Genomic DNA, 144,179 nt, shown 5'->3' on the forward strand with positions numbered 1-144,179 from the left:
TGTTCTTCGACAACGACAATATTCTTCACCTTCTTTACGATGGTCCTGAAGTTTCTAGCCTTCACTGCCCAGATCCATGGCTGGCATCTTGGAACGCTCATTAGGATGCAGTGCACGCTCGACGGAGTAGTGAAGTGTGCCTTACAGCTCTTGCGATGTTTCTTCTCTCTCCCTCTCTCTCTATGACGACAATGAGAATAGAAGAATGAGGGTAGAAAGAAAAGTGAGATTTAGGATTGTCCAAGCTAGCCCAATTAAAACGTGCCACATCAGCATGAGAGAGTGGTAAAATACATGTTTTCGAAGACGGTTTTTAAAAATTGATGTCGTAAAGCATTTTTAAAGTTGTTTTTGAGGAAACCGCTTTTAAAAGGTTACAATTATTTACAAAAATGCCACCGCTTTACTTACTACATCGATTTTTGTATAACCGCCATAAAACCAGTGTCGTAGAAGGCTTTTTTCCAGTAGTGATTATTTATTTAATCTATTTTGTTATTAAATCATAACAATTGAATTTGATTTTCAATTTGAAATTTCTTAATCATTTTTTGTGTGTCAAAATCCCTTAAACTACACTCATTGTTTTTGTCCTGCTAATTTCAATTTCAATTTGAAATCATTTGTTTGTCAAAAAAAAATCTGATCTCTTTTTCTCTCTTTATTTTGCTTATATTTTCAAAGAAAAAAGTTCTAGGAATTTTTGAATTAGTGATAAATTAAAAATTAAAAGATCTTTCATGTAGTTCTTTTTTTATTTAGTCATTGGTTGGTTGAAGAATTGAATTTCTTAATGATAATTGAATTTCCTTGAAGTAAACTAAGAATAGAGAATTTTTGTTTATATTTTTAATGATAAGTTTCTTCAACTTATTAAATATATAAAGAAATCAGATCGATAGAGTGACAATGGTGAGCTTGAGATCCTGAATAATGGACTTTTTTCATGAAATGAATAATGAAATCTATGCATTTAAACTTGATTTATATTTAATTAATTTGCTCTTTGAGAGACTAGGTAAGTAGGGTGAAAAGGGGAGCAAAGCAAAACAAATTTGTTAGATCCAGGATGTACCTTTTTTATAACATGAATTCCTCTATAATGTAATTCAAAATTAATTTTAAATTATTTTTAAAAAAAATGAAAATTGAAATATTAATTAACAGTTTACATTAAATTAACTATTAACATTAATTGACGGTCTATATTTGAATGATCCTTTAACGTAATTTTTTTAGTAACACATGTCCTTAATCTTCTCCAGATTAATATGAAATTAACCCTTTTCATTAATATCTACAAAAAAAATCATCATTTGTTTTCATAAATTGCAAAATTGCAAGGAAGCTAAGAATGATCCTAAAATATAATTATTGTTTGGTCTTTGCACTTAAAGGATGGTTTTTATGATTACAAAGTGATTATAACTGTAGATAGATAATTATTTTTTTTGGTTTTTGTAAATTTATGTATGTTTACACTTGCATAGTATTTTTAACATATTTTTTATGTTTGTGTACATAATAATAAAAAAAATATTTTTTTTAACTTGATCAATACATTTAAAGGAATTAAATTTCAATTAAATTATTGAAATACTTATGTACAAGTGGATTACATATTATGATGAACATTACGTAAAATAAATTATGCTATATATTAATGATGGAGTAAAGTGAAAAATAATGAAACAAAAAGAAGATAACTTATCAAGTTTATATATTATATTTTTTTAATTTGAAAAGTATGATTGATAAAATAAAACATTATTCAGCTTCTTAAGATATAAAATTATATAAATATTTTGTTAATGGGTCGGTCATATTTTTAGAAGAGAATATTGTAAAGTAATTTAATAAGAAAAGAAAAACAGTCATTTTATAATTTTGACCGAAAATATTTTGATATGGTTAAAATTGATTGTAACTTTTTAATATATATAATTTTATATCATAAAAAGTTAATATGTTTTTTATATAAAAAATAAGTTAAATTAAGAACTTATTAAAGACTATTATTGACTCTAAGATATTAGAATTCATTTAAAATTTCAGCGTAAATAATTTCTAATAACTCTTTCCTTTGGCGATGACAATAGATAAGGGTATTTTTTGAACATGTTTTTTAATGTATTCTCTTTAACATGCTTTTGACTATGACAAAATAAAATAGATTTATGTTTCATGTCTTATTATTTTTATAAAAATATATTTATTTCTTTTTATTTTTTTTGAGTTTTAATTTTTTAAAATAATAAAAATATTACTCTCCTAAGAATAATTTGTTCCATGCATTGCACTGGAACATGGGCACTTTTATATGAGGTGATGCTTATATTTTTTTATATCAAAATATCCTTATTTTTTTAATTTGAAAGTATAAAAAATATATTTTTTTAAACTATTATATAATCTATTTATACTATCATGATCCATATTTGTATTCATCTATCACACAAATAATTATATTTTAGCAAATCCATTGAGTTGATTAATTTTTTTATAATCATTTGTTTTTTAATGTCACGAGACTCTTAGATATTTATATCTATTTTAATGTATATAATTTTTATATTAATAATTTTTAAATTTCTGTTATTTATATTGTACTAATTCATATTTATATTTATTTGTTTTAAGAGTATTCATATTAGAGTAAATCCATTTGGATGATTTTTTTTTTATAATCATTGATTTTTTATATCTAGAGATTCTTAGATATTTCTATGTATTTTTAATATATACAACTTTTATATAATAATGTTTAAATATCTTTTTATATCAAAATATTTTTTTTTATTTTAACAATATATAAAATATATTTTTTAAATTATTATATATTCTATTTATATATGTGCAATTTACGGCAGAGTTAATCGATTTAAGTGATCTTTTTTTTATAATCATGTTTTTGGAAGACAAATGAGTATTCCATTATATTCATGGATGAAAATAAAACCCTAAAAAATGTAACAAAATTTTAGATGTGCTCATAAAATTTTGCTCTAGGCATATAAATTTGAACATTTAATTACCGTAAAAAAAATCAAATAAAAATTATCATATTTTTTAGCATATGTTTATGCTTATTTTTATAATTAATTAAATAAATAAAATTTAAATAAAAACAGTCAAATTCTCTTTTTATCCATTACACGGGTTAAAAAAACTAGTTTACTAGGTACTTAAAGTTCTCTATCTATTTGGAAATGTTTAGAAGAATATTTTGAAAAAAATGCGAGGATAAATTAGTGAGTATAATACTTAAATTATAATTTTTTAACTATATTTTAATTTATGGGAGAAATTTATATATATTATATTAAAAGGAAACAAAAATCTTGTGGGACAACAAACATTACAATGCAAATTAGGTTGTATATATATAAACACATACAACTTCACCTATAAAAGTAATTGATAAGGATCGAAATTATATCTCATAAGAAGTGACTCCCACGGTTGATATGAAAACCTTATTAGTAAGTGATCTATAATAAATCTTAAGATCCAACCCATTTAAACTTTTTTATATCCGAAAAACACACAACTTATAAAATATTTATATACTAATAAAAATATATTGAAAGTGATATTTCCAGCATTGTTCATTTATAATTTTGTCAATCCCCTAACTTATTTTCCCTAAAATAAATTATTCAATTTGACGTAAAAAAGGTATTCAATTTCACATTCAATAAATCCAAATTTTGAAAAAAAAAATCATTTAATTCTTAAACACCACTTGTAGACAGTAGTGTAACTCAGTTTTTAATAATAAAGCTTGGGAGTTAAACGACGTAGTATTATTCGGGCGTTTATTCTATAGCCCTGAAGATGGTGAAGTGAGGATAGGAACAAAATCAAATTGAGAACTTTTCTTTTCCTCCTCTGTTCTTCTGATTTGAAGGTAAATTTCAATTTCTCATCTTTATTTTCTAATTGCCTTCCTTTCTTTGGTTATGCTTGTGTGTGTAAAGTCAAAATCTCTACCGTTTGATCTAACTAAGACACCCTTTTAGCACAAAGATAATCAGCTTTTGTTTGATTTAAAATACTGTAGTTGTTTTTCAAGTCCCAATTTGATTACTTCCCCTTTTTATCTATTTATGTATATATTTTTACTCTTGTTGTTTTTTCTTCTTTTTATTTTGTTGTTGTTTCTTTCTGTATATGATGTTTTTTTTTCCTAGCTGTGGCGTTGTTGATGTCTGCTCTGCTAGCTTGAATTTTTCAAATCTTTTGGATTTATCTGTCAATGACCATTCCTTTTTCACTGGTTTTCTTAATATTGTCTATCTTTCCACTTGAAATGTTCTTTGAAACATTGGCAAAAATTCATGGGTGCTAGAAATATGTCTCGGAGACGCCAGATTTTGTATTCTTATGGTGGCTTTAGTTTTGAGATAGAGTCTGTGAGTTGTGATAATATTTCTTTGTGTTTCATGCTTTCTATATAAGGCTTGTCATGAAACACGCATTAGTTTGTGACTGCACACTAATCCTTCAATTTGAAAACCATAGGCTTCAATTCAACTTGATGTTGTTTTGTTTCATGTACTGCCTTTTTAATTCTAAGCTGACAATGGTTATTGTGCTTCCTAGTTCCAACTAGTTATAGAATGGTTATTCTTGTGTGAAAGCAACTATGTTAGTTGTGTAGTTTGTTTGTATTGCGTGATAAACCGATCCATGGAAAAATTATGCTAATATACCTGAATCTGTTCAAAATGGTTTTTGAAAAAGGAGGGATCATGTTCAATTGGTTAATGACTAGCCATAGGATTATGGGTTTAGTTCATTTCTGAGGAAAGGAATATGAGAAGTGGGTGGTAATGACAGGAGAGAATGGATATAGCTAAAATAATTCCTCTCCTTTTTCCCCTAACCACTTTTGAATGCCCACACATCTACCCGCATAGATGTGAAGTTGTGGATGCACTCATTGTTTCTTTTACTGCTTGAGATCAATTGGAGAGAGAAAGAAACGAGTTTGGGGCCCTCAATATAAGAACTGATGGTCTCCTCTTATTTTTTTCTGTCCTATGGTTCCATGTGACAGCTGCGAATCCAAATTTCTAGCATTTATAGGGTGTGCATGTGTTCCCCTATTGATGTAATGTGTTTGGTAAGATACTTTTGTTTTGATGAGCTATTCTGTTATAGTTTGCATGAGACAATTTGTTATGCTTTATGTCATTTTGCTTGCTTTTCTTGTGTTTGGCAAATGCCTGTGCAGCCTGCCTGATTTTTAATTCTCTGTTGTATCATGCTTATTTGAAGCTTAAAATATTATGTTGCTTGGATTGTGATTCGTATTTTATTGGCATTGCAGTTTGTCCATGAATATTTCCAGTTATATCTACCTTGCAAACTTGCCCTTGAGACTTTAGTAACCTTGGGATATAGAGGAGGATTCAAATGTTGCTGCTTCTGCAAATGTTTCACTTCAAATGAAAGCAGACTTCTTATAGATTATTTCATTGGTCTACCCCACTTGAGACTTGGACTGTGGTCATGTCTCCCATTAAAGCTATTTTATTGCAATGAGTTTTAGAGTTGCTGCTATTACCTTGCTGTGAGGGCATGTATGTTCTAAACTTGGAGATCATTTCTGAATGAACACAGGATTACAAATTTAAATGTGGTATTGAAACAGTTCGGTGGCCATGTCAAAAATACCTAACATCAAAGCAGGAGGCGTAAGTACTACAAAAGATATATTTGTTTCAGCTGTTCGTTTTGCCGTGTCTATTGAGGGACCATGTTTTCCATTTGGAGATGAGCTGCGAATCTCTGCTCAAGAGCAAATTGACTACATGCTAGGAGAAGATGGAGATACTACTATCATCATGTCTGATGATGAAGTACAATCAGTAGTAAGAATGGGTTTTTATAACATCATTCATTCATTTGAAATGGATTTGTCTTCCTTGATTTTGGGCACTACCCTTGAGCTTGAGGGTGTGTATGATAGGATAATGAAAAGGGTATCTGATCTTGAATGGATGTGTAATGTACTCCCAAAGATGGATTTAATGAAGAATTTTGTTTCCGACTGGTCGGCAATCTCAAGCAAAATTTTGGGGATCATTGAAGACAAGAAGCTTGACCATGTCATGTGGGGGCTGAAAGTGAAATTGATAGAAGTAGCATGTAAAGTTTTGGAAGCAGTTGGTTATGGTAGCGTGATTCTTCCAGCTCCGTGTCGGGTGCAATTGCTAAAGACCTGGTTTCCATATGTTCGGAAGATGAAGCCTTTATTGGATTCAAAAGCCATTGAGGAAACTGGTTTTCCTTACAAAATGGATGAAGATTTGTGTCAGGCCATTGAGGGAGCAATTGTGTCACTGATATTGACGTTGCCATCAAATGATCAAGCAGACATTTTGGCAGACTGGATTAAAAGCCGGGAAGTTGGATATCCTGACTTGAGCGAGGCTTTTGAGGTATGGTGTTATCGAACCAAATCTGCCAAAAGGAGATTAGTCGAAGGTTTAGATGGCCAAAGTGATGCTGCTGTCAGCCCTTGAGTTTGGTTCTGAAATACTAACCTTTGTCCTTTTCTTTTTTAAAACTTAATTTTGGATAAATTTAGCTTCAATTGTAAGATTAAAGTTATCATGTATGATGGAGGTGTTGATTCCTTTTCTGACTTAAGCTGAATGAATTGAGGTACTCAATCCGTCCACTTTTTATTGATTTAATTGTGCTTAGACAACTATCTATTGAAAGTCACAGACTATAAGCATATCTGAACACATTTGGCTATTAAACTTCCAGTGACTCACCAATCATTTTACATTGGGTGCACAGGGTAGTTCGGGATCAATATTTTTCATTTATTAATGTTATTCGTTGTCTAACGAGGAGTATATTTATACTTTCCTTGTATGTGTTTGTTTTATGGTAAAAGATTCCTGACTTGGTGATACAAACCCTTTTCGAGTAAGGGAGAACTCCAGAGAAATTAGGAAGAGGAAGGAAAATAGAAAACTAAACTCAATTCATTCTTCACCAACTTTCCAGCAGGTTGTGTATATATAGCAGCATATTGCACACCAAGCTGCTATGCACACACACTAACAACAAGCTAAACAGATTCCTAACAAACTCATTCTAGATATTTTTCCTGTTATTATTTCCTATTTTTAATTACAGACGCTAATAACAATCCGTTTGGGCCTGTCAATAAGAACTGGGCCGTAACACCTGGCTTTGTCAATTGACATGATAAGGGTATGGATTCTGTTGGCTGCAATGAGAGCTCACGAAAGGCAATCACATGCATATACACTCTTGACATCAGTATTTTAAGGTAATCTTTAGTAGGTTGATTGTTAATCAAATTTTCGTTTTAAATGTTATCTTTAAGCATGATCTAAATGATGGGGTTGTTTGATTGACACTTAATTTTTCCCTTGGGCTAGTAATCTAAAAGGGAGTATATGAGATATTGGAAAGTTTTTTGGGCGCTAGGGCATAACACTCGGAACCAACAAAGAGAAACTTGGATGTTGACTCGTGAACTGGATATCCTTTATGTTGGTCTCATGTTTGTACACTGGCGAGTGCTGCTAGGTGCACCCAACATTTTTGTTGGTGCACTCAACAGTTGATGCAAAAATACCTTTGTACACCTGGCTTAATTTTTTTTATTTTAAAAATAAACGGTTCATCTCTCTCCTTCCCTCCCTCCCGCGTTGGCCTTCTTCTTCCTCGTGATCCCTCACCATTTTTCTTCTTTTTGCTGGCGTGAAGTGGTTTCGGTCTCCTTCCTCACCCCTGACCTCACCTAAGTCGCGTTCTTCTTCCTTTCGTTTTCTTTGCGTGAAGTGGTTGCTGGTTTCAGAAAAGCTTGACCTTGGTCCTCCGCGCCGCGTTCCAGCCATAAGCGTCGTCTTCTTCCTCCACGCCGGGAGTCTGTGTTCTGCAATTGTGGTGCTCGTTGGTGTTGAGTAGCCCAGGCATTTTGAGGGTGGTGTTCTCCCTCCGCGTCGACATTGTCGAGGTAAGCAGCTGTTCGTCTTCGATTGTCGGCGTTTTTATTTAATCCGTAAGCGTTTTATAGGTGATCCGTAAAAATTGGTTAGTAGAAGTGAAGATTATGGATCAAGTTGATCCGTAAGCTTCTTCCGGATCAACTTGATCCGTAAGGTGGTTGATGAAATTTACAGATCAACTTGATCCGTAAGATGGTTTATGAAAGTTACGGATCAAGTTGATCTGTAAGTTTCATCTTTAATTTTTAAAATTGGGAAATATTTAAAAAATAGTGAGTTTTTTTGAAATTAGGATTTAGGGTTAGTTTGTAATACTTTGAAATTTGGGGGATTATTTGTAGAATACAATAACATTTGAATTTGGTGTCTTTTTGTTCTGAAATTTGCAGGTTACTGATTAAGTTGGTGGATTGAGTTTCTTTCTCCCAAGGTGTTTGTTTGGAGTCTGGATTGTATGTACTTTATATATTATAAATTTTTTTTTCAACATTGTGCATTACTTTGGTAGAAGATTAAATAATACCTGTAATTTGGATGATTCTTATTAGATTGTTGTCACAATTTGGTTTGTCAATTTAGCAAGAACATTGTTAACTGCGATGTTGTATATTATATTCTTGGAACCTGCTGGGGCTTTTTTGGGTTGAATTAAATTTTACTATGGACACTACATTTTTGGTTTACTATGCACAATATATTTAGTTCACAACAATTTGGTCATCTTGGCCTAGTTCGAGTTGTAATTGAAGGCGATATCTTGTGAGGAATGTGTGTCCCATAAAAAGAGTTTCTTAAACATGCTAAACCAACCCTTCTTAACCATTTAACAATATCACATGGACCAACTTCAGTTTCTGTGATCTGAGAAAATGCTCATAAGAATCCTTTCTTATATGGCAAATATTTTGGTGTTTAGTTATCTAAAGGTCCCAGGTCAGCTTGAACAAGTAGATGGGTGAAAACATAGATTTAAAAGCGTATACTAATTGTATAGTGTTAGACTGTTAGTCAATGTTTAGTAAAAGTTACTTTTTGTTTATTTTGACCTTAGTAGTCACAACAGAAATAACATCTGATACAAAAAACAACATGTGCATTGGACAATCCTTTAGGTCCTGAAAAAAGGTCTTGAGTCTTGACCACTTAGTGATGTAGATGTTTTAATATTATTTCCAAGATTAGTCTTATATCTTCTATTATTACCAATGTCTTTTGTAGTTGTTGCTGTCATTTAGAGTAAGTAGTGAAGCAACCTAATTGAGTAGCAAGTTAGGAAAATTGTTTTTGATCCAAAGATTAAAGTTAGCTAACATGCAAGAATTTGTTAGACCTTTGTTTGGCAAGAAATTGTTTTTGATCCAAAAATTGAATGAAACACTTATATGAAGCTCAATTTGAGCCAAAATGTTTGAGGTTGAGTGTTCTTTGTCTATTATATGATAGCTTTTAAATCTAAACATTAGACTTGTCCTAAAAAGAAGGAACAATGTGCAGACTTTGTCATAGAAGTAACTTGTTATAGGCACAAATAGTTGTTACAAAGACCAAAACATGCACATGAATAAAAACTTTGGTTTTGAGAGTAATTTTAACATTAATGCACACAAATGAAGATAATTAAAAAAATGATGAATGTGATGTAACATCTCGGTATTTTACATTCCCATCTTATGAAATCCTGACAACTTTTAAAATAAATAATTGAGTGACTGACAGCCCTACATTCAATTAAATGCTGACAACTTGCATGACATTGAGTCAATGAAATTTGCATTAGACCAATGAAATTTGAGTGAATGAAATCAGTGATGGAATTTGCGGTACTCATTTGCAGATCATGGTTAGGACCAGAGGATTTGGTCGTGCCTTAGGTCACGTTACTGGCAGAGGTGTGGGCAGAGGAGATCGTGATGATTTCGATTATGCTCCGCAGCATCGATGACCTACCGCATCCGCACGGAGGCAATGAGTACCTGTGACTGCGACACACGATGAGCCAGTGGTCCCTGTGCCAGATGTAGAGGCTGACGTATTTTCGAATGACCCGATGGCACCAGTTGATGTAGAGGACACTGGGGCAGACATTCCTGCAGACACAGGCGCGCAGGCTGCTGAGGATGAGCATGAGGGATTTCCGGGTGGTCCGAGTGACCCATTCGTGCTGACCCAGTATGCGGATCACGTTGCTTGCAGCGTATGGACGGGAGATGTATTTATAATATTTATTTTTAGTTACTTGGTAATTATACTTTATGATTGAAATTAGTTTTCCTTTAAATGATGATTTTAATGAATTTTGCGTTCCTTTATACTTCAATTCAGAAGCGTCCTGAGTTGAAGTTATCCTCTCACGGGAGGAAGGTCCATAGTTTAGGCAGGTCTGTCCTTGCCATTGAGGGACTAGTTGCTGGGACAAGACTATGTCCTCTGATCGCGTGTTTGGTAGACACTAGCGATCGGGGACTTTTGTCATCGTTTGTCGAGCGATGGCACCGGGAGACGTCTAGTTTCCATCTCCCTGTGGGAGAGGTGATGATCACGCTGGACGACGTCTCCTCACTTCTGCATCTGCTCGTGGCTGGCGACTAGCACGCCTTTCAGCCCTTGCACGTGGATGATGCGGTTCAGATGCTGATGGACTTATTGATGGTCTCTGCAGAGGTTGCCAGGGTTGAGACAGGGCAGTGTCGTGGACCATACATACGCCTGCAATGGGTACGTGATATCTATGAGTGCCAATGCGAGGCAGGTCATTGGACAGCTGTGGCTCGCGCATATCTTCTTCATCTTCTGGGTTGCACTCTGTTTGCTAACAAGAGTGCAACCAATGTTCATGTTGTGTATTTAGAGGCCCTTCGTGACCTCAGTCAGACCGGGAGGTACGCCTGGGGAGTAGCTGCGCTGGTGCATATGTACGACCAACTGAACGATTCCTCTGTCAGCAGCAACTGACATCTTGGCGGTTACATCACACTACTGCAGGTAACAAACATGTTTTTCATTCATTGAGGTTCAATAATGTTTAACTTTAAATTTTTTTAGACTTTCATTATTAATGTTTATCATTTTGATGTTACCTCTGTAGTTACGGGTGGGAATAGGCCAGGCCAGGCTAGGCTTTGAAAGGCCTGAGCCTAGCCTACGATGAATCTTTGAGGCCTGAGCCTGACCTATAGTCTATCAAAGGCTTTTATTTTGGCTCGGCCTGACCTTTTTAAAAGCCTGGCCTGGCCTGATAGCCTTTTTAAAAGCCTTCTTCACAATAAATATTTAATATTTTATGGAGTAGGAACGTAATAGGAAAGTTAAAAAAAAGGAAAGTCAATCAAAATAATGAGGAATATAAAAGGACACATGACTCACACCTAAATTGTAATTAAAGTCTTTGATTATAGGAATAGAAGTTATGGAGCAGTAATGTGTCATCAAAGTTTGATCGTTTAAAAAAAAATTAATTGTATCCAAAAAATAATATTATATATTGGTACCCAATATATATATATATATATATATATATATATATATAGGCCAGCCTATCAGGCTTATAAGGCTTTTTAATAAGCCTAAGCCTGGTCTATTTAATTTAATAGGCTTTTAAAAATGCCTGAGCCTAACCTTTTAATTAAATAGGCCAGTTCAGGCCAGACTTTATGTACGCCAGGTCGTAGGCCCCTGTAGGCCGGCCTGGCCTATTCCACCCCTATCTGTAGTGCTGGATATACGAGCATTTTCCCTCAGTCGCGGAGTCCACTGCTGATCAGGACTACGGCGAGGATTCACCGCGTGCTTGTAGGTGGATTACGACGAAGAAGACCGTGAAGAACATACGTACACCGGCATACAGGCAGCGCCTAGACCGACTCCGGATTCTGGATGTCTGTTGGATCCCATATGGGGAGCACTGATCGGTCCAGGACTTCCATTTGATTTCGTGCTATTTCGGTCTCCTGCGCTGGGGGCTCGTTGCTGTGTATTACCGACCAGAAAGGGTCATGCGGCAGTTTGGATACACCCAGACCATTCCTGCTCCGCCTGTCGATTCATGGGTGTCGTATGATGATATACACGACAGGTGGATGCACTACCTGGACCATATGGTTCTAGCAGGTGAGGTGTGCGCTGTGCCAGGTCAGTGTGCCAGCGACTACATGGACTGGTTCTTTCGCATCTCACATCCTTTCATGACACCAGGCTAGGCATCAGATCCTCTGCCAGATGGTCATGCTCCGCAACCCCGAGTCATCCCTCAGGCCCCACAGACAAATATCCCTCACGTGCCGGAGCTAGGAGCACCGTCAACATCTGCGAGGCCCGCTTTGGAGGAGCCTAGACATGCAGTGGTAAGTAATACTAATAATTTACGTCATTTACGTCAATATTTTCATAATAATTTGTGTGATCTGTTTGTTTTATATTTAACAGGAAGTTTGCCATGGGATTGCTGAGAGGTTGGAGCGTCATTTGAGCCTAGGGGTGGTCACGCTAGGCTCATCGACACATGAGGTGATCGAAGAATGCCTCAGGATGGCCAGGAGTGTCACATAGGACCAACTAGTATATGTTAGGTCTCGACGCAGGCGGCGCACGGATCAGGTGTAGTTTATTTACATATTTTATATTGATATTCGATATATATATATATATATATATATTGTACTTGAACCCATTTCATTAGTAATGTTGGTTTTATTTATTTCCATTAGTAATGTTTATTTTTAATTTCTCTCCTCAGATAAAAATCCGTATTTATATTTTATGATTTTATAATTAGGCATAACATTTATATTTTATTTTAAGAGACTAAAAAATAAAACCTTATAATTAGACATATATAATACTAAAACACTACTAACTTTTATAGGTAATAATATATATATTTTCAGCACAAAAAAAAAATTAAAGGTAACAATATATAATTAAGTCATACACTAGTAAGTCTTTTACAAAAAAAAAATTAAAGGTAATAATATATAATTAAGTCTTTTACAAGAAAAACGAAAATGACTTTAACGAATTGCCTCCTTTTCTCTTTTTTTCTTATTAGGTGTCAAATATATTTATGATTTACACAAATTACATTTGTATGGTAAAAATTAGTGATAAAAAATACCGAATCGATGAATCTTATATTTTTTCGAACAAAAAAAAAACAAATACCAAATCAAATGTGTAGATTAATTAGTGTAAACCGTAAAATTGCTTCAGTTAAATTAATAGTTTTGAGTTTAAATCTGGAATTTAAATATATAGTTATATTAAATACTTGAATGAAAATTTTTACTATTTATAAAAGTTCTATCTAACTTAAATATATTTATAAATGTTATATCTAACTTAAATAAAATTGTTAGCTCCAACAAAAGATAGATGTGTCGTTAAAAAAAAAATTCAATGGATGAAAACTCATGGTCTAAATGCAATATTTACCTTTGAAGGGAGCTGGTGTCATAGGGTTAGTGAAACACAATTAGAACTTTCATAATGATATTCATTACGTGTTAAGGGAGAGAGCATGACTAGCAAATCCACATCCAACTACTCAAACATTACATTAACTTCAACATAGTCGAACGAAATTAAATTTGTATCAAATATTACAACTAACTCATGCTAATTTTGCGACAATGACAACTCGTCTTCCATTTCCGGTACAGGTTTACTGAAAACAACTAAAATTTGTATTGGCCCAATCTTTTTCCAATAGTTAGACTCAATCAACACCTTCATCACGTCATCATTAGTTTTGAGTTCAATTATTTCGAATTCTATAACTTTTTTTGAATACTCATGGTGACTTGGTTTCCAAAAAAACAATCGCCTTACCATTTGTGTTTCATCAATACCATAAGGGGGAATCCCAGTAGGCGCAATTTGCTTGATCAAATCCTTCAGTTCATCCATGATACATCCAGTGGGAATGTCAAACTTTTTGGGATTTTTTCCTGTGAACGAGTAACCAACAAACTCATTTTGGCGTGACATGTTCCACCTTCCATTGTAATATAGCAGGGCATCATGAGTAGGGGTCATAGTAGCTTGAAGTAAGTTTAAAATACCATATGGGGTTCTAGCAATGCTACATAATAACTCAATCAGACCAACAAACGAAAATTCATGATTACACATTAACATTATGTTAACATCAGCATCATCTTTCAGTTGCATACATTGAAACCGAAATTGATAACCTGTATATGTGAAAGGCTGTCGGTAGTAAATTTCATCCAAAAATTGCTAGTCAGTTAGCTTAAAGGTATTGTGTATTATGGTTTTTAACATTTGAAAATCACACTCGTTAGGTACTTGAATGGGAACTGGAGTGGAAGCTTGAAAGGAAACACCACTGTCGTTGTGAACAATGGATCCATTTGGAAAAATAAAACCTAATGTGGAGTTCACAACTGTCTGAATGCTTGTCTCTCCCAAGAATGCCATAGTTTTTTGTAAGAGTTGGGTTACGATTGAAACTTGTGGTTTTTTACAGTGTTAGACTGTGTCATATATATAGATGAGTTTTAATATCAGTGTTGCATTTTTTAAAGATTAAAAATACGCATGCACATGCTTTTTGTATGTGTTGTCAACTACACCAATGATGTGACATGCTTTAGCTTGCATCAGATCTGCATGTGTAGTCATGTTGTGCAAGGTCCTTTCACGCGCTTTATGTTAATGCAGACAACAATTTATCATACACCTTTTTTCACAATGTGTTGTCAACTCATACAATGATATATCATACATGCCTTTTTAGAATTAAGTAATAATTTTGTTGTGGACGTAACAGATAAATGTGAATATCCAATTCAAAACGATCAGTCATTATAAATTACATGTTCAATCATCATTTATGTCAACATAGTCTCCCTTGAACATCACGAAGCTCTTGTAATGCTGCATTCTGGTAATATATGGATTTGGCCACGGCTTCGCCTGAGGATGACAATTGCTAGACCATAACAATGCTACAGGCGTTAAGGGACAACGTTCTTTTAAATAAACCTGTTGTACATGCGAAAAAAGTGTTAACTCAATCCTACAAAACTCAATGCATAAATATAAAAAAAAACACTTCATATCTACAATGTACCTCAACAAAATGATTGCCATACACATGACCGATACAAATTATACAATGCAATGAAGAATTTGCCAGCGGTTGACTTCTAAGAGGAAAGAATGTCGTGCTTTGTTGTTTAGACAAGGAGACAACGATTACGTTATACCTTGATGCAATGACATGTCCTATGTCCGTTATATCCATCCACATATCTGTAGTCACCTGAATGAAACATATATACATGTCAAACTTAATTTCAAAGTTAAGTCTTAAAAATCAAATACATAAATTACATACCTTGGTTAACCCATTAACAAGTAGTGACATCCTTAATTCTTCAAATCTCTCTGTGCCACCAAAGAGCTTGATATAGTCTTATGAGAATTTGACAAGTTCTTTAAGCAGATGGTTGTGGACCACCGACCAAGAGTCTTGACCCATACCTAATAAACCGGCAACCGATCGATATCCACGGTTACCATCAACTTTGACATCAACAATCTTATCAATGAAGTCGTGCATAAATGGCTGAAACTGGTCCAACATGGGCATCATCGTTCTTTGATTCAGTTGCTCAGAGGATGATGCAGTACGCCTCACCGACGAATTGCTATTTTGCATAGATTCAAAGGCATCCACATACTCCCAGTAAGATGGATCGCGCTTTGTTGACTTTGGGTTTGTTAGATCAAGTGGCCTTGGAATAATTAAGAAGGGGGGGGGGGTTGAATTAATTATTAATTAGACTTGACTAATTAAAAACTTATCCTTCTTAATGTTACTAGATTCAATTAGGCTTTACTACTAAGTTATTAGAAAGTAAAGAACAAAAGCAATAACTTAGACAAAAGTAAAGCGAAAATAAAAAGTACACAACAGAAATTAAAGAGTGTAGGGAAGAAGAAGACAAACACAAGATTTATACTGGTTCGGCAACAACCCGTGCCTACATCCAGTTCCCAAGCAACCACCGGTTCTTGAGATTTCCAATAACCATGTAAAATCCTTTACAAGCAAAGATCCATAAGGGATGTACCCTCCCTTGTTCTCTTTGAACAACCAAGTGGATGTACGCTCCACTTGAACTGATCCACAAGAGATGTACCCTCTCTTGTTCTCAGTATAACAACCCAAGTAGATGTACGCTCCAATGTGTTAAGACAAAGAATTCTTAGGCGGTTAGTCCCTTAAATCTTTGTAAGGGGAAACAAAAGATATCTCAGGCGGTTAGTCCTTTGAAATCTTTTGTTTAAAGGGAAAGGGAAAAAGATATCTCAGGCGGTTAGTCCTTTGAAATCTTTTGTAAGAAACAAAAGATATCTCAGGCGGTTAGTCCTTTGAAATCTTTTGTCAAGAGGGAGAAGGGAAGAAACAAAAGAATTCTTAGGCGGTTAGTCCTTTGAATCTTTTGACAAGAGAGAAGGAATGAATAAAAATAATAGCACAAGTTTTTGGTCAATGAACTTTTCTTGAAAGAGAAAGTATTGAACAAAAACTTTTTGAAAGATGAAGGAAATCTATTATGCATAAAAGGAAACCAGTCTTCTTAAAATCGTGTCATGGTCACATATTTATAATCATTTGATGACTCAAATTAAAGTTTGTGACTCTTAGCAATTTCTTTAAAACTAGTCACTTTAAGAGTTGTGACTTTTGTGAAAACTAATCACTTAAAAAGTTGTGAATTTTGAAAAAATCTTCAGAAACAAGTCACCTTAAGAATTATGACTTTTGGAAATTTATTTTTCGAAATCAGTCACTGGTAATCGATTACCATCATAGTATAATTGATTACACATCAACAAATGTGACTCTTTATGTTTAAATTTGAAAATCAAAACATTTCGAAACACTGATAATCGATTACAAGTATTGTGTAATCGATTACACAAGTTTGAAATGATTTGAAAAAGTTTTATCACAAGTTGTGACTCTTGAAATTTGAAATCTAACATTTTAAAACATTGATAATCGATTACATGATTATGGTAATCGATTACATCTTTGTAAATCATTTTTGAAAAGAATACTGGCTACTAGTAATCGATTACTTCCTTCTGGTAATCGATTACCAGAGAGAAACTCTTTGGTAAAAAAATTTTCTTTTTGAAAAATTCTTGTGCTATTCAATGTTTTGAAAAACTCTTTTAATACTTATCTTGATTGAGTCTTCTCTTGATTCTTGAATCTTGAGTCTTGATTCTTTACTTGAATCTTGAATCTTGAATCTTGATCTTGATTCTTGAAACTTGCTTGACTCTGGCATCATCAAAATAATCTTGGAAGGCATTGCTTCCACAGGGTTCCTGCTCATAGCTTTCTTCGGTGCCCCCTTTGTGTTAACCTTTGCTGGAGGAGGACACATCGAATTCTGATCAGGGTATGCAATTTTCCAAAGTTTAGTCTTCTGAGTAAACTTGCCACAAACATCAAGTTCTTCAAATCTTTTGGATATTGTTTCCATTACTTCCTTGATGCTCACCTCGGACTCAGATAACCCTTGGTCTGAAAAACTAAGTCTCCTCCAGAACATATGGATTGAATCTAGTGGGATGCAACGACTAACATATTTGGATAGCTCACAAGCACAAGGAAGACCAAGCGTGGTTCTCACCATGCAACCACAACTTGAGGGATTCTTGCCAGCATAGTCAACACGCTCTAATTCAGCAACAATCTAATTTAAAGCATACCTTGAAACCATTCCAAGAAGCCTCCTGTATAAGGTTATTTTGAACACATGTCCAACAACATGTGTACTTGTTTCAAATGATGCTTTAATCTCCGTGTGCTGCAACATAATCATGTTGTTCATGGCATCCCACACACTGCGTAAGTCTCCAATGCTATTTTGTAACAATCTTTTTAAAGACGAGTGAGCAGATTCAACCCTACATTTCAAATACACAAATAAAAATAAACATATACAATAATACAATTCCATCAATTCATCAACATTAATAGAAATAGTTGAACAGTTTCATACCTGTTTGTTGTTGTGTTTCCTAAGTGCATCACCTTATTAGTCCAGGTGGAAACAAATTTTTCCTTGTGTGGTATTATCCATGTTTCCATGACATAGTCAACAAACATTGGCCAAGGTGCGCAAGCCATTTCGAACTTCATCAGGCATTCATCAAACTGCTGTTCTAAAGGACAATCAATCAAACATCCCCAACAATCCATGACATAATCCCAAGCATTTTTTTGGGCAATTAGTGATTTACATTTGGCCTTCACATTTTTGTTTATGTGAAAGCTGCACAACAAATTTGTACATTTAGGGAATACATCCTTCACTGCATTCATCAATGCTTGGTCTCTGTCAGTGACAATAACTCTAGGGAGGGCATCACGCTTTAAAAAAAGGCCTCAGAAGCGTTGTAAAGCCCATACCAAATTATTAATGCGTTCACCCTCCACATATGCAAAACCGGCAGAGAATGTCATCCCAGTCGGTGTCACCCCAACAAAATCGAGCAGTTGGAGTCTGTATCGGTTTATTTTGTAGGTGATGTCTATCAAAAACACCAAATTACATGCGTTGACTAACTTCATTGCATCAGGGTGACACCAAAAGATATCACGAACCACGTCTTCATCCTTTATTCTATGCCAATGAATATACTGATCACGTTCAAGAAGCTTCATCAGATGTTGCATTTCAAGATTGCTTCCTCTTATGGAAGAACGGAATGCACTTCTTGCATTGTATATCTGTTTAATGGTCGTACAACTATTGGCATTGTGTTCCTTCAGAGTTAGCAGAATGTTTCTTGGCTTCACCATGGACTTCGTCATATCAGTAATAAGTGTTTTTTAAGCTTTAGTCAATCGCCCCGCATATGGATGTCCAACTAATGACTTGGCCAATTCATGATTATGCACTCCATAAATCAACTTCACCATCCAGCCTTCTCCTCCAACCACTGGCTTGCAACGAAGCTTGAAAGGATACCCACATTTCCTAGTCCCAGTGTCTCTTCTGATAAATTCTTTTTTCCTACACCTATACTCGCCACTCCTTTCATAGCCAATTAACACAAACGTAGTCCTTCCTCTACTACCTGTGTTTGTATCCGACCTTAAAATCACCGCCACAAATCCATTTCCATGAGCAACGGATCAATCTCACTGCAAAACATCCTCTCGGCACTCAAACACCTAAAAAGCAATCCACATAATTTAAGTATTCTACCAGTATTCACTTTATTAAATCTGTGACAAAAATTAACATTATAACCTGAGAAGTATTGAACGCATCAGGACAATCAACATGTGGTTCATTAGCACCACATGCTTCTTCATTTTCATAATCCATATCTGCTTATTCAGACATTATTTCATACATCCACTCATCTTCGTCCATCTAACCAACTCAAACAAACAATGACCATACTAACAAATTAATAATTTTTTAAAAAATGGAAAATAAATTCAAAAAACATCACATTTTAAAAGTAGTTACTCTTCTTACGGATCAAGTTGATCTATAAGTGACTTACGGATCAACTTGATCCATAAGTAACCTGTACGTTTGCGACACAGCCACCATCTTCTGCGTACCTCGTTTGTCGTCGCCGACCACCGCAACGCACCTTCACCTTCACCGCACCTAACTGTTCACAACGAACCAACAAACCCGAGACAATGCCACACGAAAATCACAAAAATAGAGAAAAACAGCGAACAAAAATGGCAGCTGTGTGAAGCGCAAGAAAAAAAAAGCTTTTATAATGAAAAAAAAGGCTAGGGGCATTTTTGCCATTTATAAATTTTGTTGGGTGCACCAGCAAAAATGCTGGGTGAACCTAGCAGCACTCAACTCCTCCCCATGAACATAGAGTGCAGCATGTTTCACAGTAAACCAGTATGGTTTTCTGATCATTACCAATACGAACAGCTACATTATCTGACTCTTCCAATTTGAACAAACCTCGTAGGTCACACAGCCACAACTCGGCACCACAACTCAACTTCATCATAGGCATCATGTAGGAAACTTAGAAAACAAAAAAAAAGAGTTCAACAACAAGACTACTTCTAGGAATTGATTTAGAACATGTTATGAACTAAATAACATGCATGAATTAGACTCAAAATTCAAAAGATAGGCTAAGAATGACAAGAATACATGAACAAATGTATCTAGAATTCAATCAACAAAAATAAAAATTCAACACAAACTTAGAACATAATGTGACAATTACTATGACTAAACATGACTATAAGACAACATGGATTAAATGATTTACACTTAGATTTTTGTGTATTTTTTTCTAATCAATATTTTGGAAGAAAATTTAGATCTAAGGTTCAGCACAAGAATATTATGAATGAAAAATGATAGAACCTAAAATCAACACAAAAATATGATTGAAGAGTAGATCTACAAAATTTGAACCATAGAAATGCAAGAACAAGTGTAGATCTAAGATTTAATCGGTTTATTTTTTTGAATCTATTCTAAACAGCACCAAACCACAAGACAATGGAGGATATACATGTAGAATAAGATGAAGAACAAGGAATTAAAGAGAATTCACCGAACAAAAAGATAGAGGAAGCAAAAGAACATCGCCTAGATGAAGATGCTCTTGACACCACATGATGTAAGCTCCATTGGAGCTTGTAGGCCTATGATCTTCTTCATCAATGGAATCCTTTGCTTCTTGCAATATGAATGGCAGCGGAATGGAGAAGGAAGAGAGAGAGGAGACACCACTTCAAGGAGAAGATGAGTCAAGAAGAAGCTCACTACTATAGGAGGCTATGGATAAGAGCTTGGAGGAAAAAGGAGATGAATGAAGGGAGAGGAAGAGAAGAACACGAAATTTTGTGCTCTAAAAGAGCTCTGAAATATGAAGTTTAATTTTCAAATGATCAAAGTTAAAAAAATGCACACACATGACCTCTATTTATAGCCTAAGTGTCACAAAATTGGAGGAAAATTTGAATTTCAATTCAAATTTTACTTGAATTTGAAATTGAATTTGTGGAGCCAAAATTTCACTAATTATGATTAGTGAATTTTATTTATGGTTCAGCCCACTAATCCAAGATCAATTCCAAGATTCTCCACTAAGTGTGCTTAGGTGTCATGAGGCATGTAAAGCATGAAGGACATGCACAAAGTCTGACTATATGATGTGGCAATGGGGTGTGGTAAGCAAATGCTCACCTCCCCCTCTAAAATTTAATTGGATTGGGCTTCTACCAATTCAATTAAATTTATTTCCAACCACACACATCAAATATTCACTTAGTGCATGTGAAATTACAAAACTACCCCTAATACAAAAACTAGTCTAGGTGCCCTAAAATACAAGGGCTAAAAAATCCTATATTTCTAGGGTACCCTACCTACATTATGGAGCCCTAAATACAAGGACCAAAAATAATGAAACCTTAATCTAATATGTACAAAGATAAGTGGGCTCATACTTAGCCCATGGGTCTGAAATCTACCCTAAGGCTCATGAGAACCCTAGGGCCTTCTCTTGCATCTTTGGCCCAATCTTCTTGAAGTCTTCTATCCAATGCCCTTGGGGGGTAGGATTGCATCATATATAGTGCTGGTAAACCTGAGATTATAACATGTTTGATGTCTTGGGGGTTAAGGAATGGCATTCACTTGGATCTACTTTCTACACTTGACAACAATTCTGGAATTTCTCGAAGATTCACACAAAAGCTCGCGTCAAGAGTTGTCAACTTAATAGATTCTTTAATGTATGATGGGAGAGACACAAATATGCTCCCCGATACATTCAAGTATTTCAAGTTTCGAAAATTGTAAACAATTGCGTGAACATCTTTGTTTGATAGATTAACACCCTGGAAATGCAATGTCTCTAGTTTTGGGCACGTTGAATGGCTTCCTTCAAACCTTCTAAATCACTCTTGAAGTCCACGACATTCTCCAATTATTAATGTGACAAAATTTGGAAACAAAAATAAGCCACTTGGTAAATGTTGGGGCATTGCTTTGTGCACCCAGCAAATTGCTGGTACACCGAGCATAAGATGGGCAATTCCAATATTACCCTTCTGTAAAGCTGATACATATTGTGAATCCGTAAGTCCAATATGGATTGACAATCGGTATGCCATATGGATTATCAATCCTTATTGGGCTTACGGATTATCAATCCGTAGGAATTGAACATGTGATTTTCGCGTTATTAGCACAATGCTCTAACCAATTGAGCTTATAGGCTAATTATGTTAGAAAATAATTAATGTTGCTATATATAACACTAAAATTTCTAATGTATATTTAATGCACACGTAAATTTACATAATAAATTTTGTGACAATTAATTTTGATCTAATAATTAATTTGTTTACATATATAAATTGTAAATAAAAATTATAGGTTTAATAAAAATTTATATATGTAAAAAAATACATTATTAACATAAATATACTAATGTATTTTTGGTCTTATTACAATTAATTTTGATGTAATAATGTATTTTTTTACATATATAAATTTTAAATAAAAATCATAGTTTTCATAAAAATTTATATACGTAAACAAATTAATTATTAGATCAAAATTAATTGTTGCAAGATTTATTATCTAAATTTACATGTGCATTAATTATACATTAGAAATTCTAATGTTATATAGCGACATTAATTATTTTATAACATAATCGATCTATTAGCTTAGTTGGTTAGAACGTTGTGCTAATAACGTGAAAGTCTGAATCACAGGTTCAATTCCTGCGCAAAGATTCTGGGAAGCTACATCATATCTATTTTTGACATTTTAATCTTTAATGTCTTATCCATCGTTCCCTTTATCTTTGGGAAGTGTGAGTTTTATACAATCGTTAAAGGATAGGTATTCTAGAGATGGCAAATAGATTGTTGGCACAAAACTTCGGAGTTGATAGCATTCTGAAGCACTTAGAAAAATAAGGTTAGGGAGACCTCCAACTAATTTATGAATGGTAACCAATTCCATGCATCCATCAAGTCTCAATTCTCTTAAATTCACGGCCCCAAACACATCAGGAAATTCAGTAACCATAAGACAATAAGAGATATTCATGTAAATCAAATGCTCAAATCTCTACAAAACACATATAAAGAAATTAATTAACAACAATCCATCCAAATTATGTAAATTGTTTTCAGATGAAGGTAATAATTAATTATCACACTATAAACTTTTTATATACACTTAGCTCAAATAATAAGACAAATAAAAAGAATGAGACATGAAAAGTGTAAAGCATACAAACTCAGGCGTGAAAAAAATTAAAGTTAGTAACATGATAAGATCAAACAATCTAAACAATTTTATGCAACATGAAAAACAATAAGCAATCATATACCTCAATGAATGGCTTTTCCAATATGTGTATAGGACCTCCAAATAGATCAGAGCTCCTAATTTTCTTGGGATAAAAATTTGATGGAAATGACTGTGAAGGGTACTCTGTCCATTCGAGTACCCTTAAGTTATTTGGAAGATAATGAGGCTTATTTGAAAAGCTTGTATTATGAACAATGAGAATTCTAAGATTCTTCATTATTTGACATCCTCTACCTCGACATACATATAATTAAGAAAAAAATATAAAATATGGAATTTTATTCAATCAATTTTTTTCAGATCGCTTAAATAAATTCTATTAGAGCGTTGTGGCTCAGTGTCCTCTAGCGCGAGGTTCTTTAAAGCCATCCACCTAACCATCTGCTTCCACGAACACAAAGTTCAAGATCATCACAAGATCCAAACACAAACAACACATAGAGAGTGAGTTATCACATTCCTATCTATAGAGAAATAAGACAGCAAATATATATATATATATATATATATATATATATATACATATAAATGAAATACACCTTATTTTAACACAACTCACGTCATTCCATCACTTATCGTGTAACATCACATCTCAACACTACAAGTTTCACACATTTTCACATCATTCACGTACTTAAGGATAAAAAATAATATCACTCAACCAATCAATTCGATCAATACACAAGCGTTATGCAACAAATATACTAAGACTTAATCCTATATGCAATGTGATACCATGTCAGTGAAAAACCTCGTTGGGCTCCCAGAAGTACATGACAAGATAGAACACACACTGGTAAGTCAGGTCACTCTCACTAGGTAAAATCATAGGAAGACCAATCAGGGTCATTTTGTTTTGCGAGAATGCTCCAACCATATAGGATCAGCATAGACTTCAAGGAACATTCAAACCGAGTGTATTTACCCCTAAGGCCTACACTCCGAAGAGTTCGTCAGGGCCTCTCCTTACTGATTCGGGTCCAACCCAGAAAACATTTTAGCACGCAGACTCTATCTATGAACTGTACAAAACACACGACTCCTCAATTGTTCTCAAAATAATTTTATCTTATTGCGCCTCAAAGTGATGCATTAACTTGTCGCCCTTAAAGGGTCTTACAGTGGTGTGATTGTATGGTTCATAGCTCACAACTCAATGCACACAATATCTCAATAAACATGTATCTCACAATTCATCACATATTCAATTGGTCACTTACTCACAATTTCATGATCTCAATATAACAATTTATCATGTTAATTTAGTAAATCTTGTCCAAAATACAAAAAATTTATACAAAAAAAGTTTCTCACAACATGGGGAGTAAAATCCTTCAAATAATTTTACATAATCATGGGTCATAAACACGAAAACACCAAGAACACTCAATTTTATCAACCAATTCACATCAGGACATCAATTGGTCCGTCAAACACAACGATATCATAATTATAATCGTAAAGAAAGAATTATAATTCAATAAATATCCCAAAATAAATCCCAATTTAATTCTCTAAGGATCTCTACACAAGTTCATTCTAACCCCAATTGTGATAAACTCATCCTTTACCTGTAAGCAGGCTCATGTGTGTAGTCCAACAGTAATAGCGGTGTCTCTAGCGATTCCCTAAGATTTTCTCAAACTTTTCCTCTGGTTGCTCTGCTAGGGTTTCCAAGCATTAGAGAGAAGGAGAAGGGATTTGAGCCTTCATTCCACTGTCTTTGTGTTAGTAGTATTTCTTCCTCCATGGACAATATTTCACAAATTCCAATGGTGGAGATGTGCGAAAATGAGTTTTGAACCTAGTGTTCAAATGTCATTACGATCCAACAGTTAATGAGTCCGGGATCATAATTTTACAGGGACAGATTTGGGTGTATGCGGGAAAGAAAGAGAGCTCCGTGTGAGGGACATTTTTGTAACCACAAACATTATTTTGCAAATCCCAATGTTGGGGATGTGTGAAAATGAGTTCCGAATCTGGTATTTAAATTTCACGACGATCCAATAATTAACTAGTTTGGGATCATAGTTTTAAATGGATGGATTTAAGTGTATGCAGGAAAAAAAAAAGGATTTTGAGAGAGGGGGAAGAGAAAAGGAATATGAGAGAAGAGAGAGCGTAAAGACGTATCGTAAATATAAAAATTGACTTAATATGTCTCTATTTATAGTTAGGGTACTCTCAACCTATTATTTACTCTATTTTTCTTTATTTTATTATTTTATAAAAAAGAATTCTATTTTACTTCTTATCCAATGAATAATTAAATTATCTTTTTTATTTTCTAAGAACATATATTTATTTTATTTACCTTAAAATCATTATTTTAATTGATAAAATATTTATCCTTATTTATTTAATTTAAAAATATAATTATTTTTCTAAAATCTATTTATTTTTAAATAAAATTCTTTTTAATTTATTTTATGAAAAATGGGTGTTACACATTACCAATGCAATTAATTTCTTCACTTTGAGGGGGATCAAGCATTATTCCTTGAATTTTGCTACTTCCCTTTCAAGAAATTATAAGTGATATTAATTAAGTATTCATAATTTTAAAATAAACTAAAATGTTTAAAGATGATAAAAGTCTAGAAAGAAAGTTGACAGCATTATTCTTACCTTATTATCAACAAGTACTTAAAGAACATCTTCATGATGCCATAATCTACTGCGTTCACCAACTTCGTTCCATGCTTCCTCCTTAATAATCACTCTACCCATGTTTTGTATAAGATCATGCATCCCCAAGCAATCCATCTCAACAGTTAAAAGGGATTTATTAACTAATGTTGTAATACCATCTCTTATGCTGAAGTCACACGCATCTGTTCTCTTTTTACATATGTCAATCCCTACCCATTGAAAAAGCATGCAACGTCAAGAAAAATATTCTTTTCATTGGAGGGAAGGCTATCATAGCTTATTCTAAGAACTCTTTGAACACCTGGAAGTGGACTCTTTCCATTCACCCAAATCTTTGCCAACCAAATGAGAACCTAGTACTTTTAAGGCCAATGGAAGGCCTTTGCAACAACTCATTGGACGATTGGACAGATCTTTGTAGTTTGTTTCAGGACAACTCTTTCTAAAGGCACTCTTACAAAAGAACTCCAGAGATTCTTGGTCGTTTAGCACTTTCACTTCATATCTCTTTTCGACCCCAACAAGATCTAGCAAATGTGTATCTCTTGTTGTTATGATTATCATGCTTCTAGGACCAAACTAATCACATTCCTTTGCCAAATTCTCCATCTGTTCGATGTTATCAACATCGTCTAGAAATATTAGAACTCTTTTTAACCCAAGTCTATTTTTTTATTGATTTCTTCATTTTTTTCAGCTTAATATCGTTGCGCCCAAGTATCTCTGATAGAAGCTCTTGTTGAAGATGTTGTAGGCCCTTTTGATTTGAGGTTTCTCTAACGTCGGAAATAAAACTTAACCCTCAAACTCCTTGTAAATGGACCCATACAAAGCTTTGGCAAGTGTGGTTTTGCCAATTCCACCTGTTCCATGAATCCTTAACAAGCAGGTGATATTAGAAAACTCAAGATCTAGAAGTGACTTCAATTCTTCATCTCGATACACCCGTCAAACTATATGCTCATCACTAGATAAATATTTAGGAGACACTTCAATGAAAATCTTGCTAACTAGATCATCAATAAACTTGGATTCAAAATCCATCCTGATAAACAATTCTCTTTAAATTAATCTTCAAATTGGGTTTGTCAAATTATATAAACACGCCAAAAATGGCATTGTGAACAAAACAATCATCCTTGGCCATAATTTAACAGGTAGCAATATATATATATATAGATAGATACATACATACATACTTATCCTTGTTCAGATGTCAAATGTTCTCCTTTCAAGTTGGCTATGTCAGACAAGGCTGACCACCATTTCTTTGCCTTCTCTGAATCTTTCCCAAACCTTGTTTCATGGTTAGTCATGGCCTCACCATATCTTTGATTCTAATACCTCACATTTGAGGGATCCACATTGTAGAAGATGGGGTAAATGTGCTTGTTTTTTGACATCATACACTCATGGGTTTTGACAAGTTCATCAAGGCACGATGAAGAAGCTGCCTAATTTTTAGGGAAATCAACGATTGAAATCCTTGATTCTTCAATGGCTTTAAGAAGCATAAGGCAAATCCGATCTCCAAGCTGGAGTTCTTTGTCACATCCTCTACCCCAACATACATATAAATGAAAAAAATGTATAAAACGCAGAATCTAATTAAATTAATTTTATTCAATAAAATCATAAGTAAATCCACATAAGTAAAAAGTCCACATTCGATTCATTGTTAACAAATAAAATTTCTTAGAAACATTTTCAGCTCAAAATAAGGCCATTCAAATTTACAAAAGAACTCAAGTTAAGCAACGAAATAAAATAAAGTAAAATAACATGTTCGGAACATCATAGAACCAAAACAAAAACTCATACCCCAATGTCATATCCTATTAGAGCATTGTGTCTCGGCGTCTTTTAGCACGAGGTTCTTTAAGGCAATCCACCTAGTCATCTGTTCTCACGAACACAAGATTCAAGATCATCACATGATCCAGACACAAACAACACACGAGGAGTGAATTATCACATTTCTAAATAAAATACGAATAAAGAAAGACATAAGAAAAATACATTATAAAAATATTTATCACATAGCTCAACTTAATACAATCCATGACATTTCACCACTTTATAATTTAAAATTCATTTTTCAATCACCAATCACATTACACATGAATCACAAACTCGACTTAAGACGTAACAACACTCACCAATTTTATAATAAACAATTCACAAGCGTTATGCAACAATTATACTAAAACTCAAGCCTATATGCAATGTGGTACTATGTTAGTGAAAAATCTCGTCGGGCACGTAGGAGTACATAACAAGACATGCCATGCAATGGATATGTCAGGTCACTCTCACTAAGTGAAATCATAATTTGACCAGTTAGGGTCACTCTGTTTTGCAATAATGCTCCAACCATATGGGATCAACATAGGCTTAAAGGAACACTCAAACTAAATGTATTTACCCCTAATGCCTAAACTCCGAATAATCCGTTAGGGTCTTACCTTCCTAATTCAAGTCCAACCCTAAAACAACTTTTGCATGCAAACATTACTCATGAATTATATAATACCCACGACCTCACACTTATTTTCAAATACGTTTAACACATTGCGCTACAATTTAACACTTCGGGTTCCTAATTTAGAACCTTATACTTTCCTTTTAACACCTCATCCATAAACACTTTTCTCAAGGTAAACACCAATCGAGTTATTGTATAACTCACAATTCACAACACAAGTAATATCACTTCAAGGATTGACCAAACACTTATTCACAATCATATCTTACGCCCACAATCTAACATCTCACGACGCACTACTACAAAAAGCAGTTTTAACATCGGCTTATTAACATCAGTTTTGGACAAAACCGATGTTAAGTTAAACGCGGTGGCATATTTGTAAATAAAGTATCCTTCTTAACATCGGTTTTCCAAAAAACCGATGTTAATGCATACACGTTAATATCGGTTTTTCAAAAACCGATGTTAACGTATGATATGTTAACATCGGTTTTCCAACAAACCGATGTTAATGCATACACGTTAACATCGATTTTTAAACAACCGATGTTAGCTAATGATGTTAACATCGGTTTTTGAAAAATCGATGTTAACGTATGATATGTTAACATCGGTTTTCCAAAAAATCGATGCTAATGCACACACGTTAACATTGGTTTTTCAAAAACCGATGTTAACTAATGTTAACATTGGTTTTGAAAAATCGATGTTAATATAAACTTATTTTTTAATTATTTATATATTTTTTAAAAAAATCATATATTGCGTTATTAATTATATTTTAATTAAAAAAATATAATAATTAATAAATAATAATAAATTCAAAAGGTAAGCATTTAAAAATTAAACTAAATTTTTAAAATGAATTTCGTAATTTTAATTTTATTATTTCATGATTATCATTTAAATATAACACACATTTATATAAATTATTTGATATTAGTTAATTTGAAAATAAAAAAAATGTTTTTAATAATAGAGTTTAACTTTTATAGAATTTTTATAAAATGTTGGTAAAAACAATTATATCGTAAAAAATTAAAATTTATTATTAATATATTTTTATTGAATTATTATAAAAATAAAAAATTAGTTTTTTTCTTCTTAAAAAGGTAAATGGAGAATATTGTTTAAAAATTCTATGAAATCCTACTATATTTATATTATCATATTATCTTTAAATTTAAAGTAAATTAAAATGTTTGTATATATTAATTTGATTTATTGAAAATATATGTAACAGTGGTTTAAGTTAAATAATTATAGTTATCTCATATATTTGTAGGATTTAAAAAAAGTGACATTTTCATTATTTTTAAACAAATTTTTCAGAACAAAAATAAAAATATTTTCATGAGACACGAAAATTATGTTTTAAGTCTTTAAATTTAGAGTTAATTATAATCCACATGTAATTTATTTTTATTGCATTTGTTATTTTTTTTTATTATTTTTAACCTCATTTGTTAATTATGTGAATTTTTTGTTAATAAATTTAATAAAAAATTATTTAGGAAAGAAGAAACAAAGAAAAATAACATAATAGTTTGCTTAAAAAAAAGAGAGAACATAATAGTAAAAGATTTTTCGTGTAGCATAATGTGTATGACCCATTAAAAAATTACTTCAACAACTCAATAAGCAAGCAATTCAACACGGTAGATGTTCTTAGGTCGTTTTGCATTAGATAAAAAAAATATATTGAATTTTATTATTAACTTGTGTTACATTTTGTTTCTCTACTGAGTTTCATTCATTTTTTTCCCACTTTTCATAATTTCTTGGAGCTATGGTGGATCCGTTGCTTAAAAATAATTATTTAAGTTCCTGAGTTATGGTGAATTGGTGATAACTCAATTTTTTTTAAAGATTTGCAAGGGTGTGAAGAAAAAAAAAATCGGAAGAAAGAAAATATAAATAATAATGTATTTTTAAATAATGGCAAAATAAAGAAAAAAAGTTAGTAATAATTTGAAAAAACATTATTTTTAATTCAAACTTTTTATTTAAAAATTTTCTTCCGTCTAAAAAACTAGGATGAAGTTGTAATATCTTACACAAACAAACAGGCTGTAATGAATAGCCACAAGATCGAAGGGGACACATGTCGTGAGGGAATCGAGTCTTGAAAAAGAGAATGGACGGTGTTGATGCGTTATTAGGTGAAAAAGCCGAATTTTAAAAAACGCAAGTCCACATAACGCGTTACTTCCGTTCACTTTTGAACCCAAAGAGCGGGTAGCTGAGATCGGAGAACCCTCTCTTTCTTCTCCTTCTTCAGGTCACACTCACTCTTCTCTTCTTTTCGTTCGTCGTTTCGATTGTGCCTTGCCGTTTATCTCGCATTATGTTGTTTGTTGTTTGCTTCACTGATTCTGATGATAGTTGTTGTTGATTTTTCTGATTTGTATGTTCTTCATCACACGAGTTTTTCGTTGAATTTATGCAATCGGAAATACGATTATGGAATCAGTGGATTTGTTTGCATTTTTTAATGTTATGCCACGTAACATATGTTACCTGTTTTAAAATATTGAAATCTGAAAATGTCATGAACGATTGTCGCTTTCGTGTCTGATCGTGTTTAGGTAAAATCTTGTTATAATCAGATAAAAAAAAGAGATGCTGAAGCTTCCTGTTCAATCCAACCGAATCAATGGCGACAAGGTTTTTAACCTGCGATTCTTGATATTAGCACAACTTAGATTAATGGTTATAGGAGAGAGCTTAGCTATAGTACCTTAGGTGCTTATAGTGGTATTCTCTAATTAAAATTGATGTTTTATGTCGATAACTGGCACCAACCTGTAATATTCAGTTTTAGTGCATAGGTTGTTGAGGCAAAATTCCTATTTTAATTGGAGAAAAACACTAAAAGCACACAAGATACTGCACTTAATATTGTCCATTATATTGTTAAAATGTGTATTAATGCCCATGCGAATGACTACTGACTTCACAACATTTATAATAATTACTATAATAAAAAGTATATTTTAGTTTAGTTTAATTTTTAAGCTATTTGTATCAATTACTATAACTTTTTTTCTGCTCGGTTTCAGATTTTGTTTTAAAAAGTGCAGAAACTAGGATTGTACGTCGAATCATGAGTCAAAGACAAAAATTAATCTTAATCCTAATTTATGAAATAAAGAGTAGATGAAAAATTTACAAAGGATATTAGTATTTCTCTGGTGATTAGCCGAAGCAAAGGAAAATTATGAGGAGATAAGTGATGTTTGGCAAGCCGAGGAATTATTGTAACTTGTAATGCCAATTTTTAATTTAAGCGTCCTAATCTTCCCAAATTATGTAATGGAGTAACTTGGATATGGATATCTTAAAAAATATTTTTATTAGTTTAGTGCTTAAATATCTAAATTTGATATTAATTATACTAATAATTGAAATTGAGGAATATTATAAAAGTTTTTTTTTACACCTTTATCTAATAATGAATTGTCTTGTAATTAAAAATTATTGACTCTTAGGCTCTTATAATATTTTAAAAAAAATTATATATAAGGTAATTTTTAATTAGTTTAGAGTGTAAAATATTTTATACTAAATTTCATTAGAAAAAGCAATAGCTGTTTTTCTTGCAACACTTTTGTCTTTCACTTGAAAGCAAGAGTAATCCTCAAAGGAAATATTGAAATTTCTTCTTGCCTTAGTTCTTCTAATGAAATAATAATAATAAAAATAACATTATCACATTTTATATATACGTGTGTTTTGCAAATGTGCAATAGTTAAAGTAACATAACACCACTATTTAGTTAGTATTTACAGTGATCCAAGAGTGACTAGATAGGAACACTAACAAATCTTTAAATTTTCTAAAAATTAGAACCACTGCTAGTTTATTAATGCTAATTGATTAGGCTGTGTTACATTAATATTGTCTTGTTATTATGACAACATTAAATTTTGCTCTCCCAATAAGAAACAAAGTACTTGTGTTTATTTTTTTTTGTTATGTATAAAAATCACTCACAATATAATGATGTTATCCATTTTTTATCAAAAATTGTTTCGTTGTTTCCTCAATAGTTTGATTCTTGGTGATTGGAGATTGGTGAAAAAATAGCTTACAAGCAATCTAAATTCGCATTTTAGGTAATTACTTTATTTTTCTTTTATTTTTTGACATGGTGTTTAAAAAAAATCATAGTCAATAATGTAGCTATATCTAATTTTTATTTTATTTTATTTTTTGGATTGGCTTATTCAACATACTATGGGAAAGCGCAGGAAGTTGAATATCATTCAGAATGATGGTCAATTACAAGCAAAAGAGCAATCAATTGAAAGCTCTACTGAAGTGAACCAAAATAACAACTCTATACTTGAAGAAAATGCACAATTTGAAGGAGGTATAAAAATTTTATTAACTTAATTTCTTTATTTTATATTAAATTATTTATAACACAATTGTTTATTAACTAAATCAACAATCACCAACAAAACAACACATGTCTCTGTCTCTGTGATAAAAAAAAACACATTTCTTAAGTTAGTATGTAAAAATTAAATTAATACTTTTCTTAAGTCATTAGAGGCCACCTGGTGCATGTTTTGATTATCATTCAAACAGAGTTCAATTTTTCTCCGGTATTGAACTTTTTAGTAGGAGAGAATTTTTATTCATTCAACTTCAAACAACTCCAACATACATTTTCAAAGCATTCCCCTTACTATCACTACTAAAATAATTGTTTATTACGACGCGCTAATAACTACGGTCGGCTGCGACCGTCTTTGAAAATAACATAATGGCAGTATCGTAATTAAACGCATCACAATAAAGGCGGTTTTCACAAACCGTAGTAATTGAGTTGTGTACAAAGGCGGTTTTGTCAAAAACCCGTCTTTAAACATTTACACTTTTTCTCGCGCTCTCATTCTTTCATTGGGCAGCGTAACCTTTTCACTTTCTCTCTCTTGTTGGGCAGGGGCACTCGCTTCGTCGCCTGGAATTCTTTGAATGGGCTCCTTCACTCCTCACAATTTCAAAATCCCTAGAAACAAATCACACTCCCCTTAATCCATCATTTACGCTGCATTCTTCTCAGATCTATACCAACAATCGGAAAAATCATTAGCACCAACCAACACAACATCAACTCCACCCCCTACGGTGCCACGTCGTGCGCCCTACAGCTCCATGTCGCACACCCTATGCCGCAACCTCGCCTCCAAGATGCTCCACTCCTCACGCGTCACCTCGGAGTCCAGGTTGAACACACTTTACGACTCTGAACGGCGGAGGTGATGTTTGGATCAACGAGAACCGCTTTGGCATCGTGCGCTAGCTCGGGGAAGGTGGCTTCGCCTACGTCTACCTCGTCAAGGAGGCTCCCAACGACTCTGCCACTGCCGACCTCGCCAAGAAGCTCAAAGGCTCCTCTCATCTCTCCGGTCATCTTCCTTCCTGATGCAAGCTCCATTGGAGCTTGTAGGCCTAGGATCTTCTTCATCAATGGATTCCTTTGCTTCTTGGAAGATGAATGGCAGCGGAATGGAGAAAGGGAAAGAGAGAGGAGACGCCACTTCAAGGAGAAGATGAGTCTAGAAGAAGCTCACCACCATAGGAGGCCATGGATAAGAGCTTGGAGGAAGAAGGAGATGAATGAAGGGAGAGGGAGAGAAGAGCACGAAATTTTGTGCTCTAAGTGAGCTTTGAAATCTGAAGTTTAATATTCAAATGATCAAAGTTGAAAAAAATACACACACATGACCTCTATTTATAGCCTAAGTGTCACACAAAATTGGAGGGAAATTCAAATTTCACTTGAATTTGAAATTGAATTTGTGGAGCCAAACTTTGGAGCCAAAATTTCACTAATTATGATTAGTGAATTTTAGTTATGGTTCAGCCCACTAATCCAAGATCAATTACAAGATTCTCCACTAAGTGTGCTTAGGTGTCATGAGGCATGAAAAGCATGAAGGACATGCACAAAGTGTGACTATATGATGTGGCAATGGGGTGTAGTAAGCAAATGCTCACCTCCCCCTCTAAGATTTAATTGGATTGGGCTTCTACCAATTCAATTAAATTTATTTCCAACCACACACATCAAATATCCACTTAGTGCATGTGAAATTACAAAACTACCCCTAATACAAAAACTAGTCTAGGTGCCCAAAAATACAAGGGCTGAAAAATCCTATATTTCTAGGGTACCCTACCTACAATATGGAGCCCTATATACAAGGACCAAATATAATGACATCCTAGTCTAATATGTACAAAGATAATTGGACCCAACCTTGGCCCATGGGCTCAGAAATCTACCCTAAGGTTCATGAGAACCCTAGGGCCTTCTTCAGCAGCTCTAGCCCAATCTTCTTGGAGCCTCTTGCTCATGGTTCTAGTGATTGGTCCCTTCCTAGGGAGGATTGCATCATCCCCTTCCCCTTGAAGAGGATTTGACCTCAAATCTGTTAGTTCCTCCTCCTCAATATCAGCTCCACCTGCAAAAGGAGTTAAATCAGAAATGTTAAAAGTGGTGCTGACTCCATACTCTTCTGGGAGGTCCAACCTATAGGCATTGTTATTGATCCTCTCCAAAACCTGAAAAGGTCCATCCCCTCTAGGGCTAAGCTTGGATTTCCTTTTAGTAGGGAATCTATCCTTCCTAAGATGGAGCCAAACCCAGTCACCCTCATTAAGAACTAGCTCTTTTCTTCCTCTATTGCCTTTAGTTGAATACACCTTTGTTTGATTCTCTATTTGGTTCTTAACCCTCTCATGCATCTTCTTTACAAATTCTGACCTAGATTCCCCTTCTTTATGTATAAAAGAAGTGTCCAGTGGGAGGGGAATGAGGTCTAACGGTGTTAGGGGATTGAACCCATAGACAACCTCAAAAGGGGACTGCTTGGTGGTTCTATGAACCCCCCTGTTGTAGGCAAATTCTACATGAGGAAGATACTCATCCCAAGACTTATGGTTGCCTTTCAGAAGAGCCCTTAAAAGGGTGGATAAAGACCTATTCACTACCTCTGTTTGCCCATCAGTTTGTGGATGACAAGTGGTAGAGAAAAGAAGTTTAGTTCCTAACTTAGCCCATAAGGTTTTCCAGAAGTGGCTAAGGAACTTAGCATCTCTATCTGACACAATGGTCCTAGGCAAACCATGGAGTCTCACAACTTCCCTGAAAAAGAGTTTTGAGATGTGGGAAGCATCATCCACCTTGTGGCATGGTATAAAGTGTGCCATCTTGCTAAACCTATCCACCACCACAAAGATAGAGTCTACACCTCTTTGGGTTCTAGGAAGCCCAAGGACAAAGTCCATACTAATGTCTACCCAAGGTGCAGATGGGATGGGTAAGGGTGTGTATAGCCCATGAGGCATCACCCTAGACTTGGCTTGTAAACAAGCCACACACCTAGTGCAATGCTTATGGACATCTTTCTTCATATGGGGCCAATAAAACTTTTCTTTGAGTAAGACAAGGGTCTTGTCTATCCCAAAGTGGCCCATGAGCCCACCCTCATGGCTCTCTTTCACAAGTAATTTCCTAATGGATCCTTGGGGTATGCAAAGCTTTCCCTCTTTGAACAAATACCCCTCAGCCAAATAGAATCCATCTTGGGCCTTTTTCCCACAACTCTCATAAATGGGAGAGAAATGTTCATCTAAAGCATACAAGTCCCTAATATTATCAAATCCTAAAATTTGAGCTCCTAGAGAGCAAAACAATGTGTGTCTCCTAGAGAGGGCATCAGCTACCACATTTGTTTTTCCCTTTTTGTATTTGATAACATATGGAAATTGCTCTAGGTACTCTACCCATTTTGCATGCCTCTTGTTTAACTTGCTTTGCCCTCTAATGTACTTAAGTGATTGATGATCACTATGAATGACAAATTCATTGGAAACAAGGTAATGTTCCCAAGTTTGGAGGGCTCTTATTAAGGCATAAAGCTCTTTATCATAGGTGGGGTAGTTGAGGGTGGCACTATGAAGTTTTTCACTAAAATAAGCAATAGGGTGCCCACCTTGTAACAATACAGCTCCAACTCCCACTCCAGAGGCATCACATTCTAGCTCAAAAGTTTTAGAAAAGTTAGGAAGAGCTAGAACAGGTGCCTTAGTAAGCTTTTCTTTGAGCAAAGCAAAGGCTTGCTCTTGTTTTTCACCCCAGGTAAATGCCACATTCTTCTTCACCAGCTCATTGAGAGGTGATGCAATTGTAGAGAAATTAGGAACGAACCTTCTATAGAAGCTTGCTAACCCATGGAAGCTCCTAATATCTCCCACACTTTTTGGGGTGGGCCATTCTTGGATGGCCTTGATTTTCTCAGGGTCCACTTGGACCCCATTTCTACCAACTACAAAACCTAAGAAAACTATATTATCTACACAAAAGGTACACTTCTCTATATTTGCATAGAGGGTGTTTTTCCTAAGGACTGAAAGAACTTGTCTGAGATGTCCTAAGTGAAAATCTAGGCTCCTACTATACACTAAAATATCATCAAAATAAACAACTACAAATCTACCTATGAAATCCCTTAAGACATGATGCATAAGCCTCATAAAGGTGCTTGGTGCATTAGTGAGCCCAAAAGGCATCACTAGCCATTCATACAAACCAAACTTGGTCTTGAAAGCAGTTTTCCACTCATCACCCTTTTTCATCCTGATTTGGTGATAACCACTTTTAAGATCAATTTTTGAAAAGATATTGGCACCATGCAACTCATCAAGCAGATCATCAAGTCTAGGAATGGGGTGCCTATACTTTACAGTGATGTTGTTGATGGCCCTGCAATCTGTACACATTCTCCACGTACCATCCTTTTTGGGCACCAACAACACTGGCACAACACATGGGCTTAGGCTCTCTTGGACCCAGCCCTTCTCCAACAATTCTTTAACCTGAGACTCTATCTCCTTAGTCTCCTGAGGGTTAGTCCTATAGGCTGGCCTATTAGGAAGGCTTGCTCCTGGGACTAAATCTATTTGGTGTTCTATTCCCCTTAAAGGAGGTAGCCCAGGGGGTATCTCTTTGGGAAATATATCACCAAATTCATGTAAGAGTTCTTGGACCTTTGGGGGTAAGGTCTCAAATGTAGGAATTGGGGCAGTGCTAAGGGATGTTTCCCTTGATAGGAGAAGGTAGAAAGATTGTTTAAGAAGGAGTGCTCTTTTAATATCACCTTTTGTTGCAAAATGATTTTCCTTCTTAACAATCTTCTTGGAGGAATCCTTTCCCTCTTTTTCCTTCCCCCTGGCCTTTGAAGACAAGACCTTACTATCCTTCTTTTTCTTTTGTTTTTCTAATTTTTCTTCCTCATCCCTCTTATCTTTCATAGTTAGTTGATCTTTGGCCACCTGTGAAGGTGTTTGAGGATGCAACACAAATTTAGTGCCAAGATGGGTGAGGCTAATCTCATTAGTTAGGCCATTATAAATGATCTTCCTATCAAATTGCCACGGCCTTCCTAAAAGAATATGTCCTGCCTCCATGGGAACTATATCACAATTAACTTCATCCTTATATGTCCCAATGGAGAAAGGTACCTTCACTTGTTGGTTAACTATCATTTCCCCTTGCTCATTGAGCCATTGAAGTTTATAAGGTTTTGGGTGGGGAATGATAGTGAGGTTCAACTTGGAAACTAATCTTGTGCTACAACAATTGCAACAAGATCCACTATCCACAATGAGAGAACAAGTTTTATCTAAAATTTTGCATCTTGTATGAAAGATGTTCTCTCTTTGGGATTGAGATAGATCACAAGATTGACCTCCAAGGAGCCTTCTAACCATTAAGAGGTCACCTTCTTCATGAGGGTAGACTTCCTCACTAGACTCTTCACCCCTTACTTCATCTTCACTTCCACTAGAGGAAGGGCAAGAAGTAGTCTCCTTTTGACTACTATAAATGTCTTGACCCCTCATGATCATGGTTTTCTTTGTGGGGCATTGAGAGGCAATGTGACCTCTCCCAAGACATTTGAAGCATTTAATGTTGCTAGTCCTTTCTTGGGAACTAGTCTTAGGGGTGCATTTCTCTATGGTCTTACCCTTATCTTCCTTGGGTTTTGAAGGTGCAGCCCCTAAAATTCCATGGGCTTGGTCCTTCCTTGGATAAGAGTGAGAGCCATAAGATTTTGAAGAAGGCTTTCTTTTAAGTTGTTGCTCCACTCTTATACAAAGTTGGACTAGCTCATCTAGGTCCCTATATGGAAGGAGTTCAACCTTGTCCCTCACTTCCATATTGAGCCCACTAAGGAACCTAGCTATGCTTGTTCTTTCCTCCTCCCTAAGTCCAGCTCTTAAAAGGAGTAGTTCCATTTGTTGTCTATATTCTTCAACACTCATACTCCCTTGTCTAAGCCTTTGGAGCTTGTCCATAAGCTCCCTTTCATAGTAGGAGGGAATGTGCCTCTTCCTAAGGGCACTTTTAAGATCATTCCAATACTCTACTGGAGGATCCTCATGAATCCTTCGTTCTTTAACTAGGGAAGTCCACCAATAGAGGGCATACCCTTGAAAGCTAAGGGTAGCCAATGGACCTTTTCTCTCTTCGCTAATATGATGGCAAGCAAAGAGTTGTTCAACCTTCATTTCCCAATCTAAGTAGGCCTCAACATTATCTTTTCCGTGGAAATATGGGAGGCTAATGTTAACCTCTTGAGGCCTTCTATCCTTTTCTCTTCTTTGGGAGTGATGTTTAGTATGTGAACTATGACGCCCTCTATAATAGTCGCTAAGTTCTTCACTTAAACTCTTGCAAGAGTCATGACTACTATAGGAGGCATGTTTTTCTCTTTTCATTTCTTTCATTATTTTTCTTCTTTCTTCCTCTCTTATTTTCTCTCTTTCATCTTGACTTATTTCTTCCACTCTTTTTTTACCTTTTTCTTTTCTCTCTTGTTTTTCTTTCCACAACTTAAGGGATCTCAACTCATCTAATATCTTATACAAGGGGTCCTTAGGAGTAGAACCCTCACCATTAACACTAGATGAAGAATGAAGACTCATGTTGGTTCCTAAGTTATGGTTCTTTCTTGTTGGGGGTTTGAAAAAAAGGTAAAAGAAACTATGGTTGAAACTAGCCAAAATAAACACTAAAAAAGGTGTGAAAGATAAGGTAAAAACTAATTGGTAAAAAGGAAAGCTATCTAGGCGGTTTGACAATGGAGGGTAAAGGAAATAAGCTATGAAAGTAAGCAAGAAATTAAAGTGCAAGAAATGCAAACTAGGCGGATCCTAAGAGTGTTTGGATGACCTCATTTAAGGTTCCCAACAAAACACTCACTATCCTAAGGGAAAATTGCCTAAAATTATTACACACAAATGGAAGTAGGGTGACCTAGCGGAGGCTCCCAACTTACTTCCAATGAAAGGCCTTTTTGTTACAAAATTTGAAAGCAAAGCAAATTGCCAATTACAAAATTACAAAGAAAAAAGTCCTCAATTGTGGTGGCTATTCTCTCTTTAGTGTTTCACTCAATTTGGAGTGCTTCTTAGTCCAATAGCTCTTAAGGTGGTTGGCCCCTTGCTTCTTGACTCAAATTCTTCAAGATATGGCACCAATCCTCCTTTCCAATTCCCTATATGGCAACTCACAAGCAAGGAAACAAAGAGACAAGCAATAACCAAAGACAAAAAAAAAAAAAAATGAAATGAAAGCTAAACCAATAGAGTTTTAACAAGACAAATTTCCAAGGATTATTCAACAATTAAAGCAATGGAAAGCACAAAAAAGCAAGCTAGGACTCAAAGAGAAACCTAGAATGGCTCTAGAGTAGAGTAGAAAAACTAAAAAAAAAAAAGACTCAAGAAACCTCTAGTTTTGGCACTTGTTTTCACAATAATTTTCAATTGAAATTTCAGAACTAGGATTGGTATAAAATATGCACCAATTATAGAACAAATTTTGAGCCAAAACAACAAGCACACTTTCCTTTCACTTTTCTTTTTTTTTTCCTGGACACTGATTTTTCTGCCAACTTGTGAGATTTTTCTTATTTTTTCCTTTAATCCAAATCGCTTGGTTCTTTTTTTATAATTTTGGTCCAGATGTCTAGAAAATTCGGTAAAAGTTTCAGCTCAAAAATCGTAGTTACCAATTCCCAGTAATTTATACACTTTTGTATGTTCAAGCTGCCTGCACCAGCGATTTCAACCTAGAAATCAAGAGTAGTGTTTATGTTGCTTAAGGCTTGGATAGTTACAATTTGTGTTTGCTTATGCTCAATTATCTTGAATAACACAATTCAAGAGAGCTTAAGACTTATTTGATTCACAAATCCAGCCACAACTCAGCACCACATCTCAACTTCATCATAGGCATCATGTAGGAATCTTAGAAAACAAAAAAAGAGTTCAACAACAAGACTACTTCTAGGAATTGATTTAGAACATGTTATGAACTAAATAACATGCATGAATTAGACTCAAAATTGAAAAGATAGGCTAAGAATGACAAGAATACATGAACAAATGTATCTAGAATTCAAAAAGCAAAATAAAAATTCAACACAAACTTAGAGCATAATGTGACAATTACTATGACTAAACATGACTCTAAGACAACATGGATTAAGTGATTTACACTTAGATTTTTGTGTTTTTTTTTCTAATCAATATTTTGGAACAAAATTTAGATCTAAAGGTTCAGCACAAGAATATTATGAATGAAAATTGATAGAACCTAAAATCAACACAAAAACAAGATTCAAGAGTAGATCTACAAATTTTGAACCATAGAAATGCAAGAACAAGTGTAGATCTAAGATTTAATCGGTTTATTTATTTTTTTTTTTGAATCTACTCTAAACAGCACCAAACCACAAGACAATGGAGGATATACATGGAGAATAAGATGAAGAACAAGGAATTAAAGAGAATTCACCGAACAAAAAGATAGAGGAAGCAAAAGAACATCACCTAGATGAAGATGCTCTTGATACCACATGATGCAAGCTCCATTGGAGCTTGTAGGCCTAGGATCTTCTTCATCAATGGATTCCTTTGCTTCTTGGAAGATGAATGGCAGCGGAATGGAGAAAGGGAAAGAGAGAGGAGACGCCACTTCAAGGAGAAGATGAGTCTAGAAGAAGCTCACCACCATAGGAGGCCATGGATAAGAGCTTGGAGGAAGAAGGAGATGAATGAAGGGAGAGGGAGAGAAGAGCACGAAATTTTGTGCTCTAAGTGAGCTTTGAAATCTGAAGTTTAATATTCAAATGATCAAAGTTGAAAAAAATACACACACATGACCTCTATTTATAGCCTAAGTGTCACACAAAATTGGAGGGAAATTCAAATTTCACTTGAATTTGAAATTGAATTTGTGGAGCCAAACTTTGGAGCCAAAATTTCACTAATTATGATTAGTGAATTTTAGTTATGGTTCAGCCCACTAATCCAAGATCAATTACAAGATTCTCCACTAAGTGTGCTTAGGTGTCATGAGGCATGAAAAGCATGAAGGACATGCACAAAGTGTGACTATATGATGTGGCAATGGGGTGTAGTAAGCAAATGCTCACCTCCCCCTCTAAGATTTAATTGGATTGGGCTTCTACCAATTCAATTAAATTTATTTCCAACCACACACATCAAATATCCACTTAGTGCATGTGAAATTACAAAACTACCCCTAATACAAAAACTAGTCTAGGTGCCCAAAAATACAAGGGCTGAAAAATCCTATATTTCTAGGGTACCCTACCTACAATATGGAGCCCTATATACAAGGACCAAATATAATGACATCCTAGTCTAATATGTACAAAGATAATTGGACCCAACCTTGGCCCATGGGCTCAGAAATCTACCCTAAGGTTCATGAGAACCCTAGGGCCTTCTTCAGCAGCTCTAGCCCAATCTTCTTGGAGCCTCTTGCTCATGGTTCTAGTGATTGGTCCCTTCCTAGGGAGGATTGCATCACTTCCTTAACCTATTTCGATTCCCCTCACTAATTTTCTTATTTATCTTCTAAAATTGACCTCGTTAGGCCTGATCTGTTTGATTTGTGTTGTTTTTTTCTCGATCTGTGATGGCATTTCCTTGGCCAAATGTTAGAATTGCCTCTCCGTGGATATTGTTTATTATCTGCTATAACTTCATTTTCCATTATAAATTTCTGGATGCATTTGTTTGAGAGCGTTTTCTGTGTAATGTGCTTTTTCAATTGTTGGATCTCATCCTGTTTTTTTTTTTCAGGTTGATCCAGATATCAGCCTTTCTCTTAAACAGAACCCTGCTTCTTATACGCAAGTTTTGAATGCTTCCTCTAGAGGGTTGCACAGGTATGCTGGTGAATAGTCTGGTTTTCTTATTAAATTCATTTTACCAGATGACAGGTTGTTGTCAGGTTTTCTTCTTGGTCATTACATCTTTTTTTCTTAATAAAACTGATTTAGACTTGCTAGCAAGTTTCCAATGTGGAATTTGTATATTCAAAATTATTTCTCTATTAGACTTGCTTATGTTTGCTCTACATTTTGCACACAGAATAGGTTGTTAGTTGCAGGATTGTGTTTCTTTAGTTTTTTCCTCGCAATTTGTTACTTGTTCCTTCTTCACTAGTATTAAGTCTTTTTGTATTCAACAGTATAAGTTTGTTGTGGTCATTTCCTTCTCTCATTTATATTCCTTTAAATTCAGAATGAGAACTGTATTCAGTTATCTTCCCATATCCATGGCAACTGAACCAGCTGCAGATGACTCAATACTTTCACTGCTAAGGGTTTTTTGGCCCATCTTGGAGAAATTTTTTGGCTCTGAGCATATGGAGAATGGGAATTTATCCGTAGCAGCTTGCTGAGCTCTTTCACTAGCTGTTCGATCTTCAGGTTTACCCACTTGGACACATTTGTTGACAGTTCATCGGTTCCCCTTGTGATAAATATAGTTTTTTAATGTGCAGGTCAGCATTTTGTGACATTACTGCCCAAGGTGCTGGACTGGCTTTCAAAAAATTTTGTTTTATTCCAAAGTCATGAATGCTATATAAGAATCGGTAGGGATTTTTTATGATCTCTCGTTCATTTAATGCCCTATTATGCATATTCCAAGATGCATGTCACTATACTGGTTGAAGTGATTGTTAAATCTTAATGACTTTGGCAAAGTACTGGTACATGATTAATTTGGAAAGTAAAAAATTTGTGATTATTTTTATCTGGTATTTACATAGGCTTGTATCTTTATGATTGTCAATCAAGAAAGCATTATTTGATGCCATAACAATCTTATTTGTACTTGTTTCCATATTCTGATAATGTTATTGTGCTCCTTCTGGGATGTTGCAGTGAACCTTTACTAATTTCCTGATTCAAACAATATTTTCAGCTTCCATTGTCATTGAAGAATTTGGTCATCTAGAGGAGTACGGACCTTTATTTGTCACTTCTGACGACATTCCAGACATTGATAAGAAAAAGTAATTCATTTTCTTATTACTTCTGCCCCCCTTTTGATTAGTTTCCAAGCCTGATAATGTTGTTTTGCTGCCTGAAGTTTTTAATTGGGGGGGGGGTCTTGATGTTCATATAAAATACTGATCAAGATTTAATGATTTTATATTGGTATACTATAAAATACTCATTCTTAGTTTTCTCTTGCATTTTGATTTTATGCAAATGTTGGATTAGTATCATGGATATTGCAGACAATGTATTCTCTTAATCATAGCTTATGATTAAATTGATTTTTTGCACTCGGCTTGGTTTGTGAGGTTTCCTCTATATGTTTTGTGAAAATGATGCTACAGTTTTAGTTAATACTTTAGTCATATTTATCTCAATGATTGACTGTTACAAAATGAACTGTATGTCCTCAACCATAAATAATTGCTTATAGTCATTTATCTTACATGATTCACTGTTATAAATTAGAATGGTATGTTGATTGGAGCAACTACATCAATCGGATTAATCATGTAAGCCTCTCTTAAACTTTTTCATTTTCTTGTAAACGGGTCTAATTAATACTTGTCTTTGCTATGTTTCTCTCAATATGATTCTTATTTTGTACAGCTTTTTTTTATTGGTTTCAATGTATAATTTTTGGTCTTCTCTTTTTCTCAAAAATTAGAAAAATAGTACTGTTTTCAAATTGTAAAGAATGGATAGGGTGAATGAAACAGAGAGTGAAAGTTACAACAACATATAGAAGCAAAGGTGCAGACCATTTTTTGCTTTCGTGTCATGATTGGGTAAGTCCATTTATTATATAGTATATAGTATAGTAGTATTTAATTTTCAGTAGCTAAATTCTATTGATAGGCCCACTATTAATTGTTTAATTTTCCACTTATTATTAAACACAATAATATTGTTGTACTCACTATTGAAATTGATAGATAAAAATGTAGAAAGGTAAATAAGAAGATGTTAGGTAAAAGCTGATTTTTGTATTGTGTTACTTAGAATTTGGAAATGTACGTTTATTGTTGCAATAAAAAAAGAATGATAAGTTTTTAGAGTCTACAATTTAATTTTTTTAATAATAAAAATATATATTTCAATTAAAATTAGAGGAATATTTTTAAAGAAAAAATCTTCATTTTTTATAACATATATTAATATATTAACTAATCAATAACTTGCATTTATTTTATTGAGAAAAATAATAATAAATAATAGGAGAAAACTGATAACATTGTACATCCTTGATAAAATAAAATGGGTCCAGTAGTCCATGTAGGTCCAACTAGTTAGTAGTATTTAGGCCTAGCATGGACTTAATAATATTTTTTACAATTAGAAAAAAGAATCAGTGAGTACCCATATGCTTCTTAATCCCCTCCCTACCCATGTTCACGTTAAAATGTACTTATATTTTAGTTTTAAAATATTTTTTTGCATATATTTAGATCCAGAAAATTAGTCATCATTGGATTCTCAAATCAAAAATCAATTCTCAACTTCAGTTAAGAGATTCAAATTCGAAATTAATTACTTGTTTAAAAAATTTTAGTTTATATGATTTTTTATATACTAGTACCACGGTAACATTAAATTTGTAGGATATTATAATAACCAAACAAATGATTATTACTCATAATTTATACATACTAGCTAGTAAGTTACTTAAGCACATTTATTTAGACTTCGAGAAAGATAAAAATAGTAAGTGTGGATTGATTAATTAATGGGGTTTCCACCTTGGCTTTAGTGTAGAGACAGACTATGCTCACGTTGTTCAATAATGGCTTTAGTGTAGAGGCTTTGATGGAATTATTAAAGTCTGGGATGTATCTAGCAAAAATTGGACTGGATAACCTAGAAGAAGCTTTACTACTTCAGGCTGATATGATGGATCTTAAAGCACGAATTCATGGGCCTGCTCAAGCATATGTGATGGAAGCGAGACTTGACGAAGGACGGGGTCCATTAGTAACTACTATAGTGAAGGCAGGGACTCTTTTCAATTTGTTGTTTTAAAATTTTGGTTTAAAATAGTGGAAGTGGTCCAAGGTGATGCTAGGAACGTGTTGTGCATTTGTATTGGTTTTGGGAAGCCAAGGCTACAGAGTTATCAAAAGGTACCTATTAATTAACTATACATTACTTTAATACTGTACTTTGATATGAAATTTTGACTTTGATATGAAATTTTGACTGGTTTAGTTGCCAAATTTAAGTGGTGATATTTCCATCATGTATTAAGCCTGTGATTACAACTTACAAGTTGCTTTATTAGATGATATATAGTGTTGAATATGCTAATATGGCTATTATGATAAAAACGATTTGGTATGTAGTCTCAAGTGATTTCTTTGCAATTTGTGTGTGTGCGCTTATTCTACATCGGTTCAACGATAAACGATGTAGAAAATTTTCTCATTCTACATCGATTGACTGATAAACGAGGTAAAAATCTTTTCAATTCTACATCGGTTGACTGATAACCGATGTAGAAATCTTCCATTCCTACCCATTCTACATCGGTTGACTGAAGACCGATGTAGAAATCGCACCCATTCCTACCCATTCTACATCGGTTTCATCCTTAGAACCGATGTAGAAAGCTCACATTCTACATTGGCTGTAGTTACACAACCGATGTAGAACAGTCCCCATTCGAAGGCGGTCCTTCAATCGATGTTGGTATTCAACGACACTGGGTTACCACCACGCGTCATAACCGATGTAGAAAGCCCATTAGAACCGATGTAGAAGATCTTTTTTTTAGTAGTGTATTATGCACGTTGATTAACTTAATAACCTCTTACTATTATGCACGCTGCTATTACATTATTAATTTATTTTTTTATTTGATCATGCAGTATTTTAATGAAGTTAAACCATTGGAAGCAGAGAGATTCAAGGCGTTTCGCATCCAGTGGACACAGTATTATCTAAAAGTTAGAAATCAAACATAGGATGTTAGACAACTATGTAACTTTAGGTTACTTAATTAGTTTACATACTTTGCATTACATTTTTTACAATTGTTGTTTCATTTTAACATTTAATAACCTTTGTTGATAACTAGTTTTCTGGTAAAACCTATTTGATATATGTTGTGTGCTGTGTGCTCTGATTTTAAATTTACAGGTTAAATTTTGGTTTTTTTTTTTATAAAAACAGAGACATTATTTAAAAAAAAAATTCCTGAAAACAACATCGGTTTTTTGGAATAACCGATGTTAACGAATGTGTTAATGTTGACAGTTAACATCGGTTTTTTTAAAAAACCGATGTTAACGATATTAGCATCGATTTTTTGGAAAAACCGATGTTAACGAATGCGTTGATGTTGACAGTTAACATCAGTTTTTTTACAGAAAACCGATAGTTAACATCAATTTTTGTAAAAAACCGATGTTAACTTTCAACATTAATATATATTTTTTGGGTGTAATTCATATGATCAACATCGGTTATTTATATAACGGATGTTGGTAATTTTACGTTAACATCGGTTTTTAAAAAACCGATGTTAACGATAATACTATCAACGTCGGTACTTTCAACATCGATTCAAAAATCAATGTTGAAAGTCATAAATAATCGATGTAGAAAGCATATTTTCTAATAGTGACGTCACAATTCACCGTCACATGTTCACATGTATCTCACAAACTAACACATGCTCAACTTGTCACTCATATTCAATCTCAATCACAATTTTATAATCCTAAAATGACATGTCATTACGTCTCAAGAATCATATACACATCACACAATAGTAATATTTACATGGCACAATATATATATATATATATATATATATATATATATATATACACTCTCCCGGAAGTCTGCTTTGCTGAATATCAGGTCAACATTTAAGACATATAATCATGCATCTCCTATAGTAGCAGGAGCTTAATAATGGACAAATTCATCACTCTCTATGACACAAGGACCAGATTTTAAACTTCAGGACCTGGGAATAATTTTCCCTCATCATTAGTTATTATTTGTTGATTTGGTTAAGGGGTAAATTGTTAACAAATCATGATTTTAATAATTAACAAGTTTGTTTGGTGGTTACAATTAATCAGGTTTTTCTGTTTCTCAGTCGAAGACAAAACCACAAATTGGTACAGTATATTTAGCTAGGTGATTTACCAAGTTTGCATATGGCCTTTGCAGAATAGCTACAGAGCACGAGAAGTTTGGTTTTGAGCTTAAAACTTTACGTCCGATTAATTACAAACAAATATCAGCTTTACTCAATCGCATAGCTGCAAGATTTGATTGGGAAAAAATAATGGAAGGTGACAACATCATAGGACTCAAAAATGTAAGTCCTATAATAATCAATTAATCATTTGATATTCAATTTATTCTTCTTTATGAAATTTTATGCCTTGTATTCTGAATTTTGGATTTTGTACTTGAAACTTTATTTGCAGCAATTCTATTTGAAATATGAAACCAATTTCAATTAAACGGAATGTGTGACGTTTATATGTAAAAAATTCTACTACAGGGCAAGCAAACCATATCATCAAATCCTGGTGGTCAATTTCAGCTTAGTGGTATGCCTTTGAAACATTGCATCAAACTTGTGATGAGGTTAATTCACATCTCTATCAGGTCAGTCTGTGCAATCTTTGGCACAACAAGAATCCTGAGATACTTTAACTCATAATTTCATCTTATTTTACTGTTGAAAGTTGAAACATGCAATTCACCATTGTTACTTGCTGTTACAATACATGGAATTCAATATCATCCTCATTTTGAAGGCAGTTTGGGTTATGAGACTGAGAATTATACAACAATTTTTAAACACTTCATGTGACACATTTTTTATGCCTTGCTTTATAGGCTAAAACTGTTGCATAGGAAATGGGAATTGGATTTTTGGAATTAGGTTTTCAGCCTAAATGGAGACTGGAAGACGTACCTGGAGTGCCTAAGGTAATATTTACCTACATCAATCTTTTGATTTTGAATCATGAGTGGGATGCTAATACACTGACATCATCCAGGTACGATATAACATCATGCAAAATCACTTAGGTAAATTTGGCTCACCTGCAATTGAATCATTGTTCATGACATGCTCAGTTCAGGTGAGATAAATTATGTACTTCAAAATCTTTGCATTTGAAATATATTTAGTGCAATCTAATATAAGAAAAAAAATTGACTATGGGTAGGTCAACCTGGAATTCAGTTCTAAAGCAGACATGATCAACAAAATGTGTGCCAGTATTGCTTTGCAGCCGGTAAGAAATTCTACATCTGGTTCATAATGTTATTGAAAGTTTCCTGATTCCTAATTTATATAACTTTTATAACAATTAAATTTATACCAATTGGCAACAGCCTTATTCGCTAATTCACCTTTCAAGGAAGGGGTTCGAAATGGTTATCTCACCATAACAAGGTCTACGATTGTTTTGAATTATTGTTCAACTTAACACCCAAGTATTTGTTTTTTATACTGCATTAATATTCAACTTGTTGGCGTGTTGCAAACAGCCATAGGGTGGGTTAGATGGACAAACGCCGCGCTAGCATACTCCCCTTTATTTTTTATGACACTTTTGGGCATGTTTAGTTATTTCTAATTAATTTTACTTTTATTTTTATGGAACTTTTAATTTTATCATGTCTGATTTTTTGTCTGTTACTCTTATAGGTTTCAGAAGTATGTTGATTAATTACGCTCTTTATGTGCCAATGTTGTTTGTTTATCGAAAAAACAAGTACATTGACTGCCGCGGCATGTCATTCAGGGTTATTTCCTTTTTCTTATCTCTCAAGTCTCAAATATCTCATTACCCTTCCACTTGCATATTTTTTCCTAATGTTTTATGCAGTATATTTACACTTAGTTGATGCTTTGTTTTGCAGGACTAAATTTCTTAAATTTATTAATGTAGCTATTTGAACATGCCATTGGTGTATTCCATTTAAACACAATCTTACAAACATAAAAATTCTTTCATTTCGGAATACAATTTACATTTTCGAAAAAGGTGCAACTATTAATAGTAATATTCTACAAATATTACTTGTATTAAAATACAATCATTTTAAAAATGGTTTAACATTTGTAATCAGAATTACAAGTAATGTCTATTTTTTGTTTCACCACCTATAATTTATTTACAATAAAAGTAGATGACACAATATTTTTTATTGCAATTTAATTTCCATATTTGACACACATACATTCAAAGAAAGGTGTATTTACAAGTTTTATTACGATAACAGATCAAATTTGATTGAGATACTTAAAAACAAGATGTAGTAATTAAATTTTGGTCAACGATTGAAAAATAAAAATAAAGTACAACCACAACAACTTGCGACTTCAAATCACCCAGTAGGAATGGCAACACTTGGTCCAAGTTGTCGTCTTGCATCTCTTCCTTTGGATTGAGTATGTTTGCTATTGAGGGATTGCTGTCGAGGATCATCACCTTCTCTGTGGAAGGAAACATACGCTCATGGTCCTTTGAGAAGTCTTGGTGGGAGATAACAGAAGCCCATGCCTTGCAGACACACTTGAACATGGCTATTTCCTTTGCAGGTAGCCTTGACAGAATGTCCAAGACCATTTCCCGTGGAAGAACACATTCTTTGAATTTTGTAAGCCATGACAACAAATAATATGTAGGTGTTTACTAGAATGTGGTACAAGGGAATGATGACAAGGGGTTGAACAGAGTTCAAATACTTATAGCAGTGATTAAGCTCGGTTGGGTTGAGTCTTGCCTCGGAAGAAAACCAACTGAAGAAGTGCAACGGTTGGAATGGGAAAAAGTTTGTCCGAAAAGGTTGCAACTCATGGTTCTGAGTTTTGAGTCTTCAGTTTCCACAAGCCTATTTGATGCATGTTTGACTTATTGAAGGTTTCGCCTTTTCAACTTTATTGGTTGGTTACGCAAAGCTTTAGTTACTATATAATAATTTTATACAACTTATTTAATAAATACGAGAAATAAAAATATAAAATATAATGATTGACACGATACAAAGATATGTAAAAACGAGTGTTCATCCAGAAAAAAAAAGTGCTATATAGATTCATTTATTGTGTAGTCTTTTTTTTTTACTACAATTATTGTGTAATCTTATTGTATAGTGAAACAGAACTTGGTGAGGTGATAACCAAATGAGTGTATACTTGTATGACTTCATTTTTGAAAATTAGATTATCAATGTAGATATACAATACATGAAAAGGACGGAGTATAGGTGTATTTATCTAGACATTGAATCTAGTGTTGCTGCGGAGTTTATCCTTCATGGAGGTCCCGAGGCCCATCTTTATAGCTCACTTGTCAATATCATCGAAGCCCTTATATTGCTTGCCCATGTGTTGCGATCAATGTCTGAAGAATAAAAATTTAACAATGTTTATGTTTTGTATATAAAAAAAGAATGTTCATCTTTAAATATATCATTTTTGATTCATTTATTTAATCATTTAAACGATAACAAATATAATATAATATATAGAAAGATATATATTTTAATTTCGTATAAAAAATCGTAATAGATAAATACGTAAATATTAATTTAAACGTATGGATAAAAAAATTTTAATGGAAAACTGAAAGGTAGGTTGAAAGTTGTATGATAACTTTGATTTTCTAAGAGGGAAATACATCTGTTTATAAAAGATTGAAAGTTGCATATATCTTTTAGCCTATATTTTGATTAGCCAATGACAAACCTAGTCCATTATATCTCAAAATCAATTACAATCATGCCAAAAAAAAAAATGGTACGCACCTTTTGGAGTCTATACTTTTGTTCCATATATCGACAAAAAAAATTAATTTAACTAAATTTTAAAAGTCCCTAATAATGTTTTGACATAAGAATCATGCAAGATAATACTTATATTTAAGATGTTATCCGCTACATTGACGAAAGAACAATAAAAACTCAATAGTCATTACATATCCCAAAAAGTTAAAATATTCAAAGTACATAAAAAATATATATATCATGGGTATGACTTTGAGTAACTCCAAACTTTAAACCGTCTCCCTCTTTAAATTTGTAAATAATCATGCCTGCTCAAATAATCGAGAATCCATAAGGGAGGTAGAATAGATTTTTTTAAAATTTCTTAATTCAATTAAAAACATCACCCTTTATAAATCAAGATTTTCTCAAAAAACTTGTTGAAAAAAGATCAAAAACACATAAAATCAATATATTCAAAAATCTTAGAAAACAAATTTTTATTTCCCTTCACACCAATTTCATTACCACGATTGATTAACAAAACAAAAATTTGGAAAAAGAGAATCACACTGAGAATTTATACTAGTTCAATCCTTAAGAGAACCTACATCCAATTATTTTAAGACACCTTGATGTACGGATCACAACATCTTCTAGAACTTCCTTTGATTATCAAAACATGATGAAGAATGAATGAATAATGGTCAACATGAATCTCTTGTTGAAATACAGAGTGATTCACTTAGATGATGATCAGAAAATGTTTTTCAAAAGATAAGATTCAATCAAGAATAAGTACTAATGAGAAAGAACAAGTGATGATATTTATAATTTTAATATTGATTTAATCAATTATCAAATATGGTAATTGATTAATTCATTCAAATCCATCTTGTTCTACATTTCCAAAAACATGGTAATCGATTACCGATTGTGTTAATTGATTATCTCATTTTATAGAGTTTCTTAAGCTTTTGTGGTTTTGGAATAATCGATTATTTCGACACGTAGAGAGCTCCTAAAGTTTTTAGATGCAATCTAATTGATTACTAGATGTGGTAATCGATTATCTCAATTCATAAAGACTTCCTTCTATTGAAATTGTCTTCTGTAATTGATTACAAAAAATGGTAATCGATTAATTCGATGAAACTTGTCAAATTTCAAGTAGAAGTGAGTTTTGTGACTTGTACAAACACTTTGTAATTGATTACTAAACTTGATAGTCAATTACATAGTGTTGATCTCATTGCTTCTAAGAAACTTAGAGATCAATACATTTATCTTATCATGTTTGATTTCTTCTAAGCATGGATAAGAGAACTAATCTAAAACACTCAACATGTCTAGTCTAAAAACATCCAATACAAATGTCACATCTTTACAAACTTGTTTGACATTGTAAAACTATTAAAACCAAAAGATCCTAAGACTAGTCTTCAAGTCTTCAATCTCTTTGATTCAACAATGCCATTCTTCGATAATGACACAAAAGAAAGGCACATCATACAACCAACCAAGGTTATCAAACTCGAGAGTTTATGTAAACTCGTGAGAGTTCCATAGACTTGACTTGTAGACTCAACTCGTAAACTCATAAGAGTCCGCTTCATATAAAAATAATTACAAAATATCTATAAAAAACATACCAATTAAATATTTCAACAATATAATAAAGCAAAATAGTAAATCATAAATTTCATAATACTTAAATAATCAAGTCTAGTAATGCATCATTACTAGATAATAACTTGCAGATGTTATAGTAGTGGTAGATCATTCTCATGGAGGGTTTAATGTTATTAGAGAACAAGGGTTTGATGTTATTAAAGGTGAGATTTTTTTATTCGAAAACAACACACTAAATGAAGGTATGTTGAACACTAAATAGACATAAAATAATCCAAAATGACTTACATTTTGGTCTATTTTTTTTAACTTGTTGACTCGTTAACTTGGTGATAAACTCGAGAGTCTACCGAGTTTACTTAGAGTTTATAGAGTCTACCCAGAGTCTACTAAAAAGAGAGTTTACACACAAGTCAACTCACGGAGGGTAAGTGGACTCGTAAACTCATAAGAGTTAGCGAGTTAACTTGAAAGTTTGATAATCATGCAACCAACTAAACTTGCACTCAAAAATTTGTCCTTAACTTCAAGTAGAAAATGATTCATTCTTAAAAGGATTAATAGAAGCCATCCCCCCATTGGAACCCCCTTATTTTTATAAAGCAAATAATATAATTTAATTAATTAAAATACGCATAATAATAAATAGCTCTCTTAAAATACAATATTCAATTGTAAATATTAAATCGATAAGTAAACAAGTACTAAGAAATACGTAATCAATTTTCTTTTTTAAAATATAAAGAAACATCATTAACATGAATAAACACTAGTCGATTAAGACATAAGGAATAATAGTACTCCAAAATGACACCTCTAACTAGTTGACAACGTATTTATTTACATAAAGTTATAAAATAAACTGTTTGACAGGGATAATTCAAGTAATTACAAACCACCATAAAAAGTTCTATACGAGAAATGCTAAAAGCTATTACATCAAAAAATTTGTTCTAGATCTACCCACCCATGTACATATTGGAAAGTAAAAATCTAGTCATAAGCATGAAATCCTACTCACTACCCATCATATCGCAAGATTTAAGAAGAATCCTCTAACGGATCTTCCTTGATCTCCAATATCTCCCTCACATTGCTCACGTCCTTGGAACGATCCTCCTCCTCATCACCAATATCATCGACATAGTCCTCCAAAATGGATGTCCAATCAATTAGATGTCCGAGCAAAAGGAATTCAGTCTAGGTAACTAGATTGTATGACCGATATGTAGACAAGTGAATCTTGTTGTCGGGAGATGGTAGAATGTACTCCCTCACAATCGATTGAGCAAAGATTTCCTCCACCATCATGGCGATATCGGCCACAGAAGCTGCCAATGATGAAGAGTGGGAAGGTGAAGAAGGAAAAGTAATCGGAACCCGCATATAATCAGGCATTGGATACTAAGTAAGTACCAATGGTAAATCAAAATAGAATGGTGGAATGTGGCTCCCTAGCTACCGATGAGACACCAAATCTACCATCGCCAGCAAAATGGTCCTCCTCAAACACTGATTTCCATTGGATCAACATCTTGAACACTGGTTTCCATTCCCTCGCCATCACCCTCTAAAAAATAAGGTGTATGAGTGAGTCTTGTACTCCCCCATCATGCTACAAGCAAAAGGACCAAATTCCACAAACACATTACAAAATTTATGCAATCAATTCTATTGTTCGAATACACATATTCATTCTTATAGCCCTAATCTTTAACTACATATTTTGTTCCACAATTCTGGCCCAACCGCCTCATTGACATGCCGCCATAGGAGTACATATCCTTACCCTGGTATTATGGGCGGTTACTCTCACCATAACTTGATTAGTTGTCCCTACCATAAACCTTTCACATCAACAATTCAATAAAGGCTTATCAGATTATTCACTCCTCTCTAAGTTTCTCATTTTCACAATACTAATATTAATAGATAAAGGATCTTATCCTATCATCACTATGCATCTATAGTCGCGCATATTTGAAGTTTTTCCACTTCGGGTCTTTGGTAAATGCTTCACTTGCCTTTAGTTCAATTTCCACTTCTATAAGTAAAGTCCACTCCATAGTTGGCATAAAATCCTTCGCATGATCTTGCTTGGGATCCAAATTAGGTTGTTTGGTCTCCATAGTCCTTTCATCTATCACTTCTACTTAACTACAATATTGCTTCTTAACAAAAATAAAGCTATCACTTTCCTTTCACATAACTCTCCTTAGTTAAACTCTTGTTTTATTTAATATTTAGGGGTTGGGTTACAACCCTCAAGTTCCATTATATAACATACATCATATAGAATCAATAATGAACATAGCAATAAACATAATAGTCTTCCATAGAGGCCTTAGCCTTCACAACACAAACATAGAATATGTAATACAAGATCCATATCAGAATCATTGAGTTCATTTCATCATAACACTAGGATCATAAGATAGCATCATGATATTGATAGGATTCATACACCATTCCTTAGAATCATACAAATAAAGCAATTGTTTCTATTCCATCAACCACACATACAATATATCATATTACCACACAATGAAATCATAATATTAATCATGATATTATTTAGAGAACATACATCACCTCATGTTTCCCACAATTACAAGACCATAAGGTTCATTCATTAATTCATAGCTCTACTACAAGTTACAAGTTATAGAGTACTTCAAGTAATAAATAATGTTGGATCGAAGGGCCACAGAATAATTAAGAAGGGGGGGTTGAATTAATTATTCCTAAACCTTTACTAATTAAAAATTTACTCTTCTAAGGCTTTTACTTATGTTGTTAAGAGAATAAGGAGTAGAAGAGAAACTTAACCAAAAGTAAAAGTGGAAATTAAAATGCACAACGGAAAGTAAAAGAGTAGGGAAGAAGGAGACAAACACACAAGAGTTTTTATACTGGTTCGGCAACAACCCATGCCTACATCAAGTCCCCAAGCAACCTGCGGTCCTTGAGATTTCTTTCAACCTTGTAAAAATTCTTTTACAAGCAAAGATCCACAAGGGATGTACCCTCCCTTGTTCTCTTTGAACAACCTAGTCGATGTACCCTCCACTAGAACTGATCCACAAGAGATGTACCCTCTCTTGTTCTCAGTCAAACCCAAGTAGATGTACCCTCTACTTGTACCACAAAGGATGTACCCTCCAATGTGTAAAGACAAAGATCTCAGGCGGTTAAGCCTTTGATACTTTGTGAATAGGGATACAAAAGAATTCTCAGGCGGTTAGTCCTTTGAAAACTTTTGTATAAGGGAAAGGGAAGAATCAAAAGATTTCTCAGACTGTGTCCTTTTGAATTCTTTGACAAGGGAGAAGGGAGACACAAAAGAATTCAGGCGGTTAGTCCTTTGTTCTTTTGGAAAAGGGAGAAGAGAGACACAAAAAGAATTCAGGTGGTTAGTCCTTGGCGAATTATTTTTGGCAAAGGGAGAAGAGAATGAAAAGATAAATAGCACAAGTTTTCAAGGTTTAGAAAACTAGAAAACTTTAGAAAGCTTTTGGTACAAAGAAGAAGAAGAAGTTCAAAGAGATTCAAGGCTTGTAAAGGATTGTAAGAGATTGATTGGAAAAGTATTCAAGATTGTTGAAATGCAAAACAAAGCCTTGCCTTTATAGACTCTTCATGTTTGGTCAAGACAACCATTATAAGAGTTATGACTTTTAGAAAAACTTAAAAACTAATTTGAAAAAGTCAAAAACTATTTGAAGAGTTACATCTTTTTTATTTTATTTAGAAACAATCACTGGTAATCGATTACCAAATCAGTGTAATCAATTACACAAAGCTTTTATGTGAAAGGATGTGACTCTTCACATTTGAATTTGAATTTCAACGTTCAAAGGCACTGGTAATCGATTACCAAAACATTGTAATCGATTACAGCTTTTTGAAATTAATTGGAACGTTGTAAATTCAATTTGAAAACTTTTTCAAAACAATTTTGCTACTGGTAATCGATTACAACAATCTGGTAATCGATTACCAGAGAGTAAAAACTCTTTGGTAAACATGTTTTGAGAAAAATCATGTGCTACTCAATTTTTGAGAAAAAAAACTTTTCATACTTATCTTGATTAAGCCTTCTCTTGATTCATGAATCTTGATTCTTGAATCTTGATCTTGATTCTTGAGATCTTGAACCTTGAATCTTGATTCTTGACTCTAAACTTTCTTCTTAAGTCTTGAATTCTTCTTGATTATTATCTTGAACTCTTGAATTTTTCTTGATTCACTTGAGTTGTTCTTTGATTGATCTTTGAGCTTTTTGTCATCACCTTTGTCATCATCTTTTGTTATCATCAAAACACCTTTGAATCACCTTTGATTCACCATGAATCTTTGCTTCTACAAATAATCCGTCACCACTTATCCATAAGAATGTTAGGTTGTTTATTTAAGAGAAAAAGGTGAGAAATAAAGTGAAAAGAAAATGTAAAGTAGTTTGGTTTGAATGAAATGGAAGGAGAGAATTTAAAAAATTTATAAATATCCTATTATATCCTTCAAATTATGTGAGTTAGATATCATCCATGACTTATTGCAATTGGTTAAAACTACAACATATTTGATTATATAATTGCAATTAATCGATTATTGATTGAAAAATAATCGATTTTAGTTTAGACAATTAATTTTACTCAACTTAGTATTTAATCTAGAGTGATTCATTAAAACATGTTTAATCAATTTGGAAATTTGACAAATGTTCATGTTGTTAAAGTAAGAGCCATGAACATGCATTCACAATCAATTATAGATATCGAAGAATCGGTTAATATAATGGAAGCAACAAACAAACCCTTGAAATGTAATCAATTTTTCCATTTGTTATTGATTGCATCTATTTCACGGATCTATCTAGCATGGAAGAGTCATACAAGTCTTCCATCATGGGAAAGCTATTTTGAACCATTAGATCATTTTATCTTTAAATAGATGACTCATATTTTCTTTATTTTCCTTTAAATTTTCTATCTTTTCCCCCTCTTTTTGGATTTTATCCTCCATTTTTTTTATCCTTGTTGCAAACTATGATGACCCCTAAAAACACCCACAATGGCGTTGTTGCCTTGACAACACCCTATCCCAAACTGACGACTTCGACCCTATATTCTTCGACTCCCTCACTGGCAAGAGATTAGGTCCTCATCACATAAACAACATAGAAGATAGATTATTTCATGAAGTATTGGGTTTCACAAAATGTGACATCCTTGTCGATTGGGTCTCGCAAAATGATGATGTCAGTCACACAATTGCTATATATGTCGTCTATGTCTCTCTCATGCAAACAAAATTAAAACCTAAGCATTTGAATACTAACCCTATTAATTGGATCTTAGCTAGAGAAAATGGGTAAAATCATGTTGGCGGTTATAATGGAGGTGGAGGAGTTGGAGGTGGGTCATCGTCATGGACCTTGAGATTGATGTTGTCAATGAGGTTGAAGGTGGAGACAACTTAGACAGGGTTTGGGAAAGGTGGGATGGAGGGAGGTACGCCATCAAAGAGGGGAATGGTTAGCTAGGGTTGTTGGGATTTGAAAGGGTAAACAAGGAAAGAGAGGGAAAAAAAGAAAAAAGAAATATATCACAACCTTTAATTTAAAAGCTAATATATTCAAGGGTTTAAAATAGCTTTCCCATGGTGTCTAAGGCTTAAGTGACATGTACCTTAAGCTTTAATGCTAGTTACCTTGGGCTTAAGCGCCATATTCAATTTTCCTTGGTCAATTATTCGTGCTTAAGTTCTATACTCTTTGACCCATTTCCCTTGCTCATTCCCCTATCATCAATCAGCACTTCACCTCTGTATCCTACAATTAAAATTAACCCAAATTAACATAAAACTTGATTAAATCAATTAACCTAATGTTATGTTTGGATGGAGGATTTAAAAATTTCTAAGAAATTCAAATACACAACATTTTAATTGCCTTGATTTAAATTCCTTTCATTTTGTAAACATTTTGTTTGGATGAATCAATTCAATTTCTTGTATTTTAATTTCCTTGTTTGAATAAAGTAATTCAATTTCAATGAAATTCAAATTTTCATTTTTAAATATTTATTTAAAAATTAAAATTTCAATATTGAATAAAAATAAATATTAGTCATTTTTTAAATAGTTAAATATTTAAAATAAATTTCAAGCTAGACAATATTTAATAATCAATTTTTTTAAGATTTAATAATTAAATAATCAAAATAATTTTAATACTAAACAATTTTGAATCTTACACAATATTCTTGTATTAACACACAAAAAAATTTGGATTAAACAATACTACAAAATTAAAGATGAATGATATGCAATTCCTTGTTAAAAAAAATTCAATTACCTAGTCTCGCAATAATTTTAAAAAATGTATTGAAATTAAACAATTACTTAATTTAAGGACAATCATCTCATACAAAATTCAAATATTGATATTAATTTCATTGTTTGTAAGAGAAGAATATACTTCAATCCATATCAAGACCTAAAATCATATATCATCCATATTGATGTCACTTCACTGATAATACTCAATCATTCACAACCTATTTTGCAAATTAGAGGGTCCAAAACAAAAATCATAATCAAACAATTTTAGAATATCACTTTTTTTTTCTTGCTTTGTAAGAACACAACTCCTCTCTATTTCTTGTTCATAATAACCTAACATAGAAGAAACAAAATAACATAAGTCACAACAGGAAAGATAGATAACTATGAAAATATCACTTCAGCTAGGCATAAAAAATACACAATTTTCTAATTTTAAAGTTGAAATTGAAAATGTAGACAAAAAGTTACTCACCAAGTTTCATTTTGCAATATGTGTTAAAACATATGTTTTTTCGTGAATTGGAAGGGCTTTCACAATAGCTAACTACTTTGAATAGTCAGCTAACCATTTAATAGCTTTAGCTCATTACTGTCTATTAAGATCTGGTATCAAAGCTCCTCACGTAACAAGGTAAGAGATGTAACTAGTTTTGGCAATGCTACAATAACCTTATTACTTTTTAAACTATTGGCTTCATCAAGTAAACTTTATGTTGGTGGCTTATAAGCAGAGGTGTTGTGGTGAAGATGACACCTATGATAATGGATTATAAGCAAATTAATACCCTATAATTTTTAGTTTCTATTCTCTCATTTTTCTCTTCCTTTACCTAAACTTTGTAATTTCCACAATACTGTTATGCAATAAGTCATGAGAGTCTATAAGAACTACACTAAAATATCTCTGGTTTGGCAAATACAAGTGAAAAGGAAATTCTCTCTGTATAGAAAATCCAACTAGGAAATTTGGATTACTGTTTGTCCACGTATGCAATTGTTCATTTTTTCCAGCACATAAATTAAATTGTTTTTGACTTGTAGTCAACAACAAATTTCTTGTTAATATTGCTTATTAAAAGTTGGCATGATTTAGAGCATCCACATTACTGTTCCAATGCTTAAAACTTATTTATTTATTTTTTATATTATGATGCCTATTGATGCATAACTGCATATATAGCTTACCACATATGGTAGGAGACAACCCGATACACAAAAATAAAGAGTAATAAAACAACTTAATAAGTGGCATGGCATGGCATTGTAGAATAAGACTTCAACCAACTAACCAAAAATCTGCAATTACACACTGCAAAACAGCTCTATAAAAAAATACTAAAAAAGAAACAAAAAAAAAAGAAAAGAAATATATGAAAAGAACCATAGAACACATAAGATGAAGAAGGAGCTGAGTGAGAGAGAAAAGAAGACATATAAAGAAAAAAAGACTAATGAAAAGGGTAAAGGGCTTCCTCCAAAAGCTCCTTGGAATTGTTCATCAAAGCAGGACTCAACCTAAACATGAGGGTGCAAAATTTATCTAAGCATATTGTCTCCTCTAAAGTGAGGATATGCACCGTAGAGGAAAGTGCAATAAGCATTGAGATTGTGATAAAATACATGTTGATGAGGAAACTTTGATTGATCATCCACAGGGACAACTAATCACCAACGACTGATTCACTTTTTGGAAATTGGCTTAACGGACTTCATTCCTTAATTAGGTTCTTAGCCCACTTTAAAGATATTCCTAACAAATTTGCAATACACACTGATTTTGTGCGCACAAATTCATGCCACTACTAACTTGTTTAAAAGTTCAAAACAAATTGAAAGCATACAAAACCAAACAATGTAGAAGATAAAATACACTAACATGGAGAATGCTGGCATGAATTTCTACTTTCATAACCCATTTTCTACCTCTTGCTTATGCCAATTGATAAGAGTCTAGAGAACTGTCCCTTTGACCCACCCTAATGCCCTTCCCCTGCTTAGTGGAAACTAAATTAATGTAAGCATAAACAACACTTCACAAGAAAGCTTGAGAAGCAATTCATAAATTATTGGGCTGCATAGTATTGTTGACAATACAAGCAAGATGCACAATGCATATAACTACAGTCCTCTAATCATAAGAGCAAATTAAGGGCAATAGCTATCACTAGCCATGAAAAATTCACTAATTCACTAAAAATTCTATCAATATTCACAAAAAATCATTACTTGGTTGTATTGTAGGGAGTTGCACGAACACAGGCTCCAACTGCCAAAAAATTATGACGTAGGATCTCCTACTAGGCCACGAGCCTTCTTGTTAGCCCGTTGACCCCATCCAAGTATGTATTTTCAATGCTGCTAATCAGGCTTGTTTTCTACTCTTGCTTCTATCAAAATCTCTAAGCTTCTTACCATGTGGGACTCATCAACATATACTTTTAACATATACAAATTTTGAATGTCACAAGATTCATTCTCTCTATTCATGGTTTTACCATTGCGATCTACCATAATATTAAAAATACAATCTAATCACTCACTATACCAGTCAACAAAAGGTGCGACACCTAGATGAAATGTTGTAGCAGAAAACATCATTCAAGAATAAACACAAGCACCTACAGTGCAGGGTGGTATACTACTCGAGGCCTCTTTATGATGGAATCGACATTACGGGAAAAATCCAACAACAACAAAGCATAATGAGCAATGAGCAAGAAATCAACGAAACCCAATCAAGTCAAAAACAAAACCAATGAAATCAAATAACTAAATGAAAAAAACAAATCACAAATTAACGAAATAAAAAATAAAACCCTTCTGCAATGTATGAACCATCATGAGAGTTTTGGTGAAAACGAAAGAACCTTGTATGAACCACCGCAAGAGAGTTGAGAGTCTCGAAATCGCAAGGGAGCGAGAGTGTAGGTCGAGAACGTGTCTCTAAGAGGAAAGACCGAGAGAGAGGAGTGAGCACGGGGAGAAATTTTAATTCTTTAGCTTTTAAGAGAATTTCATATTATTCATTTTCTGTTAATTAAAACTCTGTTAAAATCCCTGATATTCAAATTCCCTTTAAATTATTATCCAAACACTAAATTTAAAATAACAGATATTCAATGTCTCATTTTAAATGAATTACTCTATTAAAATTATTCATCCAAACATAAGGTAAGAGAATTCTATTTACTTACGACTATATTATCAAAATGGGCAATTAAAGATCCTAAGTATTGAAATATTAGGATAATTATCTCAAGAATTAACATTAAATTAATATTCACAAGATAATTATCAGAGACCTATATTGCGCTCCCATCCTAGTTTGATCCTTGTTTCACTCACTTGAACAAAAGAGTAATAAATTCATTATCCCATCTATTAGCCAAGTCATTGAAGAGAGAAACAAATCGGATGGCCACACTAAATTCAAACTTAACTCTGACGAATCACTTATACCAAACAGTCAAACGTTACTTGTGTCTCTTCCAAATTGTTTCCATCTTTAAAACCAAACAAAGACAGCATACAAGACCTTCTTCTATGGTCTAAATTATAATTTGGTTAGATATTGGAGTTTACATAACCTAGGATTGTTTAAAAAAAAACATGCCCTAGGACAAAATTGGTCCATCGTGAAACATTAAAACAGTGACACTTAGTGTACACTAGTACGTACAAAACCGGTCTATATCATGGAACTGTTTAATAGAAACCGATCACTCAACAATAACGCGCCCGCTCACAAATTGGGAACTTCAAAACATTACTACTGAAGCGCAATTTATCTTAGTCATGCAATCACTTCAACTAAGCATACTTCCAAAAAGAATTGCCAAATAAATCAATCCAAAACATGTCATTAATTATCTATCATGCAAAACTTAGTTGTAACAGTAAACTAAAAGTATTGCAGTGCAAAAAATATCATAAAAAGAAAACAATAAATAAAATAAAGTCCAGAATTAGATGGCCTAATCCTGCGTAGACAATGGATCCCAAGCTGTTGTTTAGGCTACTAAGACATCAACAATGTAGTCCTCATCAAGTTCGGCTCTGTAGCATCAGAAAGTCCTACATTAGGATCTGCAACATCAACTCTGATAGTCTCACCCCCTGACAGAGTAAGGCCTATCCCCTGGCTAAGCTATCAACCAAACATGCCTGAAAATGTGTTAACTACCAGAGTTAACCAAAACGTATCATCATGTCTACCATGCAAAATTAAACATAACAGTGACTTCGAACTTGAAAAGTAACAAAAAACTGAAGTAAGGCAGGTGAGAGTGGTATGCTAAGCGCACAGGTGCATGCTTAGTCTTCGCAAAACAAAACAAGCATAAATGCATGGTGGGATTAACGAGTAAGTGTGTGCTAAGCCCAATTGACAAAAAAAATTAAAATAAATATCTTTATTAAAATCATAAATAAATATTTTAAATATCTAATATCTAATATAATGAAAATATTTATGTACAAAGCACTCACAAACTTGAATTTAATTACGCTCATAACTTCATTTCAATTACATTGAGATGTAACTAAAACAAGGAAAATAATAACACAGTCACTCACAAACTTTGTCCCTCGTGCTTCACCAACGTAACACTTAAAAAAATATTTAAAAAAAAATAAATATATAATAGTTTCCCAAATTATAAAAATTAAAACATTAAATGATACAAAAAATAAAACAATACAATAGTCTATTTACATGATAAAAAAAACACCTTATATTACTAAATATTTTTAATAACCATTTAAAAAGTACGTTAATTAAACTTATCAAAAGCCAATTTTTTTACCACAAAGGCCACCTGGAGCACGCATTGGATATTGGTTTTACGTACTATTCCAATGAAGTCCTGCATATACATTACTTTTACTATTCCAATGAAGTCTTGGTATACATGACTTTGGTCATGCCAAGAATAAACTTAAAATAGTGATCTGAACTAATATTTCTAGAGAGTTATCAAGATTTTCACGGTTTGAGAACTAGAGCTATTAGATACTAGTACATTTTTTTTTATTTTACAGGAAAATGCTAAGGGCACAACATAAGAAATCAAAAGTCGTATCTGAACACAAATTTCAAGACCACAAATTAACTTGTTTTCTTGCTTGTGACTGTACAGTAAATTCCCTATCCTTAATATTCCTACTCAACCTATGCCAAAGATAAATAAAGAAAATAATAGTAGGAATATCAGTCAACAAATCTGTTGCAGATACGAATATCAGGTAATACAACAATTGAATTTTGCAGCATTCAACAAAAAAAGAAAAGAATAGTTGGAATACCAGTCACTCCCCATGAACTGACAGATTTTTCAATGTAACACCAATGATACAAAAGCTTCATAATTACATGAGCAAACTTACTTTTGCAGTATACCTACTAATGCAGAATGCAAGATTTCATTGAAGCATGTATGTCAGCGATAGATTTTAACCAGTCATTTTAACAAGGAGGACTCACCACTTCTCAAGAATTAGATCATCCCCAATCCCAGATACATGGAGATAATAATATGAAATTCCAAACGTAGCTCCTAAAGGGCAGGTTTCCCTTCCCGTGGTTGGAAGTAATCTAAAAATTTGGCAGTAGAACAATGTGTTTAACTTTTAAATTATTGATTATTAATAAAGTTGGATAAAACCAAAATCAAATTGTAGTTCTAAACTAGAGGAAAGCTTATATAACTGTGAGGGCTCTATAGCAATAGGTGGTTAACAAAAGTTATGCGGGGGAAAAGGTAACAGACCCCTGCATTGCTTTTCTTTCATACAAAAAGGCATGATCCAACTAAAACTTACATGAAAAGGCATAAAATATTCATAATAATAATATAACTAGACATTCATGGCAACCTTGGGAAAATATTCATATTAAGAATATAACTTTCCTTTCTAAAGGAAACATTAAATACATTTTCACGAGTCCAGGTCAAATTTTTGTATAGGAAAAAGAAAAGATCACACTGAAATCAATGTTTTACATATCCGGTATAGCAATTAAGTAGACAATTCTCTCAAATCCCTCATCAGTGAACTCATTAGCATGAACTTTCGACTTATTTAAATAAGCTGCTCAAAAATTAGAACAGTAAAATTATAAGACAATAGGCAACTAAAGTATAATCAATTGCCAAATTTCAATCAACTTGGCAAGTTCTCAGCAAAAAAGTACACATGAAGAATAATATAATACAAAACCACAAAATAAATCAAGACATGGTTGAATGAATTAATTCTTGAGCCCATAAAAATTGATTTTCCAATTTCTTTCAGACTTAAATCTCAAACACAAAAGAAATAAAGACATGGGTGAATGAATTAAAAATGCAGTGAAACAAGTTCACAATGTACAGATACTTTATAAAGTTCATGGTTGTGCCCAAAAAAATATTGGAGATAAATAAAGACAAGGTTGAATGAATTAAAAATATAGGGCAACAAGTTCACTGTGCACAAATACTTTATAAAGCTCATGGCATTCTTCACCATATGTCAGCAACAATTTAGGTTTGAAAAGAACGTTTGAAATGAAATGATTTACAAACCCTAATAACCCTGGCAAGAATGAGATTTCCAAATACTGAGATGTCATCATGTACAAAACAATTTCAAAATGAATCGAAACCTCAAGCAATTTCTAAACAAAGAAGGAAACCATTTCTTTCATTTCAGATACTCCAAACATAGGGCAAACATAAATAACAACTAACAGGATGAACCTTATGCACAAGATTCCATAGAAACATTCCTATATTATTACCATCTCTAGTTATTTTAATTACCAAGATCGCATCTACTACTCCTAAATCTTTCATGTCAAAATTTCTGGAAAAAAAAGCTCTTAGTATTTTCTACTTCATTAATATCAGTACCAAAAATCAACATATCATCTAAATACAAAAAAATCATGACACCTTTCCCATCATCGAATTTACTATACACAATATTTCAGATTCATTTAATTTAAATCCATTGGCTTGCATAACTTAATCAGAATTTTGATGCCATTGCTTAAAAGTTTGCTTTAGCTCACACAATGACCTTTTCAATTTACATACTTTATCCTCTTGACCTTTTACCACAAACCCTTTTGGTTGTGTCATATACACCTTTTAGTGCATGTTTGGATACAAGCCATAAGCTCTTTTGAGAGCTTCTCTACTGGAAATATAGAGTATATTTCCAGTAGAGAAGCTCTCAAAAGAGCTTATGACTTGTATCCAAACAGGCACTTAATCTAATTCTCCATTTATAAATTGATAAGTGTTATGCATACGTCATTTGTATATTGAAATCACATAACAATTATCTCATTTTCTTCTCTTTTATAGCTTATTTTGTGTTAAAACAATAGGCACTTAGCTTCTGATTTTTTGTCCATAAGATGCTAAACTTAATGATTTTATGGTAATTTTGGTTAAATTTTGTGTAGAGTTGTAGCAGAGACATGAAAAAGGATTGAAGAATTGAAGTGTCATGCTCAGTGTGACCTCCTCACTTAGCAAGTCAGAACTGCTTAGCACAACAAGCCACATTGGAAGACAGTTGTTATGAGCAAGCACACTAAGCACACATCCTGCGACTTAGCGTGTGGCCACTTGATCTAGTTAGACATGCGCACTCAGCGCAAGTGTAACACTAAGCACATAGGAAAGTTCTTATTGACCCATCAGTTGGTGAAGCATATAAAAAGAAAGGAAACATTTGATTTCCTGAGCCCCGAAGAAACCATAGAAGCAAAGGAACAAAGAACCAGAGGAAAAGAAAGAAGTCAGTGCAAGGAAAATCAATTTTTGAAGCTTTGGCTGATCCATTTGAATCCATTTTCTTCCCTTTCATCTCACTTTTATATTTGTAAGTCTCCCATGACAATGAAAGGCTAAAACCACCCGTTGTTGGGAGTTCTGCAAACCAAACTCTCTTTGGTCTAATGATTCTAAACTATCTATTAATATGATGTTGATATTATTGTTCAACTTTGTGCTCATTCACATGTCTTTGGTATGATCATCCATTTTCATGAACTATTTTAGGATTCAGGCATTGAGAAATGTTTATATGCTAAGAACTGGGGAAGAACATCTAGGTAATCCATATCTAGGGATAGAGTGGTATTATCTAGCCTATGTATGCATCTCTACTCGTAATGCAAATTATTTAATATAACTCTTAAGGGATTAGGATAGATATTAGGTGATTTAGGCTCTCTCTCACTTGAGGGATCATGGCTAGAGTATGTTAGAAGGTGTAGGTAATAATTATATTCATTTTAAAAAGAGAAAAAATCTATTCAGATTACATCAAGAGTAGTTTTGGCAAGCGGAGCCCCCAACACGTTCCTTAACTCATCACAATACCATCTCACAACTTTGAGCGTTTGTTTTCTTAACCTTCCATGTTCCTTGCTTTGTAGTTAATTCACTTAATTAAATTTGTAGTTAATCAATGCACAAGATTTGATTTGAGTCACTAATTGCTTAATCATTAGATATATATAACTCTGAGTACAAGCATAATCCTTGTAGAATTCGATACTCGATCTTACCATTTTAATACTACTTGTACAAGTTGGTATGCTTGACAATGAGTCAATAGAAATGTAGGTTTCACATCCATTTGATGAATGACAAACTTGTAGATGGAAGCTAGTGCCATAAGTACTTTAATAGAAGTGATCCTTGCTACGGGCATATGTATCAAACTAGTCAATGCCTTCTTTTTGTGTAAACCATTTAGCCACTAATCTTGCCTGAAACTTATCAATAGTTTCATCTACTTTCATTTTCCTTTTGAAAATCAATTTACATCCGATTGGTTTGGAACCTGGTCAAAGGTCTATTAATTTCCAAGTTTTATTCTCTATTATGGAATCTATTTCTTTTTGTATAGCTTCTTTCCATAAAGCAACATCTTAAGACTTTATTGCCTCTTCAAATGTTTATGGATCAATTTCAATATTATAGCAAATTGGTCCATAACTATCTATGGACTCATTTGTTCCTTCAACAAGAAACTAGAAAAAGTAGGGTGCATAAGTTTTCTCTTTCTTAGGCCTCTTACTTCTTCTAGGTTCTAACTTTTCCAATGCATATATATTAGACACATTATTTTACGAATCATGTACACTAGAATGAACATTATCATTGGGCCTTGGAATTGAGTTAAACCTTTCTTCTTGAAAATTGCTTCTCTAGACTCAATTACTGTATTCACAGCATGAGTCATTGGATTCTATAATCATGAATCTATAAGCTTTGCTATTTTCAGCATAGCCTAGAAATACACATTTAATTCCTCTTTCACCCAATTTCTTTCTTTTCGGTCCATAAACCTTTGCTATTGCTCTACAACCTCAAACTTTCAAGTAGTTGAGATTAGGCTTTCTATTTTCCCAAAGTTCACATAGGGTTATCTTGTTCCTTTTGTTTGGAACACTATTTAATATGTGACATGTTGTCAACATTGCTTTTCCCCAATATCCTTTTGCTATACCAAAATTGGATAACATGGCATTTATCATTTCTTCTAATACCCTATTTTTTTCAGCTATAGTATTTTGTTGTGAAGGATAAGGTGCAGTTGTTTGATGAATTATACCAATAGACGTAAAGAAACTAGGGTTACAAAATTCTCCTTCTCTAACACTCATAAGGCATTCGGTAAAATTTTCATGTTACTTGTGACTTAAATATCTTACATTTATCTAAAACTTCATCTTTTGAATGCATTAAATATACACAACAATATCTAGTACAATCATCTATGAAAGTCACAAAGTATCATTTACCGCCTATATTCCAACCATCCAAATCACAAACATTTGAATGAATTAAATCCAATATTTTAGAACTTCTTTCAACTCTTTTAAAAGGGAGTCTAGTAATCTTAGTTAGCATATAAGTTGTACATTCATTTAAAATTCTATTTATTTTAGGCATTAAAGATGAATTCATCATATCTTTTATTTTCCTAAAATTAACATGTCCCAAACCAATGTGCCATAAATCACAAGATTCAACAATATAAGCAAAAGTAGACTTATTATTATTAATCACATTCAGTTTGAATATACTCTCACAAAGGCATTCTTTCCCTATAATCACTCACCCTTTGGAGAGGATAAACTTATCTCCCTCAAGCACAGACTTAGACTGATCATACTTATTAAGTAATGGTACAAAAACTAAATTCTTTCTAACATCATCTACATAGTATACATTGGGGAGAGTTAATATTTTTTTTCCGAAGTGCATTCTTTAGTGTCCCTTTGCCTTTGACTTAGACAGTTGATGCATTTCCCATATACATAATAAGGTTGTCTTTTGTTGATCTAGATTCCTTTTCTTTGTCTTCCTTCTTCTAGACCCTACATTTATTTTTAAAGTGTCTTGGTTTTGCCACAATGGTAATAACTTCCTTTCTTTTTTCTTTGTTTGTTACCATTTCTACTCTTGTTTTCATGAGATTTACCAAAATCTCGCCTCCTTTTCTTCAAGGACTTATTTGATATGTCCCTTTCTCCATTACATCCACTTTTTCTTGAATAGAAAGTTCCTTAGTATTGTCTTCTTTATGATACTCTTCTTCTAAACAAAGGTGATTGCCCAATTGTTCAAGAGAAATATATTCTTTACAATGTTTTAGACTTATTTCAAAGTCTTTCAATGAAAGAGGAAGTTTGTTAGTGGTTAAGGAGACAATGATGATTTCATCCATATGCATATTGTGTTGTTTGTAGTTATTCAAAATATGTTCAAATTCATGCATTTGTTCCATGGCATGCCTACTATCAACCATCTTATATTTATTAAAACGACTAAAAAGAAATTTCTTACTTGTTGCACCCTTCATCATGTATCTTGCTTCAAGTTTTTCCCAAAGTTCCTTAGCAGATCCAAAATTCTGATACATATCAAACAATGTGTCGCTCATCCCATTCAAAATGTGTCCCATCCAAATGTAATCATCATTATCATATTTGTTTTTTCTCACAGGTTTTAGCCATGGTCTTTTCTTCCCTATCTGGTGGCCTTGGAATGTTCAAGGCATACACTACCTTGAAAGTAGTAAGAAAGAAATGTATTTTCTTTTGCCAACAAAGTTCCCTTCATTGAATTTCTCAAGTTGGACAAATTAGAAGTCATCTCTTTCAAAGTTGCAGCCATTGTTATTAGAATGAAATTGAACCAAAAGATTGTTGGTGCAATTGGTGGTGATTGTTCTGCAACAAAGACGAGAGAAGGCACAAAAATCTAAAGTGTGTGTAAACACTAACCTTTAGGTTTGATTCGCCCCTACCAATTTCTATAGAAATTGGAAGCAATAAGGTGTCTTGGTGAATCCCCTTTAGAATACAATGGAGTCTCTTGATGTGGTTTGCACACCCATAACCAACAAGCATATCATCAATGGTAGTGTACAAAACAATAGTCTCTTGATATGGTGAAGAGTCACAACCTTTCATTTTGAAATCTCTCACACTAACAAGAGTTAGAAGGGTATATAGGATGAAATAAGGGGGAAAGTAAAAACTTTAGGGGTACTTAAGAATTGTATCATTATTGGGTTGACAGAGTAAGATTTTCTTGAAACATGTGTAATGCTTCATGCATTCTTCAATAAGAATAGTCTTTATAGATTCCTTTTTCTTTCAATCTCTGAACCAATTATACTTCTACATAATATATACTTAAATTCTTGGAAGGTTTTAAATGTGTGTGTATATATTAAGATATACAAATTGAATTTGGCATGTATTCACAAATAAGCATCTTTTCATTTTTCTCAATGCAACATGCCAGGAGTCTCACAAAGTTTCAGTGCTGCAATTTTGCGATCAATAATCTTCATTCTTGAATTCCCTCACACCTAGAACTAATGTTTTTGAGAACCGTTAGAGACACCACTATCGCTGTCGGAATACACGCGTGAGTTCACTTAGAGGCAAGGGAAAAGTTATTCACAGTTGGAGAGTAGTGAGAACATGTGTAGGGATCTTTAGAGGATCAATTAGGATGGGTTTATGGGTGTTTATGAAATTTTGATACTATCTTTACAATTATAATTGCAAATTACATATGTTTGACGGTCCAATTGATGTCCCGATGTGAAATTGCTATGAAATTGATGTGTTCTTATGTTGAGTGTGAACCCTAGAAATTAGGTTTTTTTTTAATTAGCCTGAATTGATGAAACTGAATGATTAGTATGATGTCTTTACTAGTTAATTTGAGTTATGAGTTTATATTTGAATCTAGCATATTGTGATAAAGAATAAATGGTCAAAAGAAAAAATCCCTCTGTGTTTGTGTTGCATATTGTGGTAGATTGAAAAAGGTATTATAATGTTATATTAAAATAAACTTTATAATCAAACCGAAATCAAAAACAAATTTTTGTCTTGTACCACTACACTTTTGATATTTGACACCACACACATGAATTTCACTCTATTGAAGAACGTGAATTATACTCTAAATAATCTTCTCTTTAGTTGCTTATTTTATACAAATTATTGTCTTTGTCTTGTATCTTTCCACGATGGTGATCAACATGTTATATATACATTGTAATAATAAAAGTAATAAAATAATAAATTAAAGAAAGTTGTAAAGTTAATGCTTAGTAGTAATTTCTTTTGATAAAATTATAATTTAATTGTTTTAGAAACTCTTTTTAATTGAAAACAATATAGTTCGATTTAATATGTATGTGTGTGTGTGTGTGTGTGTGTGTGTGTGTGTGTTTTGTGTCATGCAAATATTACTACTGTGTGATGTGTAAATGATTCTTGAGGCGTGATAAATTGTTATAATGAGATTATGAAATTGTGATTGAGATTGTGCGTAAGTGATAAATTGAGTATGTGTTGAATTATAAGATACATGTGTATTGAGATATTATATGCATTGAGTTGTAAGCTATGAACTGTACAATCACATAACTGTAAGATCCTTTGAGGATGATGAGTTAATGTGCAATGAGTTTAATGATGGGCTCCACTGTGGGAACCTAACGAGTCTACTCACTTTGAGACGCAACGAGTTAAAATGATTTTGAAAACAATTGAGTAATTGTGTGTATTGCATAGTTCACAGGTAAAGTCTATATTTGTGTCATGTATATATTAATATTGTGTGATGTGTATATGATTCATGAGGTGTGATAACATGTTGCTTTGGGATTATAACATTGTGATTAAGATTGGGTGTATGTGATAAATTGAGTATGTGTTGAATTGTAAGATACATGTGTATTGAGATATTGTATGCATTGAGTTAAGCTATGAACTGTATAATCACACAACTGTAAGACCCATTAAGGACAACGAGTATTGTGATGGGATCCACAGTGAGAATCCGACGAGTTTAATTACTTTAAGGCGCGATGAGTTAAAATTATTTTGAGAATAATTGAGGAGTCGTGTGTTTTGTATAGTTCATAGATAGAGTATGGGTGTTAAAATGTTTTCTGGGTTGGACTTGAATCAGGAGGGAGAGCGGACTCTTTGGAGTCTAGGCCTTGGGGATAAATACACCCGGTTTGAGTGCTCCTTTATGCATGTGTCGATCCCATAAGTTTGGAACATTCTTGCAAAAGAACGCGACCCTAATTGGTCTCCCTATGATTTTACCTAGTGAGAGTGACTTGACTTACCAGTGTGTGGTCTATCTTTTCATGTACTCCTAGACGTCTGACAAGGTTTTTCACTGACACGATACCACATTGCATATAGGATTGAGTCTTAGTGTATCTGTTGCATAACGCTTGTGTAATGATCATTGTGACTTGTTATATGATGGTATGTAATGAGTTGTGTAAGTGTGAGATGTGGTAATGTATTTGAAATGTGTTGCCTTGAATATGTGATTAAGCGTGAAGGCATGGAATGTGATTTGTGATTAAATTCTACGACTATTACATGATGAGTGTTGAAATGATGTGAATTGTGCCAAATTTGATCCTTGTTATACCTATATTGTTGTTATAATTATATTATTGTTATATTTATATCATACCTGTAAGCTTTTGTGTATCTCTATTCGTGGAGGAATATGATGACTTACTCCCCGTGTATTGTTTGTGTTTGGATCCTGTGATGATCTCGAACCTTGTGTTCATGGAAGTAGATGGTTGGGTGGATTGTTTTAAGGAACCTTGTACTGGGGACGCCGAGACACAATGCTCTGATAGGATGTGATGTTGGGGCATGAATTTTTGTTTTAATTACATGATGTTCCAAACATGTTATTTTACTTATTAACTTGAGTTCTTTTGTAAACTTGAACGACCCTGTTGTGAAACAGAAATATTTTTGATAAGTTTTATTTGGTAATAGTGAACCGAATGTGAACATTTTACCCACGTTGATTTACTTGCGATTTTTTTGAATAGAATTGATTTTAATTAGATTCCACATTTTATATGCTTTTTTTTTCATTTGGCTGCATGTTGGGGTAGAGGGTGTCACAGATGGCTTCCTTATAACTCCAACCCTTATGCCCCTCTCCCCAAACAACAAACTGGCTAGAGTTTTGGACACAAGAGTGAGAAAGGGTGTTGTTTACATTACTATGGCAAAGCTAGAGTCCATAAACCATGTTGATTTGATCATGAACTGAAGTTATTCCCAAAATCATCTATGTCAACAAAATCAGATGAGAGTAGAGAGATCAAATTGTTGAGGTTAATTTGGTATACGGTAGAGAGAGTTACAGAAGATTGGTCCAAACAAGAATATCTATAATCAAGTGGATGTGTATTGCTACTGTTCTAACCAGCAATAATGCAAAAAAAGGCATATCAATTTGATGATAAATAACCATTGATAGATTCTTCTGCTGCTATTCTGCTACCACCAAGGTCCAATGCGTGTGATCAACATTATGAATATGAGGCTAGTGCCTTAGAGGCCTAGATTTCACAATAATATATGATCAATTTATCAAACGTTTGATATTGCTTACCATGGAGGTGGCCATGCATTTCTATCATAACAGAGTTATAACTTATATATTGACTAATTCCTTGGATAAAAATAAAGGTTAAAGTACTTAGTTGGTTCCTGAATAATGCTAAGTTATTCTTAAGATTGATATATTTAATAATCAAATCACATAAGTTTTATTGAAGTCGTGGCTAACCAAATCCTAATAGTAGAGATTGCTTTTTTTTTTTTAAGCAAAAAAGGATCAGCCAAGGTGGAACCAATAGGGGTTGACATATGTTGGCACCCTAGTACTTGCTGCACCAAGGCCACCCAAAAAATATTATTAATAAAAAAGAAGGGTCACAATTACACTTGGGAGGACCAAACCATACCCAAGGAGACCCAAAACTAAGAGAACCTATTGTTAGGAAGCCCTTTTCTGTACCTAATCAGCTCCTAAGAACAAAATGGGTGTAGAATCCCACCAAGTGTAACCCGTATTTTGTGAACCAAAAGAAGCAAGCTTGTCAGCACAAGCATTATCTTCATGATAGAGATTAGTAACAAAAAATTTACACTATAATGAATGTAAAGTGAGAATTATGTTACAAATTATAGGTTAGATTGATTACGCCATTTTTAATTGACTTAATTCATATAAATCATGCAACATGTACATCACGAGGCAATGATCAATGAGAGGTGTTGTTACATCAGTAAAAAAACTGGTCTGAAGTAGGTGGCCAGGGTCCATGTTGCCTCCCCTTGGACCCATCGTTGCTTGTAGATTATAACAAATCATATCCATTCTCACAGGATAAGTTTACTAGTAAACTTTCCGAGAACACTCCTTTTTTCTATAGGCAATAGGAATGTCATTAAAAGAAGGAAAACTGAACTGTAGCATAAGAAATGCCACTATCCAGTATAGAAAAGTCTGATACAATGATAATACCTAACTAACCCCAAAAGAAAAACTAAGACCTCCAACTAAAGGACCAATACATCAATACATGGATAAACCTTGCAATGACACTTTGAAAAAACTGATGCTTTAAAAAGCCTTACCATAAGAAAGAATCAAAGATTTCTCCATGTTATAAAAATCGACAGTAACAGAGTTTCAGCTTGCCAAGAGAAAAAATAGAACCAGCTACCTGCTACCTCCAGAACGTGTTGCAACACCTGATCGAAGATCAAAGCTTGTGAGAACACTTGCTCGAAGATCAATGAATAAACCAAGTAGCACAAGGAATTTCTTTCCCACAACCTCAAGCTGATTTTAAGCAAGCTCTACATGCTTTCACTTTCTCTTGAATATAAAAAGTATTATAATTCCAAGAGAAATAAAATGACAACCACTACTAGGATGATTTCCAGCAATGAATGTAGAATGTTTCCTACCATTACCGGAACCAAATGGTTTATCCTTTTTAGGATTAAAGGTTATACTATAGTCTGCTGAAGAAGAATTATGGCTGTTGTAGGCATTCAGACAAACACTCTTGAATCTTTGAGCATAGAGACTTGGCTTGCACGTGTCCAGATTCAAGTCCCCAATGCAACAAAGAAAATGCGCTTGGGAACCAAACACATCACAAGCGTTCATGCTGCCACTAATGTCCTTTTTCCTTCACTGCCAATTCTGGTGGACACAACATGTTCAGTTCCTTCAGGCACCCAGTACTGCTATAGCCACTTCCAAGAATGCCAACGGGAACTATGCACATTGAATCCACTCTCCAAGTTGACCTCATGAAAATCACATCCGCCCATGTTGTTGCTTACATTGATCATCACCGTCATGGCCACCTGTGGCGATTTGTCTTTTTTGCTGCATTCCATATTGCCAGAGCCACAATCACCAGTAACACATGAGAAACTTCCAATGGCTGAGTTGATGGAACAACGAGTGCAGCCCCAGGTTTTGCCTTCCCATGTGGCTAGTGTGGAGACAGTGTGAGATTCTCCTGTTCTAAACTTGAAGTCACTGGTTGAGAGTGTGGCATTTCCATTGCTCACTAAAGCTGGCCAAACCGTGTAGTTGCACTAGTTTTCCACAATGAGTTTCGCTGAAGTATGCTCTGAAGGCTTAACATGAGAAGGAAGATTAAACAAAGTTGAACCATTTTCAAATGTGTAGATATCCTTAGCAAAGTCCGCTGGCCTTGGAAAATTCCTTCTGAAGGAGTTTTCCTTTGCTACATACCATAGACACTTATTTAAGTTACAATATTTAAGTTGTACTAGTATTGCATAGCTGTAAATTTTGTTTTTTGGCAAAACAGAAAGATATATTAAAGGAAGGGAAAAAAGTGAACACAAGAAAACATGGGGGGACCAAACCAAAACCCATGAGAATAAGAGCAAGCTGAACTATAATTAGGAGGATCTAAGCTATTGCTATAGGAGGAGCAGGGAAAAGGTGGAGGTCCCTGAGAAATAACAAACAAAAGAACTTGTGTCCTGACATAAAAAACTGTCCTTGATCGCTAAAAGATGGCGCAAGAAAGTTGCACAACAGTTAGTAAACGGGAGCTTTTGGACTGAGCTTTAACATGTTTTGCTTTTTGTTATTTGTTGTCACAGCTGGTTCACCATCCTCAATTTAATATTTAATAACTTGGACAATAGTGTTCTGATCTCGTAAAAGATGATTGGGGCAAATTGGTGGAATTACTCCTTTATGCCTTAGCAGATAAATCATGAAAACATTCATATTTAGTAATTCCAGACTTTACATGCTAGGTAATTAGGACAATTGTCTTTAGCCTTAAGCAAGTTACATCAGAATCAAAGGAAGAAGTCAAAGATTTGAAATTATGCCTTCACCAAAAGCCAATTCAGTCTGCACTCTTTGTTAAATAATTATGATATGTAACATCGTTTTTCGTAAAATAAATAAAAAAGTTTTATTTAAAAATTAATATAGTTTTTAGAAATTAAATAAATGAAAAAAAGAGTTTTTATTAATTAAAATAAAGGTTTCATAGTATTAGAAAATAAATAGAATAAAATGATGTTTTAGAAAATAAATGTATGTTTTAATTGGTTAGTTATTTAACGAAAGACTAAAATATAATTTTTTTTATAAAATAAAGAAAAATTGAGTAAATAATAGACTTAGAGTACCCTAGCTATAAATAGAGACATATTAGGTAAGTTTTTACATTTATAATATGTTTTTATGTTTCCACTCACTCTTTCCCTCCCAAATTCGTTCTCCATTTTTCCTCTCCCAAAACCCTCTCTTTTTTCACATACACTCAAACATGTTCTAGTAAAACTACAGTCTCAGACTCCTTAACTGTTAGATCGTCCTGAAATTCAGACATCACCTTAGGAACTCATTTGTGCACATTCTCACTGTTAGGATTTGCGAAATAATGTCTCTAGAGAGATATATTCCCTTCACACAGAGACAGTCACTACTATAAAAATTACATTCTACATCGGTTTACGACCGTCGTCGTAGCCGGTGTCGTAAAAAGGGGTAGGATATTTTACATCGGTTTTGTGTTAACCGTCTTAGAATGGGTAGACTATTCTACATCGGTTCTATGATAACCGTCTTAGAATGGATGTATTTCTAGGATGGTCCCCGGGGATAACCGCCTTATAATGGTACGCGTTCTACATCGGTTATAATAGAACCGATGTAGAATGGTACTCATTCTAAGACGGTCTTTCACAGGTGACCGTCTTAGAATGGATACCATTATACGACGGTCTTTCCTGAATCGATGTAGAATGCAATTTTTTTTTGTAATTGTGTCTCTCTTGTTCTTCTTTCATTCTTCTAAATTCCATAAGAAATAATAATATTAGGCACTTGGCAGCAAAATCATGAAAATATAGAGAACTAAAAAAGAAAAACATATTTAAATCATTGTCATGCACAAAGATATCATAAATGAACTGAAAGTTAAGATATTCAAGCTCAGAAGATCCTTTAGAAAGCTATAAGCGAAGCAACCATTTTTTCCCTATCATGAAACAAAATATTTCTTAGATGACACTAAGTCAAGGAGCTCAATACTAGATTTGTAAATCTTATGCTGCATATTTTTTCAAACATAAGAAACTTACAAAATATAAATGGAAAGGTTAAATGCAAATTAGTCGTATTTTTTTTCCTACTCAAAGAAACTCAACTAACAGAAACCACCACTTACATTTGCTTCTGCAGCAGGATTCACATTCCCCAAGGCAAAGAATGCACCACCAAGTATAACTATTCTCTTCACTTTGCTTGCAAACGTAGAATCTCCATTGATTGCCTAATAATGGAAGTGACACTGTCAAATCAACAAACGTAGAGAACTATACTTTGAAGTTATAAAGGGCGGGACCATAGAATACAATACAACAATGTACAACTTATCAAAGCCATATTTGTTAGTGGGGCAGGTGCTAGCACATATACTTCACTGGGATATTCAGAGACTTTCTCAACCAAAAACTCACTAGCACTCTTCTCAATTTTCTCACCTTTTGGTGAGGGTAGGAATGTGTTCCCTAGTCCATCTTTACCATGAACAAAATCAGCAACACAAGGCATTCCACCCTTTTGCAGAAAATAAATCATAATTAATACCAGAAAAAAATAGAGAAATCGGATCATGCCGAGTTCAAAGGGATATAGCAGAAAATAAAGCCCGCATTCAATTAAAACATAATTTGACCAAATCAACATTAACGAAGCTCAAATTTACACATTAAAATAGTTACCTTCAACGGCTCAGGGCTTCCCTGTGCAACTGGAATATTTTCATGGCCTGCGATCTCACACTATCCTTTTTGCATATTAAAAACACAATCAAGATCACATTTCCACTAACACAAAAGGCATGGAAAATTTTAGTCTATTTAGATAAACTTCTCCATAAGCACTCACGGGAAAATAAAATAAAATGAACTGTAAACTAAAATCAACTAAAGTATTTTTTGGCTTCCACCAAAAACGGGATTATTGTTGACACTATTAGCAGAACTCTCTAACATATTTCTTAGATGAGATAGTTCCTTCATAAGATTATGGTCAACCTCTTCTGCATCTAACAATTGATTGTTAGAAAACTCAAATGCTTTTTCTGCATGAAACTGAAAAGAAACACAGTTCAAACATGCGCAAACCCCCCTGCATCCTCTTGGATTTCTTTTTAAAATTCCTTTTTTGAAACCAACAACAGGAACTCTAAGTTGTTCTACAACTTGCAGTTGAGACAAGCTCTGATAACATTTCTTTTTAAAATAAGATTATGGTTCAATATAATAAATTATTATAAAAATTAATAAACTTATCAATATAATAATTACATAATAATATAAAATTGTTTTATATTATTTACATATAGTATTATGTTCTCTTATAATTAACATTAAAATTTTGTATCATTATTTTATTGACTAAAAATAAGAGTTAAAAATTTGCATTTTTCCCCAACCTCAAACAATTTTCTTCTCTATGAAAGAAACAATTATTCTTTTCAACAATAATTGGATTGATTAAGGGATTGCTCTAGACATTAGATCATGACCAACATATCGAAATTTTATGCATTTTCATTGAATCAAAATGTTCCTTTTTTTTCTTTTTATTTCAAATATGAGATTTCCACATTCTATGACAATCTATTTCCCCAACAAGTTATTTGAAATAATCTTAAATTAAAATTCTTTTTAGAAAATTATTAAGATCCTAAACTAGTAAATAATAGACAATCTACGTCAAATAAGTTATCTTTTGAAGGGCACTTACCTGCACTTTTTGCATGCACGTGCCCACTTCCATCATAAAGTAACATTATATATCTTGAACATTGGGCTACAGGTCAGAAGATCCATTTCGCTCGGTCCCTGGCATCTACTTGTAAACAACTATACTTGTCCATGAAGACAATCAATATTCATTCACCCTTAAAGAATCAACAAAATTAAATTCACACACAAACCCTATCTACACTTTAACCAATTTTTTTTAAACTACCAAATAAGGATAAATATACTAAAAATATAAAGTCAGCAGAACACCAAAAACAAGGCCAGTATATCCACGGAATGTATAGTAATAAAATGTTCAGATTCAATACACACATGAATAATCAAGATAATATATTAAGAGTTATTGATACACAAAATAGCAGAGTCAAATCTTTGACTAGTCCTAACCTAACATTAAAATGCCAACATCAACACCTATGTCGTTCATTCAGTCCTTAACTGCCAAGCTCTAATGTTATTTTTATCATCTTATGAGCAATATTCTTGAGATAATTTGAAAACAAAACTCATCATTTGCTTATGTCCGAACAATTTTTTCATTATGTTTCATAGTGGCAGAGGAAATATACAAGGTAGATTTTTTTCAAAGAAGCTATTAATTTTAAAAAAAAACATAATTATATTTGGGGTAGGGAAAGACCAGAAAAGCAAAACATGTCATCTTTGAAAGTCATCAAAGTAAAAGGCATCTTATTGCAGAGTTTATGGTTCCAAAACAGGATCTACATCATCAAGGCGGTCGCAGCAACGAAGGCGACGACGGCGATAGATCTGGAGCCGGAGACTCTGTGAAGGTGGGCGTGGCTGCTGGGGCTGACAGCGGGGGAGTCAGCATGCCCCTTGCTGATGGAGGCAGGGTCGGAGGGGAGGGGGGAGTCAGAGGGAGAGATGGGGGCGAGGGGAGAGCCGGTGGGGGAGTAGGAGGAGGGAGAGGAGGTGGGCTCATGCATTTGTGAAGGATGTGAGCTGCCGCGGAAGTGGATAGGGCCACGTTGTTGAACGCTGCCACGAGAAATGGATGAGGCCAAGTCGTTGAATGCTACCGTGGAAGTGGATGGGTCCACGTCGTTGAACGCTATCACTGCCATGGCTGTCTCTCCCACGCGTGTGGTGACGAGCTTCAGCTCTGCTAGGATGCGCGCGAGCACAGGGAGTCAAGCGAGGGAAAGAGTGGACGCAGAAGTGAAGAGTCAAGCGAGGGAGAAATGAACAGTAGAGGATAAGGCCGAATTTCAAATTAAAATACACACACACACACACACACACAAAAACAACGATGTTTTTATATAAAAAATCGGCGTTGATTTGTGTTCCACTAGGACATTCTAAGGCGGTTTCAAGAAATCGTCTTATAATGTGTGTCATAAAAAAATAATCCTTCTTAATTATAGAACTGCCATCGCGTAACATTCTAAGGCGGTTATGTATAATCATCTTAGAATACGCGTCGTAAGAAAATGATTTTTTAGTAGTGAGTAAAATTGAGGTTCCAATCCCTTCTCTTTCTCTCTAACGCTTGGAAACCCTAGCAAAGAAACCAGAGGAAAAACTTGAGGAATCTTAGGAAACTGTTAGAGACGTTATCACAGTCTGACTACACATGTGAGCCCGCTAAGAGGTAATGGATGAGTTTATCGCAATTGGGATTAGAATGAACGTGTGTAGGGATCCTAGGAGGATCAAATTGGGATATATGTTGGGATGTTTATTGCATTATAATTCTTCCTTTACGATTATAATCACGAGATTGTTATGTTTGACAGATCAATTGATACCATGATGCGAATTGGTTGATAAATTTGAATGCTCTTGGTGTTTTCGTATTTTTGAACCTATGATTTTGATTCCTTTGATTTTTATATGATTATGTCAAATTGTTTGAGGGGTTTTACTATGTTGAGAAGCATTTTTGTATAATTTTTTTGTGTTTTGGACAAGATTTACTAGATTAGTGTGGGAATTAGATAGTTAGAAATCTTCTTTGTCATGTTTGGGTCTCATAAGTTTATTACATGTTGATGATTATAACACATATATATGTATATGAATTGTTAAAATAAATTAAGAATTAATAGTTCAAATAATAAAATTAAATTGAAGGAAATTAATATACTGAGATTCAACGATCAATACTTTTAATGCATTTTTAGTTTAATTATTTATTAACTCTTTTTAATTGAAAATAATATAGTTTGATTTAATATATATACATGTTTTGTGCCATGTAAATATTAATATTGTGAGATGTGTATATGATTCATGAGGTGTGATAACATGTTGCGTTTGGATTATAACATTGTGATTGAGATTGGGTGTGATAAATTTAGTATGTGTTGAATTGTAAGATACATGTGTGTGAGATTTTATATACATTGAGTTGTGAGCTATGAATTTTACAATCATAGAACTCTAAGACCCTTAAAGGGCGATGAGTTAATGCACGATGAGTTTTATGATGGGTTCCATTGTGGGAATCCGATGAGTTTAATCACTTTGAGACGCGACGAGTTAAAATAATTTTGAAAACAATTGAGTAATTGTGTGTATTGCATAGTTCAAACTCCAGTGACACATATATGATTTTAAATTATGTTTTAATGAGATGATTAGTCGTATGAACATAACATACTAATATTATTATTGTGTGATATGTATATGGTGCATGAGGCGTAATAACGTGATGTCTTGTGATTATGATAGTGTGATGAATTGTGTGTAAGTGATAAGTTGATTATGTGTTAAATTTTGAGATCACACGTGTATTGAGATGTTGTGTGCATTGAGTTGAGCTATGAACCATACAATCACACGACTGTAAGACTCTTTAAGGGTGATGAGTTAATGCGCGACAAGTATTGTGATGGGATCCACTGTGGGGACTCGACAAGTTAAATCACTTTGAGGTTCGACGTGTTAAAATTATTTTGAGAATAATTGAGGAGTCATGTGTTTTGTATAGTTCATAGATAGAGTCTGCATGTTAAAATGTTTTCTGGATTGGACTTGAATTAGGAGGGAAAGGCTCTGACAAACTCTTTGGAGTCTAGGCCTTGGGGGGTAAATACACCATGTTTGAGTGCTCCTTTAAGTCTATGTTGATCCCACATGGTTGGAGCATTCTCACAAAACAACATGATCCTGGCTAGTCTCCCTATGATTTTACCTTGTGAGAGTGACCTAACTTATTAGTGTATAATTTGTCTTATCATGTACTCCTAGGCGTCCGACGAGGTTTTTTACTGACATGGTACCACATTGCATATAAGATTAAGTCGTAGTGTATTTGTTGCATAACACCTATGTAATGATCATTGTGACTTGTTATGTGATGGTGAGTAATGAATTGTGTGAGTGTGAGATGTTATGTTGTACTTGAGATGTGTTGATCTAAACACATGATTAATATGAAGTTGTGAAATGCGATGTTGTAATTAAATCCTTGGGACAAGTGATATTACGCAATGAGTGATAAAATGAAGCGAATTGTGCTAAATTGAGTTTGTTATACTTATATTATATGTGTGTGTGTGTGTGTATGTTTTCATTTATCTCTACCTGTTTAGGAATGTGATAACTCACTCCCTGTGTGTTGTTTATGTTTGGATCATGTGATGATCTCGAATCTTATATCTGTGGGAGCAAATGGTTAGATAGATGTCTTTAAAGAATTTCGTGCTAAAAGACGCTGGAACACAATGATATGATAGAATGTGACATTGGGACATAGGTTTCTATATTAATTGCATGAAGTTTTGGACATGTAGTTTTTATCATTTTTGTTTCACATGTTGAGTCTTTAGTTCATTCTTGTCATACCCTAATTTTGTCCGGGGATTATTACTTAATGACATGCAATAAATGAAGTCCCGAGACGTCTCAGAAATCAAAAGGAAGCAGGCTTGCGCGATCCGTGAAATTCCGTAATGTGGCGGAAATTGAAAAGAGGTGTTTTTGCACAATCTGTGAGTTTCCGTGAGTTTCCGTAACTTCTTCGAAAGCTAAAAAAGAGTAAATACATAATCCGTGAGGATTTGTAGCCTTGCGGAAGGAAAATAAGTATCGTTACGAAATTCGTAAAGTTTCGTAACGTTACGAAAAAAGAATTACAAAAAAAAATAGAAAAGGGGGGTGTATTTAGTAAAATGGGGCTGCAAATAGTAATTTTTGAATCTGGGCCCTTCTAGAGATTTCTGGGCCATTTCTTGCTTAAGGTTGAAGCAACCTAGCTCGCCTGGGCGAGCTAGGTGGCCACCACACCCCCCGTTTTGTTGAAAAATGGGATTCCGGGGCTTCCGAGACACCTGTAATGCTTCCGTAAAATTCCCATAACCCTAAATAAGCATAATTAACTTAATACGGGTGAGACGGAAGAGAAAAAAAGAAGAAAATCAAGTCCTATATGCTTCAGTAACTTTTCCGTAAATTACGAAAGAAGGGGGGTGAACTTATCAAAGTTGGGGGGTGCAAATAGCAATTTCGAAATTTTGAATTGGGCCTTCCAGAATGTTTTTTTGAATCTGGATTGCTTCTGGAGGAAGCAACCCAACTCGCCTGGGCGAGCTGAGCTCGCCTAGGCAAGCTGGGCGGCAACCTCCTCCCCATTTTTCCTATAAATAGGCTGAAGGAGGCTGTTCTAAGGATCCGGATGCCCCTGGTGAGGTATTTCAGTTGTTTTGGGTGAAAAAAAATTGTTTCCGTGAAGAAAATCCAAGCCGAGGTGCTTCCGTAACGCTTCCGAGAGGTTTCCGTAAGCAAATCCGTGAAGGTTTTCCTCCGTTATTCATCGTTCTTCATCTGTTCTTCGTTCTTCAACGGGTAAGTTTCCAAACCGAGCTTTTCAATTCATTCTATGTACCCGTGGTGGTCCTCATTTTGTTTCATGTATTTTTATTCTCGTTTTCATTTACTTTTTATACCCCATTTTGGCGTGCTTAAGCCATTTATTCAAGTCATTTCTCGCCTAATCTAAAAATAAAATAAATTTCCACCGATCGTTTGAATTGTATCATCCGTTACTTTCGTTTGAAATGAATTCCGACCATTCGGTCGTGCCGTAACCACGTTGGAAATCAAAAAAGAGGTAAAATAATAATATAATAATAATAAAAAAAAAATTTAGTAAAGTAAAGCGGAAAATCAATCGGACGTTTTCTCTTTGGGATTTCTCATTCTTAATTGAATTGACTAATAACTAAAGTGAAACTAAGGCTAAAATCAAACTCGCCTAGTCAAGCTCGTCCACAAAAATAGGTTTTTTGAAAGTTTATCATTTCAGTTTCTCACTAAGTAAAAAGGATCATTTTTAAGGTCCAACGCCTTAAAATGATCACCCCTCAAGTAAAAAATCAATCACTTGATTAACGCATAAGAAAGAACTACGTAGGTCTGATTTCCTCTCCAAAGGAGGGTACGTAGGAGCAAAAGCCCCGCTTTTGTCGACCTCAAAAAATAAAAAGAAATAAAAGTTAAGATAACACAATTCCACAATTCTAAAAAATAGGCTGTTGTCCTTTGAGACAAACGTGAGAGGTGCTAATACCTTCCTCAAGCGTAAATACAACTCCCGAACTTAGAATTTTCATTTTGACCGGTTTCCTTCGGTTTTCCCGACGTTTTCCACAAATAAACGTTGGTGGCGACTCCGCGCATCTTTCCTCCTTTGGGAAGCACACCCGTGAGCCTTGCCCTCGCTCGCCCGCGAAGGGCACGTTGCGACAGTTGGCGACTCCACTAGGGATGTTTTTGTGAGTTAGGCCTATTTTAGGAATTGTGGAATTGTGAAACTTCGTGTGTGCATTTTTTGAATTGTGTAAAATGTAAATAATTGTTGTCTATTTCGCATTCTTTACACTGCATTCTAAGCACCCACGGGTTTGAGTAAAAAAGGGGCCCTACACCCGGGTTCATGAGAATTTAAGGAGTGGAGGTGAATCTATCATCATGCTAGGTCTCCGACTTGCTTGATAATAGTGAAACCTCGTCTAGAGCTTTCTCTCTTTATAATGTGTTGTCGCTGGTATTCCATACCGCCATAATATTATTATCTTGAGTGATGATACCTCTAGAAAACAGTCGTGTGAGTTATGAATTGTTGGGGAGTAGTTATTAGAGACCCCTAGATATTGTCCTATAGGTTCCCAAATAGGGGCAAAGAGCAAACACGCTCCGTGCCATTCGTTCTCATGCATTTTTTGGTAAATAGCACTAGTTTATAGTTTTGCTAGTGATGTTTGGTTTCTTTAGAGTAATACGTAACCTTTTTAATACTACGTTGAGGCGCCATCATGCCCAAAACGTAGCATTAAAGTTGGATCTCTGCAGTCTCGTATGGGTGAATTCCCCCTTTGTGTTGTTTTCTTTCCATTTCATGCATGCGCATCTGCATCATACCGTCACACATGCGTTGTATGTGGGTCTCGTCTTTTGTCATGGGAAGCCGAAAGATCCATATCGTCTTCTTAACTACACACATGGGGCACTGTGCCCCCCAAATGCGCAATAAAGAGAGATAATTTTCCGGGCTCTCGTGTCCGTAAATGCATTCATATCATGCACCGCATAAACATCTCTTCAGCATCATAATGAACATATCGTTCCTGCATTTGTCCGTTATCACATTCCCATTTTGCATGAGTCATTGCATAATCATGCATATGCGTTCAACATACTTTTTGTTCTTCATGTTTGCTCATGTGTGAACTTTGCGTTTTCCTCTGCAAGACAAAAACAAAAAAGGGAAGCATGAAAATTCACGCTGCATTCTTAGTTGCATGTGTTAGGTACCATGAGCCAACCATGTTGGGATCATAAACCCATTTCTAAAAAAAAAAAAAACACAAACAACAAAACAAAATGATTGAACATGGTACCTAATGCATGTTTAACTAAGAAAGGATGTTTCTTCGGGCATCTCAATCTCATAATTACATTTTCCATACATTGCATGCATATTCCCGAGTCTTTCATCCCTATGAATTGTTGATGAAGTATTGGCGATCAAAATTGTTATTTCCTGGGTTATGGGGTTGAACCAAGCTCGTGCTTTTACGAAAAGGTTCATCGAGTCAAGTTGAAGTATGGAAGTAACCATCTTGCAAAAAAAATTGGGGCAAAAGATGGATCGTGTTACATCGCTGCTTCGTCTACTGCCAAACATATTTAGGGCTGCTGATGTCCCTGTTACTTCCAGTTTCACCTTGACGAAGATGTCATGGACCATGTTGAAAATCTAAATTGATTCAACCCCATATCCAGTGTACAAATTCGCAATACTTCAACTGTGCATCATTCGCATACATCCATGTTGTTCATTGGTTGCATTGCTCATTGCATTCTTTCCTTGAAAAAAAAAAGAACTTAATCATTGTTATAAAAAAGAAAAAAAAACATGTTTTACGGTGCCCTCACCGAACTTGTGCTAGAGCTAGAGTAATGGGTGAAGTAGAGGAGATACACGAGAAGATGAAGGCCGACATGGAGGCCATTAAAGAGAAAATGGCCACAATGATGGAGGCCATGATGAGCGTGAAGAAGATAATGAAAGCCAATGCGGTTGCAATTGCCGCTACCAGCATTGTTGCTAAGGTGAACCTGAAGTCCCCATCGGGCCTCAACCAAATGAATCATCCAACCTCAGCTATGGTAGGCAAAGATTTGGGAAGTACGGGCGGCCCCCATTATGCGCAAAGTCAAAACAAGCATGCCTTCCCACCATATGGCTTGCCTCTCGACTATACGCCACCCAATGTGGCGTACACTCCCGATAAGAATGTCAATAATTCCACTCCTATACCCATTGAGAGCCAGCAACCCCAAACTGATCATGCACATGTCTTTTAAACCGTGGGGGAGACACATGAAATTCCCTATCACAATCTAGCCGACTTCGAGCCTTGGCTCGGATATGCCACTGAAGGGCAGGCAATTGGTGGTATACCCCTACAAAACCCTTTGGAGGGCCCTCAGTATCACCCACAACTACACCTCTTGCATTCCACAACAAGTAAAGACCCTCATGCTATGGCAGAAATGGGAAAGTTGGATCATCTAGAGGAAAGGCTCAGGGCCATTGAAGGAGGTGAAGATTATGCCTTTGCTAACCTAGAAGAGTTGTTCCTAGTACCCGATATCATCACCCTTCCCAAGTTCAAGGTGCTGGACTTTGATGAGTACAACGGGACTACTTGCCCCAAGAACCATCTAAAGATGTATTGTCGGAAGATGGGGGCATACACAAAAAATGAGGAATTGCTAATACATTCCTTCCAAGAAAGTCTTACTGGGGTAGCTGTTACCTGGTACACTAACTTGGAACCTTCCCGAGTCCATTCTTGGAAGGACCTAATGGTTGCCTTCGTTAGGCTGTGTCGGTATAATGGCTTCAGATAGGATGCAACTACAAAATATGTGCAAAAAAAAGGGGCACGAATCTTTCAAAGAATACGCCCAAAGGTGGAGAACCTGGCAGCTCAAGTGGCACCTCAATGACGAAAAAAAAACGATGACAATGATAGTAGACACATTACCAGTATTCTACTAGGGAAGATGGTGGGCTACACACCTTCAAGCTTTGCGGATTTGGTCTTCACCGACGAAAGGATCAAAGTGAGTCTGAAAAAAGGCAAATTTAGTCATCCTGCTTGGACGAATGAGAAAACTAGGGCAAATAAAGAGGGTGAGGATGAAGTAGAAGCCCATGCTGTGACTGTCATTCCAATACAGCCAAGTTTCCCACCAACCCAACAATGTCATTACTCAGCCAATAACAAACCTTCTCCTTACCCACCGCCCAGTTATCCACAAAGGTCATCCCTAAAATCAACCACAAAGTCTGTCTACCGCACTTCCAATGACGAACATCACCTTTAGCACAATCCAAAAACGCCAACCAAGAAATGAATTTTGCAGCGAGAAAGCCTGTAGAATTCACCCCAATTCCAGTGTCTTATGCTGACTTGCTCCCATGCCTACTTGATAATTCAATGGTAGCCATAACCCCAACCAAGGTTCATCAACCTCCATTTCTCCGAGAATACGACTCGAACGCAACGTGTGCTTGTCATGGAGAAGCCCCGGGGCATTCCATTGAGCATTATAGGGGCCTGAAGCGTAAGATGCAAGGTCTAATTGATGCGGGCTGGCTGAAATTTGAGGAGAATCACGTGTAAATCCTGACATTGACAAAAGATGCCGCACATGGGGCAATTTTGAAAGTTGTTGTAGATGTCTCTAATGACTCATCAGGATTTTCAAGTTTGTACCATTATTGTAAACCACAGTTACAATGTTAAATGAAATGGATAAAGTTGATATCTTTGTCCCTCATCCTCTCACAAACGCATCTTTGCTTATTCAACTTTCACCGGAATGTGGGTGCAAGCCATTGGTCTATTTGCTCAAGCAACCTGTGCTCCTGAGTTTGGACTTCCAAGACCGTTCAATCAGAGATTACTCGTCTTGCACGTTGGTGGGGGTGCCGTAAAACAACGAGTAAAGTTCAAAACCAATAAGTTTCAAAATAAAAAAAAAAGTTCAAAAAAAAAAAGAAGCATTTGATTGACTGTGTTTTCAAGACGTCCATGTGATCTCATTTTATCATTCCGTAAAGTTTGTCTTTTTAGAGAGAAGTGAGTTATAAAGAATAGGATGTTGGATAAATGGCCTCAGTTACCTTAAGAAAAAGGGGGGTTGAATTAAGATATGAAGATTATTCCCCAGTTAAACTTTCACTCTCTTTTCGGATTAACGATGCATACATGGACAACCCTCCCCTTGTGTTCAAGAATCCCCTACAACAAGAGACCCACGGTCTCTTAATCCATTTTCAGAAATAAGAAGAAGAGAAGAAGAAATCTCTCTTAAAAGAGATAGATTGTACAATGAAGATCAATCAAAATTCCTTATTGAATATGCAAGTGGTTGACCAAAGAATCTTTTTGAGAGGATAAAACATTTCAGTTCAGAAAAACTCTTAATCTTTTTGAGAGGATAAAACTGTTTGGGCAATGAAAAGTCTCTTTAAATTCGTGTTTCCAAGTCACCTTTGATTGTCATTCATAAAGCATCTGAATAAATGTGACTCTTGGAAATTATTTTCTGAAAATCCCCTCTGGTAATTGATTACAAGACTTGTGTAATCGATTACAGGCTTTAAAATTTGAATTAAAACGTTCAATAAACTGCTGGTAATCAATTACCATCCATGTGTAATCAATTATACGTTATAAATTTTGAATTCAAATTTCTAGTGACTGTTATAAACATCTTCAGCTGCTGGTAATCGATTACCAGAGAGAAAATCTCAATTGGAAATAATAGAACTCTTTGGTCAAACCTTTTGTTTTTTCAATTTGGAAACTTCTTCCTAAAGATTCTAGAGATCAACTTGATCATATATCTTGATTTTCTTGGATTCTTGTCTTGAATAAAACTTAGAAGCACTTGATCCTTTAGCATCATCAAGACATCAAAACATCTTGCTTCTACATAGGAGTCATTTGACTTAATCCATCAACTGAAAAATCCTTCAACTATTTCTCGTCCTTGGAAAATTCATTTTGCAAGAATCAACTGCATCTTTCGTTCTTCCTCACTGCGAGGTTTTGAAAACAAGACAACAATTGGTACCTCTAAGCCCTACACTAGGGCAATGAAAGGCCCCATGCATAAACCTCAAACGAACCTAGGGGCAGATTAGAAGTTCTCACCCAATAGGTTCCTTGCTACGAGGTCATGACTGAAGACAACGATTGTACCTCAAAGCCCTACACTGGGGCAATGAAAGGCCCCATGCATAAACCTCAAATGAACCTAGGGGCAGATTAGAAGTTTTCACCCAATAGGTTCCCAGATACAAGGTCATGACGAAAGATAACAATTGGTAACCCAAAGTCTTACACTAAGGCAATGAGGGGCATCGTGCATGAGCCTCAAGTGAACATAAGGGCAGATCAAAAGTTCTCACCCGTCGATGTTTTTAAACAAAGAAAAGGGGGACAAACCCTGGAATTTCAAATAGATTGATTAAACGTCAAACGGCTCCATTGTCGTCACTCCAAAATGGTCAAGTGACTAAATCAAACAGAACATACACTCTGAGGGAGTTCCTGGAAAGATTTGCAAAAGATAGGATAAGGTTGCATGAATTATCACCTTTTTCAAAAGGACAGTCAATCTGTGTTTTCCAAAAACAATTAAATCAAAATCAAAATCACGAAATAGGGAAAGAATGTCATGAACATTGTACAACTTTCCATTGCATTGCATTGTTTCATGTGCGGTCAGCATTACCAAGTTTCACAACAAAGGTTGCATGCATCTGCATCCCTAAAAATCATGTTAACTGCATAGATTTCCTACATCTCGTGTCCAATCTTTTTGGATGACCGGCCCTCTCGATGAGTCGATCTCTTGCTTTCTCATAAAGGTGGACCCTTGGGTACTAGTACCTAACACCTTTAGAGGACTGTATGTCCTCGCCATCAGAGGACTGCACATCCTCGCCTGCAGAGGGCTGCACGCCCTCGCCTTCTGAGGGCTACGCGTCCTCATTTTCAGTGTGCTCCATATCCACACCTTAAGAGAATATAAGGTCCTTTGCCCTTAGATGCTTAACCGAGACTTGCGCTCCCGGTTAAGGGGCCAGTAGTTTCCTTTTATCAATTCCTGGGCCACCCCCTGATATTAGAGGGCGACCAACTGTGCGAGCACATCCAGAGAGGGAGGCTATCACGCATCTACTATGCATACCGGGGCAAGATTTCACCCTGCCGCTACAAAAAGACGAGTGTGGATCATGCGCACCAACATGACCATTTTTACATGGATATGGATGACGTTGCTATTTAGTAACGTTTTGCCCGGCGACCACAATGCCAATCTCCCCCTGCAGATGTATCGGTTGGTCTGTGCCTTCATGACATAGGTAAGTATGCACATGGTTCAATTGATTTCTGATGTCATCTATTGTTTGCAGGGATCGCGCCCATAAGACGCCCAGTGGACCCGGAGAAGTCCAACAGGGCCCTGGGGTTTCCAGCTCTGGTTACGGGCCTCTGCCAGTCCTACAGGGTGCCCGTTCCCCCAGCGAGGTCATGCCATCGTGACATAGGTAAGTATACATATGGTTCAACTGATTTCTGATACCATCTATTGTTTGCAGGAATGACACCCACAAAGACACCCAGTGGACCCGGAGAAGTCCAACAGGGCCCTGGGGTTTCCAGCTCTGGTTACGGGCCTCTGTAGTCCTACAGGGTTCCCGTTCCCCCCGACAAGGTCACGTCATCATAGGTAAGTATGCACATCGCTCAACTGATTTCTGATTTCATCTATTGTTTGCAGGGATCGCGCCTGCAAGACACCCAGTGGACTCGAAGAAGTCCAACAGGGTCTTGGAGTTGTCAAGCTCTAATTATGGGTCTCTGTCAGTTCTACGGAGTACCTGTCACCTCCAGCAAGGGCATCAGGCCCCCTACTAATCGAGCTTTTATCAAGAAGTACTGCATCCGCAGGCAGGCGCAAGGCGAAACACCACAGCAGCCTGAGGATGGTCGGCAGCGGGCAACAGACGCACCGCCATCACCTCTAGAGTTCACCTCAGCTCATCCACAAAAAGGTTAGAGCGTTGCTTACGACCTATGGCCGACCAAGTCCAAAGTCAAAGGTAAGCAAAGTACTAGGTCCGTGACCGACAAGCCATCACGCGTCCAGCTCAAGACGTTAAAGAAGCGCTACTAGGAGGCAACCTAGTACCTTTTAAATCTCTGCTTGTTATTTGATCACTTTTTGTTTCTCAAGTCATAACAGGACACACCTAGTTGCTCATGATCCTAGGAATTTAAATAAAACAAGCACAAGCTCGGAAGGTAGTCATACCTCACAAAAAATATATATATGTATGTTTAGGTAGAAAGATACCTTGGATATGCATGTATATAGCAAAAATATCTCACAAAACATATATATGTATGTTTAGGTAGCAAGATACCTTGGATATGCATGTATATAGCAAAAATATTATACGTATGTTTAGGTAGCAAAATACCTCATGGAAAAAAAGAGAGCAAAAAGAGAGCGAGCAAGAAAAGAATAAGAAGGAAGAAAAAAAATGAAAAAATAGAAAATAAAAAAATAATAAAGGTTGTCTAGCTAAAAAGAATAACATGCTTGTGAAAAGAGATAACTTCCAGCTTTTCTTTGAAAAATTCACTGATCATAACCAGTTTTTGAAAAAATGTGTATACACCTGAAGGGTGAGTGCTGTGAAAATTTTCCTGAACGCCCAAAATGGACTCGGATGAATGCATGAGTTGATAAAAAACATATTTTGGAAACACTAGGTTGATTTAAGTAGGGAAAATGAATCCTGAGCCCTAGTGTCACATGGCCATAAAAACTTGATGCTTGAGTGTCCACATGGGTGCATGCGTGACCAGTTTTGCATAAAATTTCCTAATCATCATTGTTGCATGTATATCATGGAAATAATGTGGGACATCCCCTTTATCCCCGAACCGCTGGCCAAACCCTGACATATATCATGACCAGCCGTTCTACAAACCTTGACCCAGGGTGGGAATGTCAATCCTTGCCCTCGGAAGAAAATGCAAAGAGAAGGAAAATTCTCAATCCAAGAAAGGGAGAAGACACAAAAAAGAAAAGAATATTCCCAAACCAAGAAAGGGAGGGAAAAAAATAGAAGAAAGAAAATTCCCAATAAAAGAGTGGGAGAAAGCAAAAAAAAAGGAAAGAAAATTCCCGATCAAGGATCGGAAGAAAACAGAAGAAACATACAGAAAGGTCTTTGGACCAGACAATATCTGAACAGTACAGAATTGTCACCAAGTAAACAAGAAAAAGGAAACCATGACCTAAAGTGGTCCCCTGATTGCCGACAAAATCCTGTGCGCTAGCGACTTTCTCACCACGCACTAAACAAAAACAGAAAAGGAAAAGGCAAAAATACTCAAAGCCAAATTCCCCACCTAAAAACCATTCCCAAAATAAGTCCTATTGATCCATGATCACGCATGTAATCTTTGATTTGATAGGAAATGATTTGCAAAATCAAGTCATGACATATCTATGGTTCGGAATTAGGATAAAACACTTACCTGTGTGAGATTGATACACTTTGAGTGATTTTCTCCTATCTTTGTTGGACCCAGTGTTTCCTCTAAATGGTCATTTAGAAACGAAATGCTAATATCCAAAATCTCATTTACGGTTATGAGAAAATTTCATCAGTATACTCTTCTTCCCCGATAGACACATTGTTTTTCATCCAAAAAGCATATGTTGCTATGATCAGTTGGAAGTTTTGTCTCTTTACTAAAGCATGTTCACATTTTGGTGAAGAAAACACCGAGACTATTTTTAGTCTCACAGTTGTCAAGAACTACGTAGATCTGAGTTCCTCATCACAAATTGAGGACACGTAGGAGCAAAAGCCCTGCTTTTGTCGACCACCCCACTTTTTGTTACCGTGACCCAAGAGTCCGGGGGCATGCGGAGCCACATGACCGTGGGATCCCCAAATTCGTATGTTCCATCATTTATCATTTGTATGTTATCTTTTGTTTGACTAAGGGACTGACGTTTGTTTCATGTTTTGACTTTTGTTTTGTACATACATATCATTTGAGTTGTTCCGTCGGTACTTGTTTCGTTGTTGTCAATAGTGTTTGTTGAAGTTCCGGAACTGTGTAGAGTTTTTCATTTAGGAACGCCGTCCTAAAAAATAAAATAAAATGAACCAAAAATCCTAAAGAAAGAAGCGCTGTGAATAAAAGTCATGTTCATAAAGAAAAGAAAAAGGTTTTTATTTATACATGTATGTAAAAGGAAATGTGTATAGAAGGATTCTTGTGTGTAAAGGATGCGCGGAAAGGAATCCTTGTGTGTGTGAGCAACGAGTGTATATGAAGAAACCTTTGTGTGAACCATAAGTGTGTGTTGGGAAAAATGAAAAAAATCTTTGAATGTAAGTAGGGTTTGTATATAGACCGTGTGACGTGAAAAGGAAGAATTCTAGTGCGTGTACAGAAAATGTTTGTCATGTATAAGAATGTAGATGTACAAAGAAAATTTTTCCTCATAAAGGACCACAGGTGTATAATTTTGTGAATATATAAAGATGAAACAAAAAGAAAAAGAAAGATAGACCGCGAAGGTCGACATGTTATAGTTAAGAAGTATAAATCATTCGTAAAGAGCAAACGCATCTTCTGGAAACAAGGGACTGATGCTAAGAGTTTATTTTCCGGAATAAACCGAGATAAGAATGGATGAATGCATTGAACTGATGAAAGAACATAACTTGGAAACGTTGGGTCTGTCTGTGTAAATTCCCAACCGTAGTGTCACAATGCCATAAACAGGATGCTTGAGGGCCCACCTGGCTGTAGCCATGACTAATTTTGCACGTTGTTTTCAAATCATCATTGTCACGCGTGCCTTATGGAATAATGTGGAAGTTCGGCCCGAGATCGACACCTTGACACCCAAATTTGTTTTACCCCAGATATCAAGATTGGGTTCCCACGATAAAAGACCCCATTGAAACACAACCTTGGACCTCTTTGAACCTTGGCCTATAAAAAAAGAATCCTCCTCCTTTTCCCCAAAGCAAAGGACAGCGGAATCTCCTCAAGGGAGAGCAAATAGAATGCTAAACCCAATATCCCAAAGAAAGGGATGGGGAAGGAAAAGTGAAAAGGAAGAAATGGAAAGAAAGAAAAAAGGAAAAAAGAGATGAAAATAAAGAAAAGAACAGAAGAAAGGAAAGAAGGCTTCCCGATCAAAGATCGAAAAGAAGTGAAAAGGGAAAAGAAGCAATTCTCGATCAATGAAAGAAAGAAAACAAAAATTCTTCAAAACCAGATTGCCACTAAGAATCATTCTTGACTGGCAATATCCCACCCCACATGAACAAAGAGGAAAAGACCAAAACACCCAGCTTCCTCTCCAAAAACGCTGACCTTGAGAAAATCCTATTGGTCCGTGATCGTACGTTTGATCTATGATTCGATAGGAAGTCGCGTGCAAAATAGAGTCATGGTGCAATTATTGGTTTGGAATAGGATAAGACACTTGCCTTGATAGTTTTATACACCATGAGTGATTTATTTTCAGCTTAGCCCCATGTTTCCCCTGCGTGTTCATTTGAAAGCTAGAAGTTGATGTCCTACCCTTCATTCTCGCTTGCAAGGAAGATTACCCTTGGCACAGGTATATTGTTTCTCTAAGATATGGTGCTCTCGTGAATGATTTATTTTTCTTTGCAAAAAGCATGTTATCCTGTTAGGTGGAAAAAACCGGTGGACCGTTCGATCCCGCCAACACCCTTTTTCGGAGCCACATGAATGTTATTGCCTAGGCCTGTTCATGTGTCCTCCACTTTCGAGTTTGGAGCTGTGTTCCATGATTGCCTAAGAGAGGACCCTCAAGGCAATCCTCCATTCTCATCCTGTTCCGGAGCCACATGAATGAATTGCGTTGTCATTCATGTGTCCTCCATTTTCGAGTTTGGAGTTGTGTTCCATTATTGCCTAAGAGAGGACCCTCAAGGCAATCCTCCATTCTCATCCTGTTCCGGAGCCGCATGAATGTTATTGCTTAGGGCTGTTCATGTGTTCTCCATTTTCGAGTTTGGAGCTGTGTTCCATGATTGCCTAAGAGAGGACCCTCAAGGCAATCCTCCATTCTCATCCTGTTCCGGAGCCACATGAATGAATTGCGTTGTCATTCATGTGTCCTCCATTTTCGAGTTTGGAGCTGTGTTCCATGATTGCCTAAGAGAGGACCCTCAAGGCAATCCTCCATTCTCATCATGTTCCGGAGCCGCATGAATGTTATTGCTTAGGGCTGTTCATGTGTTCTCCATTTTCGAGTTTGGAGCTGTGTTCCATGATTGCCTAAGAGAGGACCCTCATGGCAATCCTCCATTCTCATCCTGTTCCGGAGCCGCATGAATGTTATTGCTTAGGGCTGTTCATGTGTTCTCCATTTTCGAGTTTGGAGCTGTGTTCCATGATTGCCTCAGAGAGGACCCTCAAGGCAATCCTTCATTCTCATCCTGTTCCGGAGCCACATAATGAATTGCGTTGTCATTCCTGTGTCCTCCATTTTCGAGTTTGGAGCTGTGTTCCATGATTGCCTAAGAGAGGACCCTCAAGGCAATCCTCTATTCTCATCCTGTTCCGGAGCCGCATGAATGAATTGCGTTGTCATTCATGTGTCCTCCATTTTCGAGTTTGGAGCTGTGTTCCATGATTGCCTAAGAGAGGACCCTCAAGGCAATCCTCCATTCTCATCCTGTTCCGGAGCCACATGAATGAATTGCGTTGTCATTCATGTGTCCTCCATTTTCGAGTTTGGAGCTGTGTTCCATGATTGCCTAAGAGAGGACCCTCAAGGCAATCCTCCATTCTAATCCTTTTCCGGAGCCACATGAATGAATTGCGTTGTCATTCATGTGTCCTCCATTTTCGAGTTTGGAGCTGTGTTCCATGATTGCCTAAGAGAGGACCCTCAAGGCAATCCTCCATTCTCATCCTGTTCCGGAGCCACATGAATGTTATTGCTTAGGGCTGTTTATGTGTCCTCCACTTTCCAGTTTGGAGTTGTGTTCCATGATTGCCTAAAAGAGGACCCTCAAGGCAATCCTCCATTCTCATCCTGTTCCGGAGCCACATGAATGAATTGCGTTGTCATTCATGTGTCCTCCACTTTCGAGTTTGGAGCTGTTTTCCATGATTGCCTAAGAGAGGACCCTCAAGGCAATCCTCCATTCTCATCCTGTTCCGGAGCCACATGAATGCTATTGCTTAGGGCTGTTCATGTGTCCTCCACTTTCGAGTTTGGAGCTGTGTTCCATGATTGCCTAAGAGAGGACCCTCAAGGCAATCCTCCATTCTCATCCTGTTTCGGAGCCACATGAATGTTATTGCTTAGGGCTGTTTATGTGTCCTCCACTTTCAAGTTTGGAGCTATGTTCCATGATTGCCTAAGAGAGGACCCTCAAGGCAATCCTCCATTCTCATCCTGTTCCGGAGCCACATGAATGTTATTGCTTAGGGCTGTTCATGTGTCCTCCACTTTTGAGTCTGGAGTTGTGTTCCATGATTGTCTAAGAGAGGACCCTCAAGGCAATCCTCCATTCTCGTCCTTTTCCGGAGCCACATGAATGTTCTTGTTTAGGGCTGTTCATGTGTCCTCCATTTTCGAGTTGAAGCTGTGTTCCATGATTGCCTAAGAGAGGACCCTCAAGACAATCCTCCATTCTCGTCCTTTTCCGGAGCCACATGAATGTTCTTGTTTAGGGCTGTTCATGTGTCCTCCATTTTCGAGTCTGGAGCTGTGTTCCATGATTGCCTAAGAGAGGACCCTCAAGGCAATCCTCCATTCTCGTCCTTTTCCGGAGCCACGCGAATGTTATTGCTTAGGGCTGTTCATGTGTCCTGCACTTTTGAGTTTGGAGCTGTGTTTCATGATTGCCTAAGAGAGGACCCTCAAGGCAATCCTCCATTCTCATCCTTTTCCAGAGCCACATGAATGTTATTGCTTAGGACTGTTCATGTGTCCTCCACTTTCGAGTTTGGAGCTGAGTTTCATGATTGCCTAAGTGCGGACCCTCAAGGCAATCCTCCATACTCCACCTTTGTTCGGAGCACCATGAATGTCATTGCCTAGCGCTGTTCATGTGTCTCCATTATCAAGTGCGAAGCTTCTGGTGACTGGGAAGCACGTTATTCTGTTGTTTTCCAGATCGGTTTCTTCGCCAAGTATGTGTATATGTGTATATATGTATTATATTCGTTGTTCTGGTTGTTGTTTGTATTTTGTTTTGTGCAGAAGAAAAAAAGAAGAAGTAGAGATGAGAGTCGTACCCTATGCTTTCCTCTTATCTCCGATGAGAGGTAAGTAAAGAGGGGCAACTGTCATACCCTAATTTCGTCCGGGGATTATTACTTAATGACATGCAATAAATGAAGTCCCGAGATGTCTCAGAAATCAAAAGGAAGCAGGCTTGCGCGATCCGTGAAATTCCGTAATGTGGCGGAAATCGAAAAGAGGTGTTTTTGCGCAATCCGTGAGTTTCCGTAACTTCTTCGAAAGCTAAAAAAGAGTAAATACATAATCCGTGAGGATTTGTAGCCTTGCGGAAGGAAAATAAGTATCATTACAAAATTCGTAATGTTTCGTAACGTTACGGAAAAAGAATTACAAAAAAAATAGAAAAGGGGGGTGTATTTAGTAAAATAGGGCTGCAAATAGTAATTTTTGAATCTGGGCCCTCCTAGAGGTTTCTGGGCCATTTCTTGCTTAAGGTTGAAGCAACCTAGCTCGCCTGGGCGAGCTAGGTGGCCACCACACCCCCCGTTTTGTTGAAAAATGAGATTTTGGGGCTTCCAGGACACCCGTAATGCTTCCGTAAAATTCCCATAACCCTAAATAAGCATAATTAACTTAATACGGGTGAGACAGAAGAGAAAAAAAAGAAGAAAATCAAGTCCTATATGCTTCCGTAAGGCTTCCGTAACTTTTCCGTAAATTACGAAAGAAGGGGGGTGAACTTATCAAAATTGGGGGGGTGCAAATAGCAATTTCGAAATTTTGAATTGGGCCTTCTTGAATGTTTTTGTGGAGCTGGGTTGCTTCTGGTCTGGGCGAGCTGGGCGGCAACCTCCTCCCCCTTTTTCCTATAAATAGGCTGAAGGGGGCTGTTCTAAGGATCCCGGATGCCCCTGGTGAGGTATTTCAGCTGTTTTGGGTGAAAAAAAATTGTTTCCGTGAAGAAAATCCAAGCCGAGGTGCTTCCGTAACGCTTCCGAGAGGTTTCCGTAAGCAAATCCGTGAAGGTTTCCCTCTATTATTCATCGTTCTTCATCCGTTCTTCGTTCTTCAACGGGTAAGTTTCCAAACTGAGCTTTTCAATTCATTCTATGTACCCGTGGTGGTCCACATTTTGTTTCATGTATTTTTATTCTCGTTTTCATTTACTTTTTATACCCCCTTTTGACGTGCTTAAGCCATTTATTCAAGTCATTTCTCGCCTAATCTAAAAATAAAATAAATTTCCACCGATCGTTTGAATTGTATCATCCGTTACTTTCGTTTGAAATGAATTCCGACCGTTCGGTCGTGCCGTAACCACGTTGGAAATCAAAAAAGAGGTAAAATAATAATATAATAATCAAAAAAATATTTTTTTTGTAAAGTAAAGCGGAAAATCAATCGGACGTTTTCTCTTTGGGATTTCTCATTCTTAATTGATTTGACTAATAACTAAAGTGAAACTAAGGCTAAAATCAAACTCGCCTAGTCAAGCTCGTCCACAAAAATAGGTTTTTTGAAAGTTTATCATTTCAGTTTCTCACTAAGTAAAAAAGGATCATTTTTAAGGTCTAACGCCTTAAAATGATCACCCCTCAAGTAAAAAATCAATCACTTGATTCACGCATAAGAAAGAACTACGTAGGTCTGATTTCCTCTCCAAAGGAGGGTACGTAGGAGCAAAAGCCCCGCTTTTGTCGACCTCAAAAAATAAAAAGAAATAAAAGTTAAGATAACACAATTCCACAATTCTAAAAAATAGGCTGTTGTCCTTTTGAGAAAAACGTGAGAGGTGCTAATACCTTCCTCAAGCGTAAATACAACTCCCGAACTTAGAATTTTCATTTTGACCGGTTTCCTTCGGTTTTCCCGACATTTTCCACAAATAAACGTTGGTGGCGACTCCGCGCATCTTTCCTCCTTTGGGAAGCACACCCGTGAGCCTCGTCCGCGAAGGGCACGTTGCGACAATTCTCTAGAGCTTTGAACGACCTTGTTTTGAACCGAAAATGTTTTTATACCCTTAATTGATAAGTTTTTTAATTTGGTGATTAATGTGGATATGAACCTTTTATCCATGTGAATTCCTTTATGTTTATTGAATAAAATCATATTATGTAATTCCGCATTTTTATGTGTTTTATTATATAAATATGTATATCAGAATAAAAGGTGTCACATGATCCACTATCCAAAAAACTTTGACAAATAATTATAAACTATTGGTTTACAATTCCATACAAATTTATGTAGCACACAGCTAACCACCCTCCCAATAAAACATTCAAGGAAAAACCTTAATCATAAAATCAAACAAAGAACAAGTTTGCAATCTCTCTCACACACACATAAATACATAATCAACAAAGAAAGTATTCATGTGATAGAACTAGACCAGAAACACAGGAAGATAATGTGTACTATTATTATTATAATACCTCTAACACCCAAGACAGAATACGTATAGTTTCTTAACTAATTAAGAGTTAGTTATAACTAACTAACAATTAGTTATACTAGCTATCCTAACTAACTCACAACTAACATACGCCTTTCCCCATCTATCATCATGCAAGGCTGTGTTCTGACTCACAACTAACATACGCCTTTCCCCATCTATCATCATGCAAGGCTGTGTTCTGGTGCAAGCATAAAAAAAAACATAAACAAGATAGACCAGAACCAGCATCAAGCACATATCAAAGAAGGTTGTTATAACATGAAAGAGAATATACCTAATTTGATTCACTGCAAACTTAAAACATGAAAAGGAATAAAAATAATAGGTCTCTCTTCTTAAGCAAACTTACACAAGTGAAAACAAAATTTGATTCACTGCATTCTTTGAACAACTAAATTGTGATTGCTTAAAATATAAATTTAACTGTGCAACCAACAATCATAATTCATTATAATATCAACCTCTACAAATAATGTTGAATAAGAGAATCTAATACAAAAACATGACACATATAACATATCAATTTCTTGTACAAATTGGAAGCTGATGGATTTTAAGTGACTAATTAATCAACTGAGTCGTAATAACCTCTCCTTCAACAAACAAGGCATGTTATTCTAACTTAGAAATAGAAATAGAAATTTATAATAAAAAATAATCCAATTAATTACCTCCATGGCGGCAGCGTTACACAGAAGCAGAGTCATCAAAAGCTCGTGTTGTTTTCGAACCACAGGAAGGATAACCGCTACGTGGACACAAACACACATAAAATCTTTAGATACGACTCCATAGTTAACAGAGAGAAGCACATTGACAATTTAAATTCGAAATTTCGTAATCGGATTTAGATTATATGAAAATAGGACCACTGAAATACAGTGAAAACCCAATAATAAGAGGAATTTAGAAAAGAGGAAAAACCTGCTTTAAACTTTAAAAAAATGCAGAAGGAAGCAAAAGCATGATTATGAAAGAAGCACAAAATGCCAAAAAAAATAAAGAACTAAGCAAGACACTTGTATACCATGCATGAATGCGAGTTCTTGGAACTAAAATCCAGCAAAGGAAAAAAAATAAAGAAAAATAAAGAAAACAGCAAAATAGGAGTGAGAAATCCCAAGTTAACTCATCTTGAATGGATGCGTATGGATGTGAGAATGATGAATGCAAAATGGAAGGTTAACTGGTGCCAAGTTGGTGACTAATGTATGGTGAAAAGAGTTTGCATTTTAGTTTCGCACATTCAAAGTGAAAGAGAGATGGTTTTGTTTGTTGATATGAGTAAAGTTTTCATTTACACATGATTTCAAAATGCCAAACCATATTTTGTATAATGCTTCAAACAAGTGCCACTGTATTGTGGGTCCAACTTTGAACTAATGTAAGTTTTTGCAAAAGTACAGATTCATGTGTAAATGAAAACTTTACTCATGCCTAGATCAGGTGCTGAATTTAGCCATGCAAGCCTATTTTCTTTCCAAAGCATTTGTCATAATCTGGATAAAAATTAAGTGTCATCAATACCTTTGGGGGACCAGGAACAACGTACCTCAATGTAGTAGTCCAAATTAAAAATTATTTACATTATGATATTTACTGCCTGGTTTTTAATTTTTTGTACGTCTATCTGGTTATTAGTGGTTACGGAATGGAATATTCTATTATTGGATAAGATCACACAAGAGAAGAAAATATTCACCAAAAAAAGAGCATAAGAGAAGAAAATAGCTAGTGATTATTAATTAAGGTGGGGCCTTCTGCTTAGTGCTTACAGAACGTCAAGCTCTCAAGTGACTCATTATAGTCATTAGTCCTTAGCATTCTCAATTAGCTCGCATAGGCGTTTGTAAATTTCTAATGTATCTCTCTTACCAATATGAATACAAGTAATAAATAAATAAATAAATCATAATAGTAATTTAACTTCATGTTAAGAAAGCTGTGTCTGGATATTTTCATGTTACATATAAAGTATATTTGATTTTTGGCTAAATTATTAATTTGATTATTCTATTTATTTATTCTGTTTAATTTAATCAATATTTTAATAAAATCCAATTTAGTCCTTTATTTTCAAAATGTTTAAATATTGTCATTTTCGTACTCAATTTAATCCTTTGTTTTCAAAAAACATTCCATGCTTTAACACGACATTAATTCTTAGTAAAAAAAAAAACACGACATCAATTTTAATTGGACGTAAGGATCAATGATTAATGATAAAAAAAAAAGGCCAATATACTAACTGTCGCTGAAAATGAAGCAAAATAAACTGATCGAGCAAAGGGAAAAAAATAATATTTATCATATGTTTAGACGTTTTAAGAAAATATATTTTACCTACGTGAGATTCAGTCATATTTAGAATCACTCATGGAATATATGTCCTAACATTAGGAAGAACAAATCATCAAGACGACATCTAGATAGTTTTTTGAAGAGGCAAAAAAAAAATATATTAAAAGAAGCATTGCTTTGACCAAAACAATACAATACTACACCCTCTCTCATGTTGACCTCTAAGCCATAAAAAATAGGAAAACTATTCATGGATACCCAATATAGGTATTATAAATAATAGGTTAAAATATGTTTTATTCTTTATAAAATAGAAAAAAAAATTAATTTTGTTCCTATAGAATTTTTTTTTGTCCTAATAAAATTAAAATATGTAAAATTTTGGTCCCAAATAATATTTTAGTAAATCTAAACTTACATATAATAATTTGTGGTAGTAATAAATTTAGGATTAAAAACGGTCACAAGTTAAACAAAAATCATCACAAATTGCATGGAAGAGGAAAATGAATCATCTCATGAAAAAAAAAGGCATCGTAGAGGTGAATGAACCCTCTCATGAAGTAAAGCTTGTAACTCCTATTCAACATTTATGTTAGTTATTTAAAAGGCAGGGAAGAGGGAAATGAATTCTCATGAAAAAAAAAAAAAACTTGAGATAGTTGTGTTAAAACCTCTGTTTATTTTACTAAATCTCACCTTTATTGTAGAAATATATTACATTGATAAAATTCATTGAAGGACTAGGATCTCATATAGTGATAATGTCATTGCAGAGAATCCATTCCTATGGAAGAGACAGATGGGAGAGATCGATTGCTCTATCTGAAGACAACTTGATGTTCAAATAATGAGTACATGACCCATCATCATTCGTGGAGAGGGAATAAAGATTAATCTCATAGTCAATCTAAAGTACCAAAGCTTACAAGATCGGAATACCTCATAGTCTCACCAAAAACTAAAGCTAAAGACCTTGGTTAAGGTGATTACCATAAAAAAAAAAAAAAAAAACAGAACATCACCCATGATAATAAATACAATTAAGCCAAAGTATACTTTCCGAAACTCGATCATTTTTATACACCAAAAAATTATTTCATCTTCCTAAAAATATGTTAATCTTCTGTCTTTAGGTAACTTATACACAGAATTCCTGCATCCTACAAAAGCTAAGAAGAAAAGCATGTCCAGTTCTATTTGTCACCTTGGTATCACTTCAGAGACTGTTGCTTCATTGACAGAGTAATGCATAGAAGTGTTTGATGAACACTCGCGTTCAGTGACAGCTCTTCCAACAGAAAATGCAGGGCGTGTGGGGACGGAAAGACTCACTGTGTCACTTGCAAGCATATGAACAACACTTGACATTTTTGGTCTATCTGCTGCATCTTCTTGTACACACAATAGTCCAATGTGCATACACTTCAGAACTTCACTACGTACGCATGACTTTTCTATTATTGGATCCATCAATTCCAAACCTTTCCTCTCACACCAGAGGTTCCATGCCTATAATAGTAAATATATATGATTTAGTTAAAAGCAATTGAAGAAAATGAATATTAACATAAGGTTAAATATGTTTTACGTCCCTGCATATATAGCAATTTTTGTTTTCAAGCATTCTAATTTCTTTTCTGCTTTTGATCCTTGTAATATTTGTCGTCACGTGTTTTGGTCCCTGCTGTGACGGTAAGGACTAAAAACCAAAACACAAAATTTTGCTGGAACATAGAAGCAAAAGCAAGTACTAAAAACAAAAATTGTTCTATTTGCCGGAACTAAAACCAAAAACTGCTATATTTTGCAGGAACATAAAATCAAAATTGCTATATTTGTAAGGAACTTAAACATATTTAAGCCTATAAATAAATTAGGAAACTTACATATATGAGAAGGCTTTGGCCTTGGTCTGACAGATAGAATTTACTACTCCTTTTTCCACTGATGATCTCTAACAAAAGAACACCAAAGCTGAAAACATCTGACTTTACTGAAAACAAGCCTTCCATAGCATACTCAGGAGCCATGTATCCACTGCTCAAAATCAATGTAGCAGCAAATTTTATCAATCACGTATTGCATGTTAATTCATTAAATTAATAAATCAGGTTGAAAATATATAAAATGTGATTCTCTGTGGCAATACACAGTTGCATACTCATGTAATTCATGTGAAGAATTTGGCTTGGTATGCAATGTTTTTGTACAAGTAAAAGAAAGCAAAATAGTTTATACTTACTAAGTTCCCACAACTCTAATTGTATTTGCCTGCTTCTGGTCTCCTCCAAATGTTCTTGCCAATCCAAAGTCTGAAATTTTTGGATTCATTTCATGATCTAATAGAATGTTACTAGCTTTCAGGTCTCTGTGAATAACCCTTAGCCTAGAGTCTTCATGTAGATATAGAAGCCCTTTAGCAATCCCATTAATAATGTTTAATCGGTTTTTCCATTCCAGATGTTCACCCTTCTCCATATCTGACAATAAATACAAAGCAATGCAATTATTAGAAATATAATATATTCAAAAACATGTAATTCTAAGAAATATGACTAAATCCATAGAAAATATGACCTAGGTAGCAATTGTGTGTGCATGTGTGTATATTTATAGATATTCCATCAAATGGTTGATTTCTTACAATGATGAGAAATATAATAACAAACAACAGGTTCATTGCATTGGAGTCATACCAAATAAGTGGAAATCAAGGCTTGAATTTGGCATGAATTCATAGACAAGAAGCTTTTCATTTTGCTCAATGCAGCAAGCCAACAGTCTCACAAGGTTGCGATGCTGTAATTTTGCTATCAATATTACTTCATTTTTGAATTCCTCCACACCTTGAACAGAAGTTTTTGAAAGCCTTTTAACAGCAATTTGCCTTCCATCTGGTAAAACTCCCTAAAACATTTTTCAAGTCTCTAAGTCAGAATGTTGCAAGGGGAGAAATCAAACAAATAAATATCATGTCTTATATCCTAATTTTATACCTTATAGACAGGGCCAAATCCACCTTTCCCTAGTTTATGCTCATCAGAAAAATTATTTGTACTTTTTAGAATAGTACTCAGAGGCATCATAGGAAGGTCAGCATTCATACTCTCCTCCTTGTCCGTTTGATCTTGAGAAAACATTGAATTTAGTCCATCCTCTTGAATAGCTTGTTTGTCTACAAAGATGAAGTTATCAAACATAAACAGGAACTGATAGATAGCCTCAGCTCAAAGAACATCTAAGAGTTAATGCTTACCTTTTTTCCATTTCAAACACCAGAAGTAGTATGTGCTGATAGACAATAGAGCTACTACCACAACTCCAGATACAGAAATGATTACTATAATCAACCACCTTCTGTTATCCCCATCTTCGTCTGCATCATTACCAAGACAAAACAATATGTTGCATTTGTGAAAAATGTTTGAGAGAAGTGGAAATATTTGTTGTTTTAGGCCTTGTAAATAAAACTTTAAGGAGCTTTGGCTTTATTTTATACTTAGATTAAAATATATACAAACAAGTACATCTCTAAATCATGCTTCCGGAAGAGTATTAGCTCAAGTGGCACCAAGTCCCTTGACCTTAGACCACTTTATAGCCAAAAATATAAGAGTTTATGTAAAATTTGCTCCTTAAAAGCAGTAACTTCTGTTACTATACCTATACAAATTTGTTCCTAGTAGTCAACTTGATAACATGTCTACACTAGCAAGTTGTCAACATGTAAATAATTTCATACCTTAAAGTACTAATTTGTGTAGATGAAAACTTTCAAGATCAGAGTAACACATTGTCGCTAAGTGGGTGCAGGAGGGGATTTTGAAAAATGTCTTCAAGAACAGATGTTAAAATTATTCTTAAACATCCATTCAAAGTTTAGGGATGAATTTTCACTCTGTATCTTATTTCAAATCATATAAAATTGGCACTAGATGAATGGTTAGCATAATTTCATCTTTGAATACTGATTATGATGCCTCTGTGACAGGATAATTTTAAAGAAAAGATGTTGAAGTACAACTTCTACTGGTGTAAACATCATGTTAAAGCAAATTGACAGGATACTTAGTGTAAACATCAATTCCAATTTTAGGGATATGAATTTTCACTAGTACCATCTTATAAATCATAGCAACTTGGCACTAGATGAATGGTACAAAAGTATCAGAATTAGCTGAAACCTGAAAGTCATAAATGAAAGAATTAAACTCATACCTTGCTGAGGCGTTGGCTCAGAAGTTCCATTCAAAAAAAATGGCTGAGTTTCATACATCACAATACAACTTGGAGAAAAGACACGCCACACCTTCTTCTCCTCACAGCAATTCTCAACATCTTCAAGCATATTGCTCAAACATGTTCTGCATTCCTCAGTTGTAATATCTCTGCTGCACTGTACCCAACCATACCTTCTTTGAGTGCCATTTATATTGAACATATGTGTCCCAAACATCAAGGGTTCCTCTGACCCCATTTGTATTAAACCATTCATCAAAACCCTGGCATCACTGTCAAACTCTCCAGCACTAGTAAAATTTTGCGTGGCGTCAAACATCGGAATCCTAGGCGTTAAGGTGAGGTTGCCAAAGAAATTCTGGTTTGAGTACCTCAGAAGACAAAAGGGGTACCACAAAATAGCTGAGGCAGTGTTGGGGCAGTGCTGCTTGAGCAATATGCTAGAGTTTTGAACACATGAGTGGCAAAGGCTGGTGTTCACATCGCCACGACAAAGATAGAGTCCATAAACCATGTTTTCATCAATACCTGAAGTTCCATTCCCAAAACCATTGCTGGTAGCAGAATCAGATGAGAGGGAAGAGATCAAATCGTCGAGATTGGTTTGGTATGTAGTAGAAGGAGGAACAGAAGTTTGGTCCAAACAAGCATATCTATAATCAAGTGGTTGTGTATTGCTACTGTTCTGACCAGCAACAAAGCAAAGAAGGCACATGAATTTGATAATAAAAAACCATTGATAAACCATTCTTCTTTTGCTGCAATCACCGCTGTGTATGATCAACATATAATTTATGTGAGGCTAGTGCGTTTGAGGCCCCAGATTTCAAAGTAATATATGATCAATTTGTCTAATGTTTTGACATTGATGTACCATGCACATTTTAATGTTCTGAGATCCTGCTAAAGTGGCAGCTTGTAGCATAAATCTTTTGACCGTTCACAATGTTAATTTATTTATTAACATTGTTCACTATGAAATAGCTCCGTTCATATATTAGGAAGCGTGTAGGTGGGGCTGGGCCAGGTAGGATAGAAATTTCTCACATTGGAAAATCAATAGTATAAGGTTGTTGTGGTATTGAATATGTTGAAATATTTGAAGTATAAAGTGTGGTCAACATTGGTACATCTAAGAAAAGTAAAACCATTTTGGAGCCTCCATTTCCCTTGATAATAATTGAGTTTATGTTAACTTCACATATGGCATTATACAATCGAACGTTTGAAATATATGGATATGGATAATGATCCAAACGCTTACTAATATTCTTTAATTTATTTTAATTTTTTATGGTTGGATTGGCACTACATACTGACTGCGACATTAAAAGAAGACAAATAAGGGAGAAAGTATACTTGGCTATGATCAAGGAAAAATAAATAAAGGTGTCTCAATCTCAGCTTCAATCCAATTATGGGTCAAACTTGCTGGTAAGTTTTCTTCCTTAATTAACCGCATACCATAATTAAATACGTGTTGGAAAAGTCTCCTTGAGTATAGTTTATTAAAAAGATTAAAGGAAAATATGTGTTTAATTGCATTTTTAATTTCTCTATTTTGAATTTTTTATTATGTGTGTGATATTAGTTTTTTTAATTGCTTTTTTTAGCTAATCAAATTTCTGCAGTGACCGAGGCAGGAATTGAGTTTAAGGGAGTCGAAGATTAAATCCCTCATTTTTTCTTTCTCTATGGGGTGCCATAAAATTTCTAACTTAAGAATTTAAAGGAAGTTAAAAAGAGGACAAAACTTAGAGACAGTTCCTTAAGTATTTATACTACCTCGATTTCTTTTTATCTATCTTTAAAGTTTTTATTTAAAAATAAAAAATATAATAATTTTTTATCTTAATAAAATAGTTATGATATTTCTTATTTTACAATTTTTTATTTCTACTTCACAATAAATACATATGTGTAAATTAAGGGTATACTGCTTTGATCTCAACTATAAGAAGAAAATAAAATTGATTTCACAATTATTATAATTCCTTACTAATATTGTTATTATTTTATATTATCAATTTGCTTAGGTTTAAAGATGTATTATACTCATTTCTCAAAATTTAAATATTCAACATTTTATGTATATTTTGTCATTAGTATAATTAGAATGGTAAATAAGTTCAGCTATTTAGTTTAAAGTTAACAATTAATTCTCAACTTAATGGTTAATTATAATACATGGATTCATTGTGATTAATTGTCAGCTCCTGCTTAGTTATAACATTAAATTTATTTAAATAATTGTCAACTTATTAGATTAATCAATAATTGTTTACCTAATTATCAATTAAATAAATGAGCATGTATTATATTATATAATTGAAATACTTTGTTAATTGTTGAGTCCATTTGTTTAGTTAACCATACATGTGAGTGTACACTCTCATAATAATAGTAATAAATAAATAAATAAAAGCTCATCTATGTCAGCCGATGTTACCAATTTATATTCGTGGTACAAAAGAATTACAAATATATTCGTCATCCATTTATGTTTTAGAGAGTCTTTTGACAGCAATTTCTGTTCCATCTTCTAAAGTACCCTGAAAGAAAAGGATAAATAATAAGTATGGCAACTAAGAGTCAAAGCAAAATTGTACATAGTTTGCATGGACATCAAAATTTCAATGACACCTTGTAAACAGGTCCAAATCCACCTTCTCCTAATTCGGAAAACTTTGTAAAGTTATTAGTGCTCTGTCGAATCCAAATTAAAGGGATTGTAGGAAGGTCTGCATTCAGTGCATCCTCCTTTGACCTCCACTGCAGGAAAAGATACCATACCACAAGCCCTCCAGAACCCCCTTCAGTCCTATTCAGCCCTATTCCAATAGCCCATTTCCCTGCCTCCCCCGAGACTCCACGACCACCAAATTCACCTCTTACCTAATTCTTGACCAGTTCACGTTAAACCCAATAAGTATTCTTATTTTCAGAAGCACGAAATTGAAACCCAAGTTGAAGAGATGCTCCTTCGTAACCATATAAGGCAGAGTCGCAGCCCGTATTCTTTCCTCGTGCTCTTAGTCAAGAAGAAGGATGGAACATGGCATTTCTATGTGGACTATCATGCACTCAACACCGTCACTATTAAAGATAGATTCCTAATTCCCACCATCGACGACCTCTTGGACGACCTCCATCACGCCACCTGGTTCTCCAAAATGGACCTCGCACAGGGTTTCCATCAAATTCAAATGGCACCAACAGACATACACAAGACTGCTTTGCGTACTCATAACGATCATCCTTTCATAATCCTCACAAACCATAAGAGCTTGCGAGAGTTGATGACTCAGGCGATCCAGACACCAGAGCAACACTATTATCTAGCCAAACTCCTCAAATATGACTACACCATACAATATAAATCAGGCTAAAGCAATGTTGTTGCAGATGCTCTGTCGCAAACTAATGAGCAGCTTTCAGAGGCCAATTGGATTCCTTCAATACCCCACTTTCAGTTCCTTAATGATCTGAACAAGGAACTGAATCATTCCACTGAGTTTTTAGCTCTGTGTCAGGCTGCTCGCGACAACCCGCAAGGACACCCTGATTTTCATATAAATGGGGACCTGCTCTTGCACAAAAGACGCATATGGGTGAATAAAGGTAACTCGTTCATTCCTCTATTATTGGAAGAATTTCATAAGTCCCCTTTGGGAGGTCACACTGGATTGGCCAAAACCCTTAGTCGCCTGCAACAGAGTTTTGTTTGGCCAGAAATGCGCAAAGATGTTCAATTCTACATCAGGTCTTGCTCTGACTGCCTGCACAATAAATACGTGCCACAAAAACCACCTGGGTTACTCCAACCTATTTTCCCTCCGTTCATACCATGGGAAGACCTAGCTTTGGATTTTGTTACAAGATTACCGATGTATCAGGGTGCTACGGTCATTCTCGCAGTAGTAGACCGCTTCTCGAAAGGTGCACATTTTGGTATGTTACCCACACACTTCACTGCTCATCATGTTTCACATCTATTCATCGACATGGTGTGTAAGCTCCATGGCTTCCCTAGGAGTTTAATCTCAGATAGAGACCCTATCTTCATGAGTCGCTTCTAGCAAGAACTCTTTAAAATTAACAACACTCGATTCCACATGAGTATAGCCTATCATCCACAGAGTGATGGCCAGACAGAGGTCTTGAACAGAATACTGGAACAATACTTGAGAGCTTTTGTGCACAATCAACCCTCTCAATGGGGAAAGTTCCTTAGTCTTGTCGGATAATGTTATAATACCACCACCATTCCTTAACTAAGCTGACACCTTACAAGGTCACTTATGGTAAACCCCCACCAATTGTTCCTAATTACATGCATGGGTCCTCCCTTGTGGATGTTGTCGATTTTATGCAGGTCTCACGACAAGAAACTTTCAGGTTTCTTCGTAAGGAATTAGAGCACGCTCAAGCTAGTATGAAGAAAATTGTTGATGCTCACCATAAGGATGTCACATTCACCGTGGGCAATTGGGTCTATGTGAAGTTAAGACCTTATCAACAATCATCTGTTTCAGGCCACAAGCATCATAAACAGGGAAAAAGATATTTTTGGCCCTACAAAATTGTTGAGAGAGTGGGACCAGTAGCTTACAAACTGGTGCTACTCGAATCTTCCAAAATACATCTTGTATTTCACTGCTCATTGTTGAAGCCACACTTCGGGCCAATTCACTCAGAGAACCACTTTCCACCTGTGTCATTAGAAGAAAAACCCATTATACAACCACTTGTAGTATTGGATAGTAAGTGGGACTCATCCACCTCGCCCCGAAAGTTGGTCCTGGTTCAGTGGCTTGGATTGCAACCAGAGAACTCTACTTGGGAAGACTGGATTGAGCTGGAAGATACTTATCACCTTGAGGACAAGGTGTTTTTCCAAGGGCCAAGGGGTGATAGCAATTTGCACCAGAGTGATTGTGGCCACAGGCCCAAGCGAATGGGTAAGAAGCCTCAAGGGTGGGAGGACTATGTCCATTAGGCTGTTAGGAATCAGAATCCCTTGTAATGATGAGATCGTGTATTCTGTTAAGAGGGAATCACTAATTCTTTTATTGGGGGAATTATTCTGTAGTATAAGTGTCCATTAGTGAGTGGTGTTGTTAGGAGCACTATGTCGTTTTGTCTAAATGCAATGGACTGTACTGCCTATATAAGCATGAATGATCATGGAATAAGGATAGGAAAATTCACCCTTAAATTATATTTCCCCTCTTTGCTTCTAGAGGTTTCCCTTCCTAACCTCATATTGCAGGAAGTTCCCTTACCTTTTCTAAGCACCCTATCAACTGATTGATTCCTAATATATATATTATGCCTCCATTTGTGGCGCCTGAATGACCATTTGAATAAATGATATGAAATAGAAACTGAATCTCATAATAATGATTTTTCATTAAAATTTAATTTAAATATGTTGATAAGTTAAAAAAAATTACAATATCATTCAATCACAATTTTTATACTTGTTAAGTTTATTGACTTTTATAATAATTCATTTTTAAAAAATTTAAGATAATTTTTATCAGGGTTAACTGTGTACAAAACTTTATATTCATAGTTCATGAAAATTAACTCTTCATTATATTATTTTAGAGGCTTTAGTGTTTAATGTTTTTAGTCATACTTTATATTTCTACTCAGAAGACTATTCTAAAAAATTTGTTGACTTAATCACAAACTAGCTACTTCCTGCACCCCTTATTTTATTTTCATTCACCCCATAGGAAAGCAAAAAGACCCAAACGAACAAAAATGCCCTCACCCTCGTCAGGCACCCCCACAACCCTAGCACCGCCCTAGAACCCCATGCTCTTTTCCCAATCCACTCTTGCCCCTCCATTGTTGTTTGTAAGTGCCTTTGACTTTCCACCACCGAAGGATCATCACTAGCAACCCATACATCACCGTTTTGGTGCCGCAGGTGGCAGTTGAGGGATAAAAAAAAAACTTTTGGAAAATGTATTTCTAGAATTACGCTAGCATAATTCAAGAAATGCATGTTATTTTTTGGGAAATGTATTTCTAAAATTATGTTAGCACAATTCACCTTTCAAAAAAAAATGTTAGCACAATTCTGGAAATACATTTCTAAAATTATGTTAACATAATTCCAGAAATGTTTTTCTGAAAGGAAAATTTGTATTTGTATCTTACGGATTCAACTATCTATAAATGTATGCGGATTGGACAAAAATAAAAATCCACTTTGTCGTAAAATATATGCAATTCACACCTTCTGCACGGCTATACCTCAATAGTGCATCAACGAAGGAGACAGGAGAAAGAATGTAGAAAGGAAGTTATAACAAGGGAAGGGCATTTGGAAATATTTAAGATTTAGGAGGTACGCAGGTAGAAAAAAAGAGGGTGCAGGAAGCAAAATCCACTCTTTCTTCACAAATGTTGCTGACCCAAATATGTGCCCGTTTACCTAATAATCACAAATGGTTAACTTAGAATTTCTGCAAGCAAATTTTAAGTGAAACAAAAATCATGATATAAGAATACCAAACAAAAAATCATGATATAAAGATCAATTTCGTTACTTCAAAACATAGATATTATTTTTTTAAAATTATTTTTATGCCAAATGTTATGAATCTACATTCATAAGTTACAAATTAATTAATAAAAACTACAATACAATAATAAAGTTATATTCATAAAAAATAAATGTTACTATTATTAATAATTACAAATTCCAACATAATGATTAGAGTTCTGATTACTTGTGTTATTTTTCTACGCTCATACTTAAAGTTTGGAAAAGTACACTTTGGAGTTTTTTTTTTCTGTGCATACGTTGAGTGATTTAATATTTTATAAAAAAATATAAAAAATATTCATTTGATAAATTAATATTTTTCAAAGGAAAATGTTAGGTAAACCACCAAATAGTGGTCCACCTCCATCAAACACCCCTAACCTGGAATAAAAAAATATTATATTATTATTTGATAATTTTTAATAAAAATGTAAATAATAGAAAAGAAAAGCGAGTGACACTTCCAAAAAGGGAAAAGTTCCAAAAATTAAATTAAATGAAATTGTCTTCTCCTGCTTGCCTCTTCTCGTGTTCTTCTCCCGCTTGCCTCCTCTCCCACTTGCTTCGCATCTCCCATCTCTCTGACATCTCGTTAGCACCAGCGTGGAGATCATTTGCAATGAGGTATGTGCTTGCCCCATCTAGAGTTCCCAAAAATCCTCAAAACTAATTAACAAAATTATGTTCTTGAGAAAATAGTTAAAATGTACTTATTTTTGTTCCATACCTGTTTACTCCAGAAAGTGTCATCTTCATATTCACAATTAGTTCCTTGGGTTGCTGCCTCAATAAAGTTGGAAGGAGTGATATCATTAGCAGAATATGCACTCCCACCCAAAGCTTGATATGCTAATTTGATAAACTCCTTGGAACTTCCAAAATGTTATACCAATATCTTTTCTTCTAATCTTCCTACGAATGATACAAAATAATAAATGTGTCTTAGGTAAACTATATAGGAATCAACAATTAATGTTATCCTTCTTTTTATAACTACGTATTATTTTAATTGTTTATGTTAAAATCCATCAAAATTGAAGATTTTATATCAAATGATTCTTATTTTCCAATCATTTAAAGATATATATTATGTCAATTTTGATGTATATCGATTAAGAGTTAAATCATCTTGGGTTAATATAAGATTTATAAATATCATCTATATAATAAGAATTTTTTATCCAATGTAGATTTTGTTTTAGGATATAAAATAAAGAATTAGGGAATTTTGTGCATTTGAGTCAGAGAATGACTCAATGACATTTTCTCCAGCTTTCAATTTCTTTAGGATAAAGGCCATAAATAGCATTTCCTCTATGGAAGGCGTTTGTTCCCCCATAAAAAGGTCCTTGAAGTCCTGCCATGCTCATTATAATGTTCTGCATTTAACAAAACAAAGAAAATGTTAGCTTATAGAGCTTCATAGTTCATAAATTTTATCGGTGAAGAGTAACTTAAAAGTTAGAACTTTCATTTAAAAGCTGAAAAACACCTCAAATAAATGTTTAGAATCCTCTGTCATCTATACCATCTAGTACAAAAAGTATCGGTGATTTGATGAACCAAGTGTAGAATATTGTGTAGGTTCCATAGATTTTTCTACAGAGGAACAATTACCAGCTAGAAATTGGATAATCAATGAGGGAGAGAAAAGAATGCTTCAACAAACATATTAAGGACATATATGATAAAGAATTAAAGATAACAATTCCTTGAGTTTTTGTTTTAAAATTAAGTCCTTCCAAAATAGAATCTAGCAAAATCATAGACTTACTTAATTGTGTATAATGAATATAACAATAGAAACATCCATCAGGAAAGGTCGTTCCTTATCAATATGGAAGGTACATTGTCATTGGCTCAATTATTTGAAGGCCAGTTACTTGTTGATATGGTCAAACTCCCAACCTGCATAATTTCCTCTGTTTCTTTTTAAATTATATGTCTACCTGTAAACTTGTATTGTAGCAGCTTACCCTAACTTTTCAAGATAAATGAAGATAAACATTTGGGTACTTATGTATTCCATCAATTCATTTCTTGTTCACTTTTGTAAATCACATGAATCAAAAACTATTGAAGTTGTGTTGTCAAGAAGTATTTCTAATGAGAAGGTTTCCAAATATGAAAGTTTTTCATTAGTAGTTGCTACTACAACAAAAGCAATTGTTAAAGCTACAAAATCTATAAAAAAAGTACCATTGTGAAACCTTTCGAAAGGGAACCTTAATTTCTTGTAGCTATAAGGGCATGGTCTTAAATCCTTGAAAATCCATAGAAAGATGTAGACAAAATGCTATGAATTGTGGTTCAACTTGCTCTTGAAAATGGGAAAGCTTAGAGTTACATTTTTTGCTTGTATGAAGTTATTCCTTTCTTGTACTAAAAACAAGAAGCAATCTAGTTTCTTTCTAATCTTCACACATTTTGGTTCCATCTTAGGTTCCTTTAATTTTGTATTAAAAAACAAGAAACAACTTATTATTCTTTTTTATTCCATCGTATGCTATGCCTAAATTTAAAACAGAGTTAACATGCTCATTATACACTTATCATATTATTTAGGATCATCATTTTTTGTAATTTCTAATAAAAGTTTGGATGTAAAATGAAATCTAATAGAATGTAACAACTTAAGTTACTAATATAACCTTAATTTTAAGAACAATTAACTAGTAAATGTAGCTTGTGTGATTTCCTTGGTACAAGTAGAATTATTCCCCCAGATGACATGTCACACGCTTTGCTCATACAAGTTTAGTTTTTCAAGCATGAACCAAAGAAAATCTTGTTTACATGTGACTTTTGAGTAATATTAGAACGGTTAGAGTTAATCACAAATGATAAAAAGTTAAACAACATTTATGATAAACTTAACCATCTTATTCATATCATGAATATAAATTTTCATCATATAGTGTGCCTAAATTAAAATCAATAATAAGAGTTAACATGTGCATTATAAACTTATCAAATCATTTAGGATCACCATTTTTTGTAGTTTCTAATAAAAGTTTAAATATAAAATGAAATTCAATTGAATCTAACCACTTAAGTTACTAATGTGACCTTAACTTTGTGCATAACTAACCAATAAATGTAGCTCTCATGATCCCCATATGATAGAAGTTGAATTATTCTCAAATGACGTGACACATCCTTTCGTCAAATATGTTTAGTCCTTGATGGATAAAACAAACAAATTCTTGTTCACATGTGACTTTTGAGTAATAATATTAGACTTAACAAATTCTTGGACTCCTTCACTTTCATTGGCTTTAGTGTCATGTTTTCTCTGCAGAAAGGAGGGATGCTACGATACACAAGCCAAACATCATATCAGAACTCTTGGAAAAGGAAGAGGAAAAACCCAAGGGAGTGGTCCCTTCATCCCATGATGAGTAAGCTGACAACATTATAACTTATTATCTACAAGGCAACACCTATTTGTTTTTTTTTTTTTTGGGGGGGGGGTGGAATATTTTTTTTTATCAAATACACCTATTTTTAAATACATTGACAGACACACTATTGGGACAAACAAATCTCTCACAAACTCACATCATATCTCGTTTACTGGTCAAGGCTACCCAAAGTCTATCATCACATGGGTGGTTAATTGAATGAAAATATTTGGTTAATCGTGTACAACATGTCTTTAAATAAAATATACTTCACTTTGTATACATAAAGTTGCAATTATAACATAAATCCCAAATTACAGAGTTGGGTCAAACTATTCTCCTCATATATAAAAGAACAATTATACCTTCAAGTGAAGAGACAAACATAGCCACAACAAGAGCTTCATGTCTACCACCTCTGGCAACTCAAGCTAAACAACCTTTAGAAGTAGTGCGCCAAGGCTCCGTAGCGAGAGCGATTGGGAACAACTTTCAGAATGAGTACGCTCAGAGTTTAGGACTTATTTTTGCTTCCCTTTTTTCAGTTTAAAGTCTTTTTTTTAAAAAAAATAAGAATAATGTTGAGCAACATAAATTACAATAAAAATGCCACGAAGGCAGGTGTTGGATGAGGGGTTGTCATTGTAAAGTGGTTCGGGTATCAATTCTCTTTTTCAAATAGAAATTGACATGAAAGAATGACTTCTAATCTAAAAAGGCAAGCTATCTAGCTTGTCATCAAGAAATTCAATGCAGGCTTTCTCTATCAAATACTAAAATTTTCGATTTTTGTCCCACGTACAAATAACACAACACCACCTAACCACCATGCCACCACATAGCACAATCATATGTTCCAAAGTCAATTCACAAAAAACAAACAAAAATGTTCCAAAGTCAAGTGTGTCATGAACACTTGCATTATCCAAAAGCAACATGCACCAAATCATTCACCTATCACCAGCTAGTTGATCATACTAAACTGGGTAAAAAGCACACATTAGTTTGTTTGATTAATTAATTAGAATACACTCACATATTAAAGATTACTTTTTCTATATTTTATCTAATTATATATTTTCATGTATAATAAGATTATGAATTTTTATAATAAATATATTTAATATAGGTTAATAGTATAAAAATATTTACATTGGTCGAGTATGATTTTTTTATTTCTTTATCTCATTTATTTTGGTGGAGTTTAAGAATTGAAGGAAGCTAGACTTGGTCACATTCAAATGGTGAAATCAATCTCATGTAAAGGCAAGATAAGGTTACCCACAACAGATTCCTAATGATTTTGATTCTTCACTTTATTCCATATCATGATTGGAGTTTTATAGCAATATGTTACCCTTTTCAAGTTTAGGATCCATATGCTATCTCATTATTACAAACTTAATCAAGAGTTTAATTACCTTGACAGTTAAATATAGCAACTATTTTATTCTTACAACTAATACTAATTAAACCAACCCAGTAAAAAAAATTGTAAAACTAATATGTCAATTTGTAATTTGACATACTTGAGTGGAAGAATAGAGTGCAAGATGGAACTAAGAAAACCCAAAATAGCAACTTATGCAAAATAAAATTGAACAATTAATGCACTAATTATATATATGTACCTGAATTAGGCAAGGAAGAATATGTTGATTATTAATCTGATAGAACATATAATCATCATACTTTATAAGACAACTTGGAGCCAAAACCTGCCACCCTAGGTTTGTCCCACAACACTGAGGAACTTTGTCTAACATAGCCTCTGATGTGTCATCATTTTCTCATATTTCTTAACCCTTTTTGTCACCATTTTAATTACTGATTAACCTTAATTGTCAAATTAATTATGCAGTTTTATCATTTGGGTCTACTGGATTAATTTTGTGTTTTAAATTTAATTTCAGGAGAATTATAAGCAATTGGGCTTGAATCCAGAATTGGGCTTGAGCTTGAATCCTAAATTGGGCTTGGACTTGAAGAGAGCAAACTATTTTATTCTACCAAATTTTATCTTATCTAGATATTATTTAGATTTGATCTCATCTAGATATTATTTCATCTAGATCTTATCTTATCTAAATTTTATTTTATTTATGGGCTTGGATTTAAAACAGATTTGTAAGCTTTGGGGCTGAAAACTATATAACAGCACCAAGAATGAAGCTTCTAAACTTTGGGTCATTATCTTTTTCTTGAAGCTTCTAAACTTTGTACAAGAATGAAGCTCTGATACCACTTGTTAGACAAGTGGCCTCAGATATCTTAAGAAGGGGGGGTTGAATTAAGATATCCCAAACTGTTTCCCCTAATTAAAAATCTATTTCACTTTTTACTCAAGTTATGAATTCCCTTATTGACAATCTTCTTAAATATTAATTCAAATGAAGCAACTTGAATATGAATATAAAGCAATAATAAATAAAGGAGATTAAGGGAAGAGAAAATGCAAACTCAGTTTTATACTGGTTCGGCCACACCCTTGTGCCTACGTCCAGTCCCCAAGCAACCCGCTTGAGAGTTCCACTATCTTGTAAATTCCTTTTACAAGTTCTAAACACACAAGGACAATCCTTCCTTTGTGTTTAGAGATCCTTTACAACAAGAGACTCACAGTCTCTTAATCCCTTAGAGAATGAGAAGAAGAAGAGGAACAAATCTCTCTAGAAAGAGATGGATTTTACAGATTGAGCACTCAAATAATTCCTTAATGAATTGCAATTGAATTGGCCAAGGAATTCTTAAGAGGATAAAATGAATTTGCTCTTTGAGAGGATAAACACTTTGTTGTTCTGAAAAACTCTAAGCAATTTCGTGTTTAAGTCACATATATATAGACCATTGGTGGTCATGAGTAAAGCCTTTGAAAAGTTGTGACTCTTGAAATTATTTTTCTGAAAATCCTGTCTGGTAATCGATTACAGTAATTGTGTAATCGATTACAGCTTTTAAAATTTGAATTAAAACGTTTACTAACTGCTGGTAATCGATTACCAAAATTGTGTAATCGATTACACAATCTAAAATTTCGAATTCAAATTTTTGTAGCTTTTATAAAACGTATTTGACCACTGGTAATCGATTACATCCTCTGGTAATCGATTACCAGAGAGTAAAACCTTTGAGAAACACTTTTTAATATAAATCACTTGGCCAAACCTTTGCTAATTCAATTAGGAATTCCCTTCCTAATATTCTAGTGATCATCTTGATGTTGTGACTTGTAATCTTGAAGTATTGTCTTGAATTTTAATCTTAAAAAGCCCATTTGCATCAATTGCAACACATCATCATGATCATCATCAAAACATCAAAGCCAATTGCATCTACAATCTCCCCCTTTTTGATGATGACAATACAATACCTGAAATCAAGATTCAAGCAAGCAACAAACAATTGTATATAGATAAAATGTGCATTCGTTTACTCCCCCTATATTTCGGAATACATGATCACTTGATTTCTAAGTTTGTTAAGCTTTTTCTTAAGCTTTTTCTACAACCTTTTCTCCCCCTTTGGCAACATCAAAAAGCCAAAGAACTCGGAAATCAACACAGTTATAACAATGGAGTAGCAAGATATAAGTATCAGAGTATTAAATACAATAAGCCAAACTCATAAACAAGAAATAATCAAACCAGAATTCAAATAACATAAAATGTCAACAACCACAAAACATCCAAGACTAAGATTTAAAACCACAAGATAAATAAGCAAAGTACTTAACATAATAATGTATATTCTAAGAAACTAAAAGCCAAAATACACGGCTTATAAAAGACATATAATCAGAAACTAAAATCTAAGAAGACGGAGGTGGTGGTGGAAGATCGAAACTCTGACGAATGTATCCAACATCCTCTTCAAGCTGTGTAAGACGAATGTCCATACCGGCAAAGCGTGAATCTAACGAGTCGAAACGGTCACCAACATAAGAACGAAGACCCCGTAATTCGGAGAGGACTTCATTCATGAGTGCGGAATCTTCACGTTGAGGAGGAGGTGAAGGAGTACGTTCATCTTGAGGAGGGAGTGCATCCTTCTTCAGCCATTGTCCATTCCGATCTTTACGATACCCAAAGGAGGTCACTGCACCAGCACCAATTGCAAAGGAACGCTTGACTTGAACAAAGGGTTCATCATCAAGCGGAATTTGAAAATGATGCAAAAACAGAGTAATCAAATGTGGATAAGGAAGAGGTGCATTGGCCCGTAATGCCTTATGCATTCGGTACCGAACCAAATGGGCCCAGTCGATCTGACGACCGGTTAGAAAAGCCCACATAAGAATCAAATCCTCCTCAGAGGCTTGTGCTAAATTTGAAGACTGAGGAAGCAAAATTCTAACAATGATATAATGCATGATGCGATTATCAAAAGTTAATGACCCGGCCAACAATCTACCGGTCATTTCAGCTTGATCATTTCAGACCATGCGACGAGCATCATGACTCGAATAATCGAATTTCCAGTCATCAACAATGGTGCCCTCAAAAGGTGCACCTTGACTGGGTAAATGAGTCAAAGAAAAGAAAAGTGACTGATCAATGACCATAGAAGTACCATGCACCTCAGACATAATAATACCATCCTGAATTTTTAAATTGCAGTAGAAGACCTTAACAAGTTCAGGATAATACGACAATTTTAATGACATGAAATCAACAAGACCAGAGTTTTGAAACACTTGATAGCAATCAAACATTTCATCATTAAAGAACTCTACGTCTAGGAACTTAGGATCTAAGATTATTCTAGAAGAAAACTGAGAAAGGTACCGTAGACGTTGATCATCGGATGAAAACAGTGTTGATGATCTTGGAGATGACAAAGAAGGAGGAATAGGTGCTGTGGGTGCTCCGGATGGGCCGTGACGGCGATGGGCAGCAGCGGTAGCGGTGGAGGATGATCCCTTTCTCTTCTTTGATGGCTCTGCCATTTGATGAAGTTTTTTTCTGGATTTTGATCGGTTGAAGTGAAAGAGGAGTGAAAAAGAGGAAGATTGGGCTTTACGGGACGTGATTTGGTGAAGAATTGAGTGAGAATCGAAGGTTTGAAGTTCTAGGTATGGAGGAAAACGTGGAGGAAGTTTTGGCTGCGCAGCAGCTCTGATTTCGTGAGTATTTATAGAAGATGACGCATTGTAATCGATTACAGGTATTGGTAATCGATTACAGGCCCAATAAGCCTTCTGGTAATCGATTACAGGATGTTGTAATCGATTACAGGCTGCCTGTTCATGTGTAATCGATTACACTGGATGGTAATCGATTACCAGAGCCTATCCTAGGCTAGTTTCTAAGAGAATATCTATATTTATGCTCAAATACATCCTATATGACTAATTTTCACTACTAATACACTAAATTCAATCATTCAATTACTATATACACAAGAAATCATAAATTCTATCACAAAAACAAGAATTCAAACAAGATCAAACAAAATAATCTACAATCAAAAGGTAAAAGTAAATCAACCAATCAATCAACCAATCAATCAATCAATCAATCCCTATTTTTCTAAATCTCTTACATCTAAGAGACCTAATTCTCTTCTAATAGAGAAGAACACTTCCTTGGGGAGAGGTTTAGTGAAAATATTAGCAAGTTGATTCTTAGTATCAACAAATTCTAATACACAATCTCCCTTTAAGACATGATCTCTAAGAAAGTGGTGTCTAATCTCTATATGTTTAGTTCTTGAATGTTGAACTGGGTTTTTGGATAGATTTATGGCACTAGTATTATCACACTTAATAGGTATGCGATCAAGAATGATGCCATAGTCAGATAATTGTTGCTTCATCCATAAAATCTGTGCACAACAACTACCGGCAGAGATATACTCCGCTTCAGCAGTAGATAAAGCAACACTGTTTTGTTTCTTACTATGCCATGAGACAAGAGCCGATCCAATAAATTGACAAGTTCAACTTGTACTTTTTCTATCAGTTTTAGATCCGGAAAAATCAGAATCAGAATATCCTATTAAGTTACATGTTGAATTCTTAGGATACCATAATCCTAAATTGATTGTTCCTAATAGATATCTCATGATTCTCTTTACTGCACTTAAATGTGATTGTTTGGGGTTGGATTGAAACCTAGCACACATGCATACACTAAACATAATATCAGGTCTACTAGCAGATAAATAAAGAAGAGATCCGATCATACCTCGATATTGTTTTATGTCTATAGACTGACCAGATTCATCTTTATCTAAGTAACAATTAGTGCTCATCGGTGTAGACATGTGTTTTGCACTATCCATCCCAAATCTTTTGATCAATTCCTTGCAGTATTTGGATTGATTGATGAATATACCTTCTTGAGTTTGCTTGATTTGTAATCCCAGAAAGTACTTTAGTTCTCCCATCATTGACATTTCAAATTCACTTTGCATATCAAGGGAAAACTCCTTGCACAATGAATCATTAATGGATCCAAAAATTATATCATCAACAGATATTTGAACCAACAAAATATCATTATGCTTTCTCTTTATGAATAATGTGGTATCCACTTTACCTCTGGAGAATTCTTTTTCTAGAAGAAAATTACTTAATCGTTCATACCATGCCCTAGGGGCTTGTTTCAAACCATAAAGAGCCTTTTGTAATTTATAAACATGGTTTGGTTTATCAGAAATTTCAAAACCAGGGGGTTGTTCAACATATACCTCTTCTTGAATTAAGCCATTTAGAAAGGCACTCTTAACATCCATTTGATAAAGTTTAAAATTCATTATGGATGCATATGCCAATAACATTCTAATGGCTTCTAATCTTGCAACAGGAGCATATGTTTCTTCATAGTCTATTCCTTCTTCTTGATTGTACCCTTTTGCTACTAACCTGGCTTTATTTCTAATAATTATACCATGTTCATCTAATTTATTTCTAAAAACCCATTTTGTTCCTATGATAGGATAATTTTCAGGTTTTTCTACTAATTTCACACATTATTTCTTTCAAATTGGTTTAATTCTTCTTGCATGGCAATGATCCAATTATCATCTATTATGGCTTCTTTTATATTTTTAGGTTCAATCATGGATACAAAAGCCATATTATTGCATAAATCTTTCAGAGAGTGTCTAGTTGTTACCCCTTTTGAGATATCACCAATAATGTTGTCGAGGGGATGATCTCTTGAAGTTTTCCATTCTCTTGGGAGTGCATCATTGGATTTGCCTTCTTCTGGAGGATCTTCATTGTTTCCTTTGTCATTTCCTTTGGAATCTTGTTCATGAATGTTCATATGTTCTAAAGAATCTGCAATGTCATCTAGCATATTCTTTGTTGACAATATAGCATTAGATTCATCAAAGGTAACATGAATGGATTCCTCTATATTCATAGTTCTCTTATTATATATTCTATATGCTTTGCTTTGTAAAGAATATCCAAGAAAAATGCCTTCATCAGATTTTGCATCGAATTTTCCTAGATTATCTTTACCATTATTAAGTACAAAGCACTTGCAACCAAAAACATGTAGATGAGAAATATTAGGTTTTCTACCATTAAATAACTCATATGGGGTTTTCTTTAAAATAGGTCTTATCAAGGCTCTATTCATGATGTAACATGCAGTATTGACAGCTTCAGCCCAAAAATACTTTGGAAGAGAAGTATCATTTAATAAAGTTCTTGCAATTTCTTCCAATGACCTATTTTTCCTCTCAACAACTCCATTTTGTTGAGGGGTTCTTGGTGCAGAAAAATTATGTTCAATACCATGTTCATCACAAAATAATTCAAAATCTTTATTTTCAAATTCACCCCCATGATCACTTCTAATGGATGCAATCTTGAGATTTTTCTTGTTTTGTATGACTTTAGCAAGTTTCCTAAATGCATGGAATGAATCACTTTTATGTGTAATAAATAATGTCCAAGTATATCTAGAGAAATCATCAACTATAACTAAAGCATAGTAATTTCCTCCAAAACTCATGGTTCTAGATGGACCAAATAGATCCATATGCAATAACTGTGATGGTCGAGTGGTTGAAACAACATTTTTAGATTTGAATGAGACTCTTGTTTGTTTGCCCTTTTGACATGCATCGCATAGTTTATCTTTTTCAAATTTCAATTTAGGCAAACCAACTACTAAATCTTTTGAAATTAATTTATTTAAGTGATCCATGTTTATGTGAGCAATTCTTTTATGCCATAACCATGGATCATCATCTTTACTAAGAAAGCAATGATTGTTTTCTTGTTTTATGCTTAAGTCTATCATGTAAACATTATTGACTCTATGTCCTACATGCTTTATATTAATGTCATGCTTATGTTCTATAAGACATTTCTGAGAATCAAATGATACTAGATAGCCTTTGTCACATAGTTGACTAACGCTAAGCAGGCTATGCTTAAGTCTTCAACAAGTAGAACATTTTCAATGGAGTTTGAAGAATTTGTACCTATTTTACCCACTCCAAGAATTCTACCTTTGTTGTTGTCACCATATGTTACATGCCCGCTTTTCTTTGGAGATATGTGTGTAAAATTTGATGCATCTCCAGTCATATGTTTTGAGCATCCGCTATCTATGTACCACTTCTTTCTCAAAGATACCTGCATAATCAAGTTTTTGACTTAGGTACCCAAATTTTATTGGGTCCTTGCATGTTAGTATAAACTGAGGATCCTTTTGGGACCCATATCATTTTAATATTACTGTAATTTTTCTTGAAGTAGCAAGTTGATATGCCATGTCCTCTTCTTCCACAGTAAAAACAAGTGATGGAATTAGAATTACATTTTTGTGTGGAAGTGGAAAAGTTTTTATAAACCTTTTGTAGTTTTTCAGATTTATACCCTAGTCCATTTTTATTTGACACATATCTTTGTTTACTTAATATAACATCTAAATTATTTCTACTATATGAAAATTTTGCAAGTGAATCTTTTAACTCTTTAATTTCTTTTACATATTTATCACAACAACTACAAGAATCTGTTATTTTCTTGTCATTAATAGTGGAGATATTAACTTTTTCATTTGTTTTAGAGATTGAAACTTCATTTCTAAGAAGATCTAATTCTTTGTTTAATTTTGAAATTTCATTTTCTAAATTTGAAATTGTTTTCTTTGATGATGAAACTAATTTTGCAAGTTTAATTGATTCTTTATGCAAATCAGCAAATGCATCTTGCAATTCATCAAAAGAAATAGATAAGTTGTTTGAAGATGTTACCTCTTCATCACTTTCGTAACTTTTTGCCATAAGGCAAAGATTTATCTCTTCATTTTCAGAATCATCAGAGGATTCCAAATCATTTTCATCCCATGTGATGTATGCTTTCTTTAGTTTCTTCTCACTATAATTTTTCTTTTCAGATTTTTCCATCTTTTTCTTGAAGATGGGACAATCAACCCTCAGATGTCCAGGTTGATTGCATTCAAAGCATTTTAGAGTAGAGGATGAATTTTCTGTCCTTCTCTTTGATTTAAAATTTGGTCGCCTCTGATTTCCTCTTACTTTAAGAAATTTGTTGAATCTTTTTACAAAGAAACTTAGATCATCATCATCATCTGCATCATTATCCTGATCACTTTCTTCTTGAATTGAGGATGATGCTTTAAGAGCAATTCCTTTCTTTTTCTTGTCATTTTCTTCATTTTGGTGCAATCTCAATAGTTCCATCTCGTGTTCCTGCAACTTACCAAATAAAGTGGCAAGAGACATGTTAGACAAATCTCTTGATTCAGAAATAGCCGTTACTTTGGGTTGCCATTCTCTACTTAAACATCTTAGCACCTTGTTTATAAGATCTTCATTTTGAAATTCTTTGCCTAAGGCTGCTAGATGATTTACTATATGTGTAAATCTCTTTTGCATACTCTGAATATTTTCATTTGTATTCATTCTAAATAATTCATACTCATGAGTTAGTGCATTTATCCTAGATCTTTTAACATCTGTAGTTCCTTCATGTGTTAATCGAAGAGTGTCCCACATTTCCTTAGCACTCTTGCAATTTGAAACTCTGAAATATTCATCCATTTCTAGGGCAGATGTTATTATGTTTTTGGCTTTTAGGTTGTATTGTACTCGTTTTCTATCCTCTTCAGACCATCTATCTCTAGGTTTTTCTATGGTTATGCTTTCACTTGATGAACTACCATCTATTGAAACTCTTTCTACTGTGGTGGGTATATAAGGCCCTATTTCAATGGCTTCCCAGATATTTAGATCTATTGCCTCGATAAAAATTTGCATTCGGGTTTTCCAGTAGTGGTAACCCTCTCCATTAAAGATTGGAGGTCTATTGATAGAATTCCCTTCTGGAAATAAGGAATTTGCTGAGGCCATCTTTTTCTTGAAGCTTCTAAACTTTGTACAAGAATGAAGCTCTGATACCACTTGTTAGACAAGTGGCCTCAGATATCTTAAGAAGGGGGGGTTGAATTAAGATATTCCAAACTGTTTCCCCTAATTAAAAATCTATTTTTCTTTTTACTTAAGTTATGAATTCCCTTAATGACAATCTTCTTAAATATTAATTCAAATGAAGCAACTTGAATATGAATATAAAGCAATAATAAATAAAGGAGATTAAGGGAAGAGAAAATGCAAACTCAGTTTTATACTGGTTCGGCCACACCCTTGTGCCTACGTCCAGTCCCCAAGCAACCCGCTTGAGAGTTCCACTAACTTGTAAATTCCTTTTACAAGTTCTAAACACACAAGGACAACCCTTCCTTTGTGTTTAGAGATCTTTTACAACAAGAGACTCACAGTCTCTTAATCCCTTAGAGAATGAGAAGAAGAAGAGGAACAAATCTCTCTAGAAAGAGATGGATTTTACAGATTGAGCACTCAATTAATTCCTTAATGAATTGCAATTGAATTGGCCAAGGAATTCTTAAGAGGATAAAATGAATTTGCTCTTTGAGAGGATAAACACTTTGTTGTACTGAAAATCTCTGAGCAATTTCGTGTTTAAGTCACATATATATAGACCATTGGTGGTCATGAGTAAAGCTTTTGAAAAGTTGTGACTCTTGAAATTATTTTTCTAAAATTCCTGTCTGGTAATCGATTACAGCTTTTAAAATTTGAATTAAAACGTTTACTAACTGCTGGTAATCGATTACCAAAATTGTGTAATCGATTACATAGTCTAAAATTTCGAATTCAAATTTTTATAGCTGTTATAGAATGTATTTGGCCACTGGTAATCGATTACATCCTCTGGTAATCGATTACCAGAGAGTAAAACCTTTGAAAAACACTTTTATTTTAAATCACTTGACCAAACCTTTGCTAATTCAATTAGGAATTCCCTTCCTAATATTCTAGTGATCATCTTGATGTTGTGACTTGTAATCTTGAAGTATTGTCTTGAATTTTTAATCTTGAAAAGCCCATTTGCATCAATTGCAACACATCATCATGATCATCATCAAAACATCAAAACCAATTGCATCTACAGTCACTGCACCAGCACCAATTGCAAAGGAACGCTTGACTTGAACAAAGGGTTCATCATCAAGCGGAATTTGAAAATGACGCAAAAACAGAGTAATCAAATGTGGATAAGGAAGAGGTGCATTGGCCCGTAATGCCTTATGCATTCGGTACCGAACCAAATGGGCCCAGTCGATCTGACGACCGGTAAGAAAAGCCCACATAAGAATCAAATCCTCCTCAGAGGCTTGTGCTAAATTTGAAGACAGAGGAAGCAAAATTCTAACAATGATATAATGCATGATGCGATTATCAAAAGTTAATGACCCGGCCAACAATCTACCGGTCATTTCAGCTTGATCATTGCAGACCATGCGACGAGCATCATGACTCGAATAATCGAATTTGCAGTCATCAACAATGGTGCCCTCAAAAGGTGCACCTTGACTGGGTAAATGAGTCAAAGAAAAGAAAAGTGACTGATCAATGACCATAGAAGTACCATGCACCTCAGACATAATAATACCATCCTGAATTTTTAAATTGCAGTAGAAGACCTTTACAAGTTCAGGATAATATGGCAATTTTAATGACATGAAATCAACAAGACCAGAATTTTGAAACACTTGATAGCAATCAAACGTTTCATCATTAAAGAACTCTACGTCTAGGTACTTAGGGTCTAAGATTATTCTAGAAGAAAACTGAGAAAGGTACCGTAGACGTTGATCATCAGATGAAAACAGTGTTGATGATCTTGGAGATGACAAAGAAGGAGGAATAGGTGTTGTGGGTGCTCCGGATGGGCCGTGACGGCGATGGGCAGCAGCGGTAGTGGTGGAGGATGATCCCTTTCTCTTCTTTGATGGCTCTGCCATTTGATGAAGTTTTTCTGGATTTTGATTGGTGGAAGTGAAAGAGGAGTGAAAAAGAGGAAGATTGGGCTTTACGGGACGTGATTTGGTGAAAAATTGAGTGAGAATCGAAGGTTTGAAGTTCTAGGTATGGAGGAAAACGTGGAGGATGCTTTGGCTGCGCAGCAGCTTTGATTTCGTGAGTATTTATAGAAGATGACGCATTGTAATCGATTATAGGTATTGGTAATCGATTACAGGTCCAATAAGCCTTCTGGTAATCGATTACAGGATGTTGTAATTGATTACAGGCTGCCTGTTCATGTGTAATCGATTACACTGGATGGTAATCGATTACCAGAGCCTATCCTAGGCTAGTTTCTTAAGAGAATATCTATATTTATGCTCAAATACATCCTATATGACTAATTTTCACTACTAATACACTAAATTCAATCATTCAATTATTATATACACAAGAAATCATAAATTCTATCATAAAAACAAGAATTTAAACAAGATCAAACAAAATCATCTACAATCAAAAGGTAAGAGTAAATCAACCAATCAATCAACCATTCAATCAACCAATCAATCCCTATTTTTCTAAATCTCTTACATCTAAGAGACCTAATTCTCTTCTAATAGAGAAGAACACTTCCTTGGGGAGAGGTTTAGTGAAAATATCAGCAAGTTGATTCTTAGTATCAACAAATTCTAATACACAATCTCCCTTTAGGACATGATCTCTAAGAAAGTGGTGTCTAATCTCTATATGTTTAGTTCTAGAGTGTTGAACTGGGTTTTTGGATAGATTTATGGCACTAGTATTATCACACTTAATAGGTATGTGATCAAGAATGATGCCATAGTCAGATAATTGTTGCTTCATCCATAAAATCTGTGCACAACAACTACCGGCAGAGATATACTCCGCTTCAGCAGTAGATAAAGCAACACTGTTTTGTTTCTTACTATGCCATGAGACAAGAGCCGATCCAATAAATTGACAAGTTCCACTTGTACTTTTTCTATCAGTTTTGGATCCGAAAAAATCAGAATCAGAATATCCTATTAAGTTACATGTTGAATTCTTAGGATACCATAATCCTAAATTGATTGTTCCTAATAGATATCTCATGATTCTCTTTACTGCACTTAAATGTGATTGTTTGGGGTTGGATTGAAACCTAGCACACATGCATACACTAAACATAATATCAGGTCTACTAGCAGATAAATAAAGAAGAGATCCGATCATACCTCGATATTGTTTTATGTCTATAGACTGACCATATTCATCTTTATCTTAGTAACAATTAGTGCTCATCGGTGTAGACATGTGTTTTGCACTATCCATCCCAAATCTTTTGATCAATTCCTTACAGTATTTGGATTGATTGATGAATATACCTTCTTGAGTTTGCTTGATTTGTAATCCCAGAAAGTACTTTAGTTCTCCCATCATTGACATTTCAAATTCACTTTGCATATCAAGGGAAAACTCCTTGCACAATGAATCATTAGTGGATCCAAAAATTATATCATCAACATATATTTGAACCAACAAAATATCATTATGCTTTCTCTTTATGAACAATGTGGTATCCACTTTACCTCTGGAGAAATCTTTTTTTAGAAGAAAATTGCTTAATCGTTCATACCATGCCCTAGGGGCTTGTTTCAAACCATGAAGAGCCTTTTGTAATTTATAAACATGGTTTGGTTTATCAGGAATTTCAAAACCAGGGGGTTGTTCAACATATACCTCTTCTTGAATTAAGCCATTTAGAAAGGCACTCTTAACATCCATTTGATAAAGTTTAAAATTCATTATGGATGCATATGCCAATAGCATTCTAATGGCTTCTAATCTTGCAACAGGAGCATATGTTTCTTCATAGTCTATTCCTTCTTGATTATACCCTTTTGCTACTAACCTGGCTTTATTTCTAATAATTATACCATGTTCATCTAATTTATTTCTAAAAACCCATTTTGTTCCTATGATAGGATAATTTTCAGGTTTTTCTACTAATTTCCACACATTATTTCTTTCAAATTGGTTTAATTCTTCTTGCATGGCAATGATCCAATTATCATCTATTATGGCTTCTTTTAAATTTTTAGGTTCAATCATGGATACAAAAGCCATGTTATTGCATAAATCTTTAAGAGAGTGTCTAGTTGTTACCCCTTTTGAGATATCACCAATAATGTTGTCGAGGGGATGATCTCTTGAAGCTTTCCATTCTCTTGGAAGTTCATCATTGGATTTGACTTCTTCTGGAGGATCTTCATTGTTTCCTTTATCATTTCCTTTGGAATTTTGTTCATGAATGTTCATATGTTCTAAAGAATCTGCAATGTCATCTAGCATATTCTTTCTTGACAATATAGCATTAGATTCATTAAAGGTAACATGAATGGATTCCTCGATATTCATAGTTCTCTTATTATATATCCTATATGCTTTGCTTTGTAATGAATATCCAAGAAAAATGCCTTCATCAGATTTTGCATCGAATTTTCCTAGATTATCTTTACCATTATTAAGTACAAAGCACTTGCAACCAAAAACATGTAGATGAGAGATATTAGGTTTTCTACCATTAAATAACTCATATGGGGTTTTCTTTAAAATAGGTCTTATCAAGGCCCTATTCATGATGTAACATGCAGTATTGACAGCTTCAGCCCAAAAATACTTTGGAAGAGAAGTATCATTTAATAAAGTTCTTGCAATTTCTTCCAATGACCTATTTTTCCTCTCAACAACTCCATTTTGTTGAGGGGTTCTTGGTGCAGAAAAATTGTGTTCAATACCATGTTCATCACAAAATAATTCAAAATCTTTATTTTCAAATTCACCCCCATGATCACTTCTAATGGATGCAATCTTGAGATTTTTCTTGTTTTGTATGACTTTAGCAAGTTTCCTAAATACTTGGAATGAATCACTTTTATGTGTAATAAATAATGTCCAAGTATATCTAGAGAAATCATCAACTATAACTAGAGCATAGTAATTTCCTCCAAAACTCATGGTTCTAGATGGACCAAATAGATCCATATGCAATAACTGTAATGGTCGAGTGGTTGAAACAACATTTTTAGGTTTGAATGAGACTCTTGTTTGTTTGCCCTTTTGACATGCATCGCATAGTTTATCTTTTTCAAATTTCAATTTAGGCAAACCAACTACTAAATCTTTTGAAATTAACTTATTTAAGTGATCCATGTTTATGTGAGCAATTCTTTTATGCCATAACCATGGATCATCATCTTTACTAAGAAAGCAATGATTGTTTTCTTGTTTTATGCTTAAGTCTATCATGTAAACATTATTGACTCTATGTCCTACATGCTTTATATTAATGTCATGCTTATGTTCTATAAGACATTTCTGAGAATCAAATGATACTAGATAGCCTTTGTCACATAGTTGACTAACACTAAGCAGGCTGTGCTTAAGGCCTTCAACAAGTAGAATATTTTCAATGGAGTTTGAAGAATTTGTACCTATTTTACCCACTCCAAGAATTCTACCTTTATTGTTGTCACCATATGTTACATGCCTGCTTTTCTTTGGAGATATATGTGTAAAATTTGATGCATCTCCAGTCATATGTTTTGAGCATCCGCTATCTATGTACCACTTCTTTCTCAAAGATACCTGCATAATCAAGTTTTTGACTTAGGTACCCAAATTTTATTGGGTCCTTGCATGTTAGTATAAACTGAGGATCCTTTTGGGACCCATATCATTTTAATGTTACTGTAATTTTTCTTGAAGTAGCAAGTTGATATGCCATGTCCTCTTCTTCCACAGTAAAAACAAGTGATAGAATTAGAATTACAATTTTGTGTGGAAGTGGAAAAGTTTTTTTGAACCTTTTGTAGTTTTTCAGATTTATACCCTAGTCCATTTTTATTAGACACATATCTTTGTTTACTTAATATAACATCTAATTTATTTCTACTATATGAAAATTTTGCAAGTGAATTTTTCAACTCTTTAATTTCTTTTACATATTTATCACAACAACTACAAGAATTTGTTATTTTCTTGTCATTAATAGTGGGGATATTAACTTTTTCATTTGTTTTAGAGATTGAGACTTCATTCCTAAGAAGATCTAATTCTTTGTTTAATTTCGAAATTTCATTTTCTAAATTTTAAATTGTTTTCTTTGATGATGAAACTAATTTTGCAAGTTTAATTGATTCTTTATGCAAATCAGCAAATGCATCTTGCAATTCATCAAAAGAAATAGATAAGTTGTTTGAAGATGTTACCTCTTCATCACTTTCGTAACTTTTGGCCATAAGGCAGAGATTTATCTCTTCATTTTCAGAATCTTCAGAGGATTCCAAATCATTTTCATCCCATGTGATGTATGCTTTCTTCAGTTTCTTTTCACTATGATTTTTCTTCTCAGATTTTTCCATCTTTTTCTTGAAGATGGGACAATCAACCCTCAGATGTCCAGGTTGATTGCATTCAAAGCATTTTAGAGTAGAGGATGAATTTTCTGTCCTTCTTTTTGATTTAAAATTTGGTCGCCTCTGATTTCCTTTTACTTTAAGGAACTTGTTGAATCTTTTTACAAAAAGACTTAGATCATCATCATCATCTGGATCATTATCCTGATCACTTTCTTCTTGAATTGAGGATGATGCTTTAAGAGCAATTCCTTTCTTTTTCTTGTCATTTTCTTCATTTTGGTGCAATCTCAATAGTTCCATCTCGTGTTCCTGCAACTTTCCAAATAAAGTGGCAAGAGACATGTTAGACAAATCTCTTGATTCAGAAATGGCCGTTACTTTGGGTTGCCATTCTCTACTTAAACATCTTAACACCTTGTTTATAAGATCCTCATTTTGAAATTCTTTGCCTAAGGCTGCTAGATGATTTACTATATGTGTAAATCTCTTTTGCATACTCTGAATATTTTCATTTGCATTCATTCTAAATAATTCATACTCATGAGTTAGTGCATTTATCCTAGATCTTTTAACATCTGTAGTTCCTTCATGTGTTAATCGAAGAGTGTCCCACATTTCCTTAGCACTCTTACAATTTGAAACCCTGAAATATTCATCCATTCCTAGGGCAGATGTTATTATGTTTTTGGCTTTTAAGTTGTATTGTACTCGTTTTCTATCCTCTTCAGACCATCTATCTCTAGGTTTTTCTATGGTTATGCTTTCACTTGATGAACTACCATCTATTGAAACTCTTTCTACTGTGGTGGGTATATAAGGCCCTATTTCTATGGCTTCTCAGATATTTAGATCTATTGCCTCGATAAAAATTTGCATTCGGGTTTTCCAGTAGTGGTAACCCTCTCCATTAAAGATTGGAGGTCTATTGATAGAATTCCCTTCTGGAAATAAGGAATTTGTTGAGGCCATCTTTTTCTTGAAGCTTCTAAAATTTATACAAGAATGAAGCTCTGATACCACTTGTTAGACAAGTGGCCTCAGATATCTTAAAAAGGGGGGGTTGAATTAAGATATTCCAAACAATTTCCCTTAATTAAAAATCTATTTCACTTTTTACTCAAGTTATGAATTCCCTTAATAACAATCTTCTTAAATATTAATTCAAATGAAACAATTTGAATATGAATATAAAGCAATAATAAATAAAGGAGATTAAGGGAAGAGAAAATGCAAACTCAGTTTTATACTGGTTCGGCCACACCCTTGTGCCTACGTCCAGTCCCCAAGCGCTTGAGAGTTCCACTATCTTGTAAATCCCTTTTACAAGTTCTAAACACACAAGGACAATCCTTCCTTTGTGTTTAGAGATCCTTTACAACAAGAGACTCACAGTCTCTTAATCCCTTAGAGAATGAGAAGAAGAAAAAGAACAAATCTCTCTAGAAAGAGATAGATTTTACAGATTGAGCACTCAAATAATTCCTTAATGAATTGCAATTGAATTGGCCAAGGAATTCTTAAGAGGATAAAATGAATTTTCTCTTTGAGAGGATAAACACTTTGTTGTTCTGAAAATCTCTCTGCAATTTCGTGTTTAAGTCACATATATATAGACCATTGATGGTCATTAATAAAGCCTTTGAAAAGTTGTGACTCTTGAAATTATTTTTCTGAAAATCCTTTCTGGTAATCGATTACAGTAATTGTGTAATCGATTACAGCTTTTAAAATTTGAATTAAAACGTTTACTAACTGCTGGTAATCGATTACCAAAATTGTGTAATCGATTACACAGTCTAAAATTTCGAATTCAAATTTTTGTAGCTGTTATAAAACGTATTTGGCCACTGGTAATCGATTACATCCTCTGGTAATCGATTACCAGAGAGTAAAACCTTTGAGAAACACTTTTTTAATTTAAATCACTTGGCCAAACCTTTGCTAATTCAATTAGGAATTCCCTTCCTAATATTCTAGTGATCATCTTGATGTTGTGACTTGTAATCTTGAAGTATTGTCTTGAATTTTAATCTTGAAAAGCCCATTTGCATCAATTGCAACACATCATCATGATCATCATCAAAACATCAAAGCCAATTGCATCTACAATTACTGGCTGAGTCACGAACAATGTCGCTTTCTTTAAGGCGTTTCGTGGCACTGACAAAAATTGTGCAAGCAGACTATCAACCACGACGTCCCCAGGATAAAACAGCCCAGATCACTGTATAAGATTCCCACTGCACTGAGGGAACCTTTTCTAGAATTACACCCTCTTGTATGACTTGAAAAGTCACTCTAAAGCCAACCGAAAATATGACTTGAAAAGTCACTCTAACAGCCAACCGAAAATATGACTTAAAAAGTCACTCTTATAATCAACCGAAATTATGACTTAAAAGTCCCTCTTATAGCCAACCAAAAATATGACTTAAAAAGTCACTCTTATAGCCAACCAAAATATTAGAGTGACAGAAAGAAAGAGGGAGAAGTTTGCCGGAAATGCATCGGCTGAAATATGGGAGAGAGAAAGAAAAGTTGAGGAAATGCTTCTCAACTGGGGCAAAGAAAAATGAAGAAAGGAGCTCTCTATATATAGGGAGTGAAACACTATTCAAGTGTTTATCCTGAGCGATGTGGAACTTGAAGCCTTTTTTTTTTTTTTCCTTTCTTTTTTTTCAAACTTTCATCCACATTCTCCTTTGTTCTAACAAGTTGTAAGCAGAAAGAAAAGCAATGTTTTCCTACTCAAGCAATAGCTATAATCTTATAGGACATGTGAGTAACAAATAATTAACTTTAGTTTCAAAATAATGAAGTGATTGCTAATAATTGCTTTAAACTGTTGCAGGCATGGAGGTTGTGGAATGAGTGCATCCCAATGGAATTTATTGATGGTTGTTTGGGAGAATTGTGCATTCTATCTGAAACATTACTATGCATTCATATAGTCTTTTATGTGTTCAACATCAACCTGATGATAGATCAAATATAACATCTGTAGTAGGATTGTTAAACCGTGAAAGTGTTTTGCCACATCAAACTGAGCCAATTTTCTTAATTGAAAAGGTTTTAGTTGAGAAAGATTTTAGGCAAAAGATTTACTATTCAACAAACCAAGTAACTTTATCAAAGTTGCAAACAAGATAAATAAATTATTTTCTTTCTTACCATGTGCGCCAATGATAAGGGGTTCACTCGTACAGTTGCTAGCCAGTATATAATCTTGATATCCCCAATTTTTTGTTGTTGTGTTGTAACTACTTAATAAATAATTAACTAGCCAATTTAGGCTCAATTTTAGCCCAGCTGCAACGTTTATTTTTTACCGTCCCTACTTTAATTTGACTTGTGTTTGTCGAAGCTTTTGATTTATTATGTTTATATATTTGCTTGTGGGTATTTGCTTTATGTTAATTAATTAATGCATGGTTAAACAAATTTCTTTGGAAATTCAATTTATTTATTGTAATTAACTAACCGTATTTGCAATATTTTCCATTTCCCCAATTTGCAGACAGTAGACAAATGAAGACAAATCTTAGACCCAGATTTTCTTTTTTAATTATATGAAAGATGTGCATGACTTTGTTTGCACCTGATGCAACCCACACAAGAGACCAAGTCCTGTAAAAAAACAGTTATCACTTACATAGTACACTTCTGCAGTTGAATAACACAAAATGGCCATTTTTTCCTACCATGCTAGTTATTTGTAATCTATCATTTTTTTTTTTCACGGACACCACCATCATCACCCAGTTTCAGCAACTTTCCGATGGAACCACTTTGGTTTGCGAAGATGGATCCTCTGAGTTTGGTTTCTTCAGCTCACGTAATTCCACTTCCACAAACCGCTACTTAGTTCAAAAACATCCCCATAAAAACCATGCTTTGGGTTGTCAACTGTGATAAACCAGACAACTACAACTCCACCAAGTTAACCATAACCAGAGAAGGAAACCTTGCACTTCTCACCTAAAACAACACCGTTCACTGGTCAAGAAACGCAACAAGAAAAGTGAACAACGTTGTAGTGCAGCTCTTGGACACATGCAACTTGGTCCTAAGAGATGAGAAAGATCGACAACAATTCTCAAAAAACTACTTGTGGCAGAGCTTTGACTATCCTTTGGACACACTTCTACCAGGATGAAGCTAGGGTCAAAAGAAGTAACAACAAAAGGTCATAATATTAATAGCTCACACAACACACAAGGATAAGTCCATATCCCAAGCTTGGTAGGACGCTTAATACTACTAAAGATAACATCCTAAACTAGAGAGCACATAAACTTACTTTTAATCGACCATACTTCAAATCTCTTTCTTTTAAAATATAACTAAATATATAGCTCGATTTTGCCAGAGAAATAAAAGCTTTTCAAATTAAGGTAAACCACTCGTGATGTTCTAAAACCTTTCCATAACAGCTTTCACGCGTGTAAGGAAATAATTTATAAACATTATTTCATAGCTCCATTCTTTTCAAATTAAGTAAATAAATGGAATATCAATTGCATTCTTACACAAGTAATTGCTATAACCGATATCTAAACTAAAATCACTAAAGTCAACAGTGATAATATAAAACTATAATCTGTAATCCAGATCTCAAAGAGTATAAAAAATAGTAATGTAAACCGTGCTAACAGAGATGAAATAGTATTATTTATATCCCGAAAAAGACTAAAATATAGTAGCAAAAGATACATAGGTTACAAAAGATATAAAACATGAACCCTAGACTACATGTAACAAAATAAATTAAAAGAAAAAACTAGGGCTCAGAGCAGCCACCCATGTTCAGTTTAATCTCTTAGGCTGTACACCCTAAACATAATGGTCATCCTAAGGTGAATCCTCGAAAGGATCCTCTTCAGGATCTTCCTCCGGATCTTCATATAAGAGTCCTGTGGTACATTCTCCTCAGTATCCTCATCCTCTAAATCGTTACACAGACATAACACCCTAGAGAGACATCATCTATGTTATACTCAGCATCTATTATTCCATAAAACAATTTCCTTATCTTGGTTCCATCCCGGACATAGTTACTTCATTGGTTGAGTAGTTCACCATTTGTCCAAGATCATCCTCAGCTGAAACATTTTCTGTTAAGAAAATAGGTTCTTTTGGTTGTGGCAACACACTTTCACTTGTTAACATTGCAATTATAGATCTCATATTTGGTCTATCATCAGGTTGATGTTGCACGCATGAAAGACCAATATGAATGCACTGTAAGGCTTCAGATTGAGTGTATGAGTCCCCCAAACAAGTATCAATAAATTCCATTGGGATGCACTCTTTCCAACAACCTCCATGCCTACAATATTCCATCATAGCTATTAAGAATAACTTCATTAGTTAGAAACTTAAGTTAATTTTGTTACTTACATGTGCAATAAGATTATAACTGTTGTTTGAGTAGGAAAATCCTTTGTTTTTCTTTCCGCTTAAAACCTCCAGTAGTAAAACACCGAAGCTATAAACATCGGATTTGATGGAGAATACTCCATCAATTGCATATTCTGGTGCCATATAACCACTGAAAGAAACCAATTTACGTGAATTATTGAGACTTGATTTATTTCAAATTTAACTATTATAAGTAAAGACACTTGAGTTTAATGATGATATACTGACTAATAGTATAAAAATAATTTTACACTGTTATCCAATCATAAATCATCATTGATATAACTTTTAATTAAGATAATCTTCTAAAAATCAACAGTTGATTTTTGATTGGATGATAGTACAAAATATTTACATTCCAATAATTGGATAGCCATTTTTCCTCAAGATACTTTACTATGTACCCACAATTCTTCTTGTGTTCCCTTCAATTTGTTCACCTCTACACATTCGGGCTAATCCAAAATCCGAAATTTTTGGATTCATGTCATTATCAAGCAAAATATTACTTGCTTTCAAATCTCTGTGTATGATCCTTAATCTAGAATCTTGGTGAAGATAAAGAAGTCCTCGAGCAATTCCATTTATAATGCTAAATCGCATGGGCCAATCTAAGAGTTTGCTTTGAGAAAATCTGAAAAATTATATATTTGTGTTATCGTTATAATAACAAAATGAAATTTCAGACAATTTTGTGGAAACACTAACCAAAAAGAAAGAAGTCTAGACTTTTGTTGGACATGTATTCATAGATGAGTAATTTCTCTTGCTCATCGATGCAACAACCAAGAACTTTAACAAGATTTCGATGTTGAAGTTTAGAACAAAAATTAACTTCATTCTTAAATTCTGTTAAACCTTGTGCTGATGTGTGTGAGAGCCTTTTGACAGCAATTTCCTGTCCATCTAGTAGTGTGCCCTTAGAAAAAAATCACATTTACTAGGTCAAATGGTGAATAGATCTGTCAATGTCTTATTTTATTAACCATTAATTACAAAGGAAAATGTTGAATACTTACTTTATATACAGGACCAAAACCACCTTGGCTAACCTTGTTGTCACTTTGAAAAGTGATTAGTGGCACACGCTATTGTATCAAAGTCAAACAAAGGTAGTTCTATTTCTTCTTCTTTGCTCTCATTTATTTTCACTTTTGTCTTGAAGATCCCTATTTCCTCAAATAAACAAAATAAATGAAAATATGTAGCACCCCATGTTACAATCCTTTGCCTTATGGTCTATCTTATTGCCTATCCCATTTTTTATAAAAAAAAAAAATGAAATGGAATGGTTTTGTTCGATAATTAATATTTGCTAAAACATAAAACATGTTTGATAATCCAAATTTATTAAAGAAATCATGCTTTGCCTTTCATTATGCAATAAAAGAATATAATTTTTGAATGATGGTAGAGCAATGAATGAAGAACATTTATTGAAAATCACAAAATAATGTTGGCCTCAATTTTTTAGTTACACTATGTTTGAAAAGAGGTGAAAGGAGAGGGAGGGAATAAAAGAGAAATGTGATTTTTTTTTCTCTTGTTTAGTTTTGAATAACATGGAAGGAAAGAATGAAATTAATGTGTCCCATGCCTTCTTGCCTTCTCATGAATTTAAGATTACATGGAGAGAGAAAAGTATCTTGTTATATTTAAAAGACCAAATTACACGTATTTCTATATTTTTCTATCAGAAATATTCATGTCAATATATTTTTCTAGAAATATGCATGTTTTTTTTGTGTTAATCTTGAATTGCAACATCTATTTGAAAAATTAAATTAGTTGAAAGCTCATAAAGGATTTTATTTGAGCGGAGACTTTCAAGTTCATATGTTTTCAAAAATATAGTTTGGAATAACCATATACATTCGAAGAATTTATTAAATATGAGTAAAATTAAGTGAAATTTGCCATCAAACAATAGCTTGAGGGTGACAAATGATAAACTTAATATAGCCTAAGTTGTTTAAAGAACGAGCATGAAAGTAAGGAGAACTTGTTTTTAGATATACATTAAAGTCTTACAACTTTTTCACAAGAAAAAAACGTAGAATATGATCGATATGTGGTAAAAAGAAATAGAAAAAAAATAATGCTATGTAAAAGTTAAGAAAACTTACCTTTGCCTCCGAATTTTGTTTTAGTTCTCCAGTAAACAAATGAGAAAATTACAATCATCGCAATAACAGATGAAACAATACATGGGACCCACAATGGCACTTTCCTTGAAACCACCTTTTTCATTTTGATTTGCTTGACAGAGAAATATTGAAATAACAGTCAACACAGTTGAAATAACAAAAGCAGAAAGAAAAAGCACATGAATCAGAATTAATTTAATACCTCTCTTGTAATTCTTATAAAATCTAATAAATTAATTTGCAAGAATTAAAAAGTTAATCAATTTATTTAACAGTATGATATTTGTCCTAAATTCATATGTTAATTTTCAAATTTTTTCAAATATTTTTATTGTCTTTAAATATTTTAATTTTTTATCAATAAATTTATATTTATGTTGCCTTTTTTATTATTATTTAAACATGTGAAGAAACCAAAAAAATGTTATCAAAATACTTTACATACGACACAAGTTAGACTTTTAAAAAATCCAAGATATTAATGTATTTTTCTTATTATTTTTTGAGAAAAATAGTTAATGCATAAAATATTCTAGCTTTGATATGATTGCTATAAAAAAATCAGTAAAATTTTAATTTGATTATTGTGAAAAAGACAAGAAAAGAGCATAAAACAAAATAAAATCCCATACCCATAATTTCGGTGATATGCACTCTAACATACAGATCTTGCCCTGCATCGGGAAGCAGTCTCAAGTCCAATAGATCACCAAACCAAAGGATACAACCATTTCCCTTTCCAAGGATGTCGGAGCTACCATAAGCCGTACACGAACAATTTTCCCAACACTTTTCCTTGCATTCCTCAAGTGTCATGCTTCTATTAATCCCAAGACGTGTTAGTGTCTGGAACCTTCATGTTACTAAACTTGACGAAACCGTCTTTGTTTTTCTCCTTACACCTCCAACTTTTACTATTAGGCACACACCCTTCACTCCAATTCTTCGCACCCCAGTTTTGCGGCGATTTTGGCTCAAACCCACGCAAACACCTCACACATAGAAGACACAGTGGCACTGCCACAGTACCCAAATGAGCCACAATGGTTATACCCATCACAACCATCCCTCGGAACAGTTAAACTCAACTCCCATTTGTTACTTTCCTCAACCCAAATGAAGCGCTGAAGAGCATAAAAGGGTTCGGTTGAGAACAATTCTGGAAATCAACGAGCTATTCCGGGGGTAGAATTGGAAATAACACTCTTCCGTGTCGTACACGAAATTGTAAGTGAACAATGGATGGTGTTTCAACGAGGGTGTAGCGCTGAATCGAATACCATTCCAAGGGCCACTTCTATATAACATCGTTGAGCCATTCCATTGTTGTAATTCAGGAATGTTGCTTCTTGACACGCTATAAGTGAAGTTAGCAGAAGATGGGTCTTCCCAATTGGTTCCATGCAGTGATGTAGCGATTAAGATGAAGACCCTTTGTTGTTACTTTCCAACCTATCTTCATTCCTGGTAAAATTGTATCTGAGGGATGGTCAAAGCTCTGCCACAAGTAGTTCTGAGAATTTATTTCTTTTTCCATCTTGTAGGACCAAGTTTCCTGTGTCCAAGAGCTGTGCTACAACGTTGGTCGCTTTTGCTGTTGTTGTGTTTGCTGACCAAATAACGCTGTTGTTCTTGTTGAGAAGTGCAAGGTTTCCTTCT

At 34.4% G+C, this 144,179-nt stretch overlaps 3 protein-coding genes, 1 long non-coding RNA gene and 3 pseudogenes across 9 annotated transcripts; 4 read left to right on the plus strand and 3 right to left on the minus strand.

Moving 5' to 3' along the window:
- Window positions 1–3,792: 3,792 nt before the first annotated feature.
- LOC114409437 (BTB/POZ domain-containing protein At3g05675-like) lies at window positions 3,793–6,771 on the plus strand. The gene is made up of 2 exons (XM_028372901.1): window positions 3,793–3,910; window positions 5,336–6,771. The coding sequence occupies exon 2, from the start codon at window positions 5,670–5,672 to the stop codon at window positions 6,531–6,533; it is 864 nt and encodes a 287-aa protein (XP_028228702.1). The 5' UTR covers window positions 3,793–3,910; window positions 5,336–5,669; the 3' UTR covers window positions 6,534–6,771.
- Window positions 6,772–9,840: 3,069 nt separating this feature from the next.
- LOC114410611 lies at window positions 9,841–12,602 on the plus strand (annotated as a pseudogene).
- Window positions 12,603–30,647: 18,045 nt separating this feature from the next.
- On the plus strand, window positions 30,648–47,032 carry LOC114409438. 3 transcript variants are annotated; one of them, XR_003666091.1, is made up of 10 exons: window positions 30,648–30,816; window positions 32,589–32,654; window positions 32,790–32,911; window positions 42,736–42,821; window positions 43,180–43,534; window positions 43,867–43,957; window positions 44,412–44,455; window positions 44,611–44,731; window positions 45,737–46,063; window positions 46,808–47,032. It is a non-coding gene; the product is annotated as an uncharacterized LOC114409438 (long non-coding RNA). The 3 variants fall into 3 exon arrangements; XR_003666092.1 differs by having other exon boundaries at window positions 43,180–43,367; window positions 43,442–43,534; window positions 44,412–44,731; XR_003666090.1 differs by having other exon boundaries at window positions 44,412–44,731.
- Window positions 47,033–47,984: 952 nt separating this feature from the next.
- Window positions 47,985–49,645, plus strand: LOC114410612 (annotated as a pseudogene).
- Window positions 49,646–61,904: 12,259 nt separating this feature from the next.
- LOC114411032 lies at window positions 61,905–62,013 on the minus strand (annotated as a pseudogene).
- A 1,493-nt stretch (window positions 62,014–63,506) lies between these two features.
- On the minus strand, window positions 63,507–102,984 carry LOC114409439. 3 transcript variants are annotated; one of them, XR_003666093.1, is made up of 6 exons: window positions 102,370–102,984; window positions 80,378–80,496; window positions 79,348–79,412; window positions 79,108–79,183; window positions 78,792–78,896; window positions 63,507–63,830 (listed from the first exon to the last, which is right to left on the minus strand). XR_003666093.1 is itself a non-coding variant. In XM_028372903.1 (6 exons), the coding sequence occupies exons 2-6, from the start codon at window positions 80,411–80,413 to the stop codon at window positions 63,817–63,819; spliced, it is 291 nt and encodes a 96-aa protein (XP_028228704.1). In that variant the 5' UTR covers window positions 80,414–80,496; window positions 102,370–102,984; the 3' UTR covers window positions 63,507–63,816. The 3 variants fall into 3 exon arrangements, 2 of the variants coding, with proteins under 2 accessions (XP_028228704.1, XP_028228703.1); XM_028372903.1 differs by having other exon boundaries at window positions 79,348–79,407; XM_028372902.1 differs by lacking the exon at window positions 63,507–63,830 and adding an exon at window positions 64,493–65,259 and having other exon boundaries at window positions 79,348–79,407.
- A 1,855-nt stretch (window positions 102,985–104,839) lies between these two features.
- On the minus strand, window positions 104,840–109,193 carry LOC114409440 (cysteine-rich receptor-like protein kinase 10). Of its 2 annotated transcripts, none has more exons than XM_028372905.1 (7): window positions 108,221–109,193; window positions 107,259–107,378; window positions 106,999–107,168; window positions 106,699–106,909; window positions 106,245–106,482; window positions 105,889–106,039; window positions 104,840–105,511 (listed from the first exon to the last, which is right to left on the minus strand). In XM_028372905.1, the coding sequence occupies exons 1-7, from the start codon at window positions 109,026–109,028 to the stop codon at window positions 105,203–105,205; spliced, it is 2,007 nt and encodes a 668-aa protein (XP_028228706.1). In that variant the 5' UTR covers window positions 109,029–109,193; the 3' UTR covers window positions 104,840–105,202. The 2 variants fall into 2 exon arrangements, with proteins under 2 accessions (XP_028228706.1, XP_028228705.1); XM_028372904.1 differs by having other exon boundaries at window positions 106,999–107,177; window positions 108,221–109,191.
- Between the last annotated feature and the right edge of the window lie 34,986 nt (window positions 109,194–144,179).

Source organism: Glycine soja, chromosome 4 (genome assembly GCF_004193775.1).
Source record: "Glycine soja cultivar W05 chromosome 4, ASM419377v2, whole genome shotgun sequence".
NCBI lineage: Eukaryota > Viridiplantae > Streptophyta > Magnoliopsida > Fabales > Fabaceae > Glycine > Glycine soja.

Bases quoted from the DNA above. Each gene is read 5' to 3' on its own strand.
- LOC114409437 (XM_028372901.1), top strand. From the start codon at position 5,670: ATGTCAAAAATACCTAACATCAAAGCAGGAGGCGTAAGTACTACAAAA.
- LOC114409439 (XM_028372902.1), bottom strand. From the start codon at position 80,413: ATGATGGAAGTGGGCACGTGCATGCAAAAAGTGCAG. The intron at 79,408-80,377 runs GTAAGTGCCCTT...CAAAAAGGATAG, and splicing joins CGTGCATGCAAAAAGTGCAG to TGTGAGATCGCAGGCCATGA. The intron at 79,184-79,347 runs GTAACTATTTTA...TTTCTGCAAAAG, and splicing joins GAAGCCCTGAGCCGTTGAAG to GGTGGAATGCCTTGTGTTGC.
- LOC114409440 (XM_028372904.1), bottom strand. From the start codon at position 109,028: ATGTTGATCATACACAGCGGTGATTGCAGCAAAAGAAGAATGGTTTAT. The intron at 107,379-108,220 runs GTATGAGTTTAA...GTAATGATGCAG, and splicing joins TGAGCCAACGCCTCAGCAAG to ACGAAGATGGGGATAACAGA. The intron at 106,040-106,244 runs GTAAGTATAAAC...GATTTTGAGCAG, and splicing joins ATTAGAGTTGTGGGAACTTA to TGGATACATGGCTCCTGAGT.